Source organism: Sturnus vulgaris, chromosome 8, assembly GCF_052056855.1.
Source record: "Sturnus vulgaris isolate bStuVul1 chromosome 8, bStuVul1.hap1, whole genome shotgun sequence".
NCBI classification, from domain to species: Eukaryota; Metazoa; Chordata; class Aves; order Passeriformes; family Sturnidae; genus Sturnus; species Sturnus vulgaris.
The window spans coordinates 31644395-31787391 of record NC_142250.1 but is presented as its reverse complement, the minus strand read 5'-3'; the positions used below and the strand labels follow the sequence as shown (position 1 = coordinate 31787391).

The 142997-nt window shown below is 42.1% G+C and overlaps 3 protein-coding genes across 9 annotated transcripts; 2 read left to right on the top strand and 1 right to left on the bottom strand.

The window, feature by feature from the left end:
• The first annotated feature begins 21014 nt into the window (after positions 1-21014).
• VAX1 (ventral anterior homeobox 1) lies at positions 21015-52391 on the top strand. Of its 4 annotated transcripts, XR_015805198.1 has the most exons (7): positions 21290-22393; positions 24100-24287; positions 25828-26376; positions 40620-40747; positions 43036-43121; positions 46457-46513; positions 49664-52391. XR_015805198.1 is itself a non-coding variant. In XM_088169380.1 (4 exons), exons 2-4 carry the CDS (start codon positions 22156-22158, stop codon positions 26368-26370), a joined length of 969 nt encoding a protein of 322 aa, XP_088025506.1. In that variant the 5' UTR covers positions 21015-21169; positions 21880-22155; the 3' UTR covers positions 26371-26459. The 4 variants fall into 4 exon arrangements, 2 of the variants coding, with proteins under 2 accessions (XP_088025506.1, XP_014727946.1); XR_015805199.1 differs by lacking the exons at positions 40620-40747; positions 43036-43121 and having other exon boundaries at positions 49664-52389; XM_088169380.1 differs by lacking the exons at positions 40620-40747; positions 43036-43121; positions 46457-46513; positions 49664-52391 and adding an exon at positions 21015-21169 and having other exon boundaries at positions 21880-22393; positions 25828-26459.
• Positions 52392-70286: 17895 nt separating this feature from the next.
• On the top strand, positions 70287-124351 carry SHTN1 (shootin 1). Of its 2 annotated transcripts, none has more exons than XM_088169378.1 (17): positions 70287-70390; positions 77029-77081; positions 83549-83609; positions 87681-87775; positions 89863-90031; positions 92597-92694; positions 93638-93719; positions 95085-95179; positions 103954-104100; positions 105395-105548; positions 106611-106716; positions 108398-108480; positions 111285-111394; positions 112029-112082; positions 114843-114963; positions 115495-115678; positions 122431-124351. In XM_088169378.1, the coding sequence occupies exons 1-17, from the start codon at positions 70333-70335 to the stop codon at positions 122639-122641; spliced, it is 1881 nt and encodes a 626-aa protein (XP_088025504.1). In that variant the 5' UTR covers positions 70287-70332; the 3' UTR covers positions 122642-124351. The 2 variants fall into 2 exon arrangements, with proteins under 2 accessions (XP_088025504.1, XP_014728038.2); XM_014872552.2 differs by having other exon boundaries at positions 111282-111394.
• Positions 123825-142754, bottom strand: ENO4 (enolase 4). 3 transcript variants are annotated; one of them, XM_014872553.2, is made up of 14 exons: positions 142342-142754; positions 141079-141207; positions 139679-139869; positions 138661-138809; positions 136898-137067; positions 136551-136682; positions 135309-135374; positions 134479-134526; positions 132495-132659; positions 131134-131259; positions 128700-128895; positions 127726-127793; positions 127067-127184; positions 123825-125093 (listed from the first exon to the last, which is right to left on the bottom strand). In XM_014872553.2, exons 1-14 carry the CDS (start codon positions 142477-142479, stop codon positions 125005-125007), a joined length of 1785 nt encoding a protein of 594 aa, XP_014728039.2. In that variant the 5' UTR covers positions 142480-142754; the 3' UTR covers positions 123825-125004. The 3 variants fall into 3 exon arrangements, 2 of the variants coding, with proteins under 2 accessions (XP_014728039.2, XP_088025505.1); XR_015805197.1 differs by lacking the exon at positions 127067-127184 and adding an exon at positions 126599-126817 and having other exon boundaries at positions 124957-125093; XM_088169379.1 differs by lacking the exon at positions 127067-127184.
• Between the last annotated feature and the right edge of the window lie 243 nt (positions 142755-142997).

Genomic DNA, 142997 nt, shown 5'->3' with positions numbered 1-142997 from the left:
AATTATGGTAAAAACTGTGGAGGAAAAAAATTTTTCTAAGTAGCCCTTTCCTTTCTGCAGTCCCTTCTCTTGCCCAGGGATCAAGGCTGCTTGTACTCCTTTTCTCTTGAGCCACTATTTCATTCATTTAGCAGAGATTCCAGATGCACTGAGGAAACCATGGATTCACAGACGGCAGCACCTCAGCACCTCTCTTTGGAAGAGGTCCTGCCTTATGCCAGCTTGGCCAATGACTGGAAAGAGGTCCTGCCTCAAGCCAGGTGAGTGATCACTTTTGATGTCTTCTTAGCAAGCAAAATGAGAGGAGAGGTCTCCTTTTAATATCTGGGATGAGAACTGGCCTGAGCTGCAGCACTGAGCAGTCAGTCCCTGAGAGGAGCTTGGCCAGGGGTCTGCTTGTGCCTGAGTCCTGCCAGAGGCTGTTGGGATACAAACACAGTCTGGGGACTGTCTCCATTTTGTCACACGTGTGTTGAGTCCCTTGGATTAACCTTTGCTAAATTACACACCTCGGGCTAAATGCTCTGAATGTACTGTGAGGGAATATGGCTTACACGGGTCTTTCTTTGCCCCGTTCATCAATTGTGCTGAGTGTCACCTCTGGCCCATGGAGACTTTAGAAGTAAATGCAAAGACTGAATCTAAAAGTCATCAATGCACCTGATGGGATTGCCTCTAACATATTTTTCAGCCTTAAAGCCTTTTGAAAAGTCCATAAAGTATAACATTTCCTTGTGTATTTTTTTCCAATAACCATGCTAATTTGCCATCCCAGTTGTGCAGATTGCACTGGGGCAAGAGGTGTTCTGATTATTTCCTTTGTTTATGGTATTAGACTTAAATTATTGTTGATCTTATTGTTCTTATTTGTAACGTGTTCACCTCACTAGGACAGTAATTGTGTCAAGCAAGTTGGAGTCCAATCTGCAGAGCTGAATATTCAGAACTGCAAAAGAAAGGCTCCAATTTTTCAAGCAGCAGGCATATTACTCCTCCATTTGGATTATTAAATTCTAATTATAGCCTGTTGATCCAGTTACAATGTTGTTTGTAAATCTAAATACAGTTCTCTAAAGCCAGCATTTTATTTCTTAACCTGTTGATGCTTAGCAAAAAACACCGGTGTGCCTAATAGAGCAGGTGGAGTTTAGCTTGCTTGTGATCAAGCTCTTTTTTCCTCATCTGTATTCTTCTGGATATGTTTAGGAATAAGTGCTTAACATCAGGAAGAGCCATGATCAAAGCACTTCACACAATGCCTTGGTACCTGTGGATTCAGCAGAGCTGGGCTCAGGAAGATATTTTCTATTAAGTAACATTAGTGAGGATTCCCAGGTTTTTTGGGAAAAGGAGAAAGGCAATTTGGTTTCTCTGCTCTTTGGGCAGTTACCCAAGGTCTTCTGGGAATGGCACCTCAACCATTCTCTCTTACAGAGACAATTCTTTTAGTTCCTTCTTTTCATACAGTGTTTTCTGCCCTTCCAATCCCTTCCCTTTCCTCTGTCTTCATGAATGTAAAATGCAAGAAAAGCAGAGAAGCCCAAGCCAACTGGTGTGAGCAGCAATGGTTCCCAGGAACTGCTGCATTTCATGTGGCTGAAGAGTTTCCACATCTCTGAGCTGGGAATGTACCTGCAGTATCCTCCCTCTGCTCTGTTAGAGCAGAGAAGTTTTGGGTAAGAAACTACCATGATGGATGATTGCCTGAGTCCGTAAACCACACTTCAATCACAATCTTATTTTTGCTTCCAAGACTTGTTTTAAGCTCCAGCTCCCTTGTGTGCTCACAAGCACCCAGCACAGGCTTTAGCCAGGCTTCTCACTGACCTCTTGAGGGGCCCAAGTGGCTTGACTTCTGGGCATGGAAATTACCAGGTGCACACTCGGGATTGCCTCTAAGTCTTGGAGAGCTCCTCCCTGAGCCAGGCACAGCTCCAGGCAGTGAAGCATCGCCATGGCACAATAGTGGGACGGGCTAGGAAGGGTTGTGGAAGATTTGACAGGTGGTGGTGGGGAATTAACCCAATTTCTCCTTTCATCCTTGTCACTCAGAATCCCCTGGGGAAGCAAAGGAGGGAGCTGCCCCTTCCTGATAGGAAAGGAAGGTCTCCTAGAGATTTTTTGCTGAGGTCTCTGCCCATGAGCACTTTGACAGGAATTCGGGATACAAAGACCAAACAATGGACAGCTCCAGCAGGTACCACTCTTCCTGTTGATCCTTTCCCATGGGTCCCACAAGGAAAGTCACTAGGGTACAGGTGGTGGGGGTGGAAGGTAGAGCCTGTTTCCTCCCCTTGAAACAGCATCTGAGCTCAGTCTTGGCCTGAGCAAGTGAGGAGAAAGGAGTAAAAGGATTGAAAGATATTACAACATTCCAAGAACAGGAATGGGGATGGAATGGGGGACAGGGGGTAAGTAGCTGGAGAGCTGAATGCTCACACACACACACATTTCCATGCTGAGATGAGCAAGGCAGGGTGGTGCTCCCTGCTGGGAGGAAAAGTGCTGTTTCCTTGCAAAGCCCAGTGGGTCAGCTAAGAGGGCACAGTCTTCAAGCCATGGGAGAGGCCTGCCTGTGGCTCTGCTTGCATCTCTGTGTCCTCCTGGGCAGAGACAAGAGGGTTCCACTTCCTCCAAGCTGTCACTGAACCTTGGCAGTGCCCCCATGAAGGTGTGAAGGAAACTTTTCTCAGATGGCTGTGACCAATGGAAACAAAATTATTGAGCCTAGGAGCTCTGCCAGGGAAAAGACAAGTTGGGCTGGAGAAGAGCAAGGGTGCTGCTTCTACTACAAGGAATGAGGCAGCAAATCCACTTCTCTAGTCAAGCAGAGTGCAGCATGGCACCCTCATTACTACGAGCGAGGGCTGGCTGGGACAAAAGCCTCTTTTTGACCTTCTGCTGGATCCCTTGGCTTCATCCCTTCTGGAACAGCCTCTTTCCCTACACTTAGTGTGCATGTAATGGGGAGAAAGAGGCTTTTTCTGCAATTAGACGTTCCCAGCAGCCAGAGACCCGCAGAAGCTGACCTGGGAGTTGAGGGAAGGACCTTTGCTCTGCCCAAAGGAGAGGCACTTTGTGCACCTCCAGTAAAAATTCACTGCTTAGGAGGTTTCTAAGGATCCCTGAAAGCCAGAGGGAAAGGAAATAACCCCTGGAATGTCTCTTCCCCTGCGCTCCCCGCTGCTGCAGCTGTGGGGTGAAGGTGCTGTGCCTTCCCCAGCCCGCAGCATCCGCCGCCGGGAGCGCCGAACGCCGCGGGCGAGCCGGGCTCGGGGGGACGCCGGGGGAAGCAGAGAGGGTGAGAGCAGGGAGCAGCAAGCAGAATGTCACCCCTGCCTGGCGGGGGCACGGCGACGTGGGGACCGGAGAGAAGCAAAGCGCCGACTCTGCAGCTGCCGCCCGGCATCCCCGCGCAGCCTGGGCGCCCTGGACGGGGCCGCTGCCCGGTCTGAGCATCCTCCGAGCTGGAGTCGGTGCTGCCTGAGCAGCAGAGGGTTCTCACCCTTCGGGGGTTCCGTGCCCTGGCGCCTGCCCGCTGCTCCAAGCCGCACCTGCCCGCGCAAGGGCCGGGGCTCTCCGCTTTGGGTCCCCCACTTTGAATTTTCCAGCTCTGAGGATTGGAAGAGGGCGCAAGGGTGGGTTTGCTGCTGGTTGTACCGGGGAGCGTCCAAGGAGAGGCGCGGACCGCGGGCGGCTCTGGACACTCCGGCTCCGGCTCCAGGGGATGCTCCCGCCCCGCGCCGGGGCACCCGCGGCCCGGCCCCGATGTGTGTCCGATGAGAAGGATGGCTGTCCGCCCGAGCCTGGGCATAAAATAAAAAAAAATGACTGACAAACACCCCGCTGGACCGAGCTCACCAAGCCGCTGGCTGGGCAGCAGCGGCTCGGCCGCCGGCAGCGAGGGGAGCGGGAGGGATGGAGCCGGGGCAGGGATGCGCGGCCGGGCGGTGGCTGCTGTCGGCTCGCAGGTTCTCTCCGTGTAAGCACTGCCTGCCCGTGCAAGGAGTCACGAAGCTGCGCTTGGGGAGAGCCTGTGGTTAAGCGCCTGTGGGGAGCGGAACTCTGTTTATTCTGGGTTTCCAAACCACCTGTAAAATAATAAAAAAAGGAGGGCGAAGCTTCGGTCTAGAATCCTGGACACAAAAGGTTTCCAGGCATCAGGCGGTGCTGGGACCGGCCGGCCCAGGTGCCGGGGAGCGCCCGCGCTGTGTCTGCGCTCTCCTCGGCCCCGAGGACGGCACCATCGAACTCTCGCATTGGCACAAATAAATTATCAGCAGCATCTGATGGCGCGATTCGGTTTGTTCTATATAAGTTTTCCCTCCTTTACAGTAAAGTTATTCGGTTATTCCGTTCGATTATCCTCCGCCACGCTCCCTGTGCTGCTGTGGTACCCAAAGACCGTCGACGACAGAGAAGAAAACAATTTTACTGAGAAAATGTGAGGAAAAAAAAATTCTGCATCTTTTGCTTTTCAGAAACCAGCCCTGACACCTATACAAAGGAAAAAAAAAAAAAAAAAAAGGAAAAAACAAAGCAAACGCAAATCTTTCAGGATCGGATCGTCTCTCATTTGAGGTAAAACTCGACCAATCATTACAGGGAAAGATTTTAAAGCAGCCGGCAAACTGTCAAAAGTTTGTTAAAATAAATAAAAATCCTTTTAATTGTTCAGTGATTCTAAACTGTTTAAAATCAAAGTGGGTTTTTAGATGCGAGGCAATACTTCCAAATAACAGACCACCACCACCACCTAAACGGATTTTAGCTGTGCTTCCACCTGCATGGCACATTATCGAGAGAATAAAATGTGTCATGGAGGTTCGCAAATCTCCTTAAAATTATATTTGATCAAGATAAATTAATTCGCTTCAATTGTCAAAGAGCACGTTAAAGCATCGTTCCTCGTTTTCTACATTTAACCCCTTTCCTGCACTTTATTTTCTTTCTTTCTTTCTTTCTTTCTTTCTTTCTTTCTTTCTTTCTTTCTTTCTTTCTTTCTTTCTTTCTTTCTTTCTTTCTTTCTTTCTTTCTTTCTTTCTTTCTTTCTTTCTTTCTTTCTTTCTTTCTTTCTTTCTTTCTTTCTTTCTTTCTTTCTTTCTTTCTTTCTTTCTTTCTTTCTTTCTTTCTTTCCTCTCTTTCTCCCTTTTCTCTTTCTTTCTCCCTTTTCTCTTTCTTTCTCTCTTTTCTCTCTTTTTCTTTTTCCCTTTCTGCGCTTGTTTTCTATTTCTTTCTCTTTTCTTTTCCTTTCTCTTTTCTTTTCCTTCTTCTCCTGTCATGAAAAGCATGATTTATACTCTTACTCTACAACGAGATAAAGGAAAAATTACGAACTCAACCTGACATTTATCTCTTCGTTCCTAGTCTCCCCTCAGCTGAATAAAACGCAAGCCCTCGGTTTTCCCAAGGTGCTGCGAGATGGGTTCCTCACTGTGCTCGGTCGCTCCTGGCCGGGGCTGCGGGGGAGCCGGGCGGGGAGAGGCAGGGAACCCATCCCCGTGTGTGCAGGGGACTCGCAGCCCTAATCCCGCTCCATCTTGGGAGGTGGCACGCACGAAAGAAAAAGGGGTGAAAAAAAGGTTTTGTTTCCCCATTGTGCCTATGTCCTGAATAGAAACCTCTGCGGCTTCCGCCCGCCCGGGAGCGGCTGGGCCGGGGGAGGCTGGCGGGGGGAGCTCGCCCTGGCACCCCCAGCTACCCCAGGGAGCTGCAAAATCCCGGCGGTGGCTGCGGCTGCCTCTGCCCGCACTGGGGCAGGATCCTCCGGTGCCTTCCCGAGGGGCGAGAGCGCGGCGGGGCGGGCAGGAAGGACAGAACACGCGGGGGTCGGGTCGGTGGCCCCGGGCCCGCGGGGATGCTCCAGGAAGGGCGGGACACGCGTGGGAGCGGGGGAAGCGCGGGGTGGGAGGAGCGCGCGTGGGCGGTGCCGGGCCCGCGGGGCTGCCCCGTGGGGACGGACGGCACGGCTGTGCCCGGCTGTGCCCGGCTGTGCCCGGCTGTGCCCGGCTGTGCCTGGCTGTGCCACGGCTGTGCCCGGACAGCTCCCCGAACGGGCTGTCCCCAGGGCTCCGCGTGGGAGCGACGGCAGGGCGGCCCCGGGGTGGGCATCGGTGCGGGCGGTCTCTCATCCCCCACGCACCGGCCCGGGGCTGGGCGAGCGGGGCCGCTGTGGCTGGGGCCGGGCTCGGCTCTCTCTCGCCTCCCTGGAGCCGCGGATCAGGTGCAGCCCCTGCCGAGCGCGGCCGGACCGGGCCCCGCCGCTCTCCCTTGGCCCGGGCTGCCCTCCCGGCCCGGCCGGCCCGCGGAGCCGGGAGTGGTCGGGCAGAGCCGGAGCTGGTGCCCTCCCGGAGCGGCCCGGAGGATCTTCAGACGCTGCCGCGCTCTGGGACCGGGGCTTTTCCCTGTCCCGTGTGCAGCAGGGCTGCAGCGGCGTCAGGCCGGCCGGCGGCATCGCCGACACTGCAGAACAGGTTTTTGTTTGTCTAGCCCCCTTCTTTTTTTCCACACAGCAATTTTTCCTTTTTCTTTTTCCTTTCTATTTTCTTTTTCGTTTTCTTTTCCTTTTATTCCCCCCTTTCTCTTTTTCTTCCTTTACCTAATTTCCTTTTCCCTCTCTTTCTCCTCTTCTTATTTCTTTTCCTTTTCCAATTTTTTTCCGTTTTTCTTTTTCGTTTCCTTTTTCTTTTCCATTTTCTTTTTCTTTCCCTTTTTCTTTCCCATTTCATTTTTCTTTCTAACGTATTGCCAATTCACCGCAGTTTAAAACAAAGCTATAAACACCAAGCACTGAACGCCACATTCCCAATGAACAACTTCCTTAAAGCATCCCCTTCCTTCGGCTGGCGCCGATGCAGAGGGATTCAGGGAGAGGAAGAGCCGCTCCTGCCGCACAGGGCAGGGAGCACCGAAATGAGGGGGCAGGTAAACTGGCGGGGCTTGTGCGGCAGGTACTTGAGAGTATTACCTTAACAAGAGAAGTTATTTGAAAGCACTAACTCTGCCCATCATCCCAAGGCTGTTAGTCATTTTAATTTACACCCATAATCTATTTAACACGCAAATCTGACACCGTTTTTCTATCTAGCTGGCCCCTCGCCACCCACACGGCAATGTGAGAGTTATGGTTCCCCAGGACCGGCGAACCCAACGGAGCCTTCTCGATTCTGTTTTCCCCACCGTCGAGGTGGTGATGGTTTTGTGCAGTTAACTCTAAAATGCTTGGCAGCTTGCCCGTCAAACCATAAGCAATAGAAAAATGCAAACAAACTCTGCGTTTAATAGTGGCTGGACAGTGCAGCTAATCCACTGTAAACTGCTAATGGGTATCGATGTCAACAGGTACGCGGCGAGAGCCTGATACTCTGCACTCAATGGAAGACACTTCCCTTCTGAATGAGGATTATGTGCAAAATGCAACTTGGCAGAAGGATCCAAATTAAATTCATGCTTCAGTTAATTCAGATTAATTTTCCTGATTGCCCTAGCACACCAGACAACCAAATCCCTGCGTATATTTGATCCTTTTCTTTTTAAGGAGTTGATACAAATCCCTCCTCCTGGGGAGTGTTGCAAGATGCATATGCTGAAGATTGTGATTCTCTCAGTCATTAACTAGAGTAATAAAATACCCGAGATGTATTTTTATATCAGTTATTACTACAAACATTAGTTTAGGTTACTGGATCCACTACATGACCATGTTTCCAGTTTTTTTTCGCTAATATGCTGCAAGCAACATTCCAGCTAATCACCTTAATGGAAATTAGAGAGGAAAATGGTCTATTAGGCTATTTAATCTCTCCTCACTCAGTAGCATTTTCTTACAGTTTTTAGTCCAGCCTTAAATTTAAAAATAGCCTGTAGGAATTATTCGGCTGTCTCCAGAGGTTGTTATACCAACAGATAGTTCAGAAAAGCGTGAAAATACACTAAAAAGAGGTTGCTAAGAAATGTTTTCTGATGGTCAGCTTTATTTTCTTTCTTTATGTTTCATGTTATCCAATTACTGTAAGTCACACATCCCTGTGACAGCCTAAATATGTGTTCTCTCTTTTTCATCTATACTCCTGTCACCATGACCCTACTGCGTTTTTAATGTGGGAATTTCAGGGTTTGTTGGGATATTTTTCCCTACGGAAGGTTAATAAAAGAGTGTTGGTTTAGCTCAGGCTTCATTCCAGGCAGCACCTTGACTACTCATTTATGTCCAAATTCTTGCTCTTTTTCCTTTCCCTTATTTGACACCTTGATGGCAAACAGTATAATCTTTCTTGTAGATTTATTTTTTCCTCTGAAATGATAGGAGAAGTTGGAAATTTGTTTGCTTTTGCCCCAAGCTGCTTTCTCTGCTGTTTCCTCTATGAAACATTTACATAGAGCTGGTACCCCACAGAGAATAAATGTATGGTACGGCAGCATGTGGGAGCTTTCTGTGTCACAGTAGTAGATTTTATGTCACAGCCTCAATATAATTTTACCCTCTTACTAAGAGTATGGTCTGCCTCACCCTCTCCCTGGCAAAATTACTCCTTACACAGGGATCTCCTGGCCCCTTCTCCATCTTCACTGTGCTTGTCCCTCCAGCACACCCCCCTGTGTGTGCAGCTGATCCAGCAGAGGCACTGAGGATTCCAGCTGGGGGGGACACAGCCGCTTCCCGGGAGTTGTTTTATTCCATCTGCTTCCTCATGCAGTTACTTAGCTGGCACCACTGGGAGAAGCAGCCCCAGCAGGATGATCTGCAGGGGAGAGGTGCAGAAACTGCTTAACCAGGGTCTGTCACCAAAATGATGTCACAGTGCTGCAGTGCAACTTTCTGTCATCATGTGAAACCTCTTCTGGCGTATGTTGATGTGAGCCATCGACCTGGCCTGCTGCTTTTGGTGGTGGTCAGAGGCTTAGACACAAACCATGTCCCCTCCTGGCCTGCTTGCCCCACAGGCTGCCCTCTGGTCAGATGATGTGCAATTCCCTCCCCTAGACTAGACTGAATGCAGTCCAGTAATTGCCTGAGGAACAATAAATCATACATGAGACAAAGCATTCATTTACACCACTATATTTCTGTAACAATGAGAGAAATGAAATGGACCATTGTTAAAGATCACTATTTCCTGCTCTGTAATAAAAGTCTCATCTTCCCTGATGCTTGTTTATTTTATAAATGTCCCTGCTTTGGCTTTCATATTTAGCTGCCAGCAGGACACCATTATTCCCTGACAGCATTCTGTTCCTTCTCCATTGTCATTACTGCTGCAGTGATGTTATATTGCTGTGCTTGGCCTAGATGATGGTGCTTTCTTACACTGAATTTCCCATTGCTTTTCCCATCCAGGCTTCCAATGAGGCACAGAGCAGAGGTGGCAACACTTAAAAAGCAATGTTTTCATGGAGTACTAGCAATTCTGGTTTTTGCTTTAAAAAACCTCAACAACAAAACCCCCACTGACTACTGTTGTTTATTATTACGTTTTCAAGGCCAATTGAGAAGGACGGAGTTGAAGTGCATGGGTTGCACCTACACTTCAGTCCTGAGACCCTAAGGACCAAGTGGGTGTCTGCTGACCCACTTGTGGAGACCACACCAACTTGGCAGAGCTCCACAACCTGCAATGGACTGTGAGGAAATGAAAGAAAAAGGCAAAGACCCTGGGACACAAGTGTTGTTTTCACATTTTTTTCTCAAGTGGAGGGTTGTGTGCTCAAGGGCAGGGGTAAGATCTCATCTCTGGTGCCTGTGCACCCCCCAAGGGGATGGGCAGGGCTGACCTGTCCAGATCCACATGTTTGAGTAGAGCAGAGTGCCTGTGTAGGATGGCGAGATGAGCAGTGCCAAGCCTGAAGCAAATCTTTGCAGAGTCAGTGGGAGCATTTCCATTGATTTCAAGGACTTTGCATTGTGCTCTTGAACATCTGTAAATGAAAGACACTGTACTCAAGACAACCTATTTTTAGGGCCACGTTGCCTTACTGCCCGTCTGTTTTCTTGATCTCAGAGCATCACCAGCAAAACAGCAAAACCAACAGCAAAGTCCTAGTATGTGCCACACTCTTTCTCCTTTCAAGAGCTGAAATCTAATAATCTCCCTAACTCTCCTGTCCTTCAGTCATGCACACTGCATTCCCTTTAATATTGCTGTGTCTCCCTTCTCCTTCTTCTTCTTTTCTTTTTTAAACAAAATTCCCAAGTGGAGGTATCAAGGTTTTCCTACAACTCTATTTCACTTAAAAAATAATTGGATCGTTATTTTCTATAAGGACCAAACTTCAACAGTAAGTAATTTCTAGAGATGTCAAGTGGCTCAGCATAAAAGTTAATCTTGATCTATTGGTTTGTTAGGTGTGTTTACATCCAACCAGTTAGCTCTCCTTAAACAAGAGTGATTTAAAGCCCTTTCTGGAGAGCATGAAAATGATTCCCCTAGCACTTAGATCCTCAGGGCCATAATCCAACAAAAGCAGGCTTATCTTTAAGCATATGAGTAGCCCTGTCAAAGTCAATGGGGCTCCAGATGTGTTTAAAGATAAACACATACTTAAGTGCCTTGCTGTATTGGAACTCCTTGGCTGTTTTATTTCCATTTCATTTCAATACTAGACCTTAAATTTTGTACATAGGGGCAAAGGATTCTTGCTGGATGGTACATTAGAATATTATTTTCAAAAAGGTTGAATAAGGAAATCCCAACATCATATAAATAATTTTAAATTATTCAGATGGTTTATTTCAACTGTTATGAGTCTATATTGTTTGACTGGTTTTACTTGAAGCTTCAGGACAGAAACACTGCAAACATGGAATTGAGGAACAAAGCCCTGCAAGGCTCCACTCCAGTGTCACAAGTTCAATATCCCACTTTAGGGAAGTTGCTTCACCTGCTCAAGCTTCATCTCACCTCTGCAAAAATGAAGACTATTAACATTTCCTTTATCTCACTTCAGTTGTCTCGTAAATGCTTGGACAAGGATTTGATAATAGAAAATGCTGAAAGTTGCTTCTATTGAAAAAATAAAAGTGGAAAAAATATTGACTGCAAACCTGCTTGGGCAAAAAATACTTCTTTGAGTTTTCTGCATAGTCTAGCAATCAAATTGATCAGACAGCAATTTTATGCAACTGTTTCTTAATATTTCAGAGAACGAGCTCTGCTATTCTGGATGACTGAGCTCCAGACGAAAGTGCAGCAGCAAAATCATCCCAGTGAATTAAACTGAGGAAGCTGAGCTTTATTGCCCAGTGCATTGTAAGGGATGATCCTTAAGGATATGGCCTTTACTGTGAAATGCATTTGGGTTGGATGGCTTTGTTTGGACACTCCATCTGCTCCAAGGACTCCTTTGGCAGGGTCTGTGCTGCCTGCTCTGCCTGGCCCACCTGCCCTGCTGCAGGCAGGGTTTCAATCCCAGCTGGAAACCCCCAGCACAGCAGAAGTGTCAGCACCCAGCCGTGCAGAGCTGCAGGGATGTGCCTGGGAGGCAGCAGGGTGGAAGGCAGTCAGGGAGCTGCATCACATGCCGTGTCTCCAGATTCTCCTGAGACTCCTCCTGGAGGAAGACACAGCCTTTGGGCTCATCTATATTTCAACTACTCTGGTGACTGCAGCTTGTGCAGAGTCATGGCTGGTGGTCAGACACAGCAGCAGTGCTCTGGCTTTTCCTGCAGCTCCCAGCACTCCTGAGCACAGGATGGGCAGGGTGCTGTGTCTGCCCTGCTCCTGGCAGGGCCAGAGCTGCATGGAAACATCCTGCTGCACAAGCTGTGAGTGTGGAAAGGGCTGCAAGGCAAGCAGCCTTTTATTCCTGTCAGATTGCGGGCAACCGGATAGATCCCATTTAAAAGGAAGGGAATGGGAGGGAGGTACTCAAAGAGTGGGAACATAATGAAATGAAAAGAAATCCAGATGTGGTGTTCATTTGGCTGAAAGGACTGTTGCCTGGGCCTTCCCACGCAGTGCAACAATTGCCACTCCATCTGCTAAGGAAGCAGCTATTCACAGGGAGCAGCCTTCCCACGACACAGCACAGGGCTGCCCGTGACATCCAGGTTTGCAGCAGAACTCAACAGCCACCTGCCAACCTGGCACTCTCAACAGACTTGGCCAAGTGGGTGATGGCCTTTTCCCCAGCTGAAAAGACTTTACAGGAGCAAACGTGTCAACATGGCCCCGTGTGCCACACAGCACCTCACACACATCTCGTGTTTGAGGGGGCAGAAGCATGGACTGGTGAGATAACAGAGAGCAAACTGATTCTGTGTAAATGTCCAGTGACCTGTGCTGCTTAATTCAAGGCTAGGCACTGGCACGTGTTTGGCAGGAGAAGGACTGAGTGGTTACTCCAGACTGAGGTTCTACAATGTCTTTTTATTTTTTTTTTATTTTAGCTCCTCTCAGTAGCTAAGCTTTCCATTACCCCTTTGCCATGTCTCTTCTGCCAGGAAACTTGCTGACTGCTTTATTGCCTTGAATGTCCAGCTCTTCTGCCATTCTTTTCACATCTGTACAGTCATTTGTCCTTTTCCTTCTGAATCAGAGCACCACTCCAAACAACCCTGTGAAGTACAGTCTATTATCCCTTTTCTCCACAAAGCAGTTTTGATTTTTCATATGTAATGCACTATACAAAAATAAAAAACCTTGTCCTGTCTTAATAGCCTAATGCTTAAACAGTTATGGCCTCATTCTCCTTCAAAGTGCATAATTCCCATTGACAGCAGTGGGAACACTGCCAATACAATGGTGAATTAGTTCCCATGAAAAAAAAAGATGCAGACACCAAAAGGTCCAATTCTGCTCTTTATTAGGAGGCAATGAAGGTAGGGAAGACAAAAAAGATAAAACCAAGACACAAAATTGCATGAAACAGCTTCATAATAATCAGGCAGTAGGTTGCTAACTGAGAAGTCATTGGAACTGACCCTAATATGGCAGCAATGTGAGTCAAGAGCAAGTTAATAACATCAGTAGCAGCTCCTCTCCGTGGAAAGCCTGGAATCATTCCTCAGAGCTGTGCTTTCTGAACTGGGAAAGGTTGGTACAGCAGGACCCTTACCTGCCTCCTCTTGCCTGGCACGTGGGGATCTGAGTAAGTGCTTCAAGTACATTTTAAAATCTTGCCAAATGTTTGTCCTTCACAGCCAGACATCACATGGATGTTGTCTGTGCCATAATAAAGGGAAGAGAGTGGGTGGCATCATTTCTACACCTGAGAACTCAACAATGGGGGCTTGGCAATTATTCAGCTTCCCTGCTGTTTAACACCTCTGTTTTCTGAATATTTTTTCTTTTCTTGGTGGGTGGTCTTGAAGCACTTTCCTGAGGATCTCACTCCATCTCTCTGGCACAACTGGAAAGCATAGCATTCTCTGGGCTTCTTTTTTTTTTCCTCTATACATAAAATAAAATAAAAATTAAAATTTCTTCCATCTATAAAAATAAAAGAAATCATATTTATTCTCTTAACTAATTAGTCTGTTTCAGGTTGTTAAAAACTTTAATACTCAATTTTTTTGCATGGCATCTAATTCATCAAGAGCACAAACAGATATGGGGATTCCTGATGTTTTTAATATGACATCACTTTTCTTGTGCTATTCCATGGTCAAAACATCCTAGCAATAAAAATAGACAATCAATATACTATTAATACTCAAGTCTTTAGAAATATGCTATTATTTGAGATTTAGATCACTCCGTTATTTAAATGAATAAGCAAAACTATAACTACACCTAAACTCTTTTATAGTCATAAATAGGAAACAGGGAGATAGGGTAAAAATTGCCATATTTCTGACCAAAATGTTTCTTTCTAACAATGAAACTTCTGTGTGCCCACTACGGCTCCTTTCACACAAAAATGAGTCTTGGAATTGAGGCAGCAAGATCTGGAATTCAGGATGTCTTAAAATCCTAGAACTGTTAAAAACCTCTAAGATCTTCAACCATCAATCCAGCACCAGCACAACGTTCATCATTAAACCAAGTCCTCAAGTGCCACATCCACATTTTTCAAACACTTCCAGAGATGGTGGAATCATCTTAGCCAGATTATTTCCTTCTAGGAACTAGAAAATGTAATAAATCATCCTTCTTGTGCATTCCCCAGAGGGGGAATGCACCTTTTGCCACAGAGATGCCCAAGGAGTTTGGTTTCCAAATTTTGCATATCCCTTTGTCAAAGGAATCTGTGGGTGTGCACCAGTGCAAAGGATCTCTTCTTATTATTGCTCTTCTCCTCCTTGTCCTTGCCTGTGCTCTGTAGAAACTTAAAGCACACCAAACTTCAACAAGCTTGGCTTTACAGAACCTCACTTCTGAGCTGTCCTCCACATTTAGGAGTAATGTTCACTGCTATCCCAAATTTACTGCTCTGGCTTTTCCCCACCCAATGCCACCAGTCTTTCAGATACCTTACAGGGCATCCTACTCCTGGTACTTCAGGGAAGAATAAACTAAATCCCAAACTGGTGCACTTGTGCCTCACTCTCCAGTGTGAGCAGCTCCCAGCCCTGGGTGTAAGATTCAATCAGGCTGATCATTGCTTTCAACCTTGTGTAATGAGTTAATCCTAACAATGTCCAACTCACTTTAAAATCAGACCAAGCTCTTTGCCTCAGCAACCTCCTGCAACAGCAGCTCCCACAGGTGATGAGACGTGTCTGGGCATTTATTTTTCATTCCAAATTTGCTGGGTTTAAATTTAACTTAATGCTTATTCTCATGTGATAAAATAAAAAGAGAGTCCAATGTTCAGTGCTTGAGATTTTTGACTTCCACAATCAGCTCCATTTTCATCTTCCTCTCATCAAAATAATCCCAGTCTTTGCCATGTCTTGTGTATTAATCATAGCAGCTCTGTAACTATTCTTTACTTGCATTTCTTGAACTTTTTTTACTCTATTATGTACCTCAAGAGAGAAGAATATAAAAAGAATGGACACAGATTTAATGGGTAATTATGGCATAATTCTGCTATATGGCATAAATCAGCTATCCCTTTTTTTTTTTTTTTCCGCATTCTGCTCTATCTTTATACAATAAAACCAAATAGTCTCTCTTTTTTTGTGGTTTGTTTTTTTTTTTAAGCTGCTGCTACAGATTGAGGTAAATCAGCCACTGATGACTTCTGGTACAAGTTCTTTTCCCTCAGAGATTGAAGGAAATTCAGGGCCTTTCAGATTATTCGAGCTATACAGTTAATCACTGATGATTTACATTACTTTTCATTTAGCCATGCTCAGAGCTGTCTGCCATCGTGCTGCTCACCCTCCCAGAATGTTTAAATCCATCAGGTAAAGTATTCACCATAAAGTGAACTCATCCCAAGATGACCCACAATCTGCAGTGGGTTTTAACAAACTGGAGTGCACTGATTTTTTTTGCCTCTTTTCCATCATTTTCCACAGCAAAATGTTCGGAAGTATACTGAATCATTATTTTCAGGGGTCCCTCTGAAATACTGCTGTCTTTTGGGTAACAAAATCCTGCCAGCTACATACTCATTCAAGCTACATATTCAGTCCAAAAATTTCCTGTAAATGTGACTATGTTTCCCTTTATGGTATGAGTGAACCTTCAAGACCCATAGTTCAATAATTTTCTGTTTAGGCTCTTATTTTTTTGATGTAACCAAAAGGTCCAGGTAGACAAACCTTTCTAGAAGAGATTTGATTTTGTTTGTGGTTTGTACTTGTGGTTGCTGTTGACATTTTCCATTTCCATATGGGGAATATTATGTTCACATGATAAAAAAATAAAAACAGCAATTTAAAAAAAACAAACTTAAACCATTCCAGGAAGATTTTAACCAAGACTACTGGATGGCTTCATAGTGAGCCTCAGGATGATGTCAGAATTTATCTCACCCCAGAGTGAAGGGGCAGTTTCCAAACTCTCACATCATTCCAACATGATTGTCCTCTGCAAATTTTATGAGCTTTTGAGACACTATTTGTGTTCAATCTGATCCGACTTAAGCTTTCAAAATCAAATAACTAAATAGTTTTAACCCAAAATTTGATTAATTTAATTTTTTTTTTTTTTTATGTAAAGGGCTTCAGTGTAAAAACTCCAAGTATTGGAAGAATACAGTTCACATCTACTACTCTGGGCACATCACCTTTGCAAACACCTTCTCTTGTTTAAACCTTCAAGCTTGCTTTTATTGGCTCTGTGAAAAAAATATGATTGTGAGAGTTTTAGCACCAATAGTAAAGGCTCATGGTCTAACAGCTTTTGAGGTGGTAAATACTCATGAGTGCTTGAGGCAAGCTGGTAAAGCTCACTCCCCTCTCAGGAGAGGGTGAAATGAAGGCAGAGGGAGTCTGAGTGCTCAGGTACTGGTGATTACAGAGGGAATCCGTGACATGGGTGAGGCTGAAACCAAAGGCTCTCAATCTGCTGTCAGAGAACAAACACTATTTCCTCTTAAATCACAGTTTTCCCTCATGGAAGGAATCCTGTCTCAGCCCTGCTCAGATGGCTTGCATATGCCATGGGCATGATACAGGCAATAAAGCTTTGTAACAAGCTACTGTCCAGACTGATAACTGTAAGGAGCATCTCATAATGACCACAACATGATTAGTCATGATACATGTGTGATACCCATGCTCATTATTACTGGCCTCCAGAACTGCACTGCTGAGTCCTGCCAATGTGCTCAGTTTAGTATCTGGAAGAGACAATGCTGCAATTACTGCCAAAGTATGCAGGAGAATTTAGAAGCAGCCAGTTCGGGATTCTGCAGCAGGCTGGCAATCAGGAGCACAGCAAAGATGGGAAGGTAGCAGCTACAAGGACTAACTTAAGATTATCTGGATCTGATGCTTTATTTTAAATAGACCTCTGGGTGTGCCCATGTAGAACAGAAGGAATACATGGGGCACTGGCATGAAGAGCACAACACCTGCAGGGGAGCTGATGAAGCCTATTTGGAAAGAGCTACATCCCAATTTCATACCAGAATTTGATGTTGTCATAAGGTAGAGAGAAATTTTCTTTTTCTTGTAGAGAGAAATTTTCTTTTTCTTGCTGTTGTACCTATTAATTTATTGTGAGCCTGTGACATTTAATTTCACATGAAATACACCATGTACATCTTTTATGTCCTGACCCAGGTACCCACATGCCATTGAAAAACACAAATGTACCCGAGCATCAGTCCTTGGAAAGTCTGGGAAAGTGGAATTAGAGCTGTTTATATCCATGCAGACTACCACATGGCAACCTTACCTTCCACTTCACAGAGACCTGAATTGAGACAAAGACTTCAATCCTTTCCTTCAAAGGCAGTGTAAAGTTTCCAGATAGAAATACATTTCTGTTCTTCAAGGATACTGTTCCCCCTGTATGGGAAGAGTCCATTTTCCAGGCTCACTTGCAGGAAATGAAGGCAATTCACACTAGAACAAATCAGTGTCTGAAACAGAGGGCTTAGCACATGCCTTCTAAATGTCCCCTAAATACACAGTAGCATGTACATTTTGAAATTTCCACAGTTCATCTTCTGTTGTAAGGAAATTTCCTCACCAGCAGCAGCTGCAAAAGCAAAAGAGTCGTTAATTGTGCTGTGCACTCTGTCTTGAGCAGGTGCTCAGTGTTCCTGTTGGACAACACATCATCACTGAGACTGGTGGGAAAGAAGAACCTTCTGCTGAACCTTCATCTTGATGAAGATCTTCTTCTTCTTCTTCTTCTTCTTCTTCTTCTTCTTCTTCTTCTTCTTCTTCTTCTTCTTCTTCTTCCTCTTCTTCTGCACTGACACAATGTCACTCACACTGGACAGGAATGGCCTGTCCAAGAGAAATGTGACATTGGTGCACATCATAATCAGGTTTCTCGTGTCTCTTCATAGTGATTCCTAGACATTACTGCGTGTATGGTAATGAGTTACCACCATTCTCTCTGTTAATTGGAAATAACCAATAGTTGTTCAGCCCCAAGGTACCAGTTCACATCCCCTGTGCTAAACAAGTATCCAAAAAAGGCCTAGCAGCTCCTTGCCAAAGGCATCTGTAAATTCAAAAGCAAATAATCTGAACCAAAATAATCAAGAAAATTAATGGAATAAAAATCTGCTTAGAGTTATTAAACCCTGAGATAAATCTTTGAGTCAGAAGATCTCTGAACCATGTTTTTTTGGCTTGAAACTTTTACTTTCATCACCAAAGAAGAGAACAAGAAGTAGTGGCTATAATGTACATCTCTTCTGTACATTAAATAAAAATAATATAAATAGTGGTAGTCTATGAGAAACGGATTTTTCAGTCTTCTACATGTTAATGCAAACTAATAAAACTGTATTTGAAAAGCAGTGAGGTCTAAACAGCAAAGCACAGGCAGGGAGTACCTGTGTAGTCTGCTGAAGCACTTTAAGCATTATTTGAAGGGAAAAGAAGTAACCTTTAATCTGCTTATCCAGTGACACATGAGTGTGGATGTGAGAGTGCTGAAGCCCCAGACATCCCTGAAGTTATAACAGACAGTAAAAGAAGGACATCTTATGTTCTGAAAGAACATAACATTCAAGAAATTTAGTGACAGCTGGACTAAAGAAAACTTTGCTTTTGTAAATGTAAAATTCTGATTTTCCCAGTGCTCTTCTGGATGTTGCTATTTGTTGCAGATGAGAGGGCCTCAATTAAAGTAACTGAGTTGTGTTTGGACAGGCTTGTCTGCTCACTACAAGTTTCCTGCAGGATTAGACTCATTATTTGAATTTTCAGATCTTCAACAGTGCTATGTTCATAACATGTGAAAGGAAATTTAACAATTTAACTGATTCAATTGGGAAAATCCTCTTTATACTACTGAATTCTATGGACAAAAAGTGTCTTGAAATGTATTTATAGTAATATGGCACAAGTAGAACAAAATTCCCCTGGTCTTTATTGAGCTTTGGATCAGGGGCTTGTTAAAAAAAAAAAAAAAAAAAGTTCAGATTATCACACAAACACAATATTTAATCTCCAGATATTCTGCTTCAAACAGCGTAATTGAGTTCAATAGCTCCATGTTTATTATTATGGCCTATGCATACAGATTAGCATAAAGAAAACTATGGGTGGAAATGTCATACATCCACCCACATACCTGTGCAAATATAATTATAATTGCTTCTGTATTTCACAGTAAACCTTTTATGGGAATCACTATGCCTATTCTGTCTAAAATAAATTCTGTTAGGTAAAAATGTTTGTAGCAGAACTTTGTTTTGTTTAGCATTAAACAGACATGTCCAGCTGGGATTGTTGATGGTGCTGTGCCTGTGCACACACATGTGTATGTTTATCTATATCACACAACAAAGCTGGCCTGCTAAGCCCAGCCTATACTTCAGCAACATGAAAAATTTCCCTAATCAACATCCACTTGTTGCATCTCCCTTTGAAAGACCAAGTCTCTCTGAGATGTTTCTGTTTCCTGGGCATCCTGTCACCCAACAGGCCTTTGAACAACTCTGCAAATCCATGGAGGGAATGAACTCGTTCCATCCTCTCTCTGTAGCTGCATGAAGCCTTGCACAGTGGGGCTGGGGTTTATTTGGGGCCCCTGGGTACGACTGCCATACAAGTAGGAACTGAAAACAACAGAGCACCACAGAGCACTGAGAGGCATTGGCTGTAAGGAAAAATAAAAGCTGGTCCATAATGAGGATGTTCCATGTCTGGTTGTATGTATAAATACAACTGAAATGAGAGCATTTGATGAAGATCTTAGGTACCTCACCAATTCCAATCTGACTCTTCAGACAATGGCAATATAAATAAATTATGCCGTGATTTGTGGAAAAATGAAAAAGACTTGAGATTTCTACTAAAGACAACTCACTGAAATGTACCTATGAACTGCCATCTTATTTTTCTTTTTTCTTTTTTTTCTTATTTCTTCCTTTCCTTTCCTTTCCTTTCCTTTCCTTTCCTTTCCTTTCCTTTCCTTTCCTTTCCTTTCCTTTCCTTTCCTTTCCTTTCCTTTCCTTTCCTTTCCTTTCCTTTCCTTTCCTTTCCTTTCCTTTCCTTTCCTTTCCTTTCCTTTCCTTTCCTTTCCTTTCCTTTCCTTTCCTTTCCTTTCCTTTCCCCTCTTCTTTACACTCCCGCCCCCCACTCTTTTTTTGCCTCCCACGAATTAATTCCCTGTTTGTGGTGATTAGGCCCCAGCACTGGATCCCTCCCTCTGTTACACCAAAGATTGGATCCCATGGGATGAGGGTGGGTGGTTGTTCCACCAGCAGAGGCAGGATGAGGCCCTTGGAGCTGAGCAATGCTGGCAAAGGTGCCGTGTTCTGCTTCTGGTATCATCTGCAAGGAGACCCAGGGCTGGCCCTGCCTGCTTCAGGTGGGTGGAATTCCCAGGCAGTGGCAGAGGACGAGGCAGGGAGCAGCCAGCCTGGTGGAGACACCGCCATTTGTGCGAAAAATTCTCAGGGAAAATTCTTTCTCTCCCTCTCAGGCCCCTAAACTCTTTGTGAATGGGGCCAGTGCAACATGTGGCCTTTCACCTCGCCCAAGAACCACTGCCAGACAGCCACACTCAGAGAATTGTTTGTTAATAGTCCAATTAGATAATTGCCATCTTTCACTCCTTTTGCTCTACATTTCCCATAAAGGAATGAATAAGGAGAGAAGCATGAAGAGGGCTTCTGCCCTGCAAGGTGACAAGAAGGACTGGAGCATGCTCTTTGCACAAGGCCATTTGCTTGAATTGAATCATTGTAGCCTAATCAATGGTCTTATTGGATTACTGGCTGTTGCAGTTCTCAAAGATATTGTAGCAGAGACAATGAAATAGCTAGAGTAAAACTTTTTTCTCCTTTAGTGGATCACGCAGTTGAGATTTTTCACGGGCTATCTGTCTCTCTCTCTCTCTCTCTCTCTCTCTCTCCCTCCCTCCTTCCCTCCCTCCCTCCCTTCCTCCCTCCCTCCCTCCCTCTCTCTCTCTCCCTCTCTCCCTCTTTCTCCCCCTCTCTCTTTCTCCCCCCTCCTGGATCCACTGCACACAAAGCTGGGCTTTTTTTTTTTTTTTTTTTTTTTTTTTCAATGAGCAGGCTCTGCGAATAGGTTCAGTGTTTGCGAAGGTGCAGAATTAGCAGACACACATGCATGCACACATACACACACACACAGAGGGAGAAGCACAAAAAGCAAGTATCGGGACTGAAATAAGGAGAGGTAGGAGTTTAAGATGGCTGTCTGTGGGGAGATGTGTTAACGAGGATTTCTGCTGGCCAAGATAACCTGCTTCCTTGGAGAGATCCGCTTGGAGGAAGAACTTTTTGTGTGTGTGCGTGCTGGGGATCTGTTTGTTTGTTTAGAATTCAGGGGGCTTTTTTTTTTTTTGCTTTTTCTTCACCCCCCCTGCAACTGCATTTTTTCAGCCCTTCCTAGCAGCTTTATTCAGATTTATTTGGCGTGCTCTGGAGAAAGCCACTATATAATCGGGAGGTCAAAGGCAGACTGAAGAAAGTTAATAATGGCTGCTAATGGTGCTAACAATTCAGGGTGAATCTTGTCAAAAGTTGTTTTTTTTTTCCCTCTCCCCCACCCTTTTTTTCCTCTCTCCTTTTTTTTTTTTTTTTTTTTTTTTTTTTTTTTTTTTTTTTTTTTTCTGGAAGTCTCAGTCTTTTGATTGTGTGTTTCCTGAAAGCAAGACCAATCATTTCAGTTTATTCACTGGCTAAACTCTACTTGATTGGGGACAAGCACACAAACCATCCATTACGATCTGATATATTATCCAAACAATTTAGTGTATTCATGAGGTAACCTAAATGTGGAGGCTGCAAAATTACCCGTAATCAATTGAAACAGCGAGTGCGCGTCCCTCTGTGTGTCTAACAACTACATGTCTCTGTAATAAGGCAGACATTAAATCATTTTAGAGTTGTACTGTTGAGTACCTGATCACTGGGCGCTCTGGGAAGCTGGACAGTCACATTAGGACGCTGGGACTGAGGAAGCCGCTGCTTTTCCAGTGGGATAAACCCGATCTTCCTTACTCAAGGTGCTTTACAGATCCCCACCGATCTCACCCTAAGTCGTGCAATATCCAGCATAGACTTCGTCTTCTTCTTCTTCTTCTACTCTTCTATAATTTTTTTGTTATCGTTGTTGGCGCTTTTTTTTGTTTTTGTTTTGTTTTGTTTTTATTGCACTACATGTTTGGGAAACAAGACAAAATGGACGTTAGATGCAGTTCAGAGACTGAAGCTAACCGGGTCTCGAAGAACGGACATAAAGAGGGCAAGGAAAGCAAAGGGTCTGAAGGAAATATTTCTACTTCTTTTTTGAAGGATCAGCAAGGGACTTTTTCTGCCTCTGCAGCTACGGAAGGTTGTAATAAAAGTAAATCTAGTTCGGCCGACCCGGACTATTGCAGGAGGATCCTAGTTAGAGGTATGAGTTTGAGGTGTTTGGCGAGGGTGGGGGAAGGTGAGCTGCGCTCACACCCGGGAGATGGGTTTATTTTGTCGCTTTGCCTTGGGTCTGGCCCTGGGTTGAAAGCCCTTCCACGGCTCCGGGGGAGAGACCCCGCTGCCCGGCCGGGCTTTGCCCTGGACCCCGCTCCCACCGGCTTTATCCCGGGGAATTTCCGCCGGCGTCTCGGAGAAAAGTTAAGCCGCGCTGGTTCCTCCCCGGCGCTGCCCCGGAACGGACCAGCCCCGCTCATTGTTGTTTTGTTTTGTTTTGTTTTTTTCCTTTCCTGCTTTGCCGCTTTCCCGGGGTGCCCGTCCCCGCGGGGAGCCCTCCGGGGACAGCGCTCCCCGGCTCTGCCCCGCGGGCCGGGCGAGCTCCTTCCGTGCCCGCGCATCCCTCCCGCACCCGGCCGTGGGGCTGCGGGCAAGGAGGCCCTCTCGGAGCCTTCCCCCTCTCTATCCGTGCCCGGCAGCCCAGAGGAAAGGCTTGTTTTAAAACAACCACCCGCCTTAAAATAAATGGAGGAATGACGAAGGGCTTTTTAATTATTACTTTTTAATAGTTACGCATTTAGTTTCTCTCAATCTTCGTTCCTTCTCCAGGCGAAAATAGCTAAATCATCTTATTCGTACTCCCTCCAAAAAAAAAAAAAAAATTGCCTGAAGAAATTTCAGTTTTATTGAGGTGCGTTTTGAGGGAGAAGGGAGAGAAGAGAATCTGAACAAAATATGTGGGAAGCAGGCCTTGAAAGCCAGAATTAATCCTTGCGCCACTGGTTGACCCAGAGAAGGGTCAGATTAAAATGATGTGATTGTCTCTGATTTAAAACGTACCGAGGAGGTAAAATTACGGCAAGCAAAGTTGGGAAGGCTTTAAGGTAACCTGAATCTGGCTCTAGCTTGACAGTCGTGTTAATGAGATTTATCTCGCTTTCCTTCAATCGGGGCTACCAGAAAAGTGAGGTTTCTGCGGGCTGGTTGGTGCCTTGGTTTCTTTCCCTCCCCCCCTTCTTTTTTTTTTTTTTTCCCTCCTGCTTCTTCTCGTTGCCAGAACCCCAAAGCGGCAGCGGCAGCGGTGCAGGGTGGGCTGGAGGTGTCCCCACGTCGTTCACAGTGGCAGGCAGCCAGGTCGGGGCAGCGCTGCCTCTGTCCGGAAAGCCTTTTTTTTTTTTTTTTTTTTTATGCATGAGAAACTTGTTATTAAAAAAATAATAAGAGGGGTTTATATTTTGAGGGGAGGCAGGGTGTGTATGGTGGCTACCAGAAAGCCTGACCCGGAGCCCAAGGGGAACAAAGACTAGCCCTGCACTCCAGGCACAAAGCCTGGCCTGGAGGATCTCTCTCTCCTCAGCTTCCCAGAGGGGCCGTGGGTGATGCCGCAGGGTCGTACTGTGAGTGCAATATATTCAAAGTAATTTTTAAATGGGCTGAGTGGATTAATTATAGAGGCCTGGGCCCCCATCGCCCCCTCCTTCCTTCTCTGTTATGGGTTTTTTCCTTCCTTGGGTGCAGTGGCCAGGTGCAGTGCCTCAGTAGCAAGGACCCTGCTCTATCCCGACTCGTGTCTCGGTCCTGAAGGCGCTGGGGACGGCTATTTCCCTTGGAAAAATTAGAAAGTATAAAAAGGGAGGAAAAAGCAGAGGAAGGTTGCCTGGGTATGAAGCTGACTGCGCCTTTTTTTGCCAGATGCCAAAGGTTCAATCCGAGAGATTATTCTGCCTAAAGGGCTTGATCTGGACCGTCCCAAGCGGACCCGCACCTCCTTCACGGCCGAGCAGCTCTACCGCCTGGAGATGGAGTTTCAGCGCTGCCAGTACGTCGTGGGGCGGGAGCGCACCGAGCTCGCCCGCCAGCTCAATCTCTCCGAGACTCAGGTAGCGCCTGCAGAACGGGGAGCCGCCACTGCCCTGCCCTGCCCTGCTCCGCTCCGCGGGACCCCCTTCCCGACCCGGGCATCTCTTGCGGGCCCCAAGGACTCGGCCCTGGGCCACAGCGCAGCCCCCGCGGGGGCGAGGGGCGAGGCAGCCCCGAGGTGCCCACGCGTGTCCGGGCAGGGGGGGACGCATCCCGCCGGTGGGATGGAGCCGAGGGGCTCGTGGCTGAGGGGTCCTGGCGAGGGACCCCTAACTGTGTGTGTCCTTAATGTATGTGTCCCCAACTGCGTGTGCCTAGGGAAGGGCAGCTGCTGGCCAAGGGGGGTCCCTCGTGTCCCCGCACGCTGCCCCAGTGGGCTCTCCCCATGGAGAGTCAGCCCGGACCGAGGCATCGAAGAGAGCTTGGCCACGAAGCCAAACTCCTGCCTGGCCGGGAGCAGCTCTCCCAGGCTGCGGGGATCCGCTCCGGCCCCGCCAGGCTCGGTGTGCCAGGCTGAGCGAAGCCGGCCGCCCCCGGGCGCGGAGATTTCGATGCTGCGGCCGGGGAGTAGCGAGGGGAGGCCGACCCGCTCCCAGCCCGCAGCAAGCGGGATACAGGCGCTCAAACCCGCAGGAGGAGATGGGCACCTTCCCCCGGGGCTGCCGGGTTAGAAACCTTCGGCCTGAGCTTTCCTGGGTATGAGAGATCCGGGAATGGGGCTGAAGTTTGAGCCGTATTTTGAGTCCTTGTATGTCCGAGGCGGAGAATCGCCCCTCCACCCTCCAGGGCAGAAAGGCCAGGGACCGACAGGCAGCCTAAAACTGTGTGAGAGCGCGGGGAAGCATCCAAAAAGTCCAAACTTCTTAAAGCCGGTTTCGTATTTCCACAAAACATCATATAACAGTAAATTCCCCTGACACGTTAATTAGCTTTTTTATTTCCTTGCCGGATAGGAATGACAAGTTCAACAGCTCGTAGGTTACAGAACTTGCCATGAGTGGGTTTTGTTGTGTTTTGGTTTGGTTTTGGTTTGGTTTGATGTTTTTTGAGTGACTTCCAGTATTCCTTTTTAAAGTTTAATATTATTTTAAAATATTTGAGGGTAGAGAGAGAGTGTCCAGTTTGGAATACGGGGAAAGAAGCTCATTGCTGCTGTTACCCCCAGGAAGGGCAGCCGGAGCGGGCAGCGGCTGCTGGGAGCCGCGGTGTGCCCAGGGCTCCGGCTGAGCCGGCTTAGAATAAAGCCATGGGGAAAGGGCTGGCTCCGTCTCCCAGAGAATTCCCGGCCTGTAGTAAACTAGGACGAAGTGAGAGGTCTGGTTAAAGATGCAGAACGAAAGGCCCCGGGGTCACCCCGAACCCGGGAACAGACAAGAGGGTGTGGGGGGTTGTGTTCTGTGAGTGTCGCTTTGTGCGTTTTGGAAGCTCTCCCCGCTCCCAAGTGTCTGCGGGCCCTCCCCCGCATCCTCCCCCGGGGAGCCGCGCCGGGGTCCGGGGAAACCTGCCGGGTGGCACCGCTCCTCCCGCCCCGCTGACCCTGCCTCTCTCCCCGGCCTGCAGGTCAAGGTCTGGTTCCAGAACCGGCGCACCAAGCAGAAGAAGGACCAGGGCAAGGACTCCGAGCTGCGGTCGGTGGTGTCCGAGACCGCCGCCACCTGCAGCGTCCTGCGGCTGCTGGAGCAAGGCCGGCTGCTCTCCCCGCCGGGGCTGCCCGGCCTCCTGCCGCCCTGCGCCACGGGCGCGCTGGGCTCGGCGCTGCGCGGGCCCGGCCTGGCGGCGGCGGGCAGCGGCAGCGCGGCGGCGGCTCCGGGCGGCGGCGGCGGCGGCTCCCCGCACCCTCCGGCCGCCAGCGGAGCGGCCGGGCCCCCCCCGCCCGCGGCGCTGCACGGGGCGGCGGCCGCGGGCCACGGGCTCTTCGGGCTGCCGGTGCCCGCCCTGCTGGGCTCGGTGGCCGGCCGCCTCTCCTCCGCGCCCCTGGCCGTGGCCGGCTCGCTGGCGGGCAACTTGCAGGAACTGTCGGCCCGCTACCTGAGCTCGTCCGCCTTCGAGCCCTACTCCCGGACCAACAATAAAGAGAGCGCTGAGAAAAAAGCACTGGACTGACTCTAAGTACCTTCCCCCTATTTATATTTATAGTCTCTATTTGTGGCGGTATTTATGGGACGGGCGCCGGCAGCCGCCCCCCCGCTCCCCGCCGCCCCCGAGCCCCGCGGCGCGGCTCCCTCCGCGGGCCGGGGCGGAGCGGGGCCGGGCCGAGCGGGCCCGGTGCCCGCGGGGCGAGGCGAGGCGGCGGAGGGACCGGGACCGGGGCTGGGGCTGGGACCGGGGCACGGCGAGGGGCTGCGGGCGCCTCCCGGTGCGCTGCCCCTGCCCCGCGGTCCGTCTGTCCGTCTGTCCGTGCGGGAGGGGCGATCGCGCTGTTGGTTCTTTCGGGAAGGGACGCAGAGGGTCAGCGGTCGGAGCGAGGGTCGGCCGGGCTCCCTTCGATCGGCTTTAGCCAACGCCGAGCGAGGGAGCGGGGTTTCGGAGAGAGGAGGACGGAGCTGCCAGGTGATGCCCGTTTTGGGGTGTATTTTTTTGTGTCTCCCAGACTCAGTGATTTCTAAGCACAAAGGTTTTGGGGTCCCACCTGTGGCCCCCGTTTGCCCCCACACTCGCTGCACTACAGCCCCCGGTTACCGACCGAGCCCGTAGCACCAGTCAGGAAATTCTCCAGCAACTTTTCTTTTTCACGGTAAATCTTGAATGTGGGAAGGGCCGAAACGGACTGAACGTACAGTCACGAATAGGGGAGACAGAAACCAGTGGCTGCAGAAATTTTGAATAAAATTGTCTCTTCCTTCGAGATAACACAATGTCCCCCACTTTTTCTTTCCTTTTTCCCCCTTTTTTAAAATTTAATTTGAATTCCCACGGGCCAGTCCCGCGGAGCTTATCTGCAAAAACGAATGTGCAGATAAGTCATGGAACTCGCAAATCTATTTGTATCTGGATCTGTTGCCGTCATAATTTTAATTTTTATTGCTCTATTTGATTTTTCCAAATATTTTCAATGTTCATCTAAACACAAAAAAAACCCTTGTAGCCTTCCTTCCTCCTAAAATAACCCTCTCGCATATCGCTCACACTTCATTTTAAAAGAGCATAAAATATAAAAAGCGTATCTTTTATTGTTATTTTTGTACTCTAAAACACATCTATGTAACAAATTTTTTTTTCATAATTCTTACTGCTATTTTCTCCACAAACATATGTATTTCACCTTCTAGTATTCTGGATCGAATATTTTCTGTTCAATTTCGGTACTTGAATTTGCCACAAAAGGGATGCTGTACTTAGGTAGTTCTTTGGGGGAAAAATTATTTACTTTGGTTTTAAGTTTCTTTTCTTTCTTTGAACTTTTAACACATGGCGTTTACAAACTGTATAAATACGTGCCACCAAACTGTAACCAAAAAAGAAAAAAAAAATTACAAAAAGTGGAATGGTTGCTGTAGAATATAGAATTAACTATAGACCAGAACTGGAGAGAAGGAGCTGGACGGAAAGAAAATAGTAATTTTATTGTAAATTATTTACGTCTGAAGTTTCTAGGCAACTAGTGGAAAAAATAATGAATGGATCGAGCGCTGAGCCCTTGCTACTAACTTTTGTTCTGAATGTTTTGGATATTTGGATGTTTTGTATTTATGTGGTGAGAGTGAAATATATTATATCTATATGATGACGGAATTAGGTGTATTTTCGTCTTATATTTGTAGCACTCAAATTACCTTCATTTATACATGCACTGGAAAAAAAAAAAGCAACAAACCCTTTCCCTACATAACCTTCCCGATTTTTTTTCCCTTTTTTTTTTTTTTTTTTTTTTAATTAAATTTAAAGTTTCATTTTGAGCCGGGGGGCTGTGAGCTCTCGTTCCTAGCGGGTCATTTCCCTCCTGGGGCAGTTTGGGGCATTCCCAGCCCTGTGCTCGGCTTCGACCCAGCCCTTGTGGCTCTCCCTGGGCCCGCGGGTCCCATCCCTGCCCCGTCCGTGCCCGTGTCCGTGTCCGTGGCGGTGCCCCGGGGGTGCCCATCCTGCCGGGTGCCACCCTGGGCTCTGCCACCCCATGAAGGGAAGGCACAGCTCACCCCCAAAACCTCTCCTGCCAGTGCACTTGTGGAGGCACATCCGTGTGTGTGTGACAACACACAGACACACGGGCACATCTAAATACACCTGCACAGCTTGTGTGCACTAATACAGATATTTATAGGTGTTTTCTGATTGGCAGCCCAGCCCTGAGGGTTTTTACTGGGCAGAACCCCTGGTTTCCAGGAGCCCCCCCAGTGCCTTGGCTCCCCAGGCCAATCCACCTGGGCACCTGCTCTCCCCACGCCTTTGCCCTGCCCACGGGTCCCTGGTGTGGCCACCACTGTGTCCCAGCCAGGGCAGATGCACTGCTCCAGGTCAGGAGGGAAGGATGCTGTGGAGATTGCTGATTTGGTCGGGGTTTTTTTATGAAGTGTGTAGAAACGATCTGGGGAAGGGCAACCAGGGTGAAGGAGGGGATCAGAGGTGACATTTGAAGAGGTGACATTGAAACTGCTGGTCAAGACTGGAAAACTTCAAGGGGAGGGGAGGGAAAAGCACTGTTAAAAAGAAAAGAACTGAGTGTGATGAAAGAGATCTGCCAGGGAGACCTGGAGGAGAGGATAGTTTTCAATTTCTGCCTTGCCTGGACTGCACAGCATCACCCACAGCTCCAAAAAGGGGAGCCCTGGCCTGGGCTGCCTTGGCCAAGGAGGGAATTATCCCCCACTCAAACCCTCCCTGGGCTCCCCTGCCAAACGTGGGGCTGAGCTGTGTGATGAATTTTCCCTGTCTTGCAGGACCTTCCTGCAGTTGAGATGGGGCCATTTCAGTGCCCAAATTTGCTGCTGCATTGTGAGCCATGGGAACAGCAGCACAAATGCGTTCTGACAGAGCTCTCTCAGGTGCCTCATCTAAAAAGAGGCTTTCCCTGCTACTCTATTTAACCAGAGATTGCAGGAGCATTCCTGTCCCCTCACACAGGTGCCATGAGGTTATTTTTCCTTCACTGGCCTGATCTGCAGTCTCAGGAGCTGTGGTCAGTGTAAGCTCTTTGCTCCTCTTGTGAGGCAGTTTAAGCCAGCATCAGGCTAAATTGCTGACACAATAGCAGAAGTCCTTATTTTACAGCTTTGCAGCCCTCAGTATACATGTGAAGAGCTAGACATTTTTATTCTTATTACTATTATTATTAATTATTTCTGAATATTTAAAAGAAATAAAAAGGGATGTGCCTTGAAGTGTGAAGGAGTCTTGTCTAAGCATTCAGGAAAAATAAATACTTCAGGAAATTTTCTTTTTTTTTTTTTCTTGTCTCCTTCAAATTCTACCTGTCCCACACCTGTACCAGAGGCTGCTTCTGGGGCTGGAGTTAGAGGAAAAACCAGAGGCTCTCCAGTCCCATGCAGGGCTATCACAGTCCTGTTTCAGTTTCTGCTTGTGACTCAGGCCAAAACCTTGGAGCCCCACAGGGAGAAAGGCAATTTGTTGTTTCCTTTGAAATTTTCTGCATTTCAAAAGCATGGGGTTCCTAAGAGCAAAAACACTCTTCTTCCTACAAAATAGACTAAAATACGTTCATCTGCATTTCTGCAAAAAAAAAAAAAAAAAAAAAAAAAAGGAAATACCACCTGTGTCATTGCATAGGACAAGTTAAAAGTCATTCAGACACACATCTACATATACAGTGAGTCTGAACTGTAAAAACTGTAAAAGCTGGTTTGGTTTTTGTTTGGCTAGTTTAGTGGGGTTTTGAGGGTTTTTTTGTTTGTTGGGGTTTTTTTTTTTCCGACTACACCAAAGCTGTTCTGAAGCTGTGTGCTGCCCTGAGACACTGCTTGCTTGCTTGCACTGAAATGCTGAGTTTCGTCCTACTGGAGCAATGGACACAAGCCACCTTCCTGAAGCTATTTGCTGCTGAAAGGTTTTATTGCATTTCATGCTGTATTTTTATTTGTGGCCATCACTGGGGCATTAGACCTCAAACAGAGAAATATTTGGCTTATGCAGAAGGAGCATGTGCGAGTGTGAGTGGCAGGAATATTTAGTAGGAAAACAAATAAACCAAGTATAAATCTATATCTGGCATGAATTTTTAAAGGAAATCACAAAAAAAAATCTGTGGCAGGCAGGCTTCCCTAAATTTACCCTTTGCACCAGCTACACACTGGGCTTAGAGTGAGCAAGGATTTCAAAAGATGGAGTGCAGCTTGGGTTATTTAAATTTGTTCATCTGAACTCAAGGAATATTTTCACAGGTACATGAACAATGTCTCTCTTCCTATGGCTCTCAGGAAGGCAAAATTCCCAGGATCAGCTCCAGAGCACCCAGGGAAAACACAAAACAATGTTAGCCAGGTACACATAGGGAAAAGAGGAAGCAGTCTATTTAGAGGATTTTTTCAAAAGCATTTGCCCACCCACTTAACATAGACCCTGCTTTATTTGCTGCTTCTCCATATCCCTCATGCCAGGGATTAGTGCAGCCTCTGACCACTTTGTCTCCATTTGCAATCCTGTCATCAGCCCAAGATACATGACCTTGTGACATGTAAAAAAGCACACGAGGTCTCTGATTAACTTCAGAGTATTTAATTTCTTTTGAGGAAAGAAAAACACTTCCAAAGAATAACTCTTCAACAGAATCAAGTCACAGCCACTAGCAAGTGTTTAACAAAATTACCAGGGAAGCTAAAATGAAATCAATCGATGTAATGCTGTCTACGGAGCAGTCACAAAATAAACTGTGACCCTGGACCAGATCTATGGCCAAAGTGCTGGCTGGCAGGGGCTGACAGGAAACATTTCTCACTCAGGTGTAAGAACTCTCTAACAAGCACTTTACTCCCCATCTTTCTGATTCTAATAATTGCTAAGCAACTTAAGCACAGTATTTATTATCTTTCTATATGTTAGTGTTCATGCTGTCCTTCATGTCTGTATGACTGATTCTAATTTGTATATTTTCTTAAACTTTTCTAGTAGAATGAGTTTTCCACAGTCAATCACACACAGAACAAAAATGTTTGTATATCAAAACATATTTGTATATGTTTTCTAATTTTGTTAACATTAATAGTCCCAAGTTCTGTCATTAGAAGAAGCAGATGTTCCCACCTTCTGCAGCCACGTCCTTTTTAATTCTTTTTCCATGTTACCCTTTCTTTGTCTCCTTTCTACATGAACAATCAAAATAATTTTAACTTATTTTCATACACAGTTCTTGCAAACTGTATGTAATATAACTGTTTGCCAAGAGGTGCTGCATTTTTTTTTCTTATTCTCACTGTGGAAAAAAATAAAGTAATAAATGCAGAGCTTTTTTTTTCCTTCAGCTATCTGCAGCCCATTCTTCTGTTTGATCTCCCTGCTGTGAGCAAGAATGAAAACATCACACCAGTGTAAGGATTTGCCCAGAACACAAACCTTTACTTGGCACTTGGTGTCATTGCCAATGCAAGAAAACTGGATCACAGGCCTCATCGGATGAGATGCCACAACTTGGGCAAATAAATTGGTTTTTTATGTTTCAGCTGAAGCAGAAAACCAAGGAACCAGATGTAGCAGAGGGCAAATAAAACAGTTCAATCCACACAAGGCAGGTCCACAAAGTTTGTCACAGAACCAGGCACATCTGCCTGGTAGAAGCCTCTTCTTACAGCTCTCACAAATGACTGCTTTGGCTGCTTAAAGAAACATCATCTAAGGTATAGGCAAAAGCAGAGTGTGAATATGAATGTGTGGAAATGCAACTTGACAGGGTTTGATGGCAAGATTCACTCTACTATTTGCTACACAGGTTAAAGCATAAAAAGGAAGATCAAATTAGAAGTAATTTGAAATGATTTGTATGGAATCTGGGAAGGCAAAAGCAGGAAAAGGAGAGGTGTAGGGGATATGGATGCAAAATAAGGGTGAAAAAGGGTTTAGCAGCACTTAATCATTGAATTCTTTAACATTTACAAAGTGATTCAGTAGGGCGCCCTGCAATTATAACAATGACTTAACTGTAGATTTCAGATAGTAACATTCACACCACAATCAATTCACAGGCACACAGGTAAAATGATGTGTACACCTATTTCTATGGGTGTACAGGTGCCTATCAAAAATTCCCCTCAGGCTCAGTGAAATACTCACACCAAATCCCCTTGCATTTCCCAACAGGCCAGGGTCTCACTTTGAGGACTGTAGGGATGGGAGGGGGCAGGGTGAGGGGGGAATCAGCCTCAGCCTTTTTGTCAGAGATAATTCTTTGAGTATCACAAGCTTGGCCTGGGAGCTCTGAGAGATGCCCCAGTCAGAGGGAGGTGCTGGTGCAGCTGCTGCAGTCCAGGAGAACTCAAAGGGACCACCACTTATGGGGTCACAAGATGACTGACTGGCCATCAGTAAGTTTCCCTCCTGACCATAACCCAAGTCAATAACTACTGGGCTTTTTTTGTAGCTTCCCAGAGTGCTGTAACAATGGTACCCTTTTATCCAGGCTACAATTCCACTCAGGCCACAGCTCAAACCTGCCAAGGTTACAAAGGAGAATTGCTGATTATTAGCAGATGTTTCTGGTACTTTCCATCTCTACCATGCAAAAGCTCCTGGTACAACCAGGGAGTGTCTTATGGCTGGACTGGTGTGGTCAAGGGACACTTCACCACTCAGCTGGTTCCATCAAGGTTTATCAGGATCTTCTGAAATCACAGAGCAGGCCCAAGGATGAGGAAGATGGCAGATGCACCACCACAACAACCCAGAAGCAAAGGATGTCCCCAAAGGTGTGTGAAAAAGAGTCTGTGAGATGGATGGAAAACCAAAGGGAAACTGGTTTTCCAATTTTGTCCCAAAAATAAAAAAAGATAAATATTTACATGAATTTAAATTTTTCCTAAGGTTGGTATCCTTTACATATTAGAAGATTTTCTATTAGTCTAGCTGCACAGGGATCAATCCAGCAAAAAATATGCAAGGGAAACCTGATGGAGTTCTTATTCTTTTAAATCCCCTTCCACAATTTTTTTTTCTCTTACTTTTGTGGACAAAAAGTAGAAAGAAATTCATCCTGGCAAGCAATAAGTTGTCAAGTCATGACCTGTGGCTCCAGGGATTCAGATTGGATATTGGAAAGAAAGCCAGCCAGGACACAAAAGGAAGAAAATGGTTACTGAGGTCATACCTGGTTATAAAAATGCTGTTAGAGGGAGAAGCAAGTGAAGGACAATCTGGTGTGTGTACAGAAGCATGGAAGGATGTCCTTGTGGTTTAATTAAAAACCCATGAAAATTAAGAAGAAAATTAAGAAGACAGATTCTCATTTTTGCCAGAATTTGTCTGACTCTGAGAGCACTGTTAGTCATTGGTCAGTGAGTTTCTGTCTCTATGAAACAGAGATGATCATCTAAACCTATTCAAAAGGAGGTATGAGTGTATACTTGTACTGAAATAAAGCTGAGGCAAAATTGTGATAAAAAATGTAACAGCCACCATAGTTTACTCCAATTCAGTGTTTGCAGTTATTGACTCTTGTTAGCCCTGATCTCTCTTCCTTTCATTATTTTCTTGCCTGGTCTCTAATTTAAACCTCTGAAGGGTGTCTACCACAAGATGTTCATAATCTCCTTGAGGCCTCTAAACAATTTCATAAACCAAATCCTAAATGGAAATTAGAAATAAGGAGGAGAATGAAGTGTCTGTTGCCATAAAGAGCTAAGGAGGGATAAATAGGCAATCCAAGGCATCCTGAGTGCATGCTCCAAGATAATCTCTATATTTCTCTGGACACAGCATTGTGAACATCCTCAAGATCAGCTGATTACTGAGGTGAATTAGCAAATAAGAACCCATTACATCAGGTGTTGAGGAGGACTTTAATTGTACTCAGGCTCCAAATAGGAAACTTTATACCATGTCACAGCTGTTAAAACAGCAGAGCCTTATGGAAACAGTCCTGGATTACTGGCCCCATGGAGTGAAACATTTTGAATGGAAGGGATTATGCTTATTATTTCTTAGTGAATTGTATTTTCTTAGATATTTTTACTGTCACTATTATTATTATTTACCAAGTTAATTTCTACATATGCACACTTAACCATATTTGCATGTAACAATAATACTACTAATAATACTTTCTTCCACTGGTGTAGTTTGAATGTGGTCGTAGGGAAAATAACATGAGATACATTAAATAGTTGCCCTTTGTTAAGATTAAGATCCTAAGAAACTTGGTGAGTTTGCTTCTCATTCTCTTGCCTAGTGTCCTACTGCCTTTACCTGATGAATCAGATCCTTTGTCATGTAGAGGTTAAATGGTATTTTGTGAGAAGATGATCACCATAGAGGGACTGCCTTCAGTCTTAGTACAGGCCATTTGTGTTCAGAATAAATTTTCTCTTTTATCAGAAGAGCCAAGTGGGGAAAAACCCAGAGGAATTGATTTAAACTTTTATACATGGAATTTGTCCGTTGCACAGGGAAAGCACCAGACTTGTAAGCTGCATTTCCAGTTTATCTGTTAGTCTGTATTTAATTACAAATTTGAGCTCCTGAAGTTTCTAAGTAGAAATGTGGCAGCCTGACTTAGTGCTCTTCAGGGAAATGCCTTGTACTCTGTGCACAGGCTCTCATAGAAGCAAGGGTTGTGTATATAAAAGAAGAAATGGCCATCTAATCATGTAGTAAAAAACTCTTCTGTGGCACATCTCAAGTTTCTTAGAAGAATGTTCAATGCTGAGAACAAATATGTGAAGGTTATTTGAGAAGAGTGGATAAGTGGGGAAAAGAAGAAAAATCAATGAATATAGTATTTATTATGAAACACAGTTATAAAAAAGGAACCGAGAAAAGAAGAAATATTTTCACTCTATTGGAAGATATTCAAATCCAGCTGCCCAGAATATGTCTATAGAAATCTCTCCCTGCAAATAGGAGTTTTGAGCATCTATTTACCTTCTACGGGCTCTGTGGCCAGTAGGTTAAGATGGTGTTACTGTCTCAAAACTTCTTCATGAACCAAACCTTGCATCCTTCTGGATATAATTAGTATGAATCATAAGGTGTGAGCTTTATCTCTATCTTTTTATCCATAGTTAAGGCAATTATTCTAATGTTCTAGCTAATTTTTGGCATGTTGTTTTTGGACAATCAGACACATGAATCAAAGAGGAAAAATACAATGCAACTCTCCAGACCACCAGCTCAGCCAAAGAGGTCTCAAGGCATAAAAATTTCAGGCAAATGATCTTTTTCTGCAAGAGTACCCTATAAACGAATTAATAGAAGCACCAACACGATTCCTAGGATCCCTTTATGTGTAACTGCTCATGTCCAGAGAGGAACCCGCAGGAGCCAGGTGGGCTGATGTGGGACCTGCCCTTGTCTCCACCATGTGCCCGATGAAGGCAGAGCCTTTTCCTTCGGCAGGGCTGGAGCCGGGCTCTGCCCGCCGTGCCGGGGCCGCTCAGCACCGCGGACAGCGGCCGTGGGGCCGGGAACGGAGAACCGGGCACGGAGAACCGGGCACCGAGAACCGGGCACGGAGAGCCGGGCACCGAGAGCCGGGCACCAAGAACCGGGCACGGCTCCGGGAAAGGGCTCCACCGAGAGCCGGGCACCAAGAACCGGGCACGGCTCCGGGAAAGGGCTCCGGGAGCGCCGGGAACCGCTCCCACCTCTGCAGAGCGGCTCTGCCACCAGCACCGCCAGAGGAAGAGTCTGAATGGAAAGATCTGAACGTCTCACAAAACGCGTCTGTAATTTTTAAGGCAGCTCTTGATAAACCCAAAATGACAGGTCAGGGAAGAGAATTCAGGAAAGGCAAGATTGTTTAGAATTAAAGACTTGGTTGCTGCAGCTCCATTTTGATAGCACAGTGCACATCTTGGTTTGGAAGGTGTGCCTGCTCGGTTCAGCCCTACAACTTTAACCACAGAGTGATCTTCTTGCTGCAGCTCTGTATGCTGAGCAGGAAACACCCCTGTGGGCAGCTGGGTCTGCTGTCCCAGCTGTCCCCCAGCCAGATCACTGGTGGTGTGGGGTGAGGAGCAGAAAAAGCCTCGATTCTCTGCAAGCACTGCTCAGCAGTAACAAAAACATCCCTGAATTGCAAACACCGTTTGCATCACACATCCAAAACTCACACCCACAGCGGGTACTGTGAAGAAAATTGAATCTGCCACAACCAAAATCAGCACACCATGTTTCATAACCTCCATATAATCCAAATGTACATGAAACACAATTTTGTCTTGTCAGTTAACAGGAGCAAGATTATTTCCTTGACATCACTCAAACAATATTTCTAAGATCTGTAGTTGATCAGGATCCTTATTTGAAAGCATTAAATGCTCTTTCCAGAGCTACAGTTGCATGTCTGTGAAACTTCTCTGAGAAAATACATCATTACAGAAATTCGGTGGGTACAGAATGTGCAGACCATGGTTGATAATCAGAGAGCTCCAGTTATACCACTTTGTTCATTTGCTTTCCCTTTCCGTTCTGTTCCCACTCTTATTTAGTTTATGCTGTAAGATTTGCAGGTAGAAATTCTCCCCTGCTGTGCATTTGCATAATTAGGCCAGTCAATAAGCACTTCTTTCATATGAATAACAATAATAAACAGCTTTTTCAGTCCTTAAGAATACAGTAAACAGTAAACAGTGGAAAGTCTACAGCCACAAGTTCAAACCCTTTAAAGAACTGTAATGCTAGTTTATATTAAACTCAAGATAAATGATAATTTTGTACCTGATCATTTGTTTTCACAGTTTAGAGGGCAGCCATATCCCTCTCTAGATGCATGTGAGTACATTAGCACTGTAAAATACTCCTGCTAATACCTGTGGGACTTTTTATTAAAAAAAAATTTCCAGAGTTCACTTATCTGAGAGCTTCCAAGAAGTTTAATATCTGGCTATATGTAAACACAAGCATGCTTCTGCTAAGAACAACCTTTGACACAGCCTGCACTCCACAGACAATTTGTGTGGATATGCAGATAACACAGAAAAAAATTCAGTGGCAGAGAAGATTTTAGACTATCTGTTTGGGCAAGCTAAAACAGCGAGTATCCAACAGAAGAGCAAATCCAGGAAACAAATTTTGGTGTAAAGCTGAATCTTTTTTGCTCTGTTACTCTGAAATTTATTGCATAAGATTTAAAAGAAGAGAACATCTAAACAACCAGGTCAGGGGTTTTATGACATTTTCATAAAGAGCTCTCAGGTGTTTTATTGCAAGTTCAAGAGGCGACAAGCACCAGAAAAAGAAGAAAAACCCAATTCAATTTATGCAAAATAAATATATCTGCATCATAATAACAGGAAAAGGGACTTCTGTACTTTCAAGGTGTGCTTAGGTGGGTGGTAGTATTGTGGGGATTACCCAGGTGTGTATGGGTTAATGTTGAGTCTATTAACTCTTGGTAGTCTGGGATTGGAGACAAACCAAAAATATGTTTTCCAACAGTGATAGTAGGCAACACTTTCAGTCTTGATTAATTCAAGAATTGATCTATTTGTGAACTCCTGCAGTAATTTTCTAGAACTGACGAGTTTTGCAACGCAAAACACTGCAGGACTTGCATTCAAGTTTTTCTATAGCTAGAACTGTGTACAATTGCTAATTAATATAATGCTACTTGGTCTGTGCTGTTATGTAAGAAATTCATCTTCATGTACATAGTGTGCTTTGAGAGAGGGAAAGGGAACAGCACAGGCAGCACCACATTTTCATGGGTTATCTTGCAAACAACCATGTTGAAAGGGCTCAACAGTAGTATTTTCTAAAATGAAAGATGTCCTTGACTTCAGGGAAATAGCTTACCAGCCTTATATGACCACCTGTTTTTTTTTTAATGGGGAGAGTAAAATTTTAAAAAGAGAAGTTTGAAAAATCTCTCAGTGGAGAACTTCTACCCTGTATCACAGAGATGCAATGGAGAAGGCTGGAGACAAAGCAAAGGATTCTGAAGCCTTCAAGTACAAGACACCTTTTAGTCAGTACTTAATACTGGAGCATGATCCCACAGACCTATTTACCACAAATTCTTGCTGACTGCATTTGGCAGCATAAGGCCTTTGGGGTCAGGGTGCTCACTTTACAGTTTTGGCCTTGGAGACTCAGAAGTAAGGAAGCATTTCAAACCTTGAGCTTCAGAAAGAATTTAAGAAATGCACAAGAGAGCCAACTTTTAAATGAACTGGAAAGATTTTATAAGGACAGAAGATCAACAAGTGACCAGGACTCCAACTGTGAAAGAAAATGTGAGAAACAAGCACCTCTTCTAGTGTGAAATTGGTCTAATTCTTGGGGCCTTTAGAGTGGCAGTATCAAACAACTGGCCAATATTGTGTACACTTTCTGCCATCCACGTGGCATCAACTCCATTACCACACTCTGTGAAGCAGTCCACTTTGCCACAGGTTTGTCTGACCCCTCGTTTCCAAGTGGAGATGGAGATTATTTTCCCCCTCACCCAGAGCTGAATGTGTTTTTCTTAATACAATTGGAAGCCAGTCTTAGCATGTACCTCAGTGCTGCACACAAGCAAAAACAGAAAAAACCTCATCCAGCCAGGAGCTGAATGAAGTGGGGTTGCAGGTGCACCTGACCTTAAAGGAGGTTTAAAAGAGAGGTGAGGACAGATTTTTAATAGTGTTGGTAGGGATACAGCAAGGGGTAATTATTTTAAATATACTGAATAAATTATTTACAATGATGGTGGTCAAACCGTGGCCCAGGTTGCCCATGGGGATGGTAGATGCCCTGTCCCTGGAAACATTCAAGGCTAGATTGGATGATGCTTTGAGCAACCTGGTCCAGTGGAAAGTGTTCCTGCTTATTCCAAGGGGGTTGGACTAGATGGCCTTTAGAGATCCCTTCCAACCCAAACCAGTCTGTGATTCTGTGACTGTTGGTGCATTGGTGGGCAGGTAACTGCAGCTGTACCTTGAAAGAGGCACCCAGCTCCACAAAGCTCCCAGCAAGCTGCTAAGTTGCTGATCACCAATCTGGGGCTCACAAAAGTGGTGAAGGCTGGCATACCATTTTGGATATTTAGACATCAGATGTATTTGCTAGCTTTCATTTAGAACATCTGACAATGCATTTTTATAGTTTTGAGGGGTTTCTATGTGTGATTAAGGAAACAAACCAGAATTTTGCCAAACCCAGATGTGAATGGTGCTTCACAGATCTACCATTCACCCTGCCCTGCTTTGCACCATCACCTGGAAGAATAGGTGTCACTGGGTCTGCCAGTGCTCCCAGTCTGTGCTTGTCTTGTCAAGAATTCAAACAAATCTGCTACTGCAAGATACCTTGGTAGTGAAAAATGCAGTGTGTAGAATAACTCCTCCTAGCTCCTTCTAGTCCAGCTGCCTTTACTGCTTCACTGGCAGCATGCAATGGGAGCACACTGAGGTGTGTGTGAGTGACTGTGTCTCTCTCTGGTGGGCAAGGCAGGTAATACTGCTCCTCAGTAAACACATACACAGATTTGTTAAACCACTGCTCTGATGCCCTTGCCTATGAATTCCTATCAGATCCCAGTCCACAAAGGAATATTGATCATCTTTCTAAAGGGTGGAATTTCCACAATGATATTGTTGAAGGAAGGAGGAACATTTTTTTGGAGAAGAAGGATTTCAGGGAAAATAACCCTCCGAGGAGCATTCATTTTCAAATCAGTAATGCACAAGTATGGCTAACTCACAAAACAGCAGCCAGTTATATACACAGATTTCAATGAGGCTTTTAGGAGAAACAATGGGGCTGGTTTTAAGGGTGGTTGGCCTGTTGAAGTGCATTTCTCTGAACAGATACAATGCTGTAGTGCTGAATGGATTCAATAGTGCTGTCTCAAACATGGCCAGGAGTGTCTGGAAGTGGGTGGAGGTAGAAAGAGCTAGTGGGACTCTTCTTGTGGTTGACTCAGGCTGCCTCCTCCAACTCTTTCTTTGCCCTGGAAGGGGCCACGGTTTCCTTCCCCTTTCCCTCTGTGACAAGTGTCCTTCTCTGCATGAGCAGTCCCCATCTGGAAATAATAGAAAGAAATTTTTAAAAATGTGGGCTTAAAAATTCTTAAAAAAGGCATAACTTTGTCTGAACAAGATATCTGGGTTGCAGAAGACTCTCCTAAGGGAAGTGAGTAATATCTTGGTACCTAGACTGTTTGAAACTGGGAAGGAAAAATACATACACGGATAGAATATAATGTAGGAATCAATCCTGCCTTGGCCTCTGTAAGGAAAACAAGTGACCTTAATGATCTATTCTCTCTCTAGAGCACTCACAGAGAAAGCCGTGCTTGCTCCAATTCATCTGTGTGCCCAGCACATAACACAATGGACCTCACTCCTCGGGAAGCTCTAAGTGCCACTGAAATAAAAATAAACAAGTCCTGCACAAGATGGTGAGGGCACCAGCAGCCTACAAAAAGCAGCTCTTGGGGGCCACACGAAGGCTTGGAGTGGGGGGTTGTGCAGCAGGAGCATTTACGTAAGGAAATTCACTTCCCTTGTTGAAAGATACACTTGGATTCAAAATGCATGCCTCCTTTTTTTGCCATTATAAATTTCACATGCACACTCCTATATATGTCAAAATAGGAACACAATGACTGCAAGCTTATGGGTGACACCACTGAACAATGCCATAAAATGCAAGACATGAGGCAGAAATATATAAATAGCTGCAGGCCATGATCTGCTCTCAACTGTTTATGTGCTGCTCCATTAATACTAATAGGAGTTAAGTGTGCAGAATAAAGTGACAGCTATCTCCCCTCAGCTCTGCCAACAGTTCTCAAGGTCCAGCCAGCACTTCTTGGTGCTACACTTCCACTGGACTCTGGGGAACAGCACAGTCCATCTGTTCTAACACCATTTAGGGTGTTTTTAAGATTCCTATCTCCAGTCCAGCTGGTAAAACATGAAACCAGCAACAACAGTAATAGCACAATCTTGGTGTGCTCATACCTTTTTCAGGACAGGAATACTTTGACAGAACTTTGAAACTGAAAATTGTGCTAAAAAGTGGATTTGAGTGTTCTGAAAAGTGTCCTTGAAATTTTTCAGCTGAGAAAGCCTCAGATAATACAGGCATAGGACTACCACAGTAGTATTATGTGCCAGCCATCTCATAGTATTGGGGTTTTCTGGGGGGAATGGTAATAGTGTTTTTCTTTTTAGTGACATTGTTCATTACCACTCTGGGTTCTGAGAAGGAAATTACAAACCCTGCAGGAACAGTCTTGGGACAGTCTGCTCCCCAGGCAGTAAAAGAAATTACAATGATCTATTGAACTGAATAGTTCTCAGGATGTGTCACTCTCTCCTTACCAAATGTCTAAAAGCCAGGCAGCTAAAATACTCCCAGTGGCACAGAGATGATGTTCGGCTAACCTCTCCTTCTAGTTACTTCTCTGTTCCTAGTCCACATTTTCCAAACAATTTTCCAATGTGTGTTGAAATAAATTTTTAAATACAGCTCACCTGAACTCCAGCCTCCACTGCTGGCAGCAGGAAGTTTCTGTCAACTTCAGATGCATGGAATCAGGCCAACTGCAAGAAGTTACCACTGTATGAACCACTTGAAGCTTTTATTCCTCCTCAGGTTGAAACATATAAATGTGTGTTCCCACATGCAGAAAGAAGTATCCTTTGCTCTGTCTGATCCACCTTAGAACAGACCACATTTGGATATTTTGCACACTGGGGTATCCTTGCTCTGCTGCAATTAGCAATGCAAGCTCAGAGCTGAAGCAGTGTGGGATGGAGGTTGCCCTGCTGCTCCCTTTGGGGGTATGCTTTGCTAGCCCCAGCTCAGCCCCATACCATCACTTGCAACCTTACAGAGCCTAGATTTTTATGCAAAAGCAAACAGAAACACTCATGGGCTTGGGACACTGTGCAGACTACCACCCCTTGACTGGTTCTCAGGGACCTCAAAGGAGAGAGATGCTGAGACAAGGCATTTACTGCTAAGTGAACACTAAAGTCAGACCTGCAAGGTGGATTTGCTTCTAATCCACAATTTAAAGGGAGTGATTTTTCCCTCTTGCCCCTACTGTGCTGCCCACTGTGCAGGCTGGTACTTGGGCTTGGCTGTAGAAGCAGAACTCAAAGCTTACTGTGCCTTTTGAAAGAAAATACCTGAGGGCCTCTTTTATCTCTTTATTAATAGGTTTTGACTAATCCTCTATTCATTGCTGTCCATTATAAGATTATACAGCTAAAATTAAGTTGGTGCATACAGTATGTCTACAATGAATTCGATAATAGTGTGTTTCCAAAGAAAAAAATTGTTCAATAGTTATGGCTGAGATCAGCAACTGGCATCACAGTCTTTGTTGACTGACAAATATTGCTCGAATATGGCAGCATTTCTTCACCTGCCCGAGTTAAACCCCCAAATCAAAGTGGTTGTCCTCTCTTGGAAGAAAGATTGAGAAGTGAGTAGCATGCACAGGGTGCAAACAGCATTTTGAGGAGGAATCAAAAGCCCCAACCTGGCACCAGTGATAAATATGGTGTCAGCAGCTATTCTCAGGGAAGAGATGTATTTAAGGTTTATTTCTATCAATAGGATTTGATAGATGGCAACAGGTCAGGAAGGCCAAGTGGTCCAGGGCACTGCTGCTTTTTTATGAGGAAGTACATTTAGATGATGCTGAGTTACTTTAGCTTATCTTGTATCCAGGGCCTATTATCAGGCTTGACTGATACAGAAGTCTTCCATGCTAAAGACATGAGAAGATGAAAACAGCATGCCTGATCATTACACAGGTAGGTAAAATTTGGCTACAAGTGCTAATATGAGGAACTTCCAGGAAAGGCAAAAGTTCAGCATAAAAATTGGCAGCTGAGTACAAAAGGGAAGTTAATTTTTCCAAGAAAAGTCAGTACATTATACTTCAACTAGTTCCATATTGTGCTGAGCAGGTACATTTTAAGAGCGTTACAGGACACCTGTTTATATCTAAAATGGCCTTTTGGCTTTAAAATCTCTCCCCTTGTATTCACAAGTTTTCAAAAAAAACCACCAAACTTGTTTTCACAAGTTTTCCAAAGGTATTCCGTGCTCCTGACTGGCTGGTCCTGCTCTGCCTACCTTTGCTGCTCATAAAGCAAATCTCCTGGGGGCTGGTTTATCCAAGCACAGGGTCACATCTGCAGCCCCTACTCAAGCAAAACTCTTATTGGCTCACCCACACTTCATAGAAATCAGGTCTGCAGAACCTGGCCTTCCCTCCCAGCCAGAATAATACGTGTCATTAAAAGGGGAATCACTGAAGGAGCTGCTCCAAAGAAGCCAACAATGAGAACTGGTATTCTTCTGTGTTTATAGGGAGTGAAATGCTGCCTCTTCAAAGCCAGGGACATAATTGACTTTGACATACAGAACCAGAAATCTCACATTTTAAATAGATTTGATATGATCTCTGCAGATGCCTAGAAGAGCTGCATGACCATCACAAATGATTTCCCTCTCTGGATATGGTATATTGAGCAGACTCATGCCACTCCTATTAGCTGTGTTTCTTCACAAATCAAATCTTCCCATTTTTTGTCCCTGGTGTATATATCAGACCTGAATAGGTCTGGATTTTATTTTCAGTTCCTCCTTTTATCCTTTCATTTAGAATAGACACTGATAACTCCCAGACCAAAGGATGACTTTGAGACAGTGCTTCCAGACTTCAAGCTGGGGGTTCTGATTAAACACCATCTATCAGTTAAGCATAATTTTTCTCAGTTACATTCTACTACACAGTATTTTGCCTTCATTTTAGATTTTTTTTGGCAACACAGGGGATGCAGAGCACCACAAGCTGGCTAAAGAGCCTCTTAAAGAGAGAAATTCCCCTTGGAACTGTAGGGAAAGGCATTCCCTCCCAAATCCATACAGAGAGTCTCCTATAAACCAGGGAAGAGCAAACAAGGAAGGAGAGGATGGATCAGAGCAGACAGCTGCTGGTAGGGCAGGTCTGGGGTCCTGCTCTGCATGGCCTGGAGGATATTTCCCTTTCACTCAATTCCTCCCTGGGGGTGATATCTGCCTCATCCAAAGATCAATGCTTTTCTGTGGATGAATTTTACAGTTTCTGAATAAAAAAAAATCAAGACAACAAAATCACAAGAACAACCAAACCAAACCAAACCAAACCAAAATACCCCCCCAAAAAAACAAACAAAAAAAACCCCAAACAAGCAAACAGAAAAACCTCCCAGAGCCAATGGTGAGATTTATGTGAGATTTAAATAAGAACTAACCATTTTTTGAGATACTTTGAGATACTTTTTGGTACTTTGAGGGCTGTATTTTAGGAATATAGGGAATGGGACATTGTGTTCAGTAACGAGACTGCCTGTACTGAGCATTTAACCCCTGTCACTGTGCTGGTGCTGGCAGTGCCTTGAGACAGCCTGCCAAGGTAAGGCTGCACAATTACTGGAGCTGAACTTTCATAGCCATAAAGTGTCAGATGGTGATTTGCACTTACGGGATTGCTCTAAATTTCCTTTATTTTTGTTCTACCACTTCAAAATCTGGAGCAATTCAAAGCATTGCAGGTAGCTGTAGCTCCCAGTTTTTTTCCTTATGATTGCACTGGCTCAATGAGATGTTGCACTGTGTTTAACAGTAATGGTAAACACTAAATCCCTTGCTAGATGCAATATCTGCAGTGACATTCATGCAATAGCCATTCTGAATAGCAGATCAACTTGAGAAAAAGAAAGGCAAATACTTTCTTTCCTATATCCATGAAAAGAAAGAGAGATAAAGTCCTTTTGTTTTATGTTACTAGCTATAAACTGGCCCAGCCTTCATAATTACACAAAGAGACAGAGCAGAGAGGGATAAACACAAGTGATGTGTGTCTCTGTTTGTAGAAAAGGGGGAGTACCAGAAAAACAACTAGGAAAAAATCCATTATGAAAATATTTTACATTCTGTCAGCTTTTGCCTTTGTCAGGGAAGAAGTGAAAAGGCAGGAGAGCATGATATTAAGATGCCACTACCTAATAATTTCTTGATAATTGCCCTTCAAGAGCAAATGACAATGAAATGAGTAAGGTAGAGCTTTCACCCACTCTATCCTGATTTAGGCAGTATGCTTTGGTACACACTTCCTTTGAGTAAACAGTACCTATAGTTATACAGGATCTATTCTCCCATTGATGTGCCAGGGATTTATGTAGGTGAGCCCCATTAATGTTAATGGAAGTTATGTGTGTAATTCCCCTTTTTCAGCAATGAGAGAATAGACCTTTATGTTTCTAAGGTAATTACAGCCTTAGCTCTGGCTAGGCTGTTCTCCCCACCCTCCCCCCTTTGATAACTTCCTTGCTTCCCTCCCCAGCATTGACTCTGGGAGAAAAAAAAGGGATAAATTCCTCCATTCAGAAAGGAAAATTGGAGAAATAGCTGAAAGGTGAAACAAATGTAACTAGATCCACTCATTGTGTGAAGGAAATGCAAATACAGGAAGCCAATCCACATCCGCTACCTTTGCTGTGCTTTTGGGGACAGATGTAGATTGATTTTCCTTAAATTGTGTATTCACTGGGTATTCACTGTTTTCTAGGCATGTAGGTTATTTAGAGAGAACAAGGGTGGGGTTTTTGGTACTTCATTGTTAAGCAGTTTTAGAAAAACTACACATTTTGATACTGCCAGACTTTTGCTGGAAAAAAAGTGAAAAGAGATTTTTGGAGAAGGAATTAATTGATTCACAAAACCACTGTTATCATCTGAATCTGAGCTGGGGGATGGTGTATCCTATGTGAGAGGTGAAACATTCTGGAGTTTTATAAGACCTCCTTTATGAGGTTTCTTGGCCCTGGGTTCAAGGCCAGCAGGTTTCAGAGGGTGTGCTGTAGGGTCAAGCCCCACCAACACCCTCTGAGATTTTAAACATTATGTTTATGTTCTGTTCCTGATTATGTGACAGATTATCTCTGAAAGCCATGTGCCAGCTTTTGTGCTAAACCTCTTCATCTCTAAAACACAGACACCAATGTTTTCCATTTGGAGTAGGACAGTAGAAGTGTATCTCGTTGATACACCCAGAGTGTGCAGAGAACACCTGTAATATTTAATTGTTTCATCTTTCTAGGCATATCTGACAATAAAATCATGGCAGCAATATTCTGCATCCTTCTGAGGAGATCAGGTGAGCTTTGTAATCCTGCTGCCTCCGTTTTGGCCCCTGCCATTGCTCTCCAAAGCCCATTAGGGATGGGGACAGTGGGGATGGGGACAGTGGGGGTCCCTCGTACCTGGCTGGGGCTGGGGGAGGACCCTCGAGGCTCTGAGCTGGCTGATTCTCTGGCTGCTGGTCCTGGTGTGCCTTTCTTCCCCAGCACAGCAGCTGGCATCAGCACAGCACAGCCCCTCCCTCCCAGCCTGCATTTGCTAGCTGCTGACATCCACAAAAAGAGGAACAAGGACATTTGTTGCACCCTGGAAATGCGCTGCCCTCCCCAGCTCTATTCTGAGATGCCAGAGAGATGTTCAGAGTGAGCAGCATCCTGTGAGTGCTGATGTAAACAGTTGTGAGTGTGGTTGTGACTTCCACCAATGCCTCTCAAAAGCCTCAGATGTAAATTCAAAAGCAAAAGCTGCAACTTTAGAAATTCCTGGAAGCTCTGCAGCAGACAGCTCAAAGTTTTATGGGTGCACCAAGGGCAAGGAATGCCACTGCACGCTCTCACTCCTTTTACATTTTTTCCCTTTTGTTTAAATTCTTTGCTTCATTTTTTTTTCCTCATTTGATACAGAATTCAAGGAGGACAGATGGGTGCCCATCAGGATCAGGCCCTCATTTAGGAATCCTTCTATTTTACTAATCTCCTGCAAAAAGGAGTTGTATACTCTTGTGGTTCTCTGCCACCTGGCAGGGATCATAGAAAATATCCAACAGTTTCTTATAGGCTCACCCAGAGTTTAATACCCCTCCTGCCACATCAGGAAAAGAAAGGAGGAGTGGGTGGAAACTTTTTCAAAGTATCAAATCAGTCAAAATGCTGATTTATTTTCTTAAAAGCTTGGTGGAGATTAACCCCTGTGACATTTACAACACTGGATTACAACATTAACTGGATTGAAATACCACTAGAGCTGTAAATGTGAGGGGGAGTGGAGGGAAATGACTGGAATGGGGAGAAAAAAAAGTTTGACATATTCACCATACACTCACCTCCCAATAGAGGAAGGAGTGGTTTTTGGAGGCTCCTTCTCTCCCTGGTATTTTTTTTTTTAAGTGCAGGAATACTGAGGGGAAAGCACAGATCCACACACACAAGCAGCAGATCATAAGCAAGGCTTCATCTGAAAGCTTTCTCTGAGCAGTCCAGTGAAAAACAAGAACCATTTGGTGCTCTGGAGCAGTTACTTTTCAATCCCCTTGAAAATAAATACAATTTTTTTTTACATTTCTAATGACCTGCTGTGGCTTCCAGGGACAGCCCTTGCTTTGAGGTAAGGTTTGTCTTCTGCCCTGACCCTGTGCAGTGCCAGAGAAGCTTGCAGAGCTGGGGGAGACACAGTGGGGTTTGCAGCAGGATTTTTTGGGTTAGTTTGTCCAGTCTCTTCTGCTGCCTCAGTTCAGGCAACCTCAGAGTTGTTCTATAATGAGGACTTACATGGATGACCCTGAAACAAGCCCTGCTCATCTTACTCATGTGAAAAATCAGTTCAGTTCAGGAGACAGAGACATGATTCACCTGCAGATGACTCACAGACGGAGGTCTAGGTCTACAGAACTGGTTCTGATTTTTTTAATTAAAACTCCTCAAACATGCCACCTTTCCAACCAGCAGATTCTCTGTGCTTGCTGAGCAGCTCCTCCAGCACATCTTAGGGGCAGCACATGGAAACACTCACCCAAACCCTGTCTCCCTGCAACCCTTTGAATTCTTTCCTGCCTTTACTTTCATTGCAAATAAGTTATTTGAAACAGAAATAAACCCATGAAGCATCCAAAATTATTAAAATATGGCCGTATACTTTAAAAAGACAAATATATTCTGGGAAAAGAAATGTTATCAGCTTTTTTACTCTGCATTGAAGTTTTAATGTTTCCCTTCATTTAACTTTTCAGCTTTCAAGGGATTTTTTTTTTAGCTGATCATCTTCATTTTCATCAATTTTTAAGGTGCTTTTGTGGTCTCACCTTGTTTCTGAGCTATACCTTACCATAACATTTTTAAGCAGCTGATCCAGAAAATGCCAAACCAGAGACAGAGTAATTTTATCATTATGAGAGCAGTGAATCAGGCACTCAAATCAAAAAGGCACCTTGAGATAATTGAACAAGATTAAATTCTGATAGCTATCCTTTTTTTAATTTGGCCTTAAAATATACTTACATTTTTATGAGTCTGGAAAATACTGACAATGTTATTTGCAAACTTTAGGTGCCCAGAAGTGCTTTAGAAGATGGGTAGGAGAATGCAGCATTTTTTGCTGTTCTCTCCAAATGGATACTCCACATTTCTTAGGCGCTTTGTGTTCGGGGGTTGGTTTGTTTGTTTTACAGTAATTGTGCAAGAATCGTGTCTTTGTCTTACCTTCCAACTCTAACCATGGGCCCCTGTTCTTTGAGCAGAAAATCTCTGCTGGTTTAGGAATCTAACATTTTATATGCCCTTTTTTTCCCCCTCTTGTACTGCAAAAGCTCATAATAAAGTACATCTGAGTAGTTGCTCTTTGGTGAAAGAATTGCTACTGTAGCTTCTGTTCTGTGTACATTGGTGTGCTATGGAAGCTTTTATTACCGGGCTTTTGCATTCAACACCTTGAAACACTTCCATGAAAAGAGTCCCCCTAAGTGTTTTGTCCTTGCCTAGAGCAGTGTCTAATGAAAAATAATCATTATGAGCAAATTCGAGGATGAAAATATACCAAATATATCCTACTGAAAACTTGCATCCAGTAAGATTATAATAATACACACAGATTGTATATCTCTCTACTTTATCAGGCTGTGGGAGGCAAACTCCTTTGACCTATGAAGTTGATCTGTGAACTGTGTCAAAAAATTCAAAACCTCACGGTTGAGGTTTGTGCATTCTATTAGCATAATTTACCACCCAAGCTGTAAATGTACATTTTGCACAATGGCGTGCTGAACAGATAGCATTTTACAACTTTCGAAGGGGGAGTGTTTATATCTAACATTTCTTGTGTACATTTGATTATGAGTTTGCCATAATAGCTGCCTTATTTCCTTTTTCCCGTCCTTCCCATCCTCCCCCTCTGCCCCTGCCCCTGTTCCAGTTGTTCTGTAAGTACCTAATAAAAAATGTCCTCTCTACTCCAGGTCCTGGATGCTTATTTGTGCCACACAATGGGCCAGCAGAATCTGCAAGGAAACTAACTTTGGTCTGGATTTACCCAGCTCCTCCCCAGGAGGACAGAAAAAGGGATGTCAGACCCTTGGGTTGAATTTGGGTCCCTTCATTTCTCTGAAACAGAGTTCAGGCACTGGAAACAACAAAACTGAAGAACGATCCAAACCTGAGGCTGAAATATAAGATGATCTTGGCTTTTTTTTTTTTTTTTTTCTTTTTGGATGTGTGTGTATGTGTGAAGGGTGTTTGTAGAGCTAACTTCATGGTTACTAAAGCTTTGTATGACCAATTCAGAATCAGCAAGATGATGTGTGCCATCCCCCCCTCTGCCGTAACCCCTCTGGCTACACCCTCCCCTCCCCTCGTTTTCTCTTTTTTTTTTTTTTTCTTTTTTTTTTTTTAATTCCTGAAATTAAAATGTGTTGGAATGCTCAGTGCTGCTTTTCACTCTCTTTTCAATGGGCCCTTTAGTTTTTCACACCAAGGTGTCCTTTGGGGTGCCAGGTCAGGCTACCAAAACAGCTTCTAGGAGGGGATTAGGACCAATTAACATCTTTGTACACAAAAGCCACTGGCAGCTGAACAGGCGGCCTGGTGGCCTGCTCGGGAGCTGCATTTTAAATAGGGGCCTTCTGTACTTGAGCTCAAGTGGGAAGAGGCGGAGAAAGTTTTTATTTATAATTGAAAATGCTGCTCCTGGATAAAGTGTAATGAAAGGCAGAGTGGTGTTCAAAAGTATCTGACAAATACCATTTGAATATTGGCCTTTATTGTATGATTTCCATCAAGGATAGCATAACAATATAGTCATTTCTCCTACATATTGAGATGAAGTGATTTTTCTTGTAGAGGAAAACAGCTTCATCCACACATAGCATTGGCCCTTCTGGTTTTCATTTCGTGTTTTAAATTCAGCTTTATATTGAAGATGCCTGGTAGAACGGCTACTCAGGAGTGGATATATTTCCATAAATCTGTTTTTGAAAGGAATTCTGCCCTTCATTTACCTGATCCACCAAAGCTCAAGTCCATGGAAGAAACAAAAAAAAAGGACAGAATTTAAGTATATGCATCAGGATGGAGGGGGAGGGAGTTCTACAGTGTTTCATACGAGTAAATTTGCATTTATAACCCTTGGGTTTGTGTAAAGAGGGAAAAAAATAAAGAGCTCCAAGTCTGAAGTGCTGAATTCAGCTGAGTCAGACCCTTGGCAAAGGTAATGGCCTTAGCAGCTTGGCCCTGGGTGCTTTGCACCTGACTTAATATCTTTACTTCTGCTCTGCTTTGTTTTCAGTGCATATCACTTCTAAATCATCACTCCTGCAATCTGATCAGGCATTAAAGCAAAAGGAAAGCGAAAGAAATATATGGTGTGAGAATTACTATGGTACGAAACCTAGCAATTTACAAGGGCTTGTAAGTGGGAGTTGTGTGAACTCGCAGCGATGCCATGGCGCTTGTAATAAAACTGATTTCTGTGTTTTGAGGATGAGCTGCTTTCAAACACAATATTTCTAATCACTGCATGAGCATTCCTCCTCCCACTTTCATAACAGTAATAACAGGACACTTCTGTGTACTTTTATCACTCGGATAGAAAAGTAATTTCTAGGAGTTTTCTAACTGTGTGTATGGTAGGGGAAAGACTGGTGACAGGAAATAACAGCACAAATGGAATAAGTTCACCAGGCAGGCAGGCACTGACATCCTGATTGACATGATTTCACATGAAGGAATGGTAAGGTGGAAGGATGGTGCACAGAAGCTGTAGAGAGGCTTGCAACTGAGTGGCTAAAAGTAAATCAAAGGGAGATGAGAACTTCAGTCAGCCTGTGCTGGCTTGGCCACACTGCTGCTCATGAAGGATGCATTTTGGAGTGTTTTCATTCACATATTTTTGGTAAGCAACAAAAATATGGATTTCTCTCTGGGCTGACGTGAACAGGAAAACCCTAATCACGATCATTTTCAGCCTCCCGGTTTATACAAATAAAGAGAGATTCCACTTAGCACGACATTCTGCAGCAAACATTAATACACTCGCTATGTGTGGCTTTGCTCCTTCCTACCCCCTCTTTAGTTTCAGATACTGTATTGTATTTCTTCCGACATGTTGATTCTACCTAATGTTAAATGGTAATTGGCAGTAGTATAGGTGGGGAGAGAAACATTGTTATATTTTGTTCATTTTTCACACTTCAGCAGTTATTCCTTTCTCTCCACGGCTGTACGCTTATTAGTGTATGAAATGCAGGTGTGTGGGAAATGGCAAGCACACATTGACAGGTTATTTTGTTGGCCACTGCCTAATTAGTAGCATAGTGGATGCACCCTGCTAAGCTTTAGTGTGGTGCAGTAGAGCTGGTCTGTTCTAATTTCCTCACAGCTTTGATATTCAGCAAGAGATTGACGGTTAGCACAAAGAGCCAAAGCGCGACGGAGGCCTGCAGAAACAATGGCCCTTCTTGCTTGTAGACACCACAGATGTGAGAGAAAGCTGACTAAAAACAATTGGCCGACACTGTCTAATTGTCTCCAATGTCAGCATCATTAATGTTTTCCCATGTAAAAAGTAAAAGGCCAAGGTTGTATCCTCCCTTTATTTTGAGTCACATGATTATGTAACTTACTGAGATTCAGATTAAGTGTTAATTGTATTTGTGCAATAAAGAAACTGAAGCTACCTTGAATTTAATGAATATGTACTTAATTAATTTTGACAGCCTTTATCTTTATTACCTATTGAATAATCACAATCAGAATTAATAACATTTATAGGCAATTAAAATTACAGCCTATTTAATGATAATATATGTTTACATCTTTTGCTGAGATACAAATTATGAATACTTATTAGCAAAGAAGTTGTTTCCCTGCCAGGAGGGTTTCTTGTCTGTGTTAACAGCAACAAACAACAATAATCAGTTCAATGTGTAATAGTGCCTTTCACATCAGACAATCTCCCAAAGCACTGCACAAGGGCACATGAGAAAAGGCTCCGTGGAATTTAAAGGTAATCACTAAATGGCAAAAATTGTAGTGTGCCTGGAACAAATGCTTCAAAATTACATGCAATAAGGCAAGGCCAACAACATTTGAGCAGTTTCAAAGCTTTTTCTCGCAGAAAAAATAATGAGAATAAAAAGGGTCCATTGAGGATGCAACATCAAACTCCTTGCTGACCCAGTAATACCAGACCAAAGATTCAGTAGCTACAAGAGAGAATATCTCCATTGGTACTAGCATGGCTAAAATCCTTTTGGCACTGAAATCTTACATAGAAATCCTAATTCACTGGTACTGCAGAAGAAGCACAGACACAGCTCTGATTCTACCAGTGCCCACAAGAGTAGGCAGCTTGATATGAAATAGAATAAATCATACCAGTAAAGATGCTTTGGAACAGTGAGTCCTCTCTGCCACTGTCCAGGACTAGTAGAGGGTTTTGGCAAAATTGAAAGAAAAAGGAAATAGATTGTCCAAAGAAGGAAGAAGGTTCAGGCCTGGGGTTTGACATTTATAACTCAAACCACCAAATGTACCAGAGAGAATCCAAGTGGTGCATGTGCACACACACCTGCACACACATGCACACTGTATCAGTCTGCACAAGCCATTTTATTCTTTGGATGTTTGTTTTCTTAACACCTGCCCCTTGTCCTTGTCCCACCACACGGCCACTGTTCTCGGAGAGCTGCACAACTTTCACCACATACTGGGACTTTGCATAACCTAGCTCAGGAGAAAAGTGGGTCTGATAGCCATGAGAAACAAGCAGCTGCCTCCCTAGGCATGAACACATGGCAATGTGATAAGTCCCTGTGAAGCCCCATGAAGGATTCAAAAGATTCATGTCCAGACTCTTGTGCTCAGAACGAGCTTTGCTTTGCTTTCCCAATCTGTCATCCCTAAACACCCACCTTGATTTTGCAGGGAGAAACTTCTTTCTCACTTCTGGCCCCAAATCATCAGGCACACTTGAAAAATCTATGTCAGCAAAGTATAACTGAGTGCCTAAAATCTCAGTGCAGGAGAGAGCAGGGGGTGGGTGATAGTTGGGTGACACGTCTCAATCCCACTGCCAATATATAGGCTGGTTTATACTAATAAAAAAAAAAAACCAAACCCAGACTTAACGAAACCAAATAAAACCCCCCAAATATCAAACTAGCAAGATGCAACACAACCCTTGTGGTATTTTATGTGTTTTGAAAGTTCTAGAGAAGCCCAAAAACTGCAATTATTTCTGTCTCAAGCCACAGTGTACCTAAGAAATACCAAGGGCCACATCCAGTGTAGTGCCCTAGCCCTGAGCAGCAAAGTTATAAGCCAGGCTGAGTCTTTTGACCCTGGGGACAGTGACTTATTCCTGGACTTCCTTTGTTTATCAGTATAGATTCAGCCTTTGTAACACCTTCTGAATGGTCAGCCATTAGAAACCAGCACTGACTTCAAGGTAAGATTCTGCCAGCACCCTTCTTGCATAGGGAGACAAAATATAAAATAACCAGTTTCTGCTGGGCATCGACAGAACAAACAAACAATACATCACTTTATAATAGCTACTGTGCATGAAATCATTATGTGATATTATAAAATCAATCTCTATACATTGTTATGTTATTTGTTAAGCTGTGAAGTGCATAAACAGTAGTTTCACAACACTGTTTGCCTGCTGCATTCTCTTTATTCCAATGCAAGATCTGCCTCTTAAAGCCCATAATTCATCAACTTTATTACACTTAAGACATTGACTTTTCTTTTCCATCAGGCATAAGGTACTGAATCATTCATTCTTTATGCAGCTGTGTGCTCTTACAGCATCTTTTTTTTTTTTAAAAAAGTGTACTTGGTTGTATTTAAGATAATTGAGATCTCAAAGCCAGGTTCCTTCAATCTAGGGTTGAACATTAACCTTTCCTGCAAGGATGCAAGGAAGCTGTGCAATTCACAGAGCTACTCACAAAGTGCAAACCAGGAGCAGACGCTGCCTGTAGCAGAAAGTGACCAGTGAGTCCAGGGTGTGTTTTGACTTCTGATGGAAAGACAGCCAAAGGTGAGACCTTGGGGACGGTTCTACAACTGATTATATTAATGGATTTGGGTTTTTCACTCATTATAAAGGTGCTAGAGTTCAGTCCTAGCCAAGCAATTAATTTTCAATTATTGGCTGCACGATGCTTTTCTCTACATACCCAACAGTGTAATGTGCAGAGTGAGCATGCCTGAAAGCAAACACAGAATGTCCAGAGCAGCTGAGGCTGTGCCCCTGCATCTGCAAGTGAATACAAGCCTCCCATTAAACTGGAAAATTTGTTGTAGCTGGAACTACAGTGATGAGAGTTGGAACTTGTCATACAACTGGCCCATGAGGGATGTGCCCTGCTGAGCAGCCATGGGACATCCCCAGTGCTCTCTGTGCAGCACAGCAAAGAGGGGTTAAGCAAGGCTTGCAGCACAGATGCACTGCTTAAAGCACAGCTCACTGAGGAGAGCTGCCCAGCATTACCAGCCCAGGCACAACGTCTGTTCTTGCTGCAGAAGGCATTCCAATTATCTTTTTCCCAGATACCACCTACCTCAGAAGTCAGAATTCCTTTAATTGTGGGTTATATTAACAAATCAGCTTGGTTTTCCTCAATTCATTTACTAGCAAAGGATAAACTCCAGGGCTTTGCAATTTCCAGGGCATTTTCTCTTCCTTGATGTGGCAGAGTAAGCAATGTACTACTGAATGACTTGTTTGTAGTGAAATTCTGCCTTATAAACTGTCCTTGCATTCCTCAGAGACATTCAGTGGCTGCACAACACACTCTGCTGTAGCCACACCTGGCACTTGGATGAAATGTAGTCATAAAAAAAAATCACAGATATTGCCTGAAGTGTACATCTACAGGAAAACAGTGCCTTTTTCTGAAGGACATTTTGAAGAAGTCATTAGCAGTGTCTTCATCATCTGCTTTGGGAGGTTCTGATCTCTAGATGTTGCTGCAGAATATAGCAACTAGGAGCTTCTACACCTAATGAATCCAAATGTTCTCCTTAAGAGCCATTGAGATCTTTCCAATGTACAGATTACACTGAATTTCCTACCAAAAGAACAAACCATAAGCTATGTTTCAAAACCCAATCCTCCACAAGTACTCCCCTTACCTGTTTTCAGTGCCTATTTTATCTTTCCATTTGGTTTTCACCTGAATGCATTTTGTTTAATTTAATAAAAGGAAGTTTCAATAAACGGCCCTGTTTCATCCATTGCTATAATACCCATCAGGAGGATCAATAAATGAAGCAAATCTTAGTAGAAATAAGGAGGCCAAGGAAAAAGAGTAGGTGAGTTTTGCAGTTTCATTCACTCAGATAAAGGTAGTCTTCAGTAATATAATGTATGCAAGAACAACAGTATCGACTTGTAATCCATTATGAACCAAGGTGTTAGCTTTGCTGCATGGTCTTTCATTTTTTAAGATTTCCCAGTGGCTTTTAGTACTTTACATCTTCATTAAGGATTTTAAAAGCAAAGATCCTTGCTTACATTTGAAATACTTTCCTGGTGCTGTGATGAAGCACAGCCACTTGCTAATGGATTTCTGAATGCCATTTTCATTATGATATTTTTATAACACCCCTCTCTTCCTCTATTATTATATTTGCTTTTGTAAAATGGTTGAGACTGCTCATCATGTACTTTATGTCCTTTAAATATTGTTCCTGTTTACCATCATGGGAGATAGTTGGTATTTTATTCATATAAGAATAAAGCCATATTCCAGTTTGTATTTGGCAGCTAAGTGAGTTTATGCAGAACTTACATTTATCCCCAGGATGGGTTAGGCTGTCCTTCAGTATGAATCAGTAATGTAGTTAATTTTAAACTATATTCATGTAATATGGGCAGAAGCATTAGTCAATGCAGTCCTCATATTTGTAAGTGTCCAGGTTTCCATAATTCCATAATTCCATAACAGTAAACTTGGCTGCATGGGATAAATGGTATTTAGGGCACCTGAAGTATTGGGAACCTCACTGTGGTCTGTCTGTGAGTAAAGGGAGGATGGAGCACTGCAGTGTCCCTGCCCACCTAGAGACACCTGAAGTAGCTCCTGCTCTGAGCTCTGAGTTGCTAAGACACAGTTGTCTTAGTTAAGGCATTTTTGGCACATTCCCTGTCCCCAGGTAGGAATATTTCCCACTCAGACATCCCTGCTGATTTACAGGCATAAAGATGCCCTTTATTTAAACAGACCACAAACCTGACTCCAGTGCAGCAAGACCCCACCACCCCAAAATCCTCCCCTGGGGCTGCTTTGCTCCAGCCCATTTAGGCAGCCCTGCAGCTCAGGGGCTGAGGGCTGGGAGCCCCAACCTCCCTGATCCACACAATGGCCAGGAGCTATGAACAGCTCCTCCACTGCTGCTGGCCCTCTTTGACTTCTTGGTGGCTCCTCCAAGGTGTCCACTAACCCTTGAAAACAGTGTTTGATTCTCCCCTGACCTACTTCAAAACAAAATGATGAGGCAATTGAGCTGGTTATAACATCAGTATTCCAACAGCAGGTTCTCTGTCACTGTCCTTTACTGCACTCATCTCTCTTAATTTAATTCAGTCAGAATTTTTAAATTCAGTCAGACTTTTGTTTCTTGGATATAGTTCGCCAAGTTTTTGTCAATAGAGATGCATTTATACTTTAATAAGAATAATCTAAAATGAATGTGGCTCCTGGCTGCCCAGGACACTGAGTAAACCTATGAAGAATAACTGCTGTATATATCAGTAATGTTAAGATACAGAGGCTTATTACAGAGCTTTTGCAATGTTTATTTTATAAGTGTTTTTCACTTATTTCTGCCCCAGTATGTCAAGCTGACTTAGAGACTCAGGATTTGCTCCAATGGGTAGAAGTCAAGGAAAGAAAAGCATTTCTTGAGATTGATGAGTGTTATATTCTGCCTTAATGCATCTTTTAGCTGACCTGTCAGAAATATTCCAGACCTATAGATCCTGAAAATCTTCTTTCAGTTAATCTGTGATATTTGTGCTGATAGCTCTCCTCTTTTGGACCAATGATAACAATGCTTTATAGAATTCCTGCATAGTTAAAAGCAGATGCTACCCTTATGAGGGTGATGAATCCCACATGTTGAATGTGCCAAAGCAAGGACAAAAGGGCCAGAGTCATGAGCTCAAGGTCTGTTGACAGGCAAAAGGAAATGGAAAAAACAGCAACAGAAGCAGTCTAATGATAGTGCTGGTACTGCTTCCTTTATACCAGTCTCTGCATTATCTATTGAAGCTGACTAGTTTTTTTGGAGGGGAAATTAGGGTGGAGAGGTTTAGCAGGTATAGAGTCTGCAAGAGTTTTTATAGCAGTTAGGATGATGAGCACAGGGTTCAGCTAGAGTTGGTCAGGTGCCATTGCAGTGCAAACAGACTGAAAGCAACCCTGAGCAATTCCAGGTGTGTGATCCCATTGCTCCAAAGAGTGGGTGGTGGGCTTCATGAGCAGAGGGAAACTGGACCCTGAAAGGACCTGGAAAATACCTGACCAGTGCAAGGGTTTCCACTGGCTGAGCAGCTGAAAGGAATGAAGAGGGCAGAAAGGCAGGGGGAGACAAAGTACACACCAGAAGGTTGATTTCCTATGCTAAATACTGCCCACCTCATTGAACTCTCATTTCTACCAGGATTTGAGCTAATCTTTTGTTTGTTCGATATTTCCCCTGCTACTACCTCCTTCATACATTTCTGTCCAACTTGCATTACTTATCATTTGCACACACCTTGAACTTGCTGAAGCTCCACTGAGACAGTTGGCTTCCTCCCACACATCAGAGAACTGAAAAGCAATTGGTATTTTGAAGATATTTCCTCCTGAGCTCCTGATGGGAGAATGATTTTCTGTTGTTTTATGAAACACAGTTGGTTCTTAACCTGGAACTCAAGTCTAAAACATATTTCCAAAGTATTACTGAGATACTAGGAGAACAAAGACAGTAGAGCATTAGAAACAGCAGAGTTAGAAAATTTATATTTACTGAAAGTGTAGCTGGCTTTCAGTAGCTCTAGGTACACAGGAATGTCTTCTGCATAAGAGAGGAAATTGAAATACAAACTGTTCATCCTTAGGTTGTCAACTCAGACTGGGTCAAGATTTATTTGTTGATAAAATAAATCTAGCTTCCAGAAAGAGACAGAAAGGTATTAGCATCTGTCAGCACTGGTAAACTGTGTGAATGACCTGTGAGTGGGACAATTTAGAGTGTTTCTTGACTGCACTCTGTTGTTCTTCAGCAGAAAGAACAGAGACTAAATCGCCATTGGTGCTTGCCAAGGACTTTATCAGATCTGGATGGGTCTGAGACTCATTACTGACTCTGATGCTTGCACCAGAGCCAGGACTGGAGATCTCATAGACCCTCAGTGCCAGCTCTCCCCAGATGGGCAGCAATTCTCACTTCTGCAAGCTGCCTTCATTTTCAGACCCTTTCTACCAATGGATTTGGTCAGAGGATCACCCTTCCATAAAATAGAGCCAGTTCCTTTATAGAAGTAAAATAGTTATTCAGAAATGATAGGGCAGAACAGGCTGTTTAGACAAGCTTGGCAAGCTGGACTGTCTCCCACGCAAAACACAATTGCCTGTGTTTTTCACTAACCACACCAGAATGCCTTCCTCACCAGATTAATAAGCACATGCTAGTTAAACAGACACCATTCTGAGGCACTGTAGGAAGCAAAAATGTAAAAGCATTTTTTTGCCAAGCATTTGTTCCAAAAGAAATCTGCTGTTCAATACAGACTGCCTGGTTTTGGCTCTTCTGATGCCTCTGGAGTGGCTTGGAGGCCTGTGGATGTGTTTGGTGGAAGGGAGGATGGTTTCTTCAAATGCTGCTGTGGCTGTAGGTCAGTTCATTTAGACCCAGGGCCAGGTTGGGAGTATGTTGTTGTGACATTTTTGCTACAAAGCCATTCTATGCCTATTTCAACAGCTAGTCTGGAAACACCTTGGAGCTGGTGGTGTTGCATAAACTGTAGGAATGAATCTCTTGTCTCACATGAGCAATGCTATAGGATGGGAGACTGGATTTCAAAAACAGCAGAGAGTGAAATGGCTCCATATCTTCCCCTCTCTGGAGGGGGTGCAGCTGCTTGGACTTGCAGCTGTAATCCTGTCCTGAGACAGGAATGTGTGTCACAGCAGCCTGGCCTAATAGAGGGGTTAGTGCCCCCTTCACAGCATTCCCTTTTCCCTTCCTTCATCCTGCACCTGCAGCTGTAAATTCCTGCTCCAGCGAAGAATTGTCAAGATTAGAACCTTTGCTTAAGGCACACATGCCCAAATCTTTTCTTTGGAAAGTGGAGCACCTGACAGGTCATCTTCAAAAGGGCAGTTGCTTTGGGTTTGTCTTATAACATGACCTAGAGGTATTTCCTAATTTAGAGCATATTAAAACCTAGGGAGGGGAGGGACAGGAGGCAGGTAAGGACAGTCTTCAGCTTGCCCCCAACATGAGTGATCATTCAGGATGAATTTTCCAGAGCCCATCTCTGGGTTGCTCTGACTCAGGTAGTGCTCTCCAGGATGCCCCTGCCCCATCTCTCCCAGTCTTCTGCCTTGGCAAAACCAAACTGTGTGGCCAAGAAATCTCCCAGCCACCACACGGATGCCTGGCTGGGTTTTTAAAGCTGCCACAAGGTGGTGAGGTGCTACAGCTTCCCAACCAAGCAGCAGTAATTTGTTTTGGTTTAGGTTTGATTATTTTCTCCTTAAGGAACCACAAATTAGTGGCGGTGTAACCACTGAAACAAACCCAAAATTTGGTTTTACTCAGAAACCTGCCACTGAATGTTTTAGTTCACATCATTATATTTTTGGCAATTCTATAAAAAAAAGAAAACCTGTATGTGACACAGGTTTACAGTTAGTCTAAAAACTTTTACAGTAGGTACAGAAGTGTTTCGATTGTCATGCATCTATATATAAATAAAAGGTCTGAATCTTTTGGAGAGTGCCCAAAAATGAGTTTATTACAGGTTTTGTGGTTTTAAAAATTATTCTATGGCTCTCTAATTGAGGACAGCCTTCCCTAAAGACAAGTTCACATATACCACCCATCAGCCCAATCTTTTCCAGTGCCTGAAGCCTTTGGCGTTATGTTTGAGATCATTCACTGAACGGTTTAAAACTGTTTTTTGTCAGTTTTCAGTAGCACTTAGCATCAGCACATCCCATTGGTATCAACACCTCGGGATTCAGGCTTAAATGAAAATAACTGAGAAAAGAAACACTTTCTCTTCAGTTTCCTTATTTGAAGTGTAAAATTTTTAAGATCAAAGCCAACTTATTCTGTGTGAACTCCTCTACGATATTTTGGCTCAGGAATGCAAAAGCAGGATTATTAGTTTATTTTTTCAAGTATCTTGGCTGGATTTCTGCGCATCTCCTATAAGTGGCTTTTACTGCAGAACAGTCTGATCTCTTTTCTGGCACCTTTTCTCTAAAGCTTCATCAAGTGCTGCCATTCACAGCCTGGATTGATGCAGAACTTTGCCTGTGGAGGTGTGGGAGTGGCAGGAGAGGCATCCTCAGGGAATGTCAGGACTCCAGCTGTTAGATCCCAGAAATCTGTGATTTTTGAACTTTCTGACACTGACCCCCAGGGGAACACTGCTTTTGACCTGAGGCCCGTGAGGAGGCTTCCAAATTTGAGTGTGTGCTTCCACATGGTGAAGGGTTTTAAATCTGAGGGTTTTGTAATATAGTAATAGGTATGGGACAAGATGGAGAATTTTGGGTGGTGTCTCTTTCGGTGCTCATTTCCTTCTTCTTCATGGTTTCAGGCAGCAGTTTCTGGTTAGTCAGCCAGTGTCACACTGAGGGTCACAGGAATTTGATTATTGGGTTAAAAGTATAAATTATATAGGTGTTAATTCTCTATTGGACTGTTTAGCTTTAAGAGACCTTGTAGCTAGCTGGATCTCTCTCCATTTTTCTCACTTTTAGTGGGTAGCTAGAAGTGTTGCTGAACTTGCTGTACTTTTAATAAGATTTAATAAACAACCAAGCCTGAACACGAGAAAATCTGTTTCCTTCGTGTGTTTTTTAATCCTGGCTCTGAGTAAAGACAGAAAGGACTCCAGACAAACCACTAATCAAGTATAGCAGAACACCACACCGTTACATGCAGCCATGCTGGTGGGCTGTGTGACACCCAGCACACAGTGACACACACAGGGCGTGGTGGCTGCATGTGTGCTCCCCAGGCTGTGCTGAAACACGGGCTCAGAAATACTGCTCGGGTCACATTTTCCATATGCATTTTCTCTAAGATAGCCTGATAAGATTTTCATCTTATCAGGAGATGCCTGGTATAGCCAATGCAAATTACATACTCATCTTCCTGCAGCAATAAAAGGAGAAAATAACAGAATAAAGGATTGGGTGTTTACTTTGGCTTCTAGTGCAAAGTGTAAGTGGCTACCATAGCAATGTGAAGCAGATTTTAATATTTCTTCCAGTTTAGCAGATAATCAACAATGGCAAACATTGCTGCTTCACACGTAAGGCAGCGTGGGGAGCTGATGAAAGTAGGAGTTGGAGATATCTTAGGTGATGACAGTGGAAAAGCCTGATGTAAACATCCAGCGAGACGCTCCAAATCACTTGAGCCTTACTTAAGGAAGAGCTTCTCAGTCCCTGCAGAGCAGTGATGTGGCTCAGAGGCCAGAGCTGCAAGTCTGAATGGGGGAGTGAAGTCAAAAATACCCAGCACAAATCAGATCACAAGCCTCTCATTCAGGGCTCCTCGGCTGAATGCGAGTGTCAGGGAACAACACAAGATGGCTCTGCTGAAGGCTGCAGTGGCACTGCCACATTATTCACATGAGCTGCCTGCAGAATTTCTTGTCTCCTTTCCACCTTTTATCCTTGGGAATAGTGTTCTTAATGAATCTTTTCTTTTATAAATGTTCATCATTATCTAAACCGCTTTTTGTCTTTCAGTTATCTCTGCCTCTTCTTGTAGGCGGTGTTCATAGGAACTTCTTCCAGGGAGAGAAAAATGATGAGTAACCCTTTGTTTGCCTTTCCATCTTCTCTTGATTTTAATAAGACATGAAAGGCAAAAATCTGAGACATCTGTTGTTTCTTTCAGCCATTTCCACAGAGACATTAGATAGCATTTCAAGCACTCAACTGACAAAACAAGTCACCTTGTGAGAACACTCAGATTTATTAGATTGTTTCATTGCACTAGTTTTGTACAATGTAGGAAATAACTTTCCTCTCTGAGACCCCCTTCTTTTCTTTTTTGCATAAAAGCAGTGTTTTCACATAGTTTTAGGGTATTTTATTGTACTTATTGTATATTTATTATATATGAGTAATGATATGCTTGATATTTGGAATATGAAGGAAGTCAGTTAAAAGTAATGCAATTAAGCCAGTGCATAACGCACTGATCAGACCCAGAGATGTGGCTAATGTGTGACTTGTCATCCATTTTACTTTAAAAACCTTAATGTAGAAAAATAATACAAATCAAAAGCACTGACAGAGTGAGAATAGAGAAGACACACTGGAGTGTCCTGTTGACCAAAAGCTCCATGGGACCAATCCTTTGTGGGTACACTGTATTCCATTTTCACTGTCTGTGATTCTTGGTTTCAAACTCTGGTGGGAACTGGCAGCTTTTTGAAAGGCCATTTAATGCTTAGAAGCCACAGGGCAAACCCCAGCTCCAGCTGACCCATGGCTTGGCCTCACGCAAATGTTGTCCTGCATGGGCTTCAAGAACAGGGAGCTCTCTTAAATTTTAACATTTTGAGCCAAGTTTAGTACCAGTAAAACTCCATTGAGAGCAGTTTTTTATCCTTCCTGAGCAGGACTTTATAAGCTTCTCAGACTTTCTAGTTCAAGATTCATTACATAATTTCTTTATCTGTTTTTAGCACATCCAGGAGCAGTGCTTGTATGAGCTGTGGGAGCTCTGTAAATTAGCAAAATCAAGTGTTGCAAAGGATGCATTTCTCTGCTCCCTGATGATGTACAGTTGAGCAAGTGGCAGAAAGTTTGTGTGATATTTTTATGGAAATAAATTTGCTTACTCCCCTGTCCCTTTACTTCTGCATCGTTGAAGGACTTCCAGAAATTCTGATTTTAGATGGTGAGAATCCTTATGGCAACTTTGAGGTTTGTCCCTAAATTCTTACAAAGAGCCCAATTGTCTGCTGATAGAGTTCCACAGCACACAATAACACCATGGTGATTTTTATCAGCAAAATACCTGGCATAATTATCTTAGTGTAGTAAGTGTGGTCAAGTGGTGTAATGTAATCCAACACCAGCTAAAGAATGCATGTGACAGCTTTGTTTTGCAAGAAGGGAGTAGAAAGGCTTGTTGGAAGGAGAGCCCAAATGCCTTTTAATTCAGGGAACTAGCATCTGACCCTAATTATGTGGAAAAATGGAGGTAGTGCAAGCACCAGAAAAGGGACAAATCTGCAACAGGAACAAAAGCATCAACTGCTGTTGAGCTGTATGCAAAGTTCAACTGAGAGGGAGAGAGAGACAGACAAAGTGGCTCCAGTTGCACATAAATACTAGATGGAAAGTGTGTTGAGGAAGCAGGGCAATGGGTTATTTTTCATAAGCTGCAAAATTGCTTAATAAAAGTGAAATGACTTGCCCTTTCTGTAGAAATTAATTATGACGGCAACTTTGCAGAGCAGCATAATAAAGATGTAGGCAAAATAACAGTGGCATTGAATTCAAAAGCTATGCATAATGAATGGTCTACTAAGATGCTTATGATCAGTACCAAAAGACCTTGAGTGTTGTATAGTAATGTATTTAAGTTCATAACTAACTGATTTTATTATTTAATTGACATGATGTTAGTTGTTTATCAACGAACAATGTATGAAAAAGCACTGTGGGCTCCAGGAACAACTTACCAAGGAATAAGTTTTTGTATTCAGTGACACTTCATCAGCTTGCAGTGTGCTGTTTCCCAAGATTTCTCGCATCATAAACATCTGGACACACCAAAATCAGATTATGTCCATGTTTCACCATGAAATTATGAGCACTGAGATATCTGATCCTATATGGCTAAGGTGGTTTTTTTTTTTTTCTTTTTTTAATAGATCATCCCTTCCTCCTAGAGGAAAAAAAAAAAGACTTTTTTAATTGTCATTTGCCATCACATAACACCTAGTTGTTTAAAGGTTCCTATACAACCTCTCCTCTTCTTTGCTCTGGCAGCCCAGTTATCCAAATTGCTGCAGAACAAAGCAAAGAATCCCAGAGAAGCACATAAAAGCCACTGCAACAACAGCCTCCCCAGTGATACTGGTGAAACAGGGTCCCCCACTCCAGGAAAGGGGTCTGGAAAGTGACTCAATTTCTAACTCTCCAAAAGCATCGTATTTGTCTTTGGCAGGCTGGAGGCATGGGGGATCTCACTAGTGAGCTATTTGTTATCTCTAAATATGTGTCCTTGCAGGTGTTGGCAGATGTTCACACCTCAGTGGGTGAAATCCAGCACCTGTCTGTGCTTGAATAGAGAGAAGGCACTCATTCCAACCAAATTGTATGAGGTGAGCATCCATAAAGTATGATGAACTGCTAGGAAGGGTGAGTAGATTTAATTTGCCTAGTTATATTTTACAGTTGCAAATTTAATATCCAGGATTGTCAATTACGGTACAATTAGAACATTTATAAATGCTATGATAAATACTTCATCTTCCTCTGATTTATCCCCCAATTAATTTGTGCCTTTTTGCTGTGCAGAGAGACAGACATGTTTGCCATCCTAGATGGAGATGACTAGCAAAGATCATGCTAGTGTCTCTAATCAAATGGTTAAAGTTTTTCAAATGAATCTGTATTATCTGAGGCTTTTTTAATCTTTAATCATACTTATACTACAGTTTGAATGTGTGCTGATTAGTTAGTTTCCATCCTAGGGAGACAAGAAGTGCTTATATTTACCCTGATATATTATGCCGGTCATTATTCAGCACTGATTGGTTTGATGGAAAAATATACATTGCCTCAGCAAGACAAGCTGCTTACTCTTATTCATTGTGTTAATTAGATGCTCAAATAGCTATTGCCATTTCTTTCCTTTTTTTTTTCAGTTTATTGATAGTTGCTTATCTGTGCAGTGATTATGTAGTTTATTTTATCTTGTCCCCCCACTTCTCATAAAATCTGTCTGCTCTGAAAGTAGCAAACATGTGGCTGTAGTCGTGCCCTGAGGTACACCCAGCCTGCAGTCACAGCTCTTTCCACCAGGTAGCTCCCCTCAACAGGAGGGTGATGAACCCTCAGGAGTCAATTCAGGCTCTGCAGGGACTGATGGATTGCACTGCTTCAGAAGGGAATGTTTTTCTGTCCCAGCCAGAGGGGTCCTCTGCTCCCTTCCTTGCTCTTTGTTGTTAGAGATGTTGGGAGTTTGTTAATATAGGGCAAGGCTGCCTTGGTACCCATTAAAAGGTCCGAGTAAATTTTATCCCAAAATGAGGAATGGGAATATGCAGATAGATAGATAGATAGATAGACAGATAGATAACAACCAAATCAAATTCCTGACTGTTGTACCTATTTGATAGGGTACCAAAATCTTTACTTCTGTATGCCCAGCTTTGAGTGTTGCTATGCTAAATAGCGAATTTATTAGAAAAAGAAATCCTAAGGATTTATAGATAAAGTTCATACTTTACTGTCTCTAGGTGGTCCCAGGACAAAATTGTTCATACACGTGGTAATTGTTTCAATTTTTATTATTCAAAATTTCAAAATTCAAAAATTCTATTATGATATAAATTCCTAGGTCTTCACTCTAGATCCTATGAATTTAGGAGTTATATGACTAATCACTGCAACCAGTGATCCAGTTTGCCACTCTGTGATATTTTCAACTTGCCAACTTGTTCATTTGACTACTCACCAAAGTCCCATCCATGAGGTGAACCATGAAAAAAGTTGGAAAAACGATATGCAAGCAGGTACAACAGCCTTACACACAAATGTTGGGAACTGATCATTTGCATCAGGTTCAAGTATTAGTCAGAATAACAGGTGTCCAACATCTCACTAAAATCCATCCCAAAGTAAGACAAAGTTAGAACTTGCAGTATTATTTTCTTTCTTTCTTTTCCCTGCAATTATCTTACTTTATATGATTGATGGCTGCTGTGTAATTGAGAATACCAGACAGATTCTCATCCATTGCAGCTATGAGTTGGCAGAATCTAGAGGTATGATGAATCCATCTGAATTTTGGCGTCCCAAAGGACTTCAATTATTAGAAATAGAGTTAACTTTTCAGCTATCTCCTAACTTAGAAAAATATTAGCAACAATTTATTTTTATTATTATTATTATTATTATTATTATTACTACTACTACAATAATAATAATCAATAATACTATTGCAATGACAGCTATCCTATTCTTGCAACCAACATAGTTTGAAACAAGGAGATCCTTGTTTTAAATGCTGACTTTTCAAAGTATTGTAAGTGGATGTAAATGTAAGTGAATAAAAACAAAATTTATGAAGCCCTAATACAGAAATTATGGAAGTGAATTCTTTAGATGTGGACATATTACTTTAACTTGAGTAAATAAATAAAATAATGGAAGAACTGACTTGCTGTCTTTGCAGATATCAAAGGGATTTTATGCCCTGTTCTGGCTGCACACAACAGACAGAACATTGTTGGAGGATGAAAATGTCCGGTGCCTTGGCACTGTGCAGGGATAAGCAACCCCACAATGACTCTTTTGCAAATCCTGCTATTACACTGCATAAAGGAAATTGGTTTGGAAATGAAAGGGAATGATATCAGCAGTGGGAAGAAGGACTTGGAATGAGACCTGTGGATGAAGGGAAGCCAACAAGGCAGCCCAAGAAAGGACACTGAAGAGTAAAACACTGGCAAAACTGCTCTGACTTAAAGTGGGGGCTATTCAAAACCAAGGTCATGCCAGAACTCCAAGGACCTAAACAGGACCTCTGTGTTCCTTCAAATGGAGGCATTTATTGATGTGTGGTTTTATTTGTAGCTTTTACATTCAGCTTCAGGTTACAGACACAGATTCTGGTTGACTCTTTTCCACTAGGCTGAAAAGCCCTCAAGTATTGAAATTGCCATAACCTAATAATTTGTTTCCTTTTTGCTCAATTAAAAAGATCAAGGGTTTGAGGTCTCTCGTTGCAAAGCACTCTCCTCAAACCTTATGTCCTTTTGTTTCTCTTGTGCTTTCTCTGTAAAATTTTTGTACAGTTTTTTGAAGAACTGGACACAGAAAATTTATTTTGGTCTTGTCAGTATTACAAAAGAAACTTTTTACCCTGCTGTCAGCACACCTCCATTCTTTTGCTGCAGCACCTCACTTACAGCACTTACATAATTACTTGCACTTTGCCTCCCACTTCCTCTACAGAGCCTTCATTTTCCAGGTTATTTGCATACGACTGGGAGCACGAATTCATAACTTTGCATTTGGTACAGTTAAAGGTGTTTTGTGCTGACTAGTTCACAAGAAGCTAACTTGAACTTGCCTCCTTTGCCTTACTGGGGCATTACCATGCTTCTGAGACATCAGCACAGCTCACGAGGTTCTTATGGCTTCTTTCCAGGATGCTACACGTGTCATTAACCACCTGTAGGACAGAAAGGGCTGTAAAGCATCAATATAGAGTCTCTTCATGTTTTAAAGGTTTATTAGGTGAAAATGGGAAAACTAGAGAATACTGTAGGGGAGGAAGGAGGCAGGAGGACTGAGCAACTGTTTGTAGTAGGGTCTCTTTCCTTCCACTCTGGCATTTTGAAATAATGTTGCCACGTCTCTGTGTTCTGACCCGCCTGCCCCAGGGTGTTTGCCAAAGAAGGAGGGAGGGAGGAGTATGAACTGTACCTTTGCCCAGGCCCGTCCAGAGATAGCTGCTGCTCAGCTGACTGCTGCTGGAGCTCAGCAAAATGCATTAACAGAAACAAACTCTGCATTGCACTTACTCTCAGCCTTGGGGTAAGCTGGGTAAGAACCATTTTAATACAGACATTACCACTGGATCCCCTCGTTTTTCAGAAAGAGATCATCAGAGAATAGCAGAGAGAAGTGTGTTCTTCTGAGGTGAACACAGCAGTTCTCTGTGAAAGCCCTCTGCCCTAATGTGGTTCCAAATTTTCCATAAAGTGCTGGAACTGGCATGCAGTTGTTTCCCTTGGATCCTCACAAACAGAAATGCAACCTTCTAGGTTTTGGGTTTTTTTTAAACCTTTTAGCTTTCTTTTACCAAGGCACTCAAACAGCTGTTTTATGTCCCCAACTCTCCTCTGGGCAAGGGATCCTCAGTGGATAGCTGTGCTATGCAAGCTGTGCAAAAGGACGTGTTAAAAATGCAGCTGTGTGGGGATTGGAGCAGGAGGTTTTAATCCCATCTCTTGGGGGACTGACACTGTGGGAGACACTGCCTGGGGTCTGCTGTGGGACCTGGACAGGCTGGATGGATGAGCCAGGACCAACAGCATGAGGTTCAACAAGGTCAAGTGCAGAGTCCTGCACGTTGGCCACACCAACCCCTGCAGCAGAACACGCTGGGGAAGGGCGGCTGGAAAGTGGCAGGGTGGAAATGGACCTGGGGGTGCTGGTCAACAGCCAAGAAGGCATCCTGGTCTGGATCAGGAATAGGCTGACAGCAGGAGCAGGGAAGTGATTCTTCCCCTGAACTCGTGGGGCCACACCCGAAGTGCTGTGTCCAGTTCTGGGTTCCTCAAATCAGGAAGGATATTGAGGTGCTGGAGCAAGTCCAGGGAAGGGCAACAAAACCGGTGGAGGGTCTGGAGCACATGTCCTGTGAAGAGAAGTTGAAGGAGCTGGGGATGTTCAGCCTGAAGGATGCTCCAGAGAGACTCTACAATTCCCTGAAAAGAGGCTGGAGCCAGATGGGGGTCAGGTTCTGCTCCCAGGAAACCAGCAACAGGACAAGGGACCACAGTCTTAAGGCAGGGGAGGTTTAAGGTGGACATTAAGAATACTTTTTTCACAGAAAGGGTCATTAGACCAATGTCTAACGGGCTGCCCAGTGATATGGTGGAGTCACCATCCCTGGAGGCGTTCAAGAAAAGCCTGAACATAGCACTCGGTGCCTTGGCGTGGTTGACATGGATGTGTTCGGACACAGGTTGGGCTCAATGACCTTAGAAGTCACTTCCAGCCGGACTGACCTGCGATTTTGTTTGCAGCCAGGCGGGCCGGGCGGGGCCGGACCACCGCTCCGAGAGCGTCCCGCCCGGCGGAGCCGCCTGCGGGCCGAACCCCCGCTCCGAGCGCGTCCCGCCCGGCGGAGCCGCCTGCGGGCCGAACCCCCGCTCCGAGCGCATCCCGCCCGGCGGAGCTGCCTACGGGCCGGGGCCGCCGTGCCCGCACCCGCACATGCTCACTGGGGCGCCGCGGGAGTCTGGGCATGTGCAGAGCGGAGCGGGCCGGGCCGCTCGCCGCGCCCGCCGCGCCCCGGGGCTGCGGCCGCCGCCGCCCGCCCGCTGCCAGGTGAAGCCGCGCTCGCCGGGGCGGAGCGCAGCGGGGCAGCCGCCGGCCGGTGGCGGCGGCGGCGGGGCAGGATGAACAGCTCCGACGAGGAGAAGCAGCTGGAGCTCCTCGCCAGCCTGAAGGACCAAGGTAGGGGCGGGCGGCGCCGCCTCCGGCGCTGGAGAAAGCGGCTCCCCCCGCTCCGCCGCGGGCCCGGGCTCGGCCGGCGGGAGCGCGGCCGCCGCAGGGCGAGGGCTCCGCGCCCGGCGGGGGCACGGGGCGCGGCGGGGCGGGCCGGGGCGGCCTGGGCGTACCCCGGCCCCGCTCCAGGCCCCTTGCTCTGCCCATGCGGAGGGAAATAATAAAAGCCTCAATGAAATAAAGCAGGGGAGTGGAACGTGTTGGCTCTTCCCCATGTGGGCGCCCGCCGCGGCTGCCTCGCCGCCCCGCAGGTGTCCGCTCTGGCTGAAGATGGGTTGCAGTCGATGGTCTTTTGACAGAGTGGCTGTGCGTCGCGGGGGCCCATGGCGGAGGCGGGAGGCGGTGGTGCCGCAGCACATGGGCCTGGGTGCCTCGGCCCGGCGCTGCCCTGGCTCCTCAGAGCCCGCAGGACCGGACAGCTCCAGCAAGGACAGGCTGTCCGTCCCCCTCGCCGTCCCTCCGAGCAGCTCAGTCTCACGTGGAGCTGAGCCGGGCTGTGCCCAACCTGCCCGCGTGTCCCCTGCCCCGCTCCGTGCTGCAGGATGCGATCCTAGCGCGACCCATGGAACACCTGCCGTGCCAGTCCCCATCAGCCAGCAAACTTCCCGCTGGGAGCTCGGGGCTCCTGATGCGCTCCCGGTTTCTGTAGTAGTTCACTTCAGTAGTTCCATCCTGGGCTGGTTGGGAGTCGGTGCTTTAGCAGAAAAGGCCAGAATTTCAGCGTGTGAAATTCACTCAGTTTCATGACTGCATAGCCTGACTCAGAATTTTGAACATTGTAATATTTAATCTTCTGCAAGAAGGCGCGTGGAAAATTGAGTATTTATAAACCATTTTTTATCTCCCCTGTGGTCAGTCTGTCCCTGAGCCAGGTTGATACAGCAAAGTTGCAGCCTTAGTCAGGTGGGCACATTCCAGGGTTTGAAGATGTGTTTGTATTGTGAACATCTTCCTGTGCACCAGGTGGTCGGTGTTGCCTCCTGTGCCACAGCTTCGTGTGCAGGAGGTGCAGAGGAACCACACTGGAATTCACATCTGGTAATTCCCACAGCTGAGCTCTCCTGGTCTCCCTCGAGCCAGGGAGAGGCAGTTTGGAAAGGATCTGTTGGACAAAGTTGTGTAACAAGAGTGAAATTACAGGAGTTCATCAGTGCCCATTCTTCTGTCATTCATTCTGACCATAAATGTGCTCCATCACTTTTGCTGTGTAGCAGAAGCTTTTCTTAACCAAGTTTCGTTTGGATATTAATGGACTGTTTATGACCTGCTTTGTCACTTTTTGGGGTTTTTCCTGTATGCTCAGCTTTGGAAATTCATGATTAGCATCAGCACAAGATAGATTCTGCCTTGGAAGGATTCATAGGTGTAAAATTATAATCTTACAGCTGTGTGTTTTGATAATCTGAGACCAAAAAATAAGGCTCAAAATCTGGTTCTCTTGCTGACTGACTACTTCCCTCAAGTACTGTTGCTTCCAAGAGAGAATTTATTAAAATGACAATAATCAGTTGTAGAAAAGACAAGTTTGTGTTATTCTTTAGAGAAAACTGAGCCTGTTGAAACTGTTTAGAGCGGGACTTCAGTTCTGCTCTCTGAAAGTCTTCTCCTCCAGTGGGCTGGGTATCCTTTAATGTCTAAGGGAATTTTACAGGACTAGAGGAATTAGTTCAAAGGAAAGTTAGTGTAACTTGAGGACTGGCTGGCCCAGATCCACCTGAGCTGTTGAAATAGAAGCTGTACTTGGCAGACCCAGTCCTGTAAGGCTCTGTTCTTGGTGGATGTTCATCCTTAAACACAGGAGTTTAATGTGTTGTTGTTAGGCTAACATACACTTGTTTTATGTAGGCAAAAAGTTAGCCAATGGAAAAAAAATAAAAATACTCTTCTATGTCTAAAACTATGCAAAAAATATTGTAGCACACATAGTTAAATCAGAAGTTAAGTTGTGTTAACTGGTGCCTAGAGTGAAAAACTCAAGCAGTGAAAAAGTAATGAGATAAATTATTCTCATAGTAAAATAAAATATATTGTTACTGTAGATAAGTAAATTTGCTTACTCTTTATTGTAATTTGGAGTAGGTAGTGTTCCCTCCATTCTTATTGATAACAAAACAAGACTTTTTAGATACTACCAACTTCCCTCAAGTACTTTTACGATGGTCTGTTAAACAGTGTCTCTTAATTTTCTTGTTTATCTCTTCCAAATGTAGATACTAGTATTGTTTTGGAAATAAATGCAGTTATTTGGAAGGATCTGCTGGATCTGAATATTTGAGGTAATGGGTACACTGACTTACCCTATCTTTGTTTTGTTCAGAGTGGTGTACAGTTCAGGTTCTTCCAACATTTGATGTATAGTCAGATTTCTGAAAATGCTGATGGATTTGGAGAGGTTTCAGAAAACATTCATTCAGTGGCTGTTGCCTTGGTTTCTTTTTCAGGATGTGTTTTTCTACTGTTGAGAGACTTGCCTGGCAGGTAAATTAAGTGTCTGAGACGTGGTGCCATAGGTAGAGGGGAGGCAGGTAGCAGCGTCTGTCCTGACTGCTGTCACATTTCAGCTGCTGCTCATGCTTCTGACAAGGTCAGGAGATGGAACCTGAGGTGTTTTGTAGCTGCCCACTCAATTCTCAGTGGCAGCTGTGAAACTCTGTGGGGCTTGGGCAAATTTGCTTGGCTGTTTGGCAGAGCTCTGAGCAGCAGCAAGGGCACTGAAGCTGTCTGTGTGCAAGATACTCTTATCTTTCACCCATGCTGAATTTTCCAAGTCCTGTGTGTTAGACTCAGATACCTGATACTGATCATTCTTCAGCTTGCTCCATTACCAAGTTTAAGGTGAGCATCATGAAGAAACAAGATCCCTGTATTGATGATATTTTGGACTTAAAAGTGTTGTTTGAGTTTTAATCCTCAGATAGTTTTCTGAAATGTCATGGTTTAATAAAGCAGTTTCACTATAAATATTACTATTGCCTAACTGTAATTTAAGTGATGTTTCCAGTGACACACACTTCTATTCGACTGGCCCTTATATTACTATGGGTAAGACTTAAACAAAAGAAAAAGCAGTTTGGCAAAACTTTGTGTTATTAGTGGTTGCTTGTAGAACCTGAGGAACGGTAGCAAACTTGACTAACAGCTGAATCATAACAGGACTTATTACCTGCCTGGAAGATTGCCTTGTTTATCTTTGGTTTTACTGGCACTTCTGGTACCTTGCCCTTAAAGACAGAGTCATCTTCTGCAATAGTCCGTTTTTTGTTCAGCTGAAAACAGGAGTCAGTGATCAAAGTGTCTGGAGTTATAAACTGGGTAAAATTACACTTCAGCACTGCCACCATCATAGCCACATTTGTGGTCACTTGGTTAAATTACAGTGGTTAACAATTGCTGTTAACCACATATATACTAGAAGTATTTATATTGCCTGCGTTTTTTTCTTCATTTTTGAGAGGTCAAACTTTGCTCTGTATTTTTTGGCTGGATTTTATGAAGTGTGGTGATTTCCATTTTCTAGACCCAAGCACTATGGCTCTATATATATATTTTTTTTTTTTAAATCATGATCTATTTGATCTCTTAAAACTTTTTCTTATAATATCAGCACCTTTGAATAAGGAAATATCTATCTTCTAATTTGTTATATCAGTCTTCTTAGGAACAGACTAGACTGCCAATCTGACAGCAATATCTCAGAGCAGTACCTTTTAAATGTGTGCTGTTGACAAACTCCTTATGTGGTCTGACAAATTTATTCTACTTTGTGGCAGATAGGTAATTTTTATAGCCAGGGGAATTTCTTAGGATACCTTGTTGGCTGCTGTATTCCCCTCTGTAGTCACCTGCTCTATTTTTTCCCCATGTACCTGTGTGGATAGCTTCATATACAGAAGCCATCATTCCCCAGCAGAGCCCATCCTGCTTGAATGCATTAGAGTTCAAGTGTTTTTCCCACTTCAGTTTCTTGTGTTGAACCCTAACTTTTTTTCAGAAACTTGTGAAGGCAAATCTTTTGGTGTGAACTTAGTGGTTAGTCTTTAACAGGGGAGTGTTTAGTTTTCCTGCCCTGTTTTTTTCAAGGAAGCTGTAAGACTGCAAGATGCAAATTCGGGGTTTAATTAAATTTACTTGTACACACTTTCATAGATTTGAGTAAAATCAAGTCATATGGGAACACAGATGCAAAAACTGACTTAAAGTATTCGTAACCTAACGCTTATCTTTGTGTGCTTACACAGGTGATTTTTATTTGTTTATTGTTTTAACAAGTGTTAGATAATTGAGCTGTGTAGGTTTCAGGAAATGCAAGATACGTGACCAAAAGCTTGGTTTGCCCATGTAAGCTTTTGATAATAGGTTTGTGTATTGTGAGTTAATATTTGGAGTAATTGTAAAGTGATGAGTGTAGTGCTGTCCCATAGGTTCCCCTTAACAGAAGGAGGTGTTAAAAATGCTACCCAGGCGCTGTTTGAAAATAGTTTGCACCTGGCTGATGCTGCTGGTGCCTTACCGCATCCTGTTGAAACACCGATTAGTTGGACTTAGCAGAAGAGATCTTTGAGCCTAAAATGGTGAACAAGGGAACGATTGATCCCTTTTGGCTTTTTTTTTATCCTTTTGATAGCACTTCACAGTCTTGTGCATGCTGTACATGTAGGAGGCCATTGTCATTCAAGAGTTTTCACAACATTCTTGGCCTGGTTCTTCCTCTTCCATGTACAGTGGGAGGAGCAATGATGTGGCAGCAATTCCATTAAAGCTTCTGGTGCTGACAGGGGTAATTCTGTCTCTAATGATATGTCCCAAAAGCCAGGTGTTACTTTGCTTCCACCATAGCCTGTTTCATCTGGAGCAGAGGACTTCTTGCACTGTCAGCTCCTTCTCTTGCCTGTAGCAGCAAAGAAATGCCTGGTCCATGATATGGAAGCAAAAACAGAGGAGTGACACTTGCTTCCTTTGACAGCTCTACTTATTTTTGGAGTAAATAAGTAGATTTGAAATCCTGAAGTGGCATTGCTTATTGATTTGTCATGGAATGGCTGTCAAATCGACTTGAAAGCCACTCTGGTTTGCAATATAAATACTGAAGTATATGCATGTAGCATTTTTAAAGTTTGGGGTTTTTTCATTTAATTTGTGTTTTTTAATATGCACCTTTAGGAAAGGGGTTGATTAATTTTTTAATAAAAAGAGTAGGAAGAGTCACCACCTCACTCTGTGTAAATGAAGATGTCTTTCCTGTTGTTCAATGTGAATTACAGTCATTATATACTTTTAGCCTTATGGCCTTGTTTTAGTAATAACTGCTTTTCAGCCATAGTAACTACCTAATATATGAAGCATCTAATTTAGATAATACTTACATTTTGTTAGCAAATTCAGTTTCAGGAGACACAGGTTCACAACTGAAAATCAAAAGACTAAGTTACAATTAAAGGAGCTTCTGCATAAAAAGTTATCTAGTTAATTTAATACTGATAAGGGGCATTAATGTGTTTACAGGACAGTCCCTTCTGGCAAGCTGAGCTGTGGAGTGAGTACTTGGTGAATAAGTGAGGTCACTGTTGTGAAGGAACATGCTGTGTTCACTCACATTGCCTATTTTGGGGTTTACTCTTTTACTGTAAGAAAGAACAGGGTTGACTGAGAATATGTTTTGAGTCGCTTAAGAGCTTTAGCCAAGAATATTCTGTTATTTTCTCCTTCAGGGCTAATGATTCAGAGTTCTCTGTTCATAGAGCCTGTGAAGGGAGCTGTCGAGGGTGGGGCAAATCTGTATTAACATTTTTCAGTCATTTGTAAAGTATTGAATGGCAAGAATGACTTTGCCTTAGAGGTGAGCAAACACAAGCAGTTTCCAAGTATGGAGAAACTTGAATTGTATCTGTTGGTACATTTTTCATTCCTTTTTTTGCATCTGGATGGTAGAAGTCTCTTCCCTTGTTTTCCTAAAGGGAACAGGGAATAGCTTGGCAGTGGAGCAGTGACCAAGAGGATTAGCCTTTGTGCTCCTGTGTAGGAAATGCAGTTTCACCAGTGTGGTTTCCTGTTAGTTCATCTACCTGTTGGATTTCTATTTGTTTGTTTTTTCCTGCTTCTTGGGCATGGGTGGGTAGGAATTTTGGGGTACATGAGGAGAAGTGGGGACAAAGTAAAGGGATGGGTGGGAGACCCTGGCTTTACTTGAGCACAGATCAGCTACTCTGCAGGTACCCATATATTGCACCAACCAGTCTTCCTAGGACTGATCTGTAGCCTGAGTCAGGGTGGGTTTAAAATGGTCACTGCAAACCAGTACATTCACCTTGTAATTTTTGAACCCAATCAATAAGGTTGTTTAACTCTACATTGATCAAGTATTGATTGTTTGGGGAGCTACCATCTTTTTCAGACATTTCCTAATTGCTTAAATTCTACAAGGCTATGCAGTTCGTAGATATTAATAGGCTATTAATGAAGTTTATGATCCATGTTATGTAAGAAGTCTGTTTAGATAAACAGGAGTGTTTTCAATTTAATCAAATGCAGAGCTAATTTGGTAAGAGGTACTGCTATATTTACTTTTTTCTTTTTTTTTCCTTGTGTAGCTATTGGCGAATATGAAGAGCTTAGAGCAGAAAATAAGAAAACAAAAGAAGAGGTTTGTATATATCAATTATTCATTTAATACTGAAATGTTAAATACCAGAATACTTTGTGGACTGTAGCAGATTGTTGACTGCTTTTTGAGTTCACTGTTACTTACTACTAATAAATATTACTTGTTTCTATATGTTTTAAGGAGCAATGAATGCAATTATCATAACTATTCTGGCTGTTCCACTCCCGAAAAGTTCCTGTAAATGTATTTTAAGTGATTGCTGCTTTACCAGGTTTGCCTGTGATTACAGTGGGAGCATAGACCAAGTCACATGCTCAGATAAAATAGTTTCTCTTTGATCTAAGTCTTGTTTTATTATGACTTCATTTGCACAGGGGACTTAATTACTGAAAAGAAAAAAGGAGAACAACTTCCCTCACCTTCTGAACATTGAGAATGCAGGAATATAGGAAAGTAGGGAGGAATGCAGGGTAGTCAGTGCTACACTATATGGTAATCAAAATTATCCTTTCTCCAGTATAAGTGAACTGAAGATGTTAAGAAACCTGTTAGTTTTCAAATCCCTGTTTGCTGCCAAGACATGTTGGTTAATTCAGGTTCTTCTGAAATAATTCTGGAAGGGTCATTTTTAGTTACAAATGTTTCAATTCAAGGCTGTATTGAGAAGACCCTGTCCTTAACTCTTTTATTATTGTTAAAGAAAATTTGAAACTTATGTTCACTTATGATTTAGCAAAGATTATATGTATTTCTACCGAGGTCAGCCTGTTGTGCTTCATTCCCTCCCATCCTCTGACCTCCTTGTCCTTTTCACTTTGGTTGTTGCTGCATTCCTGCTCTGCTGTCCTTCACCAACATCTCGGATATCCCAGGAAATCCATCCTCTGTCCTTACTGTTTGGAAGAAATGCTCAGAAGAAAACGAGAATAAAACTGAGTTAGACCAAGATTCCATCCAGCCCAGAATGCTGTCTCTGACAGCAGAAAGGGAGGCGTGTAGGAGCATGTTTTACACCTGGGCAGGTTTCTCTTGCAGTCTCCAAACCTGGGACTAATTTCAGCATCCTGCCCTGCACTGCTCTCTTCCTTTAGTTTGTCCCATGCTGGCTGTTGGCTTCTATCACATGATGGGAGTGCCATGCCAGGACATGTGTACAGCCCATGAAAAACAGGCTCCTCGGCTTTTGTCCTGAACCCAAGTCATATCAGCTTTGGTGTTTCTTCAGCAAAGCTTTGTTTAGCTTGGGAAGGGAGGAATGGGGAGACTTCTCTGAGTTGCATTTTTATTTAATTATTTTTTTTCTTCAAAGGGAATCTAAATGAAAAATTTTACTTCTGAAATTGAGATGGAATGAGATGTTCTGAGGTTGTTTCTTCCATTCTGCTTTTCTTGCCTCATTGCTCCTTTCTCTCACAAGTCTTCTTTCCTACAGCTGCATATCTCTAGCTACTCCTGTGTGTTTCACCTGGAGGCTGCTTTGCCTTTGAACTTTTTCAGAATGCTTGCGTAACACCCAAAAATCTTCCAAGCCTGAGCACATGGGGATTACATTCCCAGCTGAGCAAATCAGTTAAGCACGTGCTCAGGGCTGGATTTTCAGTTGTTACACAAGTTTTCTCCTTCCAGAAACTCCATCCTACAAATGGGTGTGCTTGTGTAAGCAGTCATGGTTCATTGTTCAAGTGCTTGTATTCAAGTGGTTCAGTGTGAGGCTCTGAGTGCATTTCTTCCACAAAAAATAAAAAATAAAAAATCTGCTGATACAGAGTTCATGGTTATGTTTGCTTCCAGTGCCAATACTGGAAGAAACTATCTTTGTGTTATGGCAGGGCAAAGTCATCCTGAAGGTCCTTAGCATCTCTTGCCATGTTTCTTAGTTTGTGCTATTCAGGATCAAACCTGCTGCTGGAGAAATGTAGCACAGACTTTCTCTGCCTGTGGTTCTGGGGAAGTTGTGGGTGACTTCTGTTCCAGTTTCTGCCACTGACTGTCACCGTGAGTGTCAGCAAATGGCTCCCTCTGTATCAATTGTGGTCACATAATTGCATCGACAGGAGAATGAAAAGTTAATTTTTTTAGCAGATGACTTGCAGGGTGTGTGTGGAAAGTGCAGTGAGGAATTAAGTAGCACTCTGTGCCTGTGTGTTTTGGTACACTTGGAATATTTTTCTAAGTCACTACTGTACTTGTATGGCTCTGAAAGATGAGCTGTGCATGCAGAAATTGTCCTAGTTTCCATTAGACACATGGCACTTAGTGGGTAATGGGCAGCTAGCTTAAGATATAATTTTAATTTTTGAAAACTTATGCTCTTTGTTCAATATTTTTTCTTGAAATTAGGAAGTAAATTGACTTTTACGTGGGTTACTTTGTTCAAAGCACTGCTGCTTTAAATGGATGCTAATAACCGTGAAAATTCAGGAGCAAAATACAAGAGCTTTGATCCACAGTGTCTCTCCTTCATTGCCTTGCAAAACTGCCAATTTGGAGACCACTGGTGGAGTCTCTGACATCATTTCCCCAGACGTTTTTTGTTAGTGTTTTTAATACTTTTAGAAACAATGGAGCCAGAATTATATTGGCAGATTACGTCTCTTAGGTCACATTTTTTAATTGATGTAGCCAACCAAACATTCATACCAGCCCCCCAAAAATGGATAACTAATGTTCAGCTGCACACAAGTGTGGGTAACTTAATATGCAGTTCTGACATATTCAGAGTCAGATCATGAATAAATATTTGAGTACTTGCTAATCAGACAGAAATGACTCTTAATGCTGGTTTTGACAGTGTTTTGTCATGCTGCCAGTAGGGTAAAAAAAAAAGCACGACAGCTATCCAAAACAGTAGGTGTAATACTGTATCTCTGATACATCATTCATGGTATTTGCTCTGTTCAAGCACATGGATGGAGTGGATTATATGTTTTGTCACCAAGTGGGAACAGGGAAGGGATTCAGCCTTGATAACATGTTCATTGTTTCTCTGGTAGAGTATTGCAAATGTCGTTGGATACTTTTGAGCACTGCACCAAACTCACCATTTTAGAACAAGCATTAAATCTGCATACATTTCACAATCTGTAAATGGGAAAGAATTGTGTCTTGTGTTGCTTAGCAATGGTTTAATTGACTATATGACTACTACGTGAACTTCTTGCATCTTAATATCTGGACTGAACAATCTCCCTGTTGTTTTTGCCCTTTGAAGGCCTTTTACTGACGTCTCTAGAAGCTTATGTTGGCAAAATAGTTGGCAAAAAAGAAGTCTGTTAGTAGAGAATAGACAAGAAACTAGAAATTAAAGTATTGCCTTGTGTACTGGGTACCTAGAAGGTCAAAATCTGAAAGGAGTGGGATCAACAAATCTTCTGAACTCGTGCCTGCAAAGATGAAGAATATATGGAGTTATTCACAAAATTAATTTTGGCAACTGGACTGTTAATTTCTGAAAATACAGATGAAATGTATTTCTACTGCTAGGAGATTATGACTGACTCCTGTAGCAAATTCAGGACTGCAGTATTGTCTGTTTATGTTTTTGGGGTTTTTAGAAGTGAGATAATGGTGGTATAAATATTAGATTACTAATGCTAGATATATTAAATAAAATAGAATAAGTGCTGATTTTACTTTGCAGAGAAGCTGGAACACTTAATTAAGTTAAAAACAGGAAATTGACTGGCAATCCAGGAGCTACAAACTTTTAAATTTTTATTCAAGGGTACATTTAGTTTGGAGCTGTCCCTTAACACAGAAAAGGGGAAGCTTAGTAAATACATGGAAACTGTTTCTCTTTAGCAGTTGCATGTGTTAAATGTGGAAAGTGAACAGTAGATTTTATAGTAAAGTTACGCTATTTGCCTTTTACTGTTTAGGAATAGTGATACTTTTGTCCATTAATTATTGTATTGTGTATGCCTCAAATTGCTTTTCTGAAAAGTGAGATGGTTGTGAACTTTTAAGACTTCTGTGGAGCATTTTATGAGCATTTTATTGTGGAGCAACTCAGACTCTAAATTTTGATTTTTAAACTTTTCAGTTTTAAAGGTAAGTCAATTTATTTTAAAGGGTGACAGTATTTTTTATTATGAAACATAGTTGATAGGCTTTTTATTTTTGTGTAAATTTTAAATTTGAAACAGTTTAAATGGTTAAAGAAAATCTCAGATTTTTCTGATTCTTAGAAGATAAGCTGGGGAATTTTTTGGAAGGACCTGTAACAGCTCTGCTTGCATGGCTCTGATTGCAAGACACAAGGCAAAGTGCTTTCCATTGATCATTTCAGCAAGGGCAGCAATCTCCCGCTCTCCTTTTCTTCCTCCTCTTTCATTCTGAAGCACAGTAGCTGCAAAAGGAAGGTATTGAGAAAACTGCAACTGGGAGCAGGAATTGCTCTGCAGAGACCCAAGCCTAGAGACCCTGATTGTGCAGAGAAATGTCGCAGTTATGAGGAGAATAGTCAGCTTGCCGTGGTCCAAATGGAGCTCTCTCTGCAAATAGCACTCGAGGTGAAGTGGAATAGGTCATTTAACTTCCCCTTTCACTGCACAGGGAAAGCTGCTTTGCCTTGCAGCCTGCTGCCTGGAGGATTTTTAAAGGAGTTTTTCCTGTCGTTGGGATAAGGGAGTGTGCTATGTCCTGTACATCAAGGTTTCCATCAGTAGGAGCGTTGTTGGCTTCTGCAAGCAACAGATGAGATCCGTAAAAAATGCTAATGTTCCTGGTTTTTAAACTGAGCACTAAAGGCGTTTGCTCACTTAATGTGCAGTGGGCTGAAAGCTTGCAGCGTGCAGAAAAAGCCGTGGGTGAAGCATGCCAGTGTGGCTCCAGTGTCTTCCTTGGGAAATCTGAGGAGGCAGCAGCTCACACCAGTTCCCCTTCTTCGGCAGAACTGTCCTCTGCAGAACAGCCAGAACCTCCTTCTGCATCTTTCACTGCCTTCTGCTCTTAGACTGCACTTCTGCCACAAAGGTAACACAGATTTTTGCTGAGGAAACGGAGGGAGGGCAGCAAGCAGCAAGATTGATGCACAGATTTCATGCACAGCTCTCTTCTGCAAGATTCTCCTAACAGGTTCTTTATTAACAGGGCCCCAGAGAGCAATGAGTCCTCGTCCTGTGCTGCTTGCTCAGCACATCTTTGCTCCTTCTGCAGCTCTGCCTTGTTTCTCAGTCTTACAGCAGCTGGTGACTGACCTGTCCCCCTACTCAGCCCCTGTCCCTTGAAGCCTCATCACCCCAGTGCCATGAGAAGAGACACTGCTTGTTGAGTGCAGCTCCTTTTGGTCCCACAGATGAGCTTTCCCTGTGCTAACACCAGTGGCATCCTTGCCTTGCCTGAGAGCAGATCCTTCTTTGGGTCTCATCCAACGTCCTCTGTAGCTGATAGAAGAGTTCTCTTGAATTTGGCTGCCTTTGAATCAGACTCTCCCCCCTCCTTGTTCTTAACAGCAGGCTCCTTTCCCAGCTAACTCAAAGTGGCTCCTCATGTGGAAAAACTCAAAATCGAGCAAAATCATTTCAGAGTTGGGTTTTTTTTGCATTTTTTTTTTTAACCCAGTTTTGTTCCAGTGGCCAGCATCCTTGTAATTGGAGTTGCACTGTAAGGAGCTCAGTCACAGAGACCTCTTCCAGAAGTTAACTCATGGTCTTAGGTTGATTTATTGCTGTAAACATGCCCAGCCACATGTGAGGAAGGATGTGTGTGTAAGGCACCTTGTGTGCCAGTCATACTTCCCCCTGGGTCATGTGTTTTTCACACTGTGGTTAATCACTGACTGTGTCTCTTGTGAATTTTACTCATTTCTTTGAGTTCTTTCATTTGCTTACAGAATGAGTTGTCTTAGAAAACTCTATTTAACATCTGTTTTATTCTTTCTCTTTGAAGAAACGGTTCCATCATAAGATCAGTAATTCCAGGCCTATGTAATGTTAGCAATAACCACAAAATTCATAAAACTGTGGTGATGGGAACTCCTTAAACCGTGAAAATGAGTGCCTTTCTCTCTAAAAAGCTGAAACTTTGCTCATGATGTAGTGAAATTAAACAGCATGTCCCTGATGATTGACTTTAAGGTTTTCCTTGCATATGGTGGGTATAGAAATGTAGGCCTCAGAATTTTCTGAGTCTATTTGTGTTAAAGAAACTAGATTTAAAGCCAATTTTTGACATGCTAAGTATTGCTTCTACTGTTGGTATAACATGGAAAACTGTTAATATCAGTTTTGGATAATGTGTCTCTTTAAAATATTTTCAGAGTAGCTCTGAATCAGAACCTAAATCAAGTACAGTATGTCAGTTTGTCTACGAAATACTCTGAGTAATGAATTTTTTATGCATAATTTCCATTGATCTTAGATGGCTGAAAGGAAAAAGAAATGCTTTGATAGGCTTCTGTGCATTATTGTGCTGCAATTGATCTTGGTTGATTTTGCATGTTGTGACTGACTGCTAATTAAATAACTGGGATCAATGTTTCATTTCAATTTTCTCTTATCTTACAGTGTGACAAAATCAAGCAAGAACGAGATGAGGCTGTCAAAAAGCTGGAGGAGTTTCAGAAAAGTAAGCTGATAATGTCAGTGGGATTTTCTTGATGTAGACCATTATGAACATAGTTCTGCACACTCTACAGCAGTGTTAAGAATACTGAGATTCAGGTCCACTTGCTGTCTCTTCTTAAAAGCTGAATTTAAGGAGCTGATCCACTGAGAATTTGCCCACAGTCAGAATAAATGCTGTTACAGCATTTGTACTCTCTGGCACAGGTAGTCATTGTCAAGGTGCAAAGTAGTGAAAATACATTGGTACAAATGTGGCTCTATCTCACCTGGATTCTGCAAGTGACTTTTGGAATGATGCATGCTTGAAGTGAGTGGGATTTGATGCTGTTGCTGAGATTCTTAATAATAATAATAATGGCAAATTTTTTCATGAAGGAGTAATACTTCTTTAAGCATAGACACACCAGGAAAGGTTTTTAGGACAAACTGCTCTCCCATGGTAATTTTCAGAGCAAGTTCTTTCTCGTCTGGGCTGTGAGAATGTCAATATTCAGTTTTACACTTTTATGGTAATGGTTCTATTGAAACCGTATGGTGTCTGGGAAGCAACAAAGCACATCTAATGGGAGTGGAAGTATCCTAGTGGAATAGCTTCTTAGAAGAGACAATTACAATGGGATTGTGGTCTGTTATGTCTGGTTTGTGCCAGTACAGTGAACTGCACGGTGAAGCATCTGAAATGTGGGTGAAGTTAATGCAGGAGAAGGAAATCACATGGTCTGCACTTTTGTGTGACTGTGTTAATAGAGGAATTTGCTCACTTCTGTTTTATAATAGTTCGTGTGTACAATTATGGAAGATAATCTGAAATCAACAGGAATTGTCTGCTGCCTTGAATGATCTTAGGTAATGGTTCTGTGAAGCAAGAATGTTCTCTAAGAAGTATAATTCCCCTGGAAAAACGGCTGCCTGTTTTGTTTTTGTTATGATATGAGGAATACTGGAGTGTGGCAGAAAATGTCAAGTAGTTAAGACTTAAAATTTGAGGTAATATTTGATGTTGTAAGATTTTATAGGTTTCTTTTATCTTCCTTTCACATTTTTAAAGGACATACCTTTTAAACATAGTGATAAAATGCCAGGAATATTAGGATTTTAAAGCAATAATAGAGCCCATTATTTAAACGACAATATAAAAGGCAATTATATTGATGAAGAGCTACATTGGCTTTGTGTCTGTGAATAAACTTGGCCTGTACTCAGCTTCTATTTGTTCTCCTGGCATAAACACATATTGTGTGTGATTCCAGTTTAATGGGGCCCCGTTTGTATGCCAAGCAGCTGCATTTTAGGCCCTATTGCGTGATTTCATAGCTCTCTGAAAATTGGTTCTATTGAGCACAAGAGATAGAAGGTGGTGGTGGGGGGGAAAGCTTCAACACACAATCATTTCTTTTCAATTGGAGCCAGCAAGGTTGATGACAACATGACCATTGTGTTATAATGATAAGACCACTAAGGATCTGTACCTCTCATCAAGGCTTTCACACAACAGCAGATACAATTTAATTCACTGCTCTGTCAGCAGTGCTGATACCATTATGCCGTCTGTCTCCACAGTTATAATCACTGTCCTCTGAGAAATGCAGTTGAAATGATCTTGAGCAGTCAAAGAAACTCTCAATTAAGGCTGCCACTTCCAATGTGTCAGATTGTGTCTTATGCACTTGGTACAATTTTCACTTCCAATCCTGTTTATTTACAATGTCTACCAGTAATTATGCTTAACATGTCATTTAGTGAGGGTGCCCCTGCCAAGGAGATTGTTGGGTGCTGCAGTACCATTGAGGGGGAGTTTCTCGCAGTCAATGCCATCAGCGGCTTTTAGTCCCTGATGGGATGCAGTAGTAATGTTGATAATGCAAGTATCGTGCTCATCAAGTCATAATTAGATGCCACTCAAATGTGCCACTTGTAATAACAGTGTTGATTCATGTTTTCTCGGTGACTGCAACTACTAATTAGTTAAGTGGTTTTTGGTTGGCCTGCATTTGCTGCGGATTATTATTACCCCTGAAAAAAACTGTCAAGGTTAGAGATGTTTCAGGCCACTTAGTGCTTCTTTATGAATATTAATATTAACATAATAAGAACTTTGGACAGACTTAGGAAATAATATATTTTTTGTATTTAATTTGGAAAGACTTTTTTCCCCTGAGTTAATCATAATTGCAGGTTAATTAAGTTTAAATGAACCAAGAGTAATCCCTGGTTCTGCCATGAGAGCCCAATCCTTGTTTCCTAACTTTAGCCTTGCTTGAGGCCCTTGGATTCCTGTCTGTAAAGTGGGAGCAGCTCTGTATCTCCACTGCTCCCTCATTCAGCCCAAAGCATCTCACTGCTCAAAGCTCCCAGGGATCAGTAGAATAAAAACAGAAGAGAAAGGGAGATGTACTACCTGAGACTTTTCCTCTCTCAAATTAGATGTAGCAGCTGGTATGACACATTTGTCTCCATAGTCAGGAGAAATGGAAATAAAAAAACAATCAAAGAAAGAGGTCTGTTTGCTCTGCTGGTAGAATACTTCATGTGAATATAGTTTCTAGACCAAGATTTACCAGTCCACTGCCCTGCCTTTTCTTTTTTGTAGAGCTTGTGTCTTTTGTGCAGCTGCTCAGCAAACCAATGTGTTTCTAGTTTCCTCTGGTACCAATAATACTTTAATAATATAAACTTCAGTTGCTATTAAGTATAAAGCTGCATAAATAACATTTGTTAATGGCCTTCTTTTTCCTATCATGAAGTCTTGTTTGTAGTCATTAAGATGACCTCTATATATCAAAGAGGGCTTAAATATCTGTCTTCAGTCTTAGGTCAAAACTCTTGGAAGAGGGCAAGGGGGATTTTCTACCCAGTGGAGTAAAATCCCTAGGATTTAAAGCTTATCTTGATGAAAAGGAAAGGAAATACTAGAAAAAAGTCCTCTGTATTTACACTCTACTTTCCAGCCTTGTTCCTGCTCCAAAGTGTTGTTCAGCTGCAAGTGCATTTCTGTGCATTGAAATCCTGACACTGGGCTGAGAAAGAATTTGTGCCATGCAATGACTTACAGAATTAGGGTCCAGGCTGCTGTTTAGGATTGGATGATGGTGCCAGGAGCCAAGGGGAATTGCATCAGTGAGCCTGAGTAATGGAAAACTATTCTTGGGTATTCTGCTTAGCTCCCCTGTGCAGCCTTAAACCTCTCCCTTAGACTTTGAACACTACTTAAGTACACAGGTACTGCTGGGGGCTGAGTGGAACTGCAAGCAATTGCAGAATGTATCTATCTGTACTTTAAAATTCTTTCTCATTCACATTGGTCTCCTATGTTACGAAACAAGATCTGCTACAGAACTTTTTGTTCACTCTTTTGCCTGTCTTTGACAGAGTGATGTGTACCCACAATTGTAATAGGGATTCTCTAAGTGCAGAGGACAGATGTGTCTCTTGCTCCTCCAGCTGTGACCTCAAATGTACAGTTGTGCATTCCAGCTGCAGTCAGACAGCCCAGTCTTGGCTCTAGCCTCAGGGAAGATTTTGAGAATGTGTTGGAATCTGTGTTGTGAACAGTGAAGGTAGGTGAGACTGGTGCTCATTTTAGGGCCTGCTCAATCACGGAGAGACTCCCAATAAGAAACAGAGCAGAAAGTGAAAAGAAACTTTGGAATACATCTGAGTTAATCTTGCTGTTTGAAAAGACAGAGGCTCCAGTCTTCTGAAAATGTCATGATGGCAATCTTAAGGGATTATCCTAAAGGTGTCATTCTGATTCTTCAAGTAGTGAAATAAAGATGCTGAATGAGAATGGTCTGAATGAATTCCTGTTGATCTTCTGCTTCATAAGTTTATGCTCAGTTCTACAATTTCCCCTCTGATGCTGCAAACGTGGTTTGAGAGAATTGCTTGAAGGAACAGCCCAAATATTCAATGCTCAGAACAGTTCCTGTCTATGGAGATGATCTAAGTATGTACTTCTTGCTTTTGAAATGCTTACAATGAAAGTTAGCAAAAAAAGATACTCTATTTCTGCTCTTGGGAAGAATGTGTCAGTCTCGGGAAAATACTGACTAATTTTGAACTCTTCCCTTAGTTTCTCACATGGTTATTGAGGAAGTGAACTGTATTCAGAACCATCTTGAAATTGAGAAGACATGCCGTGAAAGTGCTGAGGCTTTGGCTTCTAAGGTGAGGAGAATTATGGTGATGCTGTTTTTTCTGATCTGTTTATTTACCTGTTTATCTATTTATTTATTTAAAGCTTGAGATTGTATGCATGACCCTTATATTTTTCTGTATAATCTTGTGGAGCTGTGAAAGAGTTTGGAAGTGGCAAAAAACTAATAGCCAGATGGCGAGGTGCAAAATACCATTCCTGCCATTAAAGAAAAAAAATACCCATTTTAATGTTTCTATTTTCATAGACCAGCATCCTGATCTCTAGTTTTCATATGCATTTAGGTTAAATGGAAAATAAGTTTTAGAACTCCTCTGTGTGAAAACAATAATGAGCATTTCAGTGTCTAAATCAAATGGAAAAAGTCAACCACTGCATTACATTTCAGGTGATTGTTTATGAAAGCAAAGCAAGGGCAGGGGAAAGGTGACCTCCACTGCTCTGTTGATTGCGTCTAGTCTGATGAATTTAGCAAGTGTGTAATTTTCTATATTCCATCTCATCAGAAGTGCATTATTATTAAAGAATGTTTTTATCTCTCTTATATATTTTTGGTTGTGTAAAATGCATCTGAGCCACTTCATCAGAAAATGGATTACAGCAATTTTGAACCAAATTTCATTAGCAATGCTGACTGCCTTTTTTTTTTTCCTTTTTTTTTTTTTCCCTCCCTCCCCATTCCCTGCCCAAAGTACATCCTTAGATATGGTAAAAATCACACCAGCAAGAAATCACTTTAATTTAGATGCATTAGCAATGTACTTTCTGGAGGTATTTACTTAATTGTTTGCATAATGACACTATATTAGAATTCATAAGATAGACAATCAGCATATAAGTAAGAAAATGAACACATTTATGCAACTTGTCTTCTTCTCTGCACTTTCCCTGTAATGCACGTACAAGGGCAGTTCAAAGACTCTCCTTGCTCCGTGGGGCTGTTTGTCTGTGAGCTGGCTGCACCATGCAGGGTTCTCACACCACTCTCCTCTCTTGCTCACTTTCATTCTTTGGGATCGAGAAAAGCAATTCTTGAATAAATCTCCCATAGTTGGAGGGCTGAGAATAAGGGGAAACAAAGATTGCTTAGGTAAATTTCAAGATCAGATTAACTGTACAGTGTATGTTTTCTTTGAAGATACATATTGGACATCTGAAGTCCGTGTTGACTTTGGCATCTGGTGTGTCATTAGTAAAAAAATTGAGTCTCATTCTTAAACCTGAGCACAGGGAATACTTGGCAGTCACCCTGGGATTTACCTGAACACCCCTGGAGCTGTGCTGCACTCACAGCTGCTGCTGTGGGGTGTCTGGATGCAGGACAGTGAAAGAAATGATGAGAATTAAACATTTGCAGTGACTCCTGTTCAGTTTTTCTTGATCAAGACAGAGATGCCTTGTAGAGTCTCTTCTGTACCGTCCACCAGCCAGTCATGTGTTTAAGCATCCAGCTCAAAGTGGTATCTGACTTGTGGTCTGAGCCATGAAGAATTGGTTCATGAGATGGCTCTCATCTTACATATACTGACTCTACAATAATAAATCAAAAGAATTTTGAGATAATTCTGTTGTGACTAGGAATGTAGTAATGACAGTATTTGTAGTTTATAAGGAAAATAGGGCACAGGAGAAAGTAAGAATTTTTATTTAACCAGTTGATCCAACTTGGAAAACCAGATGAGTTTTCAAGGACACAAACTCTTCTTCAGGTCATTCAGTTGGGGGACGCCTGGTACATGTTTAAAGGTGAGGAGCTGAAGCAGCTGTCACAAAGCTGTGTAGCATTAAGTCAGCTTGATAGTTGATTTGATTGATTTAAACCTACACAGTATTTATTAAACAGAAGTACTAGAGAGGAAGAAAGGGCATGGATAAAGCATGATACTGAATTCAAGCCTCTCAGAGGAAAAGTGGACAAGCATCCCATCTTCAGACCATTCTAATCTTGAATGGAACTTAATCTAACGTTACTTTTGTCTTCTTTGTTTGATAGATGTTTTAATGACAAAGGACAGAAAACAGTTGACTTTTTTTTCTTGCCCAGCAGCTTAAAGACAGACTAACTAGCTTCTTACTGTTTGTACTTCTCACCTTTCAGCTGAACAAAGAAAATAAAACCTTAAAAAGAATTAGTATGCTTTGTATGGCCAAACTGGGCCCAGAAATTATCACTGAAGAGATTAACATTGATGAGGATGAATCATCCACGGATACAGAAGCTACCTCAGAATCATGCAATTCTGTGCACTGTCAGCAGCAAATAAAAGGTGAGCAGTGTTGCTGATCGTACAGCACCATGCAAGGCAGAAATTGTCTGAAGAACAGCAGTGTTGGTTTGGAGCAGAGACTGGTCTTGTTCCAAGTCATGTTTCTCGGAATGGTCAGAATCAAATGGTTCCCAGGAATTACTAAGAACATGGTGGGCTGGTAGTGTGTAACATAAATGGTGGGGGATACACAGCCTGCAGAGAAAGGTAAATGCAATGGAAAAATGAGATCCACACAGCTAAGGGAGTTCAATGCTACTGAATCAGTAGAAGATACATTTCCTAAAACCCTTAACAAAATAAAAGGTAAGCAGGAGGACAAAGTCACCTTCAACAGCAATGTCATTATTGTAGAGCTTATCAGACAGAACTCTCCATTTCTGTTTCCATTATGTAGCTTTGCGTGCACAAACTTCATTCATGAAGTTCCAGAGCTGTTACCAAACAAACAGCCTAAAGAGTGACTGTTGTACTGGGTAAAACAGCAAAACTGGAGAACATGGAAATACCTATCATGGAAGATCTGTGCTTTTTTTTCCCCAGAAATTTCTGGTTCTTTTTTTGAAAGGCAGTTAATATTTCCATTGTCCAAAGTCAGCCTTATTTCTCATCCCTGTCATAAAGTCATTGTGATTTTCTATGTTGTTGTGTCATAGTACCTAAAAAAGGGGAACTCCCACATTCTGGATTTTGTGACAAGAGAGATGAAGTGTTTAATTCTTTAAACAAAGGCTTTCACTTTTGAGCAGAAAATGATGTTTAAGTGCAACTTTTTTGAACTTTCAGTATGACCTTGGTAATTGTTGTCTTTTTCAGTGCAGCAGCTGCAATGAAGTGGTACAAAGTATCACTGAGGAAAAATGATGAGTGTTGTAAAAATGCTTGTGAAATAATCCCACCAAAGAAATAAGGTGTCATAGTACCCTTCTACAATCAGTTTTCCATCCTCTAGATTTAGGAAAAGGAGCGAATGGTGTGATGCAAGCCATGCAACCCATATCAATGGGAAATAAGATTTTGGAATAACTCCTGCCTTTACTGGAGAAAGGTGTCAAGAATACATTTACACTGGCTGCAGATCAGATGGGAGCATTAGGAGAGTAGCAGGGTCCAATTAGAGCAGTATTGAAGAAAGGTTTTGTTGTGTATGCTTTCTGCCTTGATAAACAATTCATTAAAGCCTGAAAAGTGGTATTTAGGGGATCTTCTAAGTCCTTTAGCCTTCTCACCATTCGGGAAAGTTTTGGATGTTTCTTGGAATGATTTCTTCTCTCCCACCACTTTTCTGTAAGGATACACAAATAAGGATGTAAAACCTGAGGCTCTCTGTGGTATTTGAATATGCTTTCTTTCTTTTCATAGTGAGGTTGATATATGTATTGTAAAACCAGAATTAATCCAAGTCCCATAAATTTCTGTGAGATTTTTTTTCCCAATTAATTTCTCTAGAGAGCACAAATCCATAAAATGGACAATGTATATCAAGTGCAATGGATAATCTGTACAATGTGTATCAAGAATCTTCTGGGAAAACAGGTCTTTTTATTTACTTTAGAAAGTGTATACTTTTAATTAGAGGACAATAAATCTGAGGCTCCAGATCTGGAAGGGGGGGTGCTGGTGTAGAATGGACATTTTCAATTCGTGAGACCAAACAGAATGACATCCAGCATGTCATCATCATCTGCAATTGATTAGCCACAATTTTCTCAACTCGAGGCTGGTATTCAATGAACAGCAGTGCTGTGAAATACTGGAAGCAGGTGGGGAATGAGAGCACTTACTGAAAGCTAATATATATCAATAAATTTTGATTTTTGTGGTGATTTTTATGTTAACCTAAACCTTGATATATTATGTATGCAAACTGATCTCCTGTTAAGAAGTGATTATAATCAAATGTTTTATTCCATTGTGAATTTAATTTATTTCATATTTTAATAATTAAGGAACAAAAATTCTGAGGGGAAAATTACAAGCATTAGCTCTTCCATCAGTAAAGGTTATATTCTGACTCTGTTCACATAATGTTACAAAGACTATAAATTGGCAGCTGTTCAGGACAATTTCTTCTGTGAAAACCTCCCAAGTATTAACTGCCTGTTGTTTTGTTTATTTCCCTTGTGACAAGAACTCACGATCCAAAAAGAATTGGAGTGCATTAATTTGTTTTAAAGGATGCTTCTTAAAAATTGCTTTCTGCTGCTTCTATACCAGAGTCTCTGTGATGTGACAGTCTCAAGAGCAAGACTGAGGACCCTCTGTGGTGGCAGGATTGGCCCTGTTATAGCAGGAAATGAATCATTCAAAATGCAAATAAAGACAGCAGGACTGAACAAGCAGCTTACCTCAATAGAGTAAATCTGAAACTGTGGCCCAGTTATAGATCTGTTACTTGACACTTATGCAAAGTTCATAAATTATTGAGGATGTTCCTTGATTACAACTGATGCTTGATACGTAGTTCAGGTGTTTCATACTCAACCGTACTTGCGTTGCTGTGACATTTCCTTTGTTGTTGTTTTTCGAATAAAATATATTCTTCATTTCCTTCCTTAAACTTAGAGCTGCGAGATCAAATCGTATCTGCTCATGAGGAAAAGAAGACCTTGGCCATTGAACTGGAAAACCTGAGGTGCAAACTTGCAGAAGTAATTGAAGAAGTATGTATTGTACCATGGAAAGTGAGACCATGTTAGCGTGGAGTCCGTACTTTCTGTAGCTTATTTTGCTAAAAATGCTCAGTTGTGAAGTTAATTGAATACTGTCTAATCTCCATTCCTGCCAGTGAAGGATCACTTAGGGCATGTCCCTGGAAGGGACTCTCTGTGTCACAGTCCAGTCTGCCACTGTAGCTGGCACATGACTTCTCCTTACCCGTTTGATCTGTTCTAATGCCCTTATTACATATTGTCACCCCTCCTTCCTGACATCCCCTCACCCATCACAGCCTGCGGAGGTTTTTTGGATTTCCTTAAACCCACAGATGTGTAAGAAATACTTTTGTAGGAGACGTAGTTTAATCTCTATTGTTACTTCATTGAGTGTATCCTTAAGTTTAGCCATTGGCAGTGCTATGTCATGATAATTAGACCAGCAAATCGGCTTTTCAAGCCAGCAGAGTTTCATTCCTGCTTGAAAACTGGATAACCCATGTACTGATGCAAATCAGGACATAGTGGCTCTTCCTGTCTCTGCAACTCTTGCATTCAGAAAGACACAGCTGATCGCACTTGGACAATAAAGAGAGCCCAGGAAAAAAAAAAACCAACAAAACAGGAGTCTGACTATATTAAAATGCAAACTGTCAAGTAACTTTGCAACCAGGTGCTATGGCATCTGATCCTGAAAGGTTCCAAAGATCATATATTTGCAGCTATGTGCCATGTGAATGTGCCATGGGAGGTTGAGTTCATAACCCTTTTGTGACATCTGTTATAACATCTGTAAGTAAAAAAATGCTTTCCATCCCACTGGAAACCCCAGCATCAAGCCAAACCTAGGAAACGGAGCTACTGACAGCAAAATACTGCTTGCATTATGTATGTGCTGTGTGCCTTAGGCCATTGACTAAATGCTCTTGATGTGTTCTTTATACTTTTCTAGGTAAATAAGTTGAAAGAAGAAAAGGCTGTTTTGACAACCGAAGTTAATAAGCAACAAAAACTGTTGGAGAAATGTAACAGAGGTGTGTAGTCTCAGCAGTTTCTCTAAGAGTTTGCTACATCCTTTGCAGCTTTTCTGCTGCAGTACAAAAAGCAGGTTACAGAACAGTGACTGTGGTCCAGATCTGACATTCAACCTTATTGCTCCAGGCACTTCCATCAACTCATGCACTGTTCCAGACTCTGAACTCCAGGAAAATGTGACAATGTAAATAACAGGTGTTACATGAGAATAGAGAAACCTTTTCCTGTGTGGCACAAGTGCCAAACTAGGGCAGGGGCACAGTCCTTCACAGAGATGGAGTTTGAACCTTAATCTCTTGCTTTTCTAAATCATTACACCAGTCTTCCTTTTAGTTGGGATGCAGCTTCTAATTTTGAATGTCACAGGTCTTGGGAGCAACTTGTTTTATGTTCAGAGGATGATGAAAAAAAGGCAGGAATGCCTAGAATGTGAGAAATAATGGGTCTGGCTGAGATATAGTAGGGCATATTCTGTTGGCTTTCTCCAGGTGTCCATCTCTTACTCTCTTACCCCTTCCATGTGTATGCATTTCTTAAACCTATGAAAGGCAGAACTTAAAGGCTCTTAAAATAACAAACTTCAGAACAGTTGAAGCTTTTCAAGGTGGATAGTATGGCAGATGAAAATTTCCTGAAATTTTTTCTTTTTTCTAAGCCTTATCAAAAGAACAACCCCTAGTTTCACATTTGCCTGTTTTCCTGGAATGGTTAAATTAAAGCAAGATGTTTTTGTATGCATGGAATGATATTATGCTGTCAAGGTATTCAATACCTCCTGCATCCTGTGCTTATATGGCACTATGTTGGAGCTGTGTACTCAGTGCATTTCAGTCAGAGTCGATGAATTTATCTTAAATCTTTCTAAGTATGTGGGTTGTTTGTTGGGTATTTTTGTGTGTGTGTGTGGTTGGTTTGTGTTTATTTGCTTTTTTAAGTTAGCATCACTGAGAGTCAGGTGTGCTGGGATGTGTATCCCACTGTCTAAATTACCACTTACCTCATCTCCAAACCAAGTAAACAGATAAAGATTCCTCAAGAATAACATAATCTTTGATAGATTCAGCAAAGCTCTTTTGAGGCAAAGAGAGGCAAAATATGGTGTGTGGTACTTGATACCTGTTACTGGAGATTTTGAGTCTGAAGAGGAGGAGTGTTACACTATTCAGAAGATTATTAATTGTGCATATATGTGGTGAGGTTTAGGACAAATACTGCAAAAAAGGCTGTGTATGGAAATATAAAACTAGGTCATGCTGTCAGTCAGGGTACTAGGGAATAGCAGCTTAACTGGGTAAATCAAACAGTATTTCTTCTTTTGATCTGTTCCACTTTTCCTTCTGATCTTGTTTTATTCTTATAAACAGTGTCTGTCCTGGCAGTAGAGGAATATGAAGAGCTTCATGAAAACTTTGAGCTGGAGAAGAACTTGCGGAAGAAAGCAGAGTCATTTGCACAAGAGGTGAGTAGTCAAGGAAAAAATTAGGACACTGCAAGTGGGCAAAACCTTACCAGCTTAGATGTCAATTCCCAGCTCTTTTCCAGCCCTAGATACTAATTAGGTAACATCTATATTTCATCCATAAAAACGAGTTTACTGTTTCAACAAGCATATATAAGGTACTTCGGAATTATTCATGCAGTCTTAACCTATGTCCCCTTTCAAGACAAGGCTTTAAATTTATCATGGATTTGGTTTGCTACAACATCCCAGCGTGGAGTATGTAGTGGTTGGAACTGGGAGGGATTAGCTTTTTTTCTAGTGATATAATTTGAAGGACTGTTTTGTTACCTGAAAAATACGTGGACTCCTAAAAAAGGTGTTGCAAAACTACAGTATCAATTGAGGGACACGTTTCGAAAGATTATATTGAAAGTACTTTTTGTAACTGACTAATGACCTGACAGGCAACTTATGTACAATGGCAAAAAAATGCTCATTATTTGCAAACAAGTATTTCTTGGGTTTTGTCATTATTTGGTTGTTGCCTCTTTCAGAATATGGGCCCTCCTTGGTATAGGCTGTCAGAGCAGCTGTTCACTTGAAGGTTTTCATTCCATAAAATTCTCTTACCCAAATTGGAATCACTACAAACACGCAATCACTACAAAATCACAACAGGGAACTTCAGGCCTGCATTATTCTTCCCTTTCTGTGCCTGCTTGTCTTCCTGTGGTATTGTGCTTTTCAGGAAGATTTTTAGAACAGTTTTTAAAATACATGGCCGTGTGACAACAAAGGCGTTGCTGATTCATGTTTAGGGAAGCAATATTTAAAATTACTTTAAAAACCTGTTACCATTGGCCTGTTTTCACACTGATGGTGTCCCTTGAGTGACCTGAGACATTAGGCAGGCTCTGGCCCACAAGGGCATCCAGAGCAGCACAGCTTTCTGCTCGAGTGAGGCTGTGTGAGCTTCCTCTCACAGGCATCGTGTCACAAGGTCACAGCTGTGTTTGGAGAGCTAAGTTTTCTAGGATGTGCTTACAGTAGTTCTGTTTGGATTATGCTAAGGATATTTAGGGATTTTCTGCCTGCTTTCATTAGCCACCTGTTTTCCCTGTCTCTATAAAATATTTCTTTTAAACCTCAAGACTTCTGGTGGATTTTCGTTTGGATTTTGCAAAAGCCACAGTAGTTATTTGTGATAAGCTCTGCAGTGTTAGGAAAAGGAAGAGCTTTGAGTAAAGGGCAACACTGCATGTTCAATGCTTTGTTCTTGATTTGTTTGGAGCACTTGCAGAAAGGAAAAAGGCTCCAAGTAATGTGGCTGTCACTGCAGCTGAAAAATGGCACATCTTTTGTATTCGTGTTTGTGATGTCTCAAACAGCCAAATGTGTGTTTCAGCTCAGTAAAATAGAGAACTACTGCCTGTGGAGGTGCCTGTTTGGTGGTGGGCACCTTGTCTGTCCAAATTTGCCTTCATGGTGTAGAATTCAGACTCGCCCCTTTTCCTCTCTCCATGGCATGGCTTCATCTTCTGTCTTTGCACTACAGCTGCCCTGGGAGGGACCAGGGAAATGGCTGGTGGGGGCTGCTTTTCAAAGGGATGCCCTTGCCCTCCTGCCCTTGTGACAGGTGAGGAGGGCTGTGCACACACAGGAGCACTTGGAGTGCAGGTGTGAGACACGACAGGCAGGTGAGCGTGTGTGCAGAGGCGAGCACAGATGGGGGAGAGGAGAGACATGGAGCAAGAGAGGGAGGGAGCAGGCACATATAGGAGTGAGGGAACACTTGAAAATCAGAGCTTTTGATTAAAATAAAAAAAAAAAAAATACCGCTTTAATTATAGTCATGCTGCTGGCACCACCATAATATATATTTAATTAATCAAAAGTGATCCAACTTCAAACATTAGAATTCATGCTCTTTAGAGGTTCTAAAGAAACTGAGTAAATATTGTCAGCTGTGGTGTGGAGAGGGGGAAGGAAAAGGAGAGAGGTTTTGAAGTGAGTCACAATCCATTGTGAAAGGTACAGGAATCTGCATAAAAGAACTAAATAAATAGAGTGTGTAAGGGGCGGAGGCATGGAAAAATCTGTGCCTACCTGAATAAAAAAAGGTTGTTAACACCGGAATCTTGGCAAGCTTAACCAGAATTCTAGTGTCAGGTTTTAAGAGACACTTGAAGATCTCTCAGCTGTTTGTGGAGCAGTTTATAAGAAAACAAAGGAAGGCAGAGAGTATCTTGAAGGCCATTGCAATAATGTAGAGATAGCCCTGAAAAGCACTCTCCCACAAAGATGAGCAAAATACAATACATGCAGCCAAAGCAAGCCAAAAGCAGAAGAACACGGTGTGAGAAGCAAATTGAAACTCTTAGCGATGTAAAAATGTTGTGAGTTTAACAAAATAATCTTACATAAGTGGTTCATTAAACATACATCCTGCCTTGCAACAATATTTTGTAAAGTAATGTTGGGGTTTAAGCCCAGCTTGGCAACTCAGCCCCACACAGCTGCTTGCTCACCTTCCCTCAATAGAATGGGGAAGAATTTGGAAGTTAAAAATGAGCTAAATCATGGCTTGTGATGAAGACAGTTTCCTAAGTAAAGCTAAAACTGCACCCAAAAGCAAAGCAAAACAAGAAATTCATGTGCAGCTTCCCTTGAGCAAACGGATGCTCAGCCTTCTCCAGGAAAGCCAGGCTCCATTAGGTGCAGCAGCTGCTTGGGAAGACAAACACCATCACTCTGAATGTCCCCCTCTTCCTTCTTCTTCCCCAGCTTTACATGCAGAGCACGGTGCTGCGTGGTCTGGACTGTCCCTGTGGTCAGCTGGGGTCAGCTGTCCTGGCCTTGTCCCCTCCCAGCTCCTTGTGCACCCCCAGCTCACTCACTGTGGGCTGGGGTGAGGAGCAGAAAAGTCCTTGACTCCATGCTCAGCAATAACGACAATATCTTTCTATTATCAATGCTGTTTTCAGCACAAATCCTAAACACATCCCCATACCAGCAACCGTGAAAAAAAATTAACTCTTCCAGCCAAAACCAGCACAAGTGAACAGCTTATTGTTAGTGTATGCTGGTGGAGAGATAATCCCTGCACCTGAAGTGCTCTGGAAACCTCATGGAGAAGAAGCAGTGTGCTCTCAAAGCCGACATTGAGCTGATTCTTTTCCTGCCCTCTGTATCTTGGACAAATAGAAATGAAGTGTCACACTGCTGAGCAGTTTGTGAGGGTTCCTTACACTTCTGAGGCTCACGCAGGCTTTTGCTCAAAGTGCACAACTGGAAAAAGAAAAGAAAGGTTTCCCAAGTGTTTATGGTAACCTGTAAAACAGTTTGTAGTTAAGAAGTTGAAACGCTGCATTCAAAGGAACTATGATCCAGATGAATTAAAACAATTCAGTGAATCTCTGTTGTGCATCATTCATCTTTTCAGTGACTTTCTCTCCTCAGTGCTTACACCATCCTGCAGCTGTTTGTGCTTTTAAGTAACTATTGCACAACAAAATGAGTGTTTTTAATTTGTTTTTCCTCAAAATACCTGCATCCCATACCTGGGCCAGTGCACAGCTGTCTGACTTTACTTACTCTGGGACTGAATCATCCCATATTGAAAGACAAAGGTGGCTGTCAGCTTGGGGAAAATGATTGTCACTCCTAGCAGGTTACTCATGAGGCTGCATGCAATGGTTATATTGATGGCATGAGCTCCCAAAGACCTCAGATGCTTTTGTGATCTTTTGGGTTAATTTGTGAGAACTTTTGCATTAACATATTACATCTGTGAGTGGATACTGCAGAAGCAGCACTGGAGAAGCAGCTCTGTGCTTGCAAGTGCCACACTCTGTGCTTTACTGAGGATAGTTCAAGTGCAGCTGGGATCTGAAGATAATTAATTTGCAGTCCAGCTGACTGAACTGGATTTAATAATTAAAGAGACATAAGTAGTTAGTACTTGAATTCTCCTGAGCTTGGATGTTACCACTTTTGAAGCATGATGTAATGCTAATGTGTTTCATCAAGCTTTTTCCCAGGAAGAGGCTTGGGGAATGGTAACAGATGTCTGCTCTAGGAAACTCTTTGGTCTCTTTCTCTTTCCCTCCCCATCTCTTTTTGCTCAGGCAATTAGTCTATGGGGGGAAGAAAGTGAAGATGTTTCCTCCTGTCTCATGAGGTGTATGATCTACTTCTGAATCTATTAGCTGGTGTCTAAATGCTGTATGGCTGTGAGCATTAGAGAATGTATCAATATGCTTCTACCATGACAAAAAGAAAACTGCAGGAAATGAAGAAATAAATAACAATAGAGATTATTTTTCCCCTGTATTTTGTGCAGTTATGCCTCATAAGTGAAGAATGAGTGCTGTAGTTAGAGAATCCCTTTTGTACAGAACAGGCTAGTAAAATAAATAATGCTCTGTTTTTAAGGAAGTCACATTGTTGATGGGAATCAGTCTGCTCACACTCAGAAGTGCATGCTCCAAGCACCTCTGAGATGAGAAGCAAAAAATAGGCTTAACTCATCTACTCCAGTTATCCCATTCTGGCTGAATTAGACCTCTTCTTTTGAGACACTTACTTATGCTTACTTACTTAAACTTACTAATGGTGCAGCTTGTAGCTCTTTAGAAACAGTCCCTTCAGAAGCTGTCTGGCAATTAGCCAGGTAACTGAAATCAACTGGATTGTATCTTCATTGGTCAGAAATACTATGAGTCATCTGTGAGTGACTCTTGGCTGTCCATATTATGCATATGTCCTTTTTCATGGTTACACTGCTCACTTAATACAACTAGGTTGGACTTTGACTCCACTAAGGGAGTTTACTTTTTTCCTGGTTAGCCATTAAACTAAAAACCATACCTGAAGTTGTTTTTTAATCCTAACTTTGGAGCCACTTAGTGCCCTGTCAAGCCACAATTAGACACAATCACTCTGTCCTCCCCATCACATAAATCCTTCAAACAGCCTTTTCTTTTGGGGAGATACAAATACATTGATCCTACCTCTTTTGGGACTTTTTTGAGGTCTGAACACAAGCTGTAAGGCTTCAGGGTGCACATAATGCAAAAAGCATCAGCTCCTGTAAACTATGACAAATGTGAATGGGTTACCCCTCTGTGACTCACTGATTCCTCGCTAGGTTGTGGTGGGGATGGGACATTGCTGCTGAGGATTGAAAAAAGGACCAGCTGCTCAGCTGAGCAATCTTCCCTTCTGTTTGACACTTTCCAAGTTTGACTCTACCTTGCTACTTACCTTTTGTTAGTCTGTTTATAATGGTCAGTGTGCCACTGATTTTTATTTTACTTTATGCAACCACTGGTTACCTTATTAGAACAACACCTGCTATAATGGGACATTTTTCTCCCTTCAGACTGTAACAAGACAAAAAGGTTATTGCTCACAGCCAATACCCAAAGAATATATAGATGGAAGTGTAGCCACACATGGATATTAAAAAATTTCCTTTGTCATTGTTTTGCTCTTGGGAGAAGGGTTGGTTGGAAAGCATCCAGTTTTATCCTGAAACTTACTTGAACGAAGGTTGGTGTTCCCAGGGATTTGACACTAACAGAGTTGCTTTCTAACTTTTTTAATGAGGAAGAATTCCTTTTTCAGCCCTGCTGTAAACAAAAAACAGCTGCAGTGAACGCTCTGTCGGGTAAGGGCCTAGAGCAAGGGGCTGAGAATGAGGTATGGCCTCATTGAGGTCAAGGGAAAAACTTCTATTATTTTCACCCCCTTCTTTCCACCTCCCCAGTTCTTGTGAAAACTCTGCTGATGGAAAGTGGCCAGCTCGCAGATTTCCTGTACTTTGCAGCTTCTCTTTGTAAACTCAAGGAGAGGAAGATACATAACTGGTTTGCACAACAATGGGTGATTTGAAAAATTAGACTGATAGGTGTAAGCAAGCCGTTTTTCTTTGTGCTCTGCCTTCAGCTGCAGGCTGGTTTTCAGCAGATTCCTGCACTATCGACTTGTGTTTGCAGCATTGATTGGGATGCTCTGCAGATAATTGTCTAGCAGGTGGCAAAGTCGGAACTAATCCATCAATTGGTTAAATTCCACCTAGTCCAAATAATCTTGTTAGTAGCTGTTTTGCCCTTTCAGCAGTCACTTTAATTAATATTCAGGGTTGTGCAGACAGTCAGGTTTCCTCCCTGCTGAAGCAGGACTTGATTTTTTAAATTTTAAGTTAAAATTAATTTCAAGGGTCTTTTTTGTCCTATGTCAAACAGTGCAGCCTTCCAAAAACTTGGAATCAGTACCACCAGCTTGCTTGATACAACTGTCCTGTCTGGTTTTGTCCCTTCCACTTAGAATATGTTGGCACTTAGAGAAATTGTGCAAGTAACTTTGGAGATGGATGGGACTCCCCCTGAGAATTTGGTTTCCATGTGTCTGATTGCAGCATTACCTATATATAATCAAACATTTTTTTTCTGTGATCTTGAAGACACTTTCATATTTATGAGCAGGAACGTATTTGCAATATCACAAAAGCAATTTATAAAGCTAATTGAAAATGCAGGACTTCATGTGAAAAGTTTCTGAATTAAAAAGTTTTCATCCAGGATTCAAAAGGATTTTTATCATTTTGTTGCAGAAGAACATGAAACAAAGTGAAAATGAATTTTCTACACTTGGTGAAGTATCTGCTCAAGTTGAAGAAATCAAGTTGCTCTACTTGATTTCTTCTTGTTTTGGCAGCTTTTTGCTCCCTCAGGCTGGAACAACTCTGGTTGGATTTAGTGGCAGAAACTTGGTGAATAAAAATCTGGAATTGATCACTTTAAACTATTTTTCAGATTCCAAAAAAAGAAAAAAAAAATGCAAGTTTTCACTTTGCTTTGAAAGTTCACAGTGGGTAAACTGATGTTTGCTGAAGTTAGCTTCTGTCAGGGTTAAATAACTTCTGTGAGTGACTTAACAGGAACACAGAAATCTTTGAGACAGTATTGAGTTGCTTTGCAGTGATTTAGAGGCCTTTCTCGAGTATAATGTTCAAAGATGCTGTTTCTTTTAAGAATATGAAGTGTTAAATGAATGAGTTGCAATACAAAGGCAAACCTTTATGGATTGTTGTGGGTAGCTTTGATTCTGAAATTCTCTTGCCCTTGAATTGTTTTTGCCACAGCCCTACTAGTATAAAGTAACATAAGCATAAATCGGTTTGACTGGCAGAGTTTGGGGACAGAGAGCTGATGTCCAGTGCACATTTGACTTTGCACTCTCAGCAATTTGTTCCAGCTTGCTTTATAACAAAATGCAGCACCAGCGCCTACATTCATCATTTCCTCTCCATCAAATGCTTCCAGTCCTTTGCTGCCTGCCCCCATGGCACAGCTTTGCCCAGTGGAGTGTTCACTGCAGGTTTTATTGGTGTTAGGGCTGCATCAATTGACTCCTCCTGGCATGCAGGGTCAGACAGGCTGCGAGGGGAGGTAAAAGTTCAGCACGGTCAGTGGTTTTCTCGGTCTGTCTGCACTGCTACCCTGGGAGCTGCTTGCTGGGAAGGCTCAGCTGAATGCAGAGAATGCTTGCCCACAAGCACCAGCTCATACTTGATATCTAATTGTATTAAAAGAAATAAATCACAGAGTATTGCAGTGGCACCGGAGGGGAAGAAACCGTATGTCATATCTGTAATTCTGGTTTGTGAATAAACAGGATGGGAATCTGAAAAGATGGCACTTTTGTATTTCTAATACTTTATTCTTAAAATATCTCCTTGCTTTTGCTGAGCTCCTGCAACAGTGTTTTTTTCAGTCTGAGGGAGTACCTGCATTCTCAGGCTGTTCTGTTCTGCTGCCATAAGTGGCTCTGCTGACCTGTGCACACTCACTTGAAACCTCAGCATGACCCAGTCCCTGTTTCTGCTCCAAGAACAGGCACAGCTGAGTTTGTGGAGTGGAAGCCCGTGTTGCCTGGGGGCAAACCTCTACCTGAAAGAGATGTCAAGGTGCAGAATAAATTCACTAGGAATTTTCTTGTTGAGAAGCAATTTTTTTTTTCCCTAGTTCCTAAGCAGTCTGGGAGGAACAGATCTCTTAGGGAAACTGCATATGCTGACAGCTTCTATACCTCTTAAGTGAAGCCTAGAGACATGTGATGTTTTTATCAATGTCAGGTCTCTAGACCTGATTTTTGCCCACCCCCCACAGTGTATTAATTTGCCACATCAAAAATATAACTTGGGAAGAGGAAGGGACACAAGCATCAAAATTAAAAGGCTGAAATTGTCCTAAGAAGCTTTTTCCCAGGGCAAGTGCCTCCACTGATTACACAGACATGGACTGAAATTTGTTTCCTGAAGAAATGAATTTCCATCATTCACATATCCAACGAACCCTCAAGTAAGTGGTTTTATGCCAAGGCTTGCAGATGTATTTGAGGAGATAGCCTGTGAATTCACAGATATTTTATCGTCCACCTAGAGTTTTTTAATCTTTCTAGAGCTCCAAGAATGGGGCTCAGATCGTTCCCATTTCCAGGAAACAGACTTGAGAGGTGTGTTTAAGTTCTGAATGCTGCCAACATGTGGGTAATCGAGGTGTAGCACTGGGTAGTTCTGAGCAAACACCTGGTTCCTTTCCGTGTGAGCTTAGCTCTTCTGAATTTTGCTATCAAACTTCCTTTCCCCTTCCTTCTCAGCATATTCTTCATTATTCCTACCACATTAACACAATGTTGATACCTCATTTTCTTTCCAATTGCCATTTTAGCATTAGACTGTGCCTGCCTGACTGTTGTTTTTGTTGGGGGTGGGCTTGTTTTGGCAGATGTTTATTGAACAAAACAAGATGAAAAGGCAGAGTCAGTTGCTTCTGCAAAATTCTGCTCCAGATCAACAGCTTTTGAAGGCTTTGGATGACAATGCTAAGCTAACCCATACATTAGAAGAAGAGAGGCTTCAACACCAGCAAAAGGTAAAACAGAATTCCTTCTCATCTGGAAGTCTTTGAAAACCTCCTGAATTTAAGGAGTCCTGTGTCTTAATTACATTCAGAATTACTTGAGATCGTATCCCCTGTGAGAGCTTCAGGTGTAAGAACTAAATTTCAGAGAAGGTTGTGATTCCCTTCTTCTGAGTCACTGTTCAGATGAGTACAGAACTCAAGGGCTCCTAAGCCTGAAGGCTCTGGTTTAGGCACATATTTTGTTCTGGGTACCAGTAAAGTGCAGTTACAAGCAATGAGTCAGGTTCCATTAAGTGAAGAGTTGATAAGAGAATATTTTGGACAAATTGAGTAGTACAAAGGGTGTCATGGACACCACGAGGTGAGAGGTAGGCAGTGCACATCAGTGGTCTGGGTGTTGCTGAACAAATGGGTGGGTGAAAGCCAGACATTCTGGAGCAGGGAAGTGTAGGTGAATCTGCCAGGTGGTGTGAGAGGATATAAACTGATAGGATATAAACAAATATATTCTCTGAAACTGGACTTGATCAATCTCTCTGCTGGGAGAAATTACCATTGCTTTCCCAGGAAAACCTGAAAATGAGCTTTGCTTTAGCCCTGAGGCCTGTTCCTAAAACTGTGTTAGTAGAGTAACACTAGGGATAGGTAAATAATTGCTGTCCTTCCATTAATGCAGCAATACTACTACTATGCAATCTCAAATGCTCTGAATTAGTCTTTTGGAAGAATAATTGCCAGTTCAGAGAAAACCTCTGCATCTTTGGCTACTTTGAAGTCTACAGCAAAATGTATATATTTAGGGAGCTGTGAAGTTATTGCTACTCTGCATCTGAATGCTGCCAATGAATCAGATATTCCATAATTCCCCCTGCATGAGGCATCTGCATGAGTTGAGACAAGGGCATTTAAATAATGAGCCTGTCAGTGGAAACAGTAAGAGAACAAAAATGTCAATGTTCTCTTGCTTCAAATGAGGAAATGTTCTGAAATTAAATTCTAATTATGTGATAAAAACTCTATAAAAAGAAAAGGGAACGGCATAAAGCTTAAGTACTTTGGAACTAAAGAAGAGATTTTAAAGAAGAGATGAAGCAAGTTGGGGTCATAACAGAAAATTCTGACATCTCTCAGAAGAATCTTTCCAGCTCTCATTCAAAAATTCTCCTTCTTCTGGGACTTGTGCTTTGCTCCTATACTATAACATGATATTTTCAGGGATAACTGTGCCTAGTGGGTTTTTTGCCAAAGGGAGGGACAGAAAATGCCTTTTATTGTGATGAATGCTCTTGTTTGCCAACTGCAGATCAAAGAACTAGAAGAGCAGCTAGAGAATCAGTCACTGCATAAGGAGATTAGTCGCCTTAAACAGCAACTAGAACTTTTGGAAGAAGATAAAAAAGAACTGGAGCTGAAGTGTCAGCATGCAGAAGAAAAAGCTAGAGACTTAAAGCATTCAGGTAAAATTGTGTAATAACTTCCATTTTAGGGGCAAAGTGGGTGTGTGGGGTGGTTGGTGAACATCTACATTTGAGACCCCAGAAGCTTTTGTGTAGCTGTGATCCAGACCTTTGCTTCACTAGACAAAGTACAGCAACTGCCTTCAGCTGCAGAACAGCTGTGTCCAAAACGTGTGTGAAGGAATAACCTTGTAAAACTTCTGTAAGGAACAAAAATCCTGTTGTTAGGTTACCTTGAGTCTTACAGATGAATAAATATATGGGAATAGGTGTCTCTGTGAAGGACACAAAAGATGATACCTGGACTTTTAAGTCACTCCTTCGATTTTTTAAATTTTTTTACCTTTTAAAATTTAAAAGCAAGTTTAAAGTACTGTAATTTTAATTGGAATCCATCATTGCCAGAACAAAGAACCATATCCATTTTGGAAATCATATTCTTACTTCTGCCATAACCTGCTATACACAGAACAATTGCTAAGGATTTTTGTAACTAAAAGCAAGTCAAGACTTCTTTTTTCCCTCGGTTTCTGCCCTTCCCTAGTTAATTATACTTGACAGCATTTCAAGTGCAGAAAAGTAATTTCCACATTTTAGGTCTAACATGAAAACAGGAGAGAAAAAAATCCATTTTGCCATGACCCAATTTTGACCATTTTTCTGGGGAAAGCCCACACCATCAGCAAGACAGATAAATCTGGAGGTTGAAATGGTCAATTTCTTTCATCTCTTGTTAGTTCATTCTCAAATACAACCTCAGATGGACTGTTGCAGAAATGGGATCAAGTTTTCCCCACTCTGTCGTTTTATATGAAGAATCCTGTGTGAGGGAGAGTTTCAGTTTCAGTAGTAACTCAGGTTGGAGGTAGCTGTTTTAACGGGAATTCTGTGCCTTATTCATGGTAGAGAATGTCAGAAAATGGACTTCGGGCAGTTGTGTGGTTTAGTCTTGTTTGTTCTTTAGTTAATTAGCAGAGTTTTTTTTCTTAAACCATGTAAGTTTTTAGAGGAGATGAGAGGGCCCAAGAGCTCAGTGTGGTTCGTTTCGTTTCTCCTGTGCAGTTGATGAACTTCAGAAGCGAATCCAGCAGTCTGAAAATCCTGCCCCGCCGCCCCCGCCGCCTCCGCCGCCGCCTCTCCCTCCTCCTCCTCCTCCCAACCCCATCCGGTGAGTGCTCACACCCAGGCCACAGCAGGGCTGCTCTGCACAAGCAGAATTCCTTACAGCAGCTGGCATCCAAGCAGGAAGAGTGTCTTCAGAGGAACAAACATTTTCTCCACCTGTCTGGAGCTCCTGAGCAGCAGGACATGCTCAGTGCCCCACCTGCCCCCAAAACTTAACACCCTGCCCAGTTCTGAGCAGTGGCTGCCTTGCCAAGCCTGACAAATTGTCTAGACTGGGACTCTGGAGGAGGAGGGATACCTGTCTCCTCTAAATTTAGGAGATTATTTTTTTTTTCTATTCACCTGATAGCTGTAATTATAGACTTGTGAAATGCTTTCTATTGCCAAGAAAACTCCTTTGAACCAAAGGATATGTTAGATTATTGTGTGTCCCTTCATGTCAGATACTGATGATGAAAATGCAGACTCCATTGAGTTCCCACAATTACTTTCATAAGTTAAAAAGGAGGAAAAAAAAGAAAATCACCACCCAGTCATCAAGCAGCTTTGGGCAAAACTACCAAAATTTGGCTTGATTTCTGCAAAGGGCTATAAAAGAGGATGACCAGTTTATGCTGATGTATCAGGCATTAGACCCAAATGAATTAACTAAACACTAAAGGGTGCTTAGTTAATTTTTAAAATGCAGCTAATCTTCATGTTATCTGCTTAGTTTAAGAATAAATAGACTTTGATGACAGTTTGCAACCTTCTGTAATAGAAATTGCATCCACAAGTCTTGTTAACTGCTCTGCTAAGCATATTAATAGATTTGATTATTGGGCCCTTTGTGCATCTTGCATTGTTTTTAGAAACTAAACATGTTCAGGAGGATTGTGTTTGGCCTTTTGCTTCTTTCATGTCCATTAACTCATTTGGCCTGCTTGCTCCTTTCTCATTGATGGGATAGCATGAATTAACTGTGTAGGGTTGTTGGGGGATTTTTTTGTTTAAATTTGTGCCCTTTACTGTTTGGAATAGGTGAAACTATTAATTTAAAGCCCTGTAGTAGCAAAGCCAGATGACTTCCTCATGCACTGTGTGTGTGGATGGAAGTTGTTTTAGGACACAGACACTGGCTGCTGCATTTTTCTGGGACAGAGTTTTGACCTTTTAGGCAGGGATGTCACTCTGCTGTGTAAGGAATGATGTTCAGTAGGGAGTGACTGGTCTTACTGACACATCAGATATGCACAGGAGCTTGTACTTGTTCTTGAAGATGAATTATTTGCTGGTGTGGACTTTTATATTGTGAATATAGTGAGGGGATAATTACTTGACACTGTAAGAAGATTACAAACTTGGAAATGGTGAGCAGATACTGATCACCATATTTAAGTGTCCTCTGGAGAACAATACTTCAACATCTACAGCTCTTCTTTCTGTTTATTATGCCAGAACAGCTTCTGTTTGTCATGTGTCACAATGAGACACTGGCTTTTAATATTCAAATCTGGAGTGTTTTGATTTGTGCCTAATGCCTGTTAAAAAGAAATAAATTTCTCTGTTGCATTTTGATGGGAGGCATTGTGGGGGGTAATTCAGTGCATCTGCATTAAGTGAGTCTTTTGTCAGAGGCTGTATAATCAGGTATCAGCAGGCTGGTGGTGTGTCGTGTTCAGGCTCATTCTGACAGTGGGTGACCCAGGACAGAATGACAATCTGCAGTTTCATTTCTCCCCAAGGTCTCTCATGTCAATGATTCGCAAGAGATCTCACTCCAACACCAACGTGAGCAAGAAGGAGAAGCCTCCTCAGCAGGAGTCAGGTATGGCTCATCCCTTCTCAAGCCATGTGGGTTATCCAGGTTATCCAGCAGGAAAAGCTGGTGGAAGGGAGCTGGGGATGAAGATGGTGTTTCACTGAAGATGTTTTTGATTGTCAGCATAAAGTGCAGCTGTCCATGTCCCAGCACATTCCTCTGCCTTGCAGCCAGGAATATGTGCTCCAAGATGGGAAGGGGGATCTTTGGTGCATAGCTTTGGTACTCCCGTGAGGAGTGGCTGAGGACTCTGGGCTTGTCTGGTTCAGAGAAAAGGAGACTGAGGAGTGACTTTATTGCTCTCTGCAGCTCCTGAGGAAGGGACAGGGAGTGGGAGGTGCTGAGCTCTTCTCCCTGGAATCCAGTGACAGAACACATGGGAGTGTTTAAAACTGCATCGAGGAATGCTTAGACTGGATATAAGGAAGAATTTATTTTTGGTGAGAATGGTCACTAGACACTAGAAGTGGTCGGGCTGTCAGATCAGATGGTCACTGCAGGGCCCTTGCAACTGAAACATTCTGTTGTATTCTACTTCAAACTTCCTCGGGACCCCAAGTAAATCTGTGTGGCCCTCACAACCATCTCTGCCTCCACAACTGAAATGGTCATCAGCATCCAATTTGCTTTTTCCCAAAGGATTTGGGTATGAGCAGTCTTTGAGGCTGCAGGTCAAAAAGCTCAAGGGAAGACCTAGCACTTGCTGTAACTGGAGAAAAGTTCTAATCTTCCTGCTTGAGCTGCAGCATGTGCAGGGCTTTGTGCTTCCACAAGTTACCTGGAAGAGGCAGAAGACCCCAAACCTATGAGCATTAAACAGAGAGCAGGTTATATTCAGCACAATACAGGGAAATTTCTGAACTTCCACACAGCAGTTTCTTCTGTCCAGAGCCTCTCCACAGAGCTTGTTTGTTAAATACTTCAGTTTTCATCCCTCAATTCATATCTTGTGGAATTACCACTCAGAGCTGACTGTAATTCTAATCCTTTAATAACACTGAAAACCTAAAACAAAACAGTCTTGCACTAAGGTGGCTCTGCATGTAGAGTAAAAGCTGAAATTGCATTTTATTGTTGTTAATGGAAGCTGGAAACTTAGTAGGTTGAGAACAGGAGTTAAGTACAGATTTACAAATGACTGTGAGTGCCTGAAGAGTCAGAGCTAGTTAGACAGGCATTGCCAGTTAAATAACCAAGGGTTTTCTTGCTGTTTCTCTCTTCCTTCTGAAACAGCAGGAGTTTGTTTGTAGTGAATTGCTTAACTCATTTACTGCCACTTAAACAAAGAAGGGAACCTGGCTGAAATTATAGGATATAACTGTTAAAAAACCCCCCTGCTGTTAGCACACTAATGGTATGTAAGTCAGGCTGGATTTTTGCATGGAACCAACAGGCAGGAAGTGGGGGAAGGAAAGTATTACTCCTCCTGTTTTCAGGTGAGGAACTGAGGAATGAAGTCACTTGGGCAGGTCCCTGGGGGAATTTCTGGGAACTGGCTACCAGTCTGAGAGAAACAAGGTTGTTGGTGTGGATAGAATAGTTAGAGAGATGACCTTGTACCGAGAGCTCTGATGAAGAGTCAATCTTACCTTTCAGTAGAAGTCCAATTATGGTGCCTTGATTTGTCAGGGTTCCTTACCTTGAAGCATCCTAGATGTTTTGATTACACCTTTTTGTTGGGACTGTCACAGACAGTGATTGCAGGAAATACTATGAAATTCACTCTTAAGTTCTCTACTCCCCATTCTTCAATTTTTTTTAGTAAACTAACAGTTCTGACCTTTCTTCAATTACATATAAACTGCTTTTCCTCTTAATAGTTGAGCTGTTCTTAAAATAAAAATTTTTTAAAAGGGAGAAAGTTCTTTCTTGATCTAGTTATTATATCAAACTTGAGGCTTGTTTTGACCCCTGTTAAGGACTTAGAATGAGTGGTTTCTATCCCATACCACCAATTAAGCTTTTATATTTGAAACAGTCTGTTTGTGAAATTAAAGCCTGACATTAAATCGGCTTAGAATACAGAAACCACATTTCTATGAATCATCAATAGTACCCTGACAAGTGAAAGAGCAGAAGTCTTTTTAAAATTCCTGTTACATAAGGTACAAGGTTGCAGCTTTGAATAGCATCAACCCTATTTTTCCAAGTATTTGCTCTAAGTGCTCTTCCCCCCTCCACTTTCTGGTTTGTTAAGGGTCTTTTCTTTTGTTATCCAGAATGCTAAAAAGTTAACAGGTATTATTTAGGTTCATCACAGAGCTTCCCATGTCGTCTGAATATTTTGCAGTCCTGATACCAAATCTCTTGAAAAAAGCAGCCATTTCAGTTTTTCCCTTTAACCTGATGCAGTGTTTTTGAAGGGGTGGGTTTAGTTCGGGCTGAGGTGTTGGTGTGTTGTTCCAGCCAGGTCCTCAAAGCCCTGTGAAATGGGAGACGTGGTTGGGAGTCACTGTCATGGGGCACTGTCAGCTTCTCCTGTGTCAGTGGAGCTGTGGAAATTTCTGGTGAGCCACAGTGGAAGCAGAGCTGTGTTCTTTCAGTCCCTGGTGCTTCAGCCTAGAGCACTGGGCTTTTGCAATTCCCAAACACTTCAGGAGCTTTGTGTTTTTTGGGATGTGGGCCCTGCTTCTGTCCAGTTGGGCATTTGCAAAGTCAGGATCCTCACTGTAGAGTGGCATTTTATCCTTGGGACAGCTGAGCTGATAGCAAAGGTCCCTGTATCCAGAACAAGAACATGGTTTTTAGTTTGTGCCATTTCTCTGCAGTTCCTGTCTGAAATGTGCTCTGCTCTCTGACTTCTTTAGCAGGTGAAGAAGTTACAGATCTGAAGAGGCAAGCTGTGGAAGAAATGATGGACAGGATTAAAAAGGGAGTTCACCTGAGACCGGTCAACCAGTCAAGCAGGCCTAAAACAAAGGTTTGGAATAAGTAGCAGACCAATAATTTTAGCTAAGTACAGTAATTTATACTGAAAATAAACTTTTCTATTAAATATTCAGAATACATTTTCCTCCCCTCATTTACTTTGCTTGATTTTGGATAAAAAGAATTAGAGCAGCATGTGCCTGAAGAACAGGAAAAAAAAAAAAGCAGCAGCAGTAAGTAAGATAAGGCCAATTTCTTTGACACAGAAAAGAAGCTTGTAAACAAGCAGCTGCTAAGAAACAAAAAGCACAGAGAGAATACCTGAAGTGGTTAAAGGGGATGATCAACAAGTAGACTGCATTAGCACTTTTTTCTTCTTTTATACAACACTTACACCTAATACCTGAATGTGGCCACTGTAGAACATTGCTTACCTCCTTCACAAGAGCATAATGTTTATGTATAGTCTGAGCTTCACAGTGCTGAGAGCTGAGGCTCTTCTCTTCATCTGAGTGAGGAAACAGATGGAATGTTAGCCCTGTGCCCACGGGAGGAGGGGACAGAGGAATGTCACACACACACAGGCCTGGGCAGCAGCCCCTGTGTGAGGTCTGTCTGCAGATACAGAGGCTGTCCTGGGCCATGTCTTGTGGCTTTTAATATTTGTGTGTTGTGTTTGTTTACAGCCAGAAACACCAAAGCCCTCTGAAAGTGCAATGAAAGAACTAAAAGGGATTCTGGTAAGAGAACATTCATATTTCATTCTCTTCTCGTTGAGCTGACAAGGCCTTGTGTGAAACTTCTGCATTTTGGCTTGAAGCCATGGAGCAGTTTTGGAGCAAATCCCTCAATTCCACCTTTGACTTTGGTTTGACATAAGAATTGGTTTTGGTCTTGCTAGGAGAATTCATTTTTGCACTCTGCTCTGGATTTGTGTGCTCCTGCCACTAGAGGGGATTTCGTGGTCTGTGTCTGCCATAGATTTTTTGGAAACTTTCCAAATACTCACAGTGAGGATGCTTAGGGATGGAGAGGCAGCTGAGTATCTGTATCTAGTCCAGAGTAAAGCCCCTGGGCTGCACATAGAGTAGATGTAGAGTTGTCTTCATCAGCTGGTCTCTTCCCTGTGGCAGCAGATTTCTTGTTAGTGTAGGTGAAAGTTAAATAAAGCAAATAGCTCTGGTCTGTCTACATTTATATCTAAAAAAATGGATTCTGAATAGCTGTCCACATAATTCTTTATCACAAAATAACATTAGGCATATTTGGTCCAGCTGAGAGCAGTGTGCTAGGTTTCCTCCTGTTGTGTCCTTTACTCATGTGCTGCATTGCTTGTTTTTAACTGGTTGCTTCTTTTTCACAAGAGCTAAAATTGTATCAGTGAGAAGGAGCTGCAGTTCTTGCTCCCTGACTTCTGTAACCCTGAAGCTTTTGAAGTGCCACTTTGGCACGTCAGGTGAAATTCTGCCAGTATTGAAGCAAAATGCTTCACTTCCACTCTAGAGAAGGTGAAGCTAATCATTCTCATCATCCTGTGGTTAAACAGCCCTTAGAAAAACAGTTCAGTGCTGTTTTGGGGGATGCAGGACAGTACAGCAGACTGTAGCCACAGCTTCTGCTGTGATTTAAAGTCACCAGTGGGGCACCAGTGATGTGTTAAAGTTGCTGTTCTCCAGTCATGTGAAAGCAGAGGAAGAGGGGAAGAAATGGTCTAAAGAGTCACCAGACCCTAATGCTGAGCCCTAATTAGAGGGACACATAATTAAATGTGGTGGTAAATAGGAAAGGAATAAAATGCAACACTGAGACTGTGCTTTAAGCAGAATTCCATAATTACAGGAACAGTGAGATGAGGTGTGCTGTTTGGGCCAGTGAGGGTTGGACAGAGCTATCCTGCCCAGGGTCCTTTCATTCTCTAATAGCTGTTTTATTTCTTCAGCACTGTGTCACTGTCATCAGGGGAGATCTGATTGTGCACTTCAGAGAGAGCAGGGAGAAACCTGCAGGCACTGCACTTCTGTGTCAGGCTCGTTGCTTTTGAGCCTTTCAGGGCATTTGCAGTGCAAGACAAACTGTATAAAATGCAGCTCCAGTCTATTCTTGAGAGCAGTGATTATGCACAGTCAGACAACAAACATGGGGGTGGAATGTGATGGAGTAAACATTTGTTGTTACTATGCTAATTATGCATTTGTGTAGACTTCCATGTAATTGTTACAAACAGAACACATTTATGTTGTGCAAATTCCAGAGTTTGAATGACTCCCTTTTTTAAGTTGCTTTTGTACATGTACATTTGTACAGATCTGGAGCATACTACTAATGAATAACCTGCTCAGTTAAATTTCAAACAGTTTTGAAAGATTTTTTTTTAACTTCTAGGCAGAAGTGAAGAATTAAGAGCTTCTTTGCAGGGCTTCTGAAAATAGCACAGCTTTTGCAACTTGTAGTGCTGTTTGCTTTTGTCCTTGGCTATTTCTGCTCAAAAGTTATGTGCTTATCAACAAAAGATGTCAACAGAATGTCATTTGTGGTCTGGAAAAATGCTGTGTGAGTCTAACATGTTTTGAAAGGAATAAACAAGATTAATGGGAAGACACAGAGGGAGAATATGGGTACCAAATTTCCAGTTGTATTATAAACATTTTGGGCAAATTTTACAATCACAGGTAGGTTCTGATCCAGCAACTGATTGTTGTGAGTTGGGAAATGCATGCAGTATGCACTAAATGCCTGTTTAAATGCCTATAGGCAAGTTTGTGAGGTTTCAGGCTTTGCTTAAAGCCTCTTTTCCTCCACTTTAAGAAAAGTGCTCCTGGACTTGCAGCTTCACTGATGCCACATCTAGCCTTGATAGAAGGCAGTAATAGCATTTATTTATGTTCTGTATGTATAGAAAAATGTTTCAGCTTGAGATCTAACTCTGTGTGAAAGAGAAATCTTAAAGTATATGGACATAGGGTCAGGTTTATGGTAGATCAGGTGCATTGTAGGATATTATATGCTGCAGTTGTAGCTGATAGATACTGACTTCTGCAGATACCTGTATACACCAGGATGCACCAACACAGGACCATGCTCAAATATAAAACCCTCCAGAGCAGTAAAATATGGATCTTTGGCTTTTTGCTAACAGAAGTTAATTATGTGCCTGATAACTCCAGCAGTTTCTTAAGATCCTTCAGATGTTAAGAGGGAGGAAGTTGGCAGTATCCCACAAACATCAGAATTTGTTCATTAGTGGCAAGGCCAGGGCATCTCTCTTAAGCCTGGTATCAACCCCCTGATGTGTAGTACGTGTGGTTGATCCCTACATCATTGATCCAAGGAAGGGTGAGATGGTGAGCAGGTCCCCAGTGCTCCTGCTGTACTGATGGAAGAGCTCGGCACGCTGCTCTAGAACTGCAGGGGGAAAGGATCTGAAGACTCTGTGCACATGAGCTCCTTGGCAAGGCATAATCTGTCCTCAGAGAGTTTCTCATGCCTTTTTCTTGCTGTAGGAAACTCTGAATAAATCCACCAGTTCCCGAAGCTTGAAGTCCCTTGAAACAGACAGTGGTGAAACAGAGCTGGAGCGAGTCCTGCGACGCCGGAAAGTGACCACTGACCAGGACAGTGGCAGTAAGTGCTGCACCTCAAAGGAGTCCTCCTCCTCTTCCTGCATTAAGTGACTCTTGAAGCTTTGCATTCTCTTCCAGACTGCCATTGCAGCCATTATGGACAGCTTCACTTTCTTCTACAGTGACTCCTTTCCCTGTCTCACCTGTTGCTTTTCCTCCCATTTTCTCCAAGAGATGCTTCTGTCAGGATTTTCTGCACACACAGACACATACACTCAGATTCCTCTTTCCAGCCTGGAGCTCAGATGTTATTGCTGGACTTACTGCTTGAATGTACTGTGAAAATACTCTTGAAAGTAATGCTAGCCAGAGAAGTGAGATTTAGGACTGGTGATTTGAATTAACCTCCTCTGCAGACCAGGAGTCTGCAGTTTTTATGCTGTGCTTTGATATTTTCATATTCTCTTGTGCTGGACACTCTTCATTAAAATTCCATTTTGATTTCTGCAGTTAGCTTGAGTTCTGCTCTGCTCTTGTGCTATTTCTAGACCAATTTGGATAAAAGTTTCATTAAACTTTCTTTGGATTTTAGGTCCCACTGGAATCTTGGCCACATCAGAATCAAAGTCTCTGCCTGTGCTGGGTTCAGGAGTCAGTGCCCCCCAGGCAGCATTGAACAAGAAAGACATGGAGACAGAATTCAGTTCCAAAGTACCCAACTCAGGTCCTGTCCCCAACCAGCCTAAGGGTGCTATGGGCTCCAAGCCTATTTTACAGTAAGTAGAATATGGATTTCTAGATATATTGTAGTACAAGATGTGTTTAGCTGGTTTGGAAAGTGCTCTAATACCAGTTTTGGTTAACAAGATAAATGTACAGTCTGCAGCTGTTTACCACTGACTCTCCAAATATTTTGCAGTCTCGTGAAAGGAGAAATTAAATTCTCTGTAATAAAGTTCTTTCCCTCTAAAACCTGTGAATATTCTTCAAAAAAAACCATTCATCTTCTCTGTCAAAAAATAGCCCTCGAGATTTTGAAGAATAACAAGGTTGAGGGTTTTTTCCATATCCTGAAGAGGGATGGTAGTTATATTGTTAACTCTTGGTTAAAAGTAGTTCTGGCAAGTATTTTAAAAAATACAATCCTGTGAGTCATCTTGGTATATATCCTGGTGTTCAGGGCAGTTTCTGTTGAACCAAAACAAGTCCTGACTATTACTCTTAAAAATTTGTTGGCAAAAATCTTGAATTACCTTAAAATCTCAAGTTTAAAATAGCAGAAGCACTGTGTTTGCCCAGATGGGCAGCAGAATCTTTCATCACAGCAAATTAAAACCAGCATCAGAGTTAAATTTACTCCACCAGTATTTATTTTAGATTCCCTGGAGGATTTGTTTGTTCTCCAACAATACCAGGCTCCTTTTCGAATTCAGCTGTGCACTTGCTTTGCTTGCCTTGCCAGTTTGTCATTTCAAGAGAAGGAAAGAGATAAGACAAATCATATTGGCAAAATATTGTAGTTATGGCTAATTAAACTTCTGATTTCCTGCTCTGTCAGTTAGAAAATACCACCAGTACCAATTCTAGCAGGTCTTCATTGCTTTGTTCAGAGGAGGAAATCATGACAAATGAGTTGAATATTCAGTTTGCATCTATTTTTATGAACGGATACTTCACTCTTATGCAGGTACTTTCATCATTTATTTTTGAGTGGAAAAAGAGCCCAATTTCCTTTTGTGCTCTACAGTTGTATTTAATTCCCACAGAGAATTAAAAGCAGAATGCCGTTTTCAATCATATGTATTTTCCCCTTTTATGTCATTTAAGTATCCTTAGTAGAAAAATGATCTTCATTTTAATTTAATCAGAAAGATCAAGATATTTTCAACAGTTGTTTTGATGTGAATAATACCATTGCATTTTCTTGAACGCCTACCCTTGACATAAAGGTGAGGTTGTTCCTGAAAATTATGTTTGTGGTTTGTGGATTTCTACAATTTTGAACAAACCAGAAAATACAAGCAACTCCTGCCACCTTTTGTATACCTTTATTCCACTGAACTAAGTGGAAATTGCATTTGCAAGAAAGGAAATGAAATAATTGCAGGCCCCAAGGTCTCACAGAATGCGTGGTGAATTGACAGTGAAAAGGATCTTGTGTTGACAGTCACAGTTGTTATATGTTATAAAAGCATATGTGAAGCTCAATTTATTTCTCAGCTTGCCTATTCAGTGACATCCCGAAAGACACATTTCACTTTAATTTATCTGTTTAAAGCATTAAAACAAATGTGGTGGGCCGGAGTCCTTAGTGCTGCAGGGTTTCCTTGCACTGAGTCACTGGTGTAAACCTGCTTAATTGGGAACACTCATCCTTAGGGATGATTTCCAGCGAGAGCTGGGGCTCTCCTACTCTTGTGTGGCCAGGCTGGCAGGAGGAGCAGGATAACCTGCAGGCCCCACAGCACCTTACAGAGAAATTGCTTTTCTTTTCTCTCCTGGGTCCTGCTTGCAGCAGAGGTTGGTAGAAGCAGCCTCCAGACTCTGAGGTGTGAAAGCACTGTTGGAAACAGGGCTCCTTGGAAGCAGGCAGCAGAGGGGAGTTCATCTGGCCAGCAGGTCTGACAGCTTGGCTCTGTAATTAGGCAGTTTTCTGGGCTTCCCTGGAAGCAGCTCAGTTTGGATCAGCAGAGCACTTCTGAAGCAAATCTCACTGTTGTCTGCGTTTGCTGTGCTTTGCTTTGTGTTCTGGAGTGCCCTTAGTACATCCTGGATCCCTGCATTCGCTGCATGAGTGAAGCCAAACCAGGGCATGTGATCCAGCCTTTTCGGATGTCCTGGGAGGGCACACAGAGCTGGTTCAGTGAATCACCCTGAGCTGAGTGCTCTGCAGCAGGGGCTGCTGCCCTCCACGCTCTGTTCCTGTCGCACCACTCCATTCCCTAAAGGAGCCCGTGCCAACTGAACAAACAGTGCCCTGCTGGGCTGGATACCCTGCATGAGAAATCCTCCTTATTCCTTCCCACCTGAGGTTAAAGGATGTATCTCCTTCATCATTTGCAATTCCTTGAAATCTAACCAAGGTGTGACTTCTTAATCTGTTTGCATCGGCCAAGCAAACCTTTCACATCACAGGGGAGGACTGCATGTCTCATAATTGCCTGGTGTCTCTTGCAGGGCAGGGTTTACTCTTTTTTCTTCACCTAGATTTTAATGTACAGCTTCCTATAGAAAACCTGAGTTTAGAACCCCTAGGTGAGGTGTTACTTCAGTGCAAGAGTCTCTTGTGTGTCTGAAGCCATTAAGGAGATGGTTTGGAATGTGTGAAATTTTACTGAGGCGATGCTTAGGAGGGAGACATCAGTAATGTGTGTCCTGTAGAGAAACTGGGGCCTTACCTCAGTGTGCAGGTAACTTCCCCTGCAGATCTCTTCCCCAGTGTTTAACCCAGCAGGAGTAATTCTAGGACAGCTGCTTGGAAGAGGTGACAGTTTATTTTCCTTGGGAGCAAAGAGAGTTCCCATGGCCCCCTGCAGTGTGTAGGCACAGAAGGGAAAGGTGTGTCTGGCTCTGTCCCCGGGATTTTGGCTGTTTGGTGGGGTTTTTTTCAGCACTTGGTAAACATTGTGTTTCTGGGGTGCAGAGTCCTCTGCTGACAGAGTGCACTACAGAGAGGGTTAGTCTTAATCTGATGATTTTATACAATTAAAGGATTTGTCCTCCCTCTCCCGGCTGTAATCTTAGTACCCCAAATCATCTACCAGCTCTGCAGGGAGCAGCTCAGCCTCAGCTGAAATGAGCTGCAAAGGTTTTCAGTGCAGCTTGAACATGGGCAATTTAGTTTAAAGAACACATGAAGAAAACAATGGGATGTTCTGGAAGTTGGAGGTCTCCTCAGTTTTAACTGTTTTAAAATTTACTGAGACATTTTTCTTAGCTTGTGCTCTTCGTGTGCCATCTCAGTGCAGGCAGAAGCTCTCCAAGTTTCTTAATTTTTAAGTAAATGTTCTGATCTTTTTGAGCTTTTTCAAAAGAAGCCTGAAATGGGAACAGTCTCCGTGCTAAAGACTGCAGTTCTGTTTTCTGGCTGCTGTGCTGACACCTTTGTACTCAGCTGGGTTTAGCAGGGGCATTCTGAAATGGAGAAAGTTCCTTGCACTTCCTTCACAGATGTCTGGTGTTGCAGGTAGCAATGGTACTATCAGTAGGGAACAGAGGGCTAATTCACCAGTGTCACTGTTTATATTCCCTGTAATCACTGTTGGACCAATACTGGTAGTACTGTGATGGAATTCTTTGTTCATCTCAGACTTTCAAACGTTGCAGGTGGTGTATTTCTTACGGTTGCTCAGTATTAACCTGTGGTCCTCTCTGGTTTATTCTCCTGCCTTGTTAAGAATTCTGAAATAATAGACACATCTGCACTTTTTGCTTTTATTGTCAATGAATACTGACATAAAATTCTGTTTTCTAATGGATACATATTACAATGATTTCATGAATAGAACACCGACCCAGGTTAAATAATGCCAAGGTTCTAATATTACTGGAGGAAACAAAGAAAATCCAAGTCTCAGTTGACAATCTGATCCTTAGTTTGTCCTTTTGTACTCCTACTGTAAATTTTATGCAAAGGTCACAGCAATGCTACTTCACAGACTTTAGTAACCCTTTAGTATTTACACCTGTAGATTCTGTAACTCTATAAACAGAACAGATTGCTTCTGATACTTTGACATAACAAAGCATGGAACATTGCATATCCCATAGTATTAATCTCAAATGCATTTATCATCTAAATCCATATTTCTCAGTGCAGATTTGATGTGCTTAGTCATAAAAAAATACATGCAGACTTGTGAACAACTGTGTGTGAATGAGTACAATAGCACTAGGGTCTCAATTTCTGGTTTAAAAACATACAAGAATATTGATAACAGCATTAACAGTCTCAATGAGGGAAGAGCTTTGCACAGAACTAAATGCAAATACCTTGGCTGGACTAAATTGAGTTTTTCAGAGCTATGGCAAACTCTGTCTTGACTCATTGCTTTTCCCAGCTTTATTTGTATGAGTAGATGCTGTTTTTTGAAAAGGAGCACCAAAATAATCTTCATTCTTCACACTGAAACATTCTGCTCTTGACAAGCTGTTGAAAGTAAGCTGTGAATAACTGATAAATAGGGTTAATATTTTTTAACAATGCCTCAGCAGCATTGTCAGGCTGGTGCTGCACCAGTGTGAAGGATTTGAAGAAGGCAATACTGGTACAACAAAGTCGGATAGTAATTCTTATTTTTATGCTGCAAACACTGATTTAATCACCGGTTTTCTCCATTAAACTACTTTATATCGACATCTTTCATTTTTCTGTCCTTTGAAGGTGGTAAATATGATTGCCATTTTATCCATTTTTGTTATAAATGAAACAGACTTCAGAGCGTTTGGCTGTGCATCAGTTGTTGGAATGCTGCCATACACTAATGCAGACTCCCCACTGTGAGCCCAGTGAAGAATTATACTTTGATTCACCAGATTGTATTAAATAGTCCAGCTGTTGGGATTTGAAAGATAGTTACCTCCAAAGTGAAATAAAAATGAACTTGGCATTTATGGCTTTGACCATTTTTATAGTGTTGGGCAATCAGCTTTTCAAAAGTAGCACTTTTAAAAATAACCCTCTTCTGGTTACACTGCTTTAAAAAGTTTAATTTGCTGTAACATTCAAAATACTCCACCTTGTATTTTTCTGGAATGATTGACAACTTTTGCATAAAATAAGCATTATTTTCCTTTTGAAATCACTAGCTTCTGATGATAATCAAATGAGTCTGAAATTGTATCTATTAGTGCCAATTTCTGCATTAATTAACTTATACCAAAATTCTAATGTTAGAGACAATTCTTGTAATTAAAGCTTGAACATGGAATTTCATTTGCTCTATCCAGTGCTGTAGCAGCAAGCTGAGTAAATTCTTTCTGAAATGGAAAGTGCAGCAACTGTTGTTTCTGTGATTATTTTTTTGTTTTTAACCTGTTCATGTACTCTCTCTCCCCATCAGGTGGGAGGTAGTGCAGTCCCCACCCAATGTTCTATTGAGTGGGGTGACCTCTTTCTTCTGTCATTTTCTTTAGGGCAAAGACTGTCACAATAAAGGGCAGTTTGTGGCAGATGGATCCTCTATCCGAATTTCTTTCTTTGGCCTCCAGTTGATTCTACCTTTTCCTCTCAAGGGTGTTACCTTACCAGTATGGAAGACTGTTCCTTATAAATGAGCATGAAAATCTAGAAAAAAAAAAGGGAAAGGTGGATGGAGGAAAGGCTCTGGATAAGCCTACAGAGCATGTAGGACCTTCCAGCTTGAGAGATTTCAGCACCTACCCAGTTTGTGCTCTGTGGCTGTGGACTGTGCGTCCATAGTGGCCTGTAGGGCCCTGCCTAAGGATGGGCCAGTCAGTGTGGCTGCCATCCCTGAGCCTGCCCAGCTCTGAGCCCAGGCACTGCACTGATGGCTCTGGGGCTGTGCAAAGCTCAGGCTTTGGAAGGCTCGGGCTCTGGAAGGTCAGGCTCTGGGGGATCAGGCTCTAGAAGGCTCAGGCTCTGGAAGGCTCAGGCTCTGGAAGGATGAGACTCTGGCAGGCTCAGACTCTGGGGGCTCGGACTCTGGCAGTGTCAGTCTCTGGGGGATCAGGCTCTGGAAGACTCAGGCTCTGGGGGCTCAGGCTCTGGGGGCTCAGGCTCTGGAATGCAGGGTGCAGGAGGCACAAGGCTGTGCTCTCAGGCTGTCTGTCTGCCCACCAAGCAGGGTTAAGGTGGCAGTGGGAACAGCCCAATCTGCCACTCGTTCAGGTTGAGCATTCCCAGTGTTTGCCATGTTCTCTGCTGGTGCATTCCAGCTAATCTAAGGATTTGCCTGCATGTTTTCAACATCCATACAAAGCTCCTGAATACAGACAAGTGCTTTTAGTGTTCATAGGCTGATGCCAGCTTTGACAAATAACCCAGGTGTCTCTGACCTTTCCTTCCTCCCTGCTCAGAGGCTTTTTATCCACACGAATCCCTGCACTGCAAACAGTGGTGATGTAACCCCATTTCTGCAGCACAGAGCGTGGGTCAAACGCCCTTGATAGTTCAGCAAAGCCAGTAGGTGCATTTCCAGAAATCATTAGTGCTTGCTCCCGGGGAGACCAGCAGCAGCCAAGGAAGCACCTGAGTCATGCAGTGCAGCCCCCAAGCAGGTGGCTCTGGGATAGAGGTGTGGAGTAGCCCTTTTTCAGTGCCTTGTGAGTTCATTTTTCATCTTCTATTCCTGGCTTAACAAAAGATCCAGGAGGGGGAATGTTACTGTTGTATTTTGTGTGTTGCTATCTGTACATAACAGCTGTTAAATCCATAAATCTATTTATTAGCTTAGCAGACCTGTCTTGGTCATATGTGCTACTAATAGAAATGCTTTTCTGTGTTTTTATGCTCTTCTAAATATGTGAACTGTCATTTGTATTTATATATTTATTCTTTTCCCTCTAGATCAACTAGTCACACAGAATTGACAAGAAAAGCTTCTAGCAGCGAAAAAGAGACAGAATCCGTGGTAGTTTTAGATCCTGTGTCCACCAGTGGGGATCAAATGTCTGAAAACGCCCTGAACCAGAACAAAATGAAAGAGGAAGAAAGCAAGCCACTGCAAAAAGAAACTAACGTCGGGAAAATAAAAGAAACAGATAGTTCTAGCTGTTAATTGTTTCTCTGCAAGGCTGTACCTTTTGGGAGTCATTATCTGGACATGTGAATTTGCTTAGGTGTGTTACTAGAGGCCAGGGTCTGTACTCCAGACAGAAATAATACAGATTGAAATGGTCTTTTGTATGCAGTTTTTGTTACATGCACTGAAGTGTTAAATAACTGTGTGTCACTCAAAATCCCGTTCCCATTTTAATTTTGCAGGTATGGTTGTTAATTTCTTAGATAGTGTCAGTTACCTATAAAAATGGATTTGAAGAGGCTTTTTTAACTCTTCTTTTATTGAGAAGATGCCTTGTTAAAGGTCTGTTCCAAAGCTTGCCAGAAGCCCCTTGCATCCTTGAGCTGGATAGGTTTGGGTTCGACCCTGTGAGTGATTACACCCTCATCAGCTTCGGGGGGCGGGGTGTTACTAATTATTAATAAAAATGTTTTTGGACACATTGCTCTAAAAATGTTGATATCCACTTAAACCAAGGTCATCTTGGTCCCCTGCCTGCTGTCCCCACACAGGGAAGAAATGAAAAGCACAAGCACAACCCTTCTGTCTCAGATTGTCAGGGAACAGAGACTGAAATGCAGAGGCAGTGCAGCATCTCATGGTGGCACCAAGATTTTTGGCAGTGATAGCCAGAGTCAGGGGTTTGTAGGCTGGGACTGGTGCTCTCATTTGGGTAAAAAGCTTTGCACAGGAGGACTTGCTCCTGGGTTTTGTTTCAATGTTACACAGCAGCTTTTGGAACTGCTGCAGCTGGAGTCTGTTTTAACTGCTGCACAAAAATTACTTGCCTTAGGCTCCAGTGGGTATGGGCTGCGTTTGGGATTCATTCTAGGAATGCAAGTTATTGGGAATCATCAACATTCTGAGAACTCCCAGCTGAAAGCTCACAGTGCTAAGAAATGAGCCCTTGCTTTGAACCTGGCACACACTGGTGGCATTAATTTCTTTATTAGGTGACACTTCAGGTGTCTGTATTTGATAACACAAATCCCAGTTTCCCTCAGCCCTTATTTCCTGTGACAACAGTGAGACAGGAACATCATTGATTTGCTCCACTGCCAATTCACATTCCATTGTAGTCTCTTTAAATTCAACACAGTGTCTCATTCTTTTATAATGAACAAATGGAATCAGGGATTTACCTAAAGATTGGTGTAACTGAAATTGGGTGGGCACGTACTTGAATGCACTTGGATTCTTTTTTATTTAATTATTTGAAACAGTGATAGTATTGAAGGATGAATGTTCTGAGTTTGTTGGTTTGGCTCTGCATGCAACTGTCTGGTGCTTTTCCTAAAAATAAAATAATAGTAATGAGTGTGGTGGCTTCACATCTATTTTGGTGGTTTTTGCATGTTTGCTACGAAAATCTTGGACTTGATCTAATTACTGAATTACATACAGTTCATAAACTTGTGGAAATTTGTCTCTAATTGATATTTTAAAATCTTGGGGGCAGTTGGTTCTGATTGTTTATTTTTCTCTTAGTTGTCTGTTACACTGAACTTAAAATGCAATTTTTCATATATGTATTTTTTCCTCAAATTATTGCTGCTGTATTATATGTTCAGATTTTCAAATTATACAAAACCCAAGACTTTTTCAATAAGCATTTCTTTTACTTAAACTGTTTTGTTACCTAAAACATAAATTATTTCTTTAACTTTTCATTGTTGCTTATTAAAAAGACTCCTGACAAGTTTCCCAGACCTTGTGGAATTGACTTGTTACTCACTGCTGCCAACTGGAGCAGGCTTCCTAGGGATGCCAGCTCTGTGCCCAACATTTGGGGTTTGCACTGATGCACTTGAGGGCTACAACTGGAGCAAAATCTCCTCTGCAGGCTGGATCTCAGAGCAGCATTGAGGGGGTGTGGGGGATGGAGCAGCAGAACAGTCAAGGCCTTTGTTTTTTTATAAAATGTGGTGTTCTGTTTGTGTTTGGGTTTTTTTACTGTTTGTCAACAGCTTTGTATGGAGGGAGATTCTGATTTTCTCAAAACAAACATTCCGTTTTGGACTTAACACAGCAGTATTTGTTTTGTCAATTTGGAAATGCAGCACAGAATTCTGTGGTGTTTTCAGACTACAGTCACTGCTCAGTTAATTTGGTTTCAGCTGAAGACAGCAGTCCCTGGGAAAAGAGAAGCCAGTATTTAAAATCTCTTAGAGGTATCTGGCTGAACTGGTCGAAAATAAATGGATTTAGGAATAGTTAATATATGAGTTCCTTAGTAAAATGTTTTTTCTTAGAAATTTATCCCAAAGTTAATGTTGATAGCCTAAGTTATTGTGGTGTTCTGTGGGAGCTGAGCAGGCAGGCTGTGAATCTGCAGGGCTGGCTGAGAGCTGTGGAGGGAACTAATCCTGCTCTGGGACAGGAGGCACATCAGGAAGTTGTTCTGGCTGTGATTCTTCAGCAAAAACAACAAATTCAAGTTTTGCTTCACCTGAAATAGAAGAAAAAAAAAAAAAAAAGCAGCTCATGTTTGCTGTAATGGGATTTGTTGTCATGTTCTCTGGTGCACACGTTTTAAAATATCACGTGATGCTTAAAAGACTTGAAACACCTTTCCAAGTGTGGTCCTTCCTGGGAAAGGAAGGAACACTGATTACAGGATCAGGACATGGTGCACAGCAGCCTGAGCTGGGATATTTCCTGCAGTCCTTTCTCCACTGATACCTCACCTTGCTGCCTTACTGTTTCCCCCTGCACTGGTGCTCCTGCCGGAGTTCTGCACCAGCTGACTCTGCCTCATCCCTCCCGCAGAAATCCCCTGTCCCAGTGTTATCCCATAACCAGCAGTTCTCTGTTACTGCCACCAACAGTTCTCTGTTTTTTCGCAGCTCTGTGACTCCTTCTCCCCCCCTGTCCCCAGCAGCAGCTCCTGTTCTGCCCCACACACGATGCCCACCCCAGTGAGTGTCCCAGCCCCCTGTCCCTGGTCACACACGGCACGGGAGGAGCTGTGCTGGCCAACATCACCACCGGGCTGCTCTGCACTGCCCACGGGACAGGGGCCAGCAGTGGCACAGCCTGGCTGTGATGCTCCTGAGCCCGCTGCTGGCCCCGCAGGCGCTCTGGGGGTCTCCTGATGGCCCAGTGTCACCTGCAGCCATGGCCACTGGAGTGCCCTGGGCACGGGCTCTCCTGGGTATTCCCAGCTCCAGCCCAGCCAAATGAGGAGCTTGGTATGCAGCTCAGACCTGCTCTCACTATGGCCCTGCTGTTGATTTAGGTACTGGATCTTATTTCTGCCAAATGATTAACGGTGTCGGGGATTGTTGCTGTTTCATTTCATCAGATATAGGTCTAAATATTTGTCAGACTCGAGAGTCTTTGTTTAGACTATACTATTTGAGGAGGGAATATATTAATACTGCTGAGGCAGTTAAAATTCATAGTTCTATAATTATCTGTCTTATTTTTGAAAAGTGCATTCTGTGAAACTATCAGCAAAAAAAAAAAAGAATTTCTATGTTTCTGTTTTTACAATGGTTATTTATAAGCAAGGGAGAGATTTCAAAAAGCTCAAAATATTTTCAATAAAAAAAATTTCAACTAAAATCTTTGTTCTATAGTGTGCATGTCAAGTGCTGCTACCCTATGTGTAGAACACTGGAAATTATTACAAACAAGAGGGTAAAATGACTTAATTCTGCTTCGTGTTTCCTTTTCTTAGGCATAATACAATTCCTGCAAACCCTTTCCTTCCTTTCTTCCTCTCCTTGTCCCTCTGCCTCCCCTTCAGACTGCACGTCTTTATTCTGGCTTGATTGATACCTGAGCAAGTGAGAAGTGGCTCTAATGAACTGTTAAGCATTTAACAGTGCCTTGGTACAGTATAAAAAGAAGATGCAGATCCTGAAACAGGCAGGCAGATGCATACAAGTGGCTAAGGCTGAATGTGCATCGTCAACTTGGGGGTTTTTTTGGGTTTTATTTAAGACTTACCCACGCAATTGTAGCTTTCCAAACACATTTTGCTGGAAATGTAACATACAAAAGAGGGCTGTGAAATGAAGTTTTGTTAGCAATATATGTTTCGGGCCTCGAGGGAGGTGGGGTATTTGGCCTAAAATTCCATTTTGGCAGCTTTTCGACACATTATATGCATGGTTTTTTGTTTTGTTCCTTTTGCACCGCGGGCTTCAAGACTCCAACCAATTAATTCTGGAAAAAAGAAGCTTAATGTAGGCTACTCCTCAAGAAGGGGTCTATTTTAACATTCAGTAAACAGATAATCCATTAGGACAACAATATACATTGTGGCAAGTGCTATCCTAGTTTTTTTTTGTCAGCCCTTATTTATAGCCTTTTGATTCCGCTTCCCTCCTGGGGTGCAGTTTCAATCATTCTCCCTCCAATCTTTGTGCCCGTATTCATGGCAGGCTGAAAACAAAGTAAGAAAGAAGCTCGTACGCAGCGCTCCATTCGCGGCCAGTTCCTCCTCTATAGCCAGCAGCCGGTTGTATTTGGCCACCCTTTCTCCGCGGGACAGACCTCCCAACTTGAGGAACCTGGCACCCAGGCCCACAGCCTGCAACGACAGAGAGCCCCCGCTAAAACTCCTCCTTGGGCAAGCCAAGTCATCCCCAGTCATTAAACACGGGATCCTGAGCCTTATTTAACACCCTCGTCTCTCCGCAGAGAAAAACGGGGAAATAAAACCTCTCAGTGAAAGATCTGCCCAATGCAAACAGTAATTTTCGCTGGCATGTGAAACGAAATTTTATTTGCAAAAGATTGAATATTGTAGTGTTAAGAATATTTGCCTAAAACGTTGTTACTACGCAGGAATGTTTTAAGTAACTCACAGTTTTTTTTATAAACTAATGCAAGCAAATGGATCATACACACTTTTGAATATACTCCCTGCTTTGGCAAATTTCCTGTGTGCTCTCTTTAAACTCAAAAGAATAACCACTCTCTGTGGGGGAAAAAAAAAACAACCCTCTAGAAAAAGCCCATTTTGTAAAATGTTTCTTTCTGAAGCACAAAAAGGCTTTCTCCTTTAAAAATAGTACATGTTAAAAGCAGTATTTTTGCAATTCCGCAATTGAACAGCTTTCAATACTTACCAGATCCACGAGGCTCTCATCTGAAGATTCTCCATCTGGACTTCCTAATATGGTAATATGTCTTTGACCTATATATAACAGGAGGGAACACCTTCATTAGAGTATATTTTATATATTTGACACAGAAATTGTTTGGACTTCTCATTCTTTTTTTTTATCCTTGGGCTATCCAAGCTTAAATACAAACAGGAGTGTACCCCACCTGATAATGTACACTAGCTACATTAGCATTCTGTTTTATTTTCAGATGGATAAGAGAACATCCTGTCCTGGTCTCTGTCTCTCACTGATCTGTCTGATCAGGCTGTGCTATTTATTTTAAATGTGTTCCTCAATATAGTGATTTTTCTTCTCTTTGACAAAGAATTTACCATCCTGACTGAATGAAAAATTTTAGATGCGATTTACTTGCTTTGATACAGAGATTCTAGATGGTTTTAAGGAACAAAAAAAACCCTAAGCTATATTAAATTTGCCCATCTACTCCTTGGGTATAAAAATGAATAAAGAAAATGTGATACAAAGAGAAATCTTACATATGAAGCTGCACAGGTTCTTAATACTTACCACAAAGGCTCAATAATATGTAGTCAATAATCTGTTTAAATGCAATTTTAAACAGTTTGTACATGCTTGAATTTTTAAGTTATTAATGCTAAAATTATTCAAAATCGAGATTAATTGATCACATCTCTTTTATTTTCTTTAATTCTGATATCTAACTGCATGACACTTAGCTGCAGTGTCAAAGGGCACCTACATCCAAAACATTCACAGTGCATTAACTGGCAATAGTTGAAACCTTGACTGCTGTTTTAAACCCCTTGACAGGGATTTGTGAATCAAAACTTGAATTTCAGTTTCTTCTGACATGTGCTTTCTAAATCAGAAGTGTCAATAATTAAATGAAATCATGAAATATTTACAGGTGTGGCGTGTAGGGTTTGGTTTCAGCCTTTCCCCCCTCTACTCACCATCCAGAATTCCAGTAATTTCTACGAGGTCTGACACCTTGGTTTGGTTAATGTATTTTAGGACAACACCACTGCACCTTGCTATGTTTATATTTTGGTCGGTTTTGAGTTTGGAAATTTGTGTGGCAGCATCCTCAGCAATCAGGTAGCATTTGGAACCAAGGGCACAACAGATGCTGCTCCACTGCTCTCTGTCCTGCATAAACAAATTGAGCAAACAACTGAAATTTAAAAAACTAAACTGAATGAAGATTCTAATTGAGGAGATAAAAATTAAATAATAATTTGGGTTTAATCCTAAATATGTCCATCATATAAACATAATACATTTTATACTGTATTTTAAATCTGTCTGCTTAAGAAAAACATACCACTTGGATTTTCCTTGGGTTTTAAGATTTTGCTAGAAAACATAAATTTTAATCTGAAATTAATCAACACTATTTGCACAAAATATAGTTAAAATATTTAGATTAAGTGTAGGGGTCTGCTATTTTGATTTCCCTCCTGAAATTTATTTCATTTTGATGGAACATAAAATTATTTTTTATTGTTTTATTCAAATGACTAATTTTTGTGTTAATATTTCAAGTGTCATAGTTGCTTGAACATAAAATAATGATCAGGAGACATAGACTCAATGGCAGGACCCATAGGGAACAGCAGAATACAATGCTCTCTTTTTTAGCAAAGCTCCATTTTTCAGGGTCTTTGTTTCTTCTTTTTAATGCATTGTCCACATGGTACATGGTCCAGGCTAAATAAAGGACAAGGATATGTAAAGAATTTGAAAGAAGAAATTTACGAATTAATTTGCTTGCTTGGTGTCCACAGAATGCAAAGTTCTCACATTAAAAAAACATCTCTGCTTCATAATTCTGACAGTGGTTATTCTTGGTCTGTGGATCAGTGTTTTGTACTTATCTACTTTGCAATCAACATCAGGGATCATTCCTGTATGGATTTCAAACCCTTGCATAAGAGAAAATGAAGTTTTTGACACCTGAACCAATGTTTAAATTTAAGCACCAAAGTGGTCTGGTGTCTGGCAATGAATTATTGAATTGGTACCAGAACTAATCCTCAAGGATCTAATTATCAGGGGCAAAGATGTGGCATGGGTAAACCTTGGACATTTGGGAGGAGAAGAAAGAGGAGAGACATTTCCCTTAACTCTGTACTTTATTCCCAACTGCACTTCACTGGCTGCTGTAATTCTCCTGCTGAATCTCATCTTGCAAATATTTTCCTTCATATGAATTCTCAAGGAAGTTTGCAGCCCTGGCAGGAGTGGGGAATAACCCGGTGTTTTGGAACATGGTAATTCAGAGATTCAGGCTGAAACAACATAGGGAGGCAAAGCTAACCAGAGTAAGGTAATACTAAACACAGTTATTCAAAACAGTGAACTTTTAAAGTTCCAGTTAAGGACAAAATCAGATGGATTTTGCAGTTCATTGGTTTCAGAATTATTGATTCAGGCACTGGGCAGATTCACAGAGCCAACATCACTTTGCTTCTCCCTTCAATCACAATATCTACGTTTTGTTCATAAAAATGAAGTCCCTGTATTTATTTTGAAGAAGATAAAGTGAAATTTGACACCAAGAGCAAATTTTTATTAAGTTGTGCAACTGCAGAATCTCGACCTACAACTCTAAGTTCTGCAGCAATTAAGTTTTTATTCTTTTTTTTTTAGCACATGGACATTTAACCTTATATACAAATGTGAATATTTAAGGTTATACAATCTCTTTTATCCATCTATAGCTTGACAGCATGCTTAATATTATTGTGTTTTATTATTGCAGTTGATTGGCCACACTAATTAACTCATCTAACTTTGTTCACAGAGGTAAATACAGGGTGTCTTCCTCCCACTTGAAAAATTCTGCCGAGCAATGCTGCCAGTGACAGGACCTTGGTTATAAATACCCATCACAAAGAACTGCAGCAATAATATATTCTGGTGATTTTTTGGCTGAAAATACAACAGTGTTCAAATTTTTGCTTCTCTGGCTTAATATAATATAATGCATTACATCAATTTTTGTAATACACGTGGATTTTACAATTTCACCGTATAATTTGAATTGTGTTCATAAAGAGAAAAATGTAGTCAAAATAACAGTGGTTTAGCAATCAGGTAAAAAAGTAAATTCTTTTAATTCTTTAAGGTGTATGTACTGACTATTGTGTTCATGCCAGGATTTTCCGTCAGAAATTACATCAAAAGAACTGAAAAATTCGGGTATTGCCAATAAAATACATTCAAAGAAATTGTTAGATGCATTTTCTAGTGATATTTTTGTGCTTAAAAACTTGAAAATCAGAAGCTTTGTATTTTACATGTTTTGTAAAAATGAGAAAAGGTCAGTGATATGCCACTGACCAGTACCATCAGTTTTTAAAGGACTGCACTGTGGTAGCTTACCTCTTTTCTTAAGGGATCTATTAATGCAATAATAAAAGGAAAATTATCAATCATTTCCACATACATGGCAACCATTTCATCAGGACTTTTGAATGTTCCAGTGACTATTTCATATTTTCCTTTTTCCTAGAAAGTAAAGTAAAAAGCATAAAAGATAAGGAAAGCAGGACCCTGAAAAGCAGAGTGTACACATCTCTGTTAAGGCTGTGTGTGCTTCAGTCAGGAGGCATTCACTCATCTGCTTCACTCTGTGTCTGAGCTGTCAGCACATTGTTACAGAAAACTCTGCCTAAAATGACACCGTGGGTTCCAGTGGGCTCATGCCAAAGTCTCTGAACAATGCCACTGCCAAAGGAAGAGAGATCTATTTCAGCATTTTCTAGGCAACACTGCCAGTTTGACACAGTTATAGCAGAAAGTTAGCAGTATTTGGTATTTTTATTGAATCTTGTGTGAGAAAAAAAATCTCATTTTTCTCTTCCAAAAAAAAAAAGGTGACTATTCCCCTTATTTTCATAAAGAAATTATTGCTGGGGCAAGGAGTGTGCACCCTCAGTGCTCAAAACCAAGACAGCGCCTTTCCCTGCCTCTTTCCCCTTAAAAAAAATAGAATCGTTTAAAACTAATCTCATCATTCTGGGGAGCACAAACTGCAGCCTGAAAGGAATTTTAAGGGCACACTAAAAACTGAAACTGTGCCAGGATATCCACTGCTTTAGTGGCTTTAACAGTTCAATAACAGAAAGTTACAGAATTACTGGTAATTCAATGGTTAAGATTTTGCACATCCTGTGTTCTAACACATATCACAGCCAGGACAGCAACTGCTTTCACAAAAGATATTGGTAATGGAAGCTTTGGCACTACAGAACACCCAAACACACAAAAGCTCATGAGGTACTAAATGAAATTGGAAGTTTCTTTTTCTGCTTAGAGAAAAATCTGGTTTCTCTTGGAATAAGGGGCAAGAACTGTAAGACTTTGTCAGAAGATAAATAGATTTTTATTTTTATTTTTATTTTTTCAAATAAAGACATTAAAAACCTGAAATTAAAACATTAATATTGATGAACAATGAGATGGGCACTAATGTGTATACAAACATACCATAGTAAAAATACATGCAAATGTTAGGATAGTTTGAAGAAAACAAGAGATGTAGCTTAATATAATGGAAAACCAAGCAGATTCAGCCAGAATTTATAGATGCAGAGATAATTCTTTCTGTTTGCTTGATTGCTACCTTAAAAAAATAGAGTTAGGAGCTTTTAGGTGAATTTGCAACATAATAATAAATAATGCTAACAAATAGCTACATTTGTTTTAAACCCCAAGAAAATCGAAATTGAAAAGTAACTTACATAATCCATTAATTCATGAGCAGCACAATTTATTGCTAAGTACATGTCTGTTCCTAGCTCCAGACCTATATTGTTGCAAGCTGTTTGCATTTGGAGTAGCAGTTGTTCTAGACTATCATATCCTAGTGTCAGGCATCCTAGGTGTGATATTTTTAAGGTTGGTAGCTGAAAGTAAAATAAAAATAATCACTTTATTTACACACATATATATTATACATATTTATGAGCTTTTTTCATCGTCATTTCAGTCTGCATTTAGCCATCAAATTATATATTTGTTCTCAGAAATCTCCTTGGCAGCTTTAAGGACAATTCTCTAGAAAAGAGGGATTATCAAGTGCTAATGAGTAGAGAGCAATAGTCCTTGGAAATATGTGTAGTCATGCAGATCTCAGTCTTGTATGGCTAGCACTGGTTTAAAAAATTGTTTTAAAGGCACTCTTAACAACCACTGGGTTGCCATAAATGCTCTGGTGCTATGGACAAACCCTTTGCCACAAAAACATATCCTCCACTTTTAAATAGCTTTCACTCATTAATCCTCAACTATGACATTGATATTGACTCTGGGGAGTGTACAAGAAACCTCAAGAATCATCCAAGACTTCTAGAAAGAATAAATTTCACAGAGGGGAAATACCTCCAGCCCAGCTGCAGGCAGTCTGCTTCAGGGATAGTATTGCTGGACATCAGTCACAAGCAGAGTTGGACTGAGAAAATATTTCATGTATTTCCTTCTGTTATCAGTTTTTCTGTAGGTTTTCCAAACACTGAATTTTAACTGTAAAGTCTGGGAATTTTGGATCATAAAGATGCAGCCACAGACAGCAAAAAAATGCTGCAGTCTTCCTGTACTTCAGACAGAGGTTAAATCTGCAGTTTCATGTGGTTTTCAAGATGTCCATATGCTTGTTGCATTCTATTAAAAGCATTGTTCATCTGTATGAAAAAACATTTTTCTCTGTCTAGTTTTTATTTCCTTAACCTAATTAAGTTCTTCTTCACTGCCTACTTTGTCATGTCTCCTTTTTCAACCTCACAAAAAAGTTCAAACTAACATGGTTCTTTTATCAGTTTTAAATTCAGTTTCACTACTGTCTCCTTCAGTTTTCTCCTACTGAAATAAATGGAATTTTTTTTCACAGAATCTAAGGCATTGTTTCCTTGTGTATATCTTACAGAAATATTCTACCTTATGATTACAGTATGTATTGTGATACTCATATGGAAACTACACACCAGGAAAACATTGGCCAGCATCTTAATGATGATGACTTTCATGTTGTTTAAGCAGCAATAAAACAGAAAAGTTTTTGTTCATCCTTTTCTTTTTTATACTTCACAACAGTAACGATTCTCACCTGATAATATTTAAATAATCAGAATGAAGAGCAAAACCTGCATGGCATTTCCATCCCACTATTTGGAAAACTCATTAACAAACTACCGGTTTTGAAGGGATGAAAAAGATCATTTGAGCCATACAGAATAATGTCCTGTGCAATACTGTGAGTGCTGCCCTTTAGCTGCTGGTTTGTGTCTGCCATTATCTGTAACCTCTGACTGGACCTGGGCTGAATGCAGCAGGATAAAGAGGGGAGTTTTGCTCCCAGGGTTAGGAAACAGCACAATCCACAAGTCTTCCAGGTAACAGTTTTATGGTCTACATGATCCATAGTTCTCTGCTGGTGCTACAGGCCTGCAAAATGCTCATTTGGATAAATCACCAGGATTTCTATATGAGAAAAATTGCCAGATCCCAGAAATTTCTCCCTATTTCCTCTACTGTCCCCCAGGAAGGGAAGGTATAGTCAGAAGAATCTAAATGATTATGTAAAATATGAGCATTTGGAATATTTAAGTCTTGCCTTGACCTTTCCAAAATGGCAATGTAGATTAATGCTTCCTTTCTTAAGAACATTTTAAGTCCCCTGCTGTTGTTAATACCTTGTTGAAGGCTTAGAGTTAAAATCTCTTTTCTTACCAGAGCTTTTTGTGCTTTTCCTTTCTTACTGTCTGCTCGTGAACCAGGCTGTTGGAGTGAAAGAAGATAGAAATCAATTCCTTGGAAAAATACAAAGATGACAGAAAAAAGAAAAGAAAAGAAAAGAAAAGGAAAGGAAAGAAAAGAAAAGAAAAGGGAAAAGAGAAAAGAAAAAAGAAAGAAAAGAAAAGAGAAAAGAAAAGAAAAAAGAGAAAAGAAAAGAAAGTAACTGAATTTTGGTCAAGAGAGATTGCAAATATTTCAATTAGGAAATAGCTTTTTTAAATAGTTTAATAGTTTTATTTTGCAGTAGTTACTAATTTAAAATGTTTATTTCTATATGGACATTGGTCCAACCATCATTTGTTTTTCAAGACATTCTCACCCAGCCCATCAAAAATACAGGGCATCTCAGAAATGAAAATAATAGACTCTGTACTAGGAGAAACACAACAGCACTGCTTTCGAAAAAGCACATGCACACACCAAGACTGATTTACTGCTACAGTATCTGGAATAAAATATGTTGTGTATGAGAGGTGTAGCAAGGTCAGAATATATATTGCATATTCTCTCTGATACCATTCACTCCCAGTATATTTCTTCAGGTAAACAGGAAGTCTTATGCTTTGAACAATGTTTTGTTCTAAATTTTCTAATTTAGCATCACCAAATGGCCAATGTTTTATTCATCTGTCAGAGAAAGACATCCTCTGTTCTGTGTCACGAGCCTGTAACAGACTGTGTCCCATGTAGACGTTTAAAAGGACAATGGTAGTAAAAAGATCAAATGAAGTACATCTCACTGTAAAACAGATTTTTTATTGTACCTTTTTGCCTGAAGACTCCAACAGTCTTGTTATTTCTTTCTGAATATCCAGAACTCTTTTTATCCCCTGAAATTAAACAACAGTAATCTTCAAAAGAAAGTTATATTAATAATTCATTTTAGCAGCTTAAATCAGAAGAGAGACAACACTTAAAATTTTAATATAAAGTCTTCAAAAAAGCCCAAATCATTACAGACTCCTTAACACAATCTCTCCATCCACCAAATGCAGTCAAGTATCCAAATGTAAAGGGTTAATAGCAGTGGAATGAGCAGGAATATCTGATTATGGGATGTCAAGGAAAGCAGTCTCCTCCCCAAAATTAGCCCTTCAGATACCTAACAAGTAAAAAATACCTGTGTCTGCACATATATCTGAGAACTGGGAAGGTGATAATACCTATTCCCAATTCTTTTTTTCCTTTTCAGGTGAGCTAGTAAATGTTGAGTGCGAACTTGGTAAAGGACAGTTCAGATTTTCTCAAACTGTGCCAGTAAAGGAATAGTGAAGGGGGCAGAAGTCAGGACAAACAGCTTGGTGCCCGGCACTGCAGCAAACCCCGTCCTCCTCTCCCGTGGGCACTGGGAGGCATCCTGGCTTTGAATGGGGCAGAATTAGTGACCTTCTTAACAGCTCTAGGGGACAATCCACAAAAGTTAAGGGAAAAGCAAAAAGAAAGAGAATCGAGCTCAGCTATTTGTTCAGGTCACCAGCACACAAAGTAGAAATCACAGCCCTAATGGAGGCACCTTGTGCAGATACATTCCTTAATGCAACACATGGCTAAACAAAAAGCCATCTGTCTCACCCATCCTTCTTGCTCTTTGTATTCCTTACTAATGTCACAATATCATTTTAAAGCAATTTATTCCCAAACATGTTATGCTTTCCAGTGAATTTGTTATGGGTTTTGTTGTTTTGCATGCTATAGCAAACAACTGGTAATATTTATAATCTACTAATGCAAAATTCCTTGACATCTTCTTCACTGCACTAATTTTTTCCTCTATACAAACATCCATTTTTAACTTAAATCTTCACGGTTCCTCTTTTAAATCAACTTTTTACTTAATTTAATGTTATTAGTGTTAGCACTAACGTGTTAAAACTTTGGCCTTGTAAGCTAACAAAGAATAAAAAATATAATTTGTAAGGACTATATTGAAAAAACCTATATACTTACGTACATATGTAGTTAGTATGATGTCTATAGAATATATTTATAAAAAAAGGAAACAGTACCTGTTTGAGTGATAACTCAACTGGTGGTATAACCAGAACTTCTTTGACTAATTTCAGTTTTGTAGGTGAATTTTTTTCACAGTTCAACAAAGTAACCATTGGAAGTGGCAGAGACATTTCTTTAGGTGACTCCTGTAATTGGGAATGCCAGGTGAAAATAAAAATGTAAAAATCAGAATAATTACTTATATATTTAGTTACAGTACAGGGTTCAAAAACTGCAAAAACTGAAAACAGACAATGGTGTAAAGGGTGCATTCTATGAGGCAAATTTAATAACACTATCACAACTGGCTGCAGTAATTATGATAACTGGAACAAAATACAATTACAAAAGCCACATGTACCTGATGATGTTTCAGCAGTGCAGTATGTAGGTACAATGGGACATGGCTAATGGTGGCCCCAGCCTTTGCTATGGCAAGTGATGTTGCCCCAATGGCCAAGCTGCCACACAGCACTGGTTCAGCAGGTTCTGCAGGTGGGATGGGTGTCACTTCTGCTGACACCTTCTTTGCTACAACACAGACAGCAGAAGCTAAATATTTTCTTGGTTCGAAATATAAGCTTGTGGATCAGAGTTATGTGAGTAAATACAGTATTGTCATTTCAATGTGTACTCAGTGTACCAAAAACCAAGAATTTATTTTTAACTTAATTTTGCCAGCTGTTTTATACAGAATGACCTTACAAGTAAGCAGAGTATCTATCTTCACTCTGGTTTCAAATGCATTTCAAGTTTGTTTCTTTTATCTTTCAGCCACTGAAATATGTATTCGTATTTATCTGTGTTTGAATACAATAACATGATATCATTTTTCAGGTTCCTTTCAAAAGCATGTTTTCAGACTTCTTTATTGTGCTCCTTAAATGCTCAGATTTTGCATTAAAAAATGGAAGATTACATTATAACCTGATTGGGAGTACAAATACTTGATTTCTTCTAATAATGACTGTGAAAAAAAAATTAGGCCTATTATAACTGGAATTCCCAAAGAGAAAACAGGTCTTTGAAGTATTACACATTAAATTTTCGTAAGAATTTATTTCCCTTTCAGATACAATAACTTTGTCCAAAATGCTTTAAACCAAGCAGTTCCCACTACCATATTTATTGTCTATAGTGCTTACATGAACACTTACAGGGAGCACCTGCTGAAGCTGCAATAAGTGATCTGATTCCCAAGAACCATTGCATTTGGGACTGTTTGATACTGGCTCCAAACAATCAGGCACTGAGACTAACAATAATATTACAGTCAATGTCACAATTAGTGAAAACACCTACTAGATGTACCAGCAGAAGTATCAAATACACCACGATGATATCTGGATGGCCCTGACAGCTGCAGAAGTTAAATTTCAGGTCAAAGGTGAATTTACTGTGCTTACATCCAACATACTGACAGTATGTGATAGTTGCAACTAAACTGCTAAAAAATAATAATTTGCCAAAATTTTCTGCCCTTCCAGCAAATGACAGCAACCCTTTTTTGTCTGTGTTTAATCTATAGATGGAGATAACATAGGCTGTTTTTTTCCTTTGGGTTGTTTGGTTTTGGCCATGCATTCTTACCTTGTTTTTCCAATCTCACACCATTTCTTCCTTTTTCCTCTAGTAGGATGTCTGCTTACTTCCTTTTACTCTATACTACCCTCCTGTCTCACCCTCTTTCTTTTTTGCTTTTCTCTATATTTCCTCCTTTTCTCAGTGTTAGAAGGAAACTTTCCTTCCTCTTTCAATTGTTTGCAGCTTCTATCTTAATTCTATTTCCTTTTTACCACTCAGTTCTGTGATTTCCTGTTCTTTCCTTATCATTTTCATTTTTATTCTTCATTTGCATCCTCCTCTATTCTTATTCCTCACTCTGAAGAATAATAACCTCCTGTCTAAACCAACTGTAAAACAAAGGCAGAAACTCTGTTCAACCAATGCATGTGAATGATGAGGAAACTGTATTTTCCCCTCCCTCATTTTGCTGCAGAAACTGCTGTGATCAAAAAGGTCAGGAGAGAGTAACCAAAGTCTCTCAACATGAGACAGGGTGTATTTTAGGACGTTTATCAATATCTGCATTGCAGAAAATATTAAAATAAAATAAAGTAAAACCTGGTTTTACTCCTTTTTTTTGCTTAGGTGTTGAGGCCGGACGGTACAAAGAAGAGGCAGGAGTGGCTTTTGCTGCTTCTTCTTCCTCTTTTTCTTTTTCTTGCCTTTCAATTTCCTTTTTTTCTTCTACCTTGTTTGCAAAGTATTCACTGAGGGAAGAGGCATAAAAGCTACTGAGTCAAAATATTGCTAGACATGTGGCAAGTAGATGTGATGCAGGCTAAAGAACATGCTAGGAGGTAGATTAAGGGCTTGTATTTCAGCTTCTGCCACATATTCCCTGTGTGAAGCTGGAGAAGTCCATACATTTATCATACAATCCTTTTTTGGTAGTCATCTGCAACACTGATTAAACAAAAAGGACCACAAGCAAATATCACAAACCTTAGTGCATGCTTTGTAAATCACTCTGGTTTGAAAGTCAACTCTGAGCAGACAGTCTGAGCATGAAGGATTTATTTCCTTTGCATGGGTAGTAACAGTTCCTGTCATAACTTCATGACATCCATCAGCCTGGCCTAGGTCAAGACAGTAGGTGACTTGTACACTGGTTATTGTGTGGCTGCAAACTCAGAGGTGGCTGAATTTCAATTACATGCATGAAGTGAAATCTTCACCCATGGGTCACAGAAAGCCAATTCAGGCAAACTGAGTATGTGACATATATAAAGTACTGTAAAGTATATATAAAGTAGTGTAAACAATGCATTAAAATATTATTTAGGCTCACTTTCCAACTGAGTCCTTATTCCCTTTTATCAAGGTTTTCCCAAATCTAATCCACGTGGAAGCCTGTGTTCAGTGTTGCAGCCCAAACCAGCATGCTTTTTATATCATAATTATGAAAAGCAGGCAATAATGTAGTGAAATGGGTCTGAGACAGGCATTGTATCCTAAAATTTAATTTTTAAAAAGCAGAAAACATTGAGTATTCTATATGTCTTTTATTACAATATAAATTAACGGTGAATATTTCAAATATTCAAATGCAATAATTTCCCTAATATGCAAGACCTACCCAAGCATCTTATCAGCTTGACACTGGTCAGTAGGATCCAAATGCCTTAACATTGTGTTCAGTGATTCATTGACCCATTTCACAGCAGTATGAACAGAGTCATTTCTTTCTTTCTCATCAGCTTCAATTGTTTCAGTCAAAGCATTTTCAGGTATTTGAGAATGAGTAGCCATTACAGTGGAACAAATCCTCTGCAAAAAAACCAAACAAAAAGAACAAAACCAAAACAATGTAAAAGGTTTAAAACACTATTTAATTTCTAACTTGGAAATGTCATTTGAAAGACTAAGAATCATGTCCTTTACCAACTCTACAAGTACATATCTCCCATATCTCCAAATCTATTTGCTCCACTTTTCTCATCCAGTACCTTCTTTTTAAGCTCTTACACTTTAGTAATTGTAGACATTATTCAAGTTTTTTTGACCTAAAATTGTAACTACATAAGCAAAACCCCTCTGACAGATCTGCCTTATATATATATATTATACTATTAGAATAAATTGAGTTATTTTAAGGACCATACAGTCATTAGTCACCTTTTACTGCAGCTGTTGGTAGCCTGTTGTACCACAATTCATCAGCATTCCTGCTGAATGCCATCCCTCATGATCAGTTACTTTAGTCTTACTTAGGTAATTCAAATATATCTTTCTGTACTGATGAAGAACAAATGATATTAAGAAAATTAACTTAAGGAAGACATAATTTACAAATTTCCCACAGTTGCTTGGACTAACAGTATTAATTTTGCATTCTGTAACTATCTATGAGGTTACATGTAATTCCAGAATTAAGTGGACCAGAGTTCAACTGAGGGAAAATAGAAATAATTACTCCACAATAGCTAGAGCTGCAAAGATATAACTTGAATATTTCAGGTTGGGGAAGAGATGAGACATCAATTCTGCACTGCAGGTGCTAAATGGGTATGTTTGACTTTACTGTCACCCACATCAACCTGTTAGTTCAGTGTAAAAGAAGTGTCTCTATACTGTTTTTCACCTGTACTGTATATTTCTGAAAGTGTCACACAAAGGGAAATATAAAGATCTGAAAATTAAAGAAAAAGTTGAAAGTGAAGGTTATTATGGGTGTAAAGAAAAGCTACAGGATATTAAGACTGGAAAAAAATTAATATACAAAGATACACTATCAAGTCCTACTCACAAAATATTGTCTAATTCCTGGAAAATAAAGTTTTCATAGCTGCTGCCACTGTCTAACTTTTCACTATACCATATTTTTTCCAAGTTACAACACTCAACTGTTGAGTCACAGGGATTTACATTTAGTCATAAAGATGGAAAATAAAATGTTCCTTTGGATATGAGAAGAATAGAACCTCTCCCAGATACTGTCCTAGTAAAATAAATAAAACAAGAAGCAGCAGCTCATACCTTCTCATAGTTTTTAACTGTACAGTATATTTCCACTCCTAGTGTTGGCTGACCAACTCCATCCAAAAGTTTTCTTCCAACTAATTTGCATATTAGTGGAGCTTTTGAAAATTTAGAAAAGTAGTTAGCCTTAAATGAAAGAGAAAGAACTCAATTAAAAGTCAGTTTCCAGGCAATGAGGCTTTTATTCCATGATTACAATCAAATCCACCACTGAACAAATCCACTATGGGACTCTTCCAGCTATGAATGATATTCTATCATTCTATGATTTATATGTTCCAGCAAGCCTTGAGCCCTGTGAGAAAGGTGGAAACCATGACTTCTGGCAGGCAGAGTCCTCATTCATCTTCCAACATGGCCTTTAATGGGTTTGATGAACTATCATAATTCAATTCGTTTGGGTCTCTGTTCGTAGTTAATTAACACCAATGTTGGTTTAGAAAAAGGATTATGATTTTACCTGACGTTACTTCCTTGCTAGTTTCATTATTTAATCTGGTATCAGAGTCACCAAACCACAGCTCACCAAATGGGAAAACTACAAAACACTTATGGCTACAAAGAAGAGGAACGTGCCAAGTAGCAAGCAAAGCAAGGACAGGTTTTACCAGTTCCAGTCCCTTCCACTGAGGATGGCAAAACACTTGGAGATGGGAAACATTATAAGATGGAATGAAATATTTCAATTCCACAGCCACTCTCCCATCAAAGACCATACCAGAAATCATATTTTTTTGAGAGCTGCTCACTATTCTAGTATTGGCAATTCCAGTATCGCTGCTAATTGAGGTTTCATTATGACTGCTGTCAATATTTTACCAAGTGGAAACAGATAAAATCGGTCTGATTCTTGACCCTTCTAGTGGGGCCTATTTGCCTTTCATGAGCAGCTGCAGTGTGACCACCAGTCTCTTCTCGCCACTGGCCCGGGAGTCATCACTGCTGAGCAGCAGTTTTGTTAGGGACAAACAGTACTCCGTCAGTGGACTGCTTTGTTTTTGTGTCGAGACACAGCAGAGGCCAAGGAGCCCGGCTGCTGCGGATATGTAGCTGGCACAGCACCCAGGTGCCACTGGCCACAAACACAGAACCATCGCCATCCTTGCCCGGGCCAGGGGTCACTGAACTGTCACCAAAGAGACGCCACCACCTCGCTGAGGGCAAGGGCTGGCAGGGACACGGGTGCCCACACGGCCCCTCTGCCCCAGGAGACGCCGCTCCGGCCCGGCCCGGCCCGGCTGCATCCCCGCCCCGCGCTACCAGCTCCCCGTAGAGATCCTCGGGGCGCTGCAGGAACAGCTCGTTCAGCGCCTCCTCCATCCGCTCCGGCACCCGGAGCGCTCGGTAATACTCAGCCGCCTCCCGCCGCAGCTGCCTCCGCCGCTCGCCCGCCTCCATCGCGGGGCCGCGGCCGCTGCCGAGCAACGCAGCCACGGAGCGCCCGCCTCTGGACCCGCTCCCAGGGCGGGACAGCGGCACCTCAGGGCGCTCTGCCCGGCTCCATGTTCTCGGGGCTCTGCTCCGTCAGACCCGCCCGGGAACGGCCCGGGTTGGGAGCAGAGGTGGCTCGGTGTGGCCCGGTTTGGTTCCTCCGCGCCGCGCCGAGCTCGCACTGCCCTCAGAGCCCGGCCATGGCCTTCCAAGTCAGGACGGACCAAGCGCTCCTCGGTTTTAAAAGTTTCCAAGCAACAAAGATTTGTAACATTATGATCCTGAAAGAGGGACAGGCTGTGTGTTTGGGAAATGTCTGGTGACGACGACGCTGTAAAGCGCCCACAGTAACTCCTCCATTTGAAAGCCCTCCGCTTTCAATGAAAAGAAACCTTTCTGCGACCTAAATGATCATTTTTAGCCCGCAATTTCCTACAAAAACTTTCACTTTCTTACACTGTTCACTGGTAATTTTGTTGAAGTAA

Excerpts from the sequence above, each read along its gene's own strand:
- VAX1 (XM_088169380.1), top strand. The coding sequence starts at position 22,156 with ATGTTTGGGAAACAAGACAAAATGGACGTTAGATGCAGTTCAGAGACT. Across the intron at positions 22,394-24,099 it reads CAGGAGGATCCTAGTTAGAG|ATGCCAAAGGTTCAATCCGA; the intron begins GTATGAGTTTGA and ends TTTTTTTGCCAG. Across the intron at positions 24,288-25,827 it reads TCAATCTCTCCGAGACTCAG|GTCAAGGTCTGGTTCCAGAA; the intron begins GTAGCGCCTGCA and ends CCCGGCCTGCAG.
- ENO4 (XM_014872553.2), bottom strand. The coding sequence starts at position 142,479 with ATGGAGGCGGGCGAGCGGCGGAGGCAGCTGCGGCGGGAGGCGGCTGAG. Across the intron at positions 141,208-142,341 it reads AGGATCTCTACGGGGAGCTG|GCTAACTACTTTTCTAAATT; the intron begins GTAGCGCGGGGC and ends CTTTCATTTAAG. Across the intron at positions 136,683-136,897 it reads CACTGCTGAAACATCATCAG|GAGTCACCTAAAGAAATGTC; the intron begins GTACATGTGGCT and ends TCCCAATTACAG.
- SHTN1 (XM_014872552.2), top strand. The coding sequence starts at position 70,333 with ATGAACAGCTCCGACGAGGAGAAGCAGCTGGAGCTCCTCGCCAGCCTG. Across the intron at positions 70,391-77,028 it reads CGCCAGCCTGAAGGACCAAG|CTATTGGCGAATATGAAGAG; the intron begins GTAGGGGCGGGC and ends TTCCTTGTGTAG. Across the intron at positions 105,549-106,610 it reads TAGAGACTTAAAGCATTCAG|TTGATGAACTTCAGAAGCGA; the intron begins GTAAAATTGTGT and ends TCTCCTGTGCAG.